The sequence below is a fragment of the Coregonus clupeaformis genome, chromosome 4, assembly GCF_020615455.1.
Source record: "Coregonus clupeaformis isolate EN_2021a chromosome 4, ASM2061545v1, whole genome shotgun sequence".
Taxonomy (NCBI): Eukaryota; Metazoa; Chordata; class Actinopteri; order Salmoniformes; family Salmonidae; genus Coregonus; species Coregonus clupeaformis.
The window spans coordinates 13298899-13406829 of NC_059195.1; the positions used below are offsets into that span (position 1 = coordinate 13298899).

Consider the following 107931-nt stretch of genomic DNA (forward strand, 5'->3'; position numbering starts at 1 on the left):
TAGTCCCGTGTATCTCAGTTGGTAGAGCATGGCGCTTGCAACGCCAGAGTTGTGGGTTTGATTCCCACGGGGGACCAGTATGAAAAAATAAAATAATGTATACACTCACTAACTGTAAGTCGCTCTGGATAAGAGCATCTGCTAAATGACTAAAATGTAAATATCAAGTCATCTGCATAAAGTACCGTGGCCAAACCTGACAGACGTTTTCTCCTTGTCTTTGCCAGGGTCCTGGTTAGAAGGAAGACACCAGCACTGTGGGTGCACCAACCCATCTGCTCCTCCTCATGCTCTTCCTGGCCAAGGTGTTTGTCCCCATACAAATAAAACGCTACAGTAACGTTGGTCTAGTAATGTTTCTACTTATATGTTACTACATTTAGCTCAGTGTATTCCTTGATCCTGTATTCAGCTAGAACCTATAATTACAGCCTTCCTTCTGTTAGTAATTTAACGTGAAACATTCTTGCTCTCACTAAGACTGACAGACCACTGGACAGATCTGCTTTGTTTCATTCTCAATTGGCAGCTCTGTCCGACCATAAGGCGCTACAGAGGGTAGTGCGTAAGGCCCAGTACATCACTGGGTCCAAGCTTCCTGCCATCCCGGACCTATATACTAGGCAGTGTCAGAGGAAGGCCCAAAAAATTGTTAAAGACTCCAGTCACTCAAGTCATAGATTGTTCTCTCTGCTACCACATGGCAAGCGGTACCGGAGTGCCAAGTCTAGGTCCAAAATGCTCCTTAACAGTTCTACCCCCAAGCCATATGGCTGCTGAACAATTAATCAAATGGCCACCCTGACTATTTACATTGACCCCCCCCCCCTTTGTTTTTACACTGCTGCTACTCACTGTTTATTATCTATGCATAGTCATTTTACCCCTACCTACATGTACAAATTATTTTATTTTTTACTTTAGTTTATTTAGTAAATATTTTCTTAACTCTATTTCTTGAACTGCATTGTTGGTTAAGGGCTTGTAAGTAAGGATTTCACGATAAGGTCTACAGCTGTTGAATTCGGCGCGTGTGACAAACAAAATTTGATTTGATTTGATTTTGTTTTAACCTCATATTCAGTCTTCTAGACCTCTGTTAAGCTACCTCGCCATGTAAAACAGAGGGAATGTGTGTTTGAGCTAACACGCTTTATTTCATTCCCACTATATAATTGCAGTGTAATAAGAAATGAAAAGACAGTGCCGTAAGAAAGTATTCACATCCCTATTCCTTTTCCATATTATGTTGTGTTACAGCCTAAATTTAAAATGGATTAAATTGACATTTTGTGTCACAGATTTACACCCAATGCCCCATAATGTCAAAGTGGAATTTTGTTTGTAGAACGTTTTAGTATAAATTAATAAAAAATGTAATGCTGAAATATCTTAAATCAATAAGTATTGAACCCCTTTGTTATGTCAAGCCTAAATAAGTTCAGGAGTAAAAATGTGCTTAACAAGTCACATAATGAATTGCATGGACTCATTCTGTGTTCAATAATAGTGGTTAACATGATATTTGAATGACTACCCAATCTCTGTACCCCACACATACAATTATCTGTAAGGTCCCTCAATCGAGTAGTGAGCATAGATTCAAAGACCAGGGAGGTTTTTCAATGCATCACAAAGAAGGGTACCAATTGGTAGATATGTACAAAAAATAAAAATAATAATAATAATACAGACGCTGAATATCCCCTTGAGCATGGTGAAGTTATTCATTGCCCTTTCAATGGTGTATCAATACACCCAGTCACTACAAAGATACAGGTGTCTTTCTTAACTCAGTTGCCGAAGAGGAAGGAAACTGTTTAGGGATTTTACCATGAGGTCAATTATGATTTTAAAACAGTTACAAAGTTTAATGGTTGTGATATGAGAAATCTGAGGATGGATCAACAACAATGTAGTTACTCCACAATACTAACCTAAATGACAGAGTGACAAGAAAGAAGCCTGTACATAATAAAAATATTCCAAAACATGCATCCTGTTTTTAACAAGGCACTTAAGTAATACTGCCAAAAATGTGTCATTCCAACACAACACATCACTGAGTACCACGCTTCATATTTTTATGTTATGGGTATGCTTGTCATCGGCAAGGACTAGGGAGATTTTTAGGAAAAATTAAACAGAATACAGCTATAAGCACAGGCAAAATCCTAGAGGAAAATCTTGTTCAGTCTGTTTTCCAACAGACACTTGGAGACAAATTCACCTTTCAGCAAGACAATAGCCTAAAACACAAGGCCAAATCTACACTGGAGTTGCTTACCAAGATGACATTGAATGTTCCTGAGTGGCCTAGTTACAGTTTTTACTTAAATCGTCTTGAAAGTCAATGCCAAGACTTCAAAATGGCTGTCTAGCAATGATCAACAATCAACTTGACAGAACTTGAAGAATTTAAAAAAGAATAATGGACAAATATTGTACAATCCAGGTGTGCAAAGCTCTTAGAGACGTACCCAAAAAGACTCACAGCTGTAATCGCCACCAAAGCTGCTTCTACAAAGTATTGATTCAAGGGGAGGAATACTTATGTAAATTAGATATTTCTGAATTTCATTTTCAATACATTTTGCAAAAATGTCTAAAAACATGTTTCACTTTGTCATTATGGGGTATTGTGTGTAGATGGGTGGAGAGAAAAAAATTGTCCATTTAAAATTCAGGCTGTAACACAACTAAATGCGGAATAAGTCATGGGGAATGAATACTTTCTGAAGGCACTGTAGATACACTACATGGCCAACAGTATGTGGACACCTGCTTGTCGAACATCTCATTCCAAAATCATGAGTAGGTCCCCCTTTTGCTGCTATAACTCTTCTAGGAAGGTTTTCCACTAGATGTTGAAACATTGCTGCAGCTTCCATTCAGCCACAAGACCATTAGTGAGGTCGGGCACTGATGTTGGGCGTTTAGGCCTGGCTCGCAGTCGGCGTTCCAATTCATCCCAAAGGTGTTTGATGGGGTTGAGCTCAGGGCTCTGTGCAGGCCAGTCAAGTTCTTCCACACTGATCTTGACAAACCATTTCTGTATGGACCTTGCTTTGTGCAAGGGGGCATTGTCATGCTGAAACAGGAAAGGGCCTTCCCCAAACTATTGCCACAAAGTTGGAAGCATAGAATCGTCTAGAATGTCATTGTATACTGTAGCGTCAAGATTTCCCTTCACTGGAACTAAGGGGCCTAGCCCGAACCATGAAAAACAGCCCCAGACCATTATTCCTCCTCCACCAAACTTTACAATTGGCACTATGCAATGGGGCAGGTAGCATTCTCCTGGCATCCGCCAAAACAAGAATTGTCCATCGGACTGCCAGATGGTGAAGCTTCCACTGCACCAGAGTCCAATGGCGGCGAGCTTTACACCATTCCAGCCATCGCTTGGCATTGCGCATGGTGATCTTAGGCTTGTGTGCGGCTTCTCGGCCATGAAAACCCATTTCATTAAGCTCCCAACTAATAGTTATTGTGCTGACGTTGCTTCCAGAGGTAGTTTGGAACTCGGTAGTGAGTGTTGCAACCGAGGACAGACGATTTTTACACATTACTCGCTTCAGCACTCGGCGGTCCCGTTCTGTGAGCTTGTGTGGCCTACCACTTCGCGGCTCAGCCGTTGTTGCTGCTAGACGTTTCCACTTCACAATAACAGCACTTACAGTTGACCGGGGCAGCTCTAGCAGGGCACAAATTTGACAAACTGACTTGTTGGAAAGGTGGCATCCTATTACTGTACCACGTTGAAAGTCACTGAGCTCTTCAGTAAGGCCATTCTACTGCCAATGTTTGTCAATGGAGATTGCATGGCTGTGTGCTTCGATTGTATAAACCTGTCAGCAACGGGTGTGGCTGAAATAGCCGAATCCACTAATTTGAAGTGATGTCCACATACTTTTGGCCATGTGGCATATGTGTGTGATCAATGCCTTGAAAAACATTTTAAATATTAGTATCCTCTAGGTGAGAGGTAATTTTTCAATTCTCCTATTTAGATTATATGTCCTTGGGTCGACATACTTTAGCACAATTGGGATACAGATGCTTTGGACGTGGTGGGACAGGAGATCAGTTTGGGTCAACCTCAATATGTCCTTATTCTGGCCAACTGATTCTTAACAATTGTTGTTTTAGAAAATGTGTTAGCACTCTACTTCATCATAGTAACCAAAAGCCAGTTCCTAATAAAGATACAGAATATCCAACTCCTAAACAATCAGAGAATTGTGCAACTTCAACAAGGAGCAGCTCTTCTCAGAGCTACAGATATTATGTATCCAGATGTTGTCCTCCTCTCCAGACAGTCCAGAGCTGTCTGGTTAACAAACTATTTGAAAAGACTGATCTTGTAAACAGATGTTTTACTATTATGTGGCTTCTCAAAAGTGACTGTAAAATAGATTGAAGCTGAAATATTGCTTAGCAGTGCTTGTTTGTTCTCCATAACTATACTTGCTTTGTAATGTTACTTGAGTCATCAACAAAATCTTAATGTAGGGTTGGGAAATACTGTCAAGTTTATTGTCTGCTCTTCAACTGATATTGCAGACCACACATCTGTTGTTTCAGGTGAGACTGCATAGAGGAAGCATCATCACAGGAGTTGAGTGTATACAATTTGCTTGTTCCACTTCGGTAACTTTTTTGGATTTCAAGATTAACAAATTCCAGGGCAAAAATAACTATCTGAAAGCAAAGACCCTACTAAGCCACGCCTCCAGTCTTCTGATCTGACCCGGTGCATCATAGCTACAGTAAATCAGGGTTTCCCAAACTCGGTCCTGGGGCCCCACCTAGTTTCATGTTTTGTTTTTTGCCCTAGCACTACACAGCTGATTCAAATAATCAAAGCTTGATAATGAGTTGGTTATTTGAATCAGCTGTGTAGTGCTAGGGCAAAAACTATAACATGCACCCAGGGGAGGCCCCAGGACCAAGTTTGGGAAACCCTGCAGTAAATAACCCAGCATCAACAACCCAACTTAACGAAAACAATGGGTTGTTTGTGATCCAAGTGTGTTCTGTCCAATATTTAACCAAATTGGGTTGTTTTTAACCCAGCATTCCTTAGAGTGTACCTGGAACGAAAAAGGGTTCTCCTATGGGGACAATCGAAGAACCCATTTGGAACCCTTTTGTCTAAGAGTGTACTACTCACTGGGGAAAACGCTGAAGGCTTTTAGTTAAACATTCCAAGGCATTTCTTCATTTAAATATCAATGCTTGCTAGATTGATTGGGGCAAAACATTGGCGCGCAGACAAAGCAGGAGACACTGAGCGATAAATCTAGTTTCCAACCATATAATCATGCGTTTTATGTATCAAAGAAACGTCAAGTGAAAGCAAGCAGCAATTAAGCAGAAGATAGGCCTTGATAATAAGTAATAATTTCATTTTATTGGAGTCACTGAAACTGAGGGAATTTCCTCAAGGTTTTCTAAGGTCTTCATTAAGCCTTCTGCTATGTTACCAAAAAAGTCCAGTTAGCATCAAATATGACTTATCCTCAGGGAGGTTGGGAGATGCATGTTCACTCCAGACCTATATGATCACACCATTGTGATGATGAAATCATTAATTTTTCAAACATTGCAATCAATCCCGCAGGGTTTAGAGTCATTAGCTGAGAAAACCCAATTTGGCCTTTTTCTAATTACAATGGGTTTGTTGCCTGTTGGCGTAGGATGATGCTTAGGAAGATCCATTCTGTTCCAGACTTCTTTATCTCTGTGTGTCTTCTCTGCTGTGGTATCTCAGTGGAGAATGCCCAAGGCCATGTGGGATAAACTGTTAAGATGAAAGAGCATTTATCCCCATTATCAGGAACTGATTGATCTAGCCCTAGTAAAAACAAGTCTCCCTGACTTTCCTCCTAATTCCATCTAATTCATTTGTTGTTGTTTTTTGCAGCTGACTACCGAAAGATAATCAAGAAGTTAAAAAGTTTGTGCATATTAGGTGCAGAACAGAGAAGTTCCCCCACCATATGGGTGGGTCGGGTGGTGACTTACAGTAAGTATAATTAGGGTGAATTCAAATGGAAATATTTGTACACGGTGTGTGGATAGAACTGTAAAGGTGAAGGCATTACTGTATTATCAGCTCCCCTGGGGGTGGAAGGACTCACCCCAGCCCAGCTTTCTGTGCTCCTGTGTAAACCTGTAAGGCAGATGAGAAGCAGAGTGTGTGTCAACGAGGTATGTGTGTGTACACACCCTGATGAAGGGGAGTGTACAGCAGTGAGACAGAACACCTTCCAACCTCCTGTCTCCTGTCTGTTTTTACCAGAGGAATCCTCTACTGCCTGGCTGGCTGCTGCCTAACGGAGACCTTCTGTCTGGCCACGTTCTGCTATTATTCACCTGGGAGAGACTCACACATGGCAGCCATGGGGAGCCAGGTAAGATACATACTGTAGAGGTCTAAGGACAAATGGCAACATTGGAATAGTGATGAGACTATGAATTGTGTTCATGATTTAGTTTTTTTACAGTATAACTTTCTCCATGACTTTCACTTGCGTCCCTCAATGACCAAATTGTTAAGCTAACCATTGCTGACTCAACATTGTTGTCTCCCCTGCACACGGTGTGCAGTTTCTTGTGCAAAGGCAGAAAATGTGATTAGGGATTACAAAGTGATTGGGATAGCACATCCTCAGTATGGCACCAGAAGGACTATAAAAAAAGGCCTATATAAAGACTTTATCAATCTCTCTTAAATGGATATTGATGAGACTCAGGGCATAATATTGCTTGACTCTTTCTTCCAGTCTGAGAGACAACAGAATAGGAATGTGCTGTAAGTGAATTCCTGTGACTGAGCTACTGGTCAGCTGTTGAAGTCCCAGGGTATGTGTTTGTGTGTCTGTGAGAGAGTGTGTGTTCCAGGAGCAGGAATTGCTGTAACAGAACAAGTTGAGACTGGTGTGAACATGAATCATACCTGCTGACAGGTCCAGTGAGTTACCAAGTACCACAAAGAGGAAACTGTTCTGACTTTGGTTTATTAAACAGAAAAATGTATGTATACTTCATTTCAGGCAACCATTCAACTGTCATGCGGCTGCTGTACATAAGGAGGATAGAGGGTTTCCGTTCCTTGTAATTTTACACTGTAAATCTTATAATTTCAAATAAACTTCATAGCACATATCTTAACCTAAAGCTTTTTGGTGGAAACGACAGCAATGCCATGTTATTTTAGGAAAGGATACAATGTATGTAATTGAGCCAAAAATTGTGAAAGTGTGAATCTGGTATATTCATTTTGGTTTTCTGTAGTTTCCCTCATATGCAGCCTAGAAGCATCTGGTAGTGTTCAAACACTTCAAAGACTCTCTTTGTAAACTCTTAAAGAGACTGAAACAGTAGTACTTTCTCTCAACATTAATATTTTGTGCTTTCTTTGCCTTGAGGACTGAATTCCGTATCCAGCTCTTTTTTTTACGAACAGGCCAGACAAGTAATTTTTCATCAATAAATTATAATAATCCTGAGTGCTATGGATTTCTTGTGATTTTTTATTTACGTTTAGCAGTGGGAATTGCAATCTCTGTTGGTGTATCACCTCTTAAACCCAACTTTTGCCTCACTACTATCCTTCTTAATGATAAATAAACCCAATGTATCAATCCCAGGTCAAGAGAGCCAGGGCCATTAGTGAGTGTGAATTCGCCAGGCCTGGGTGTTGTGACCAGGGGAGAACGACTGACCCCTCTTATTGAAGCCACAAAGTTCAAGGCAGACCGCGGTACTGCAGGCATTGTCTGCAAAGAAACAGGACCCCCATTAGTGAATGAGAAAATGGCAATCTTCATGGTCAATCTTTGTGTAAATAAAACATATATTTTTAAGACAATCATGTTTCCAATAATTGCTTCTATTACACCAGATGTACGTCCTCGGTTAGTTAACTGATTATTTTAAAATCGCACACAGAACAAGTTATAAGGATCATTTAGTAGCTAATGGCAGTCTGTAGTACCCCAGTCGGCCTTCAACTTGAGATACTCAATGAGAGGTGGCAGCACTGAGCTAGCCTGCAACGTCACTTCCTGGAGTAACTCAAAGTGCATGCGCATCTTAACCCGACCTCCTTGGCTTCAAATGCTCTATTGAGTCTTCACATAGGAATGAATGGTGTCATGTGATCGATGGCTTTTTCCATTCATATATTATTCCGAGTCATTGGTTGTGACAGAACACGCCTCTGTGTTGATGTGAGCCCCAGTGTTGTGCTATAGTATAGACTGTGGAAATAGTGATGCTGAATCTGTCAGTCAGTAACCACAATATGTGGTTGGATACTCCTCTGCTGTTGGAGGCTGGAGCACAAGCTCCCGTTCCCAGAGAAGACAATCTGAACTCGGTGGAAAAGGCAACTGTTTAACACATTTTTAAATGGGAGAAAAATCTATTGTTGGAGCCAAGTTTGGGGAATGTGTCCTGCAAAGACTTTAGAGCATGTGAGATATATATGGAGAAGGAGTGAAAGGAGGATATTCTGCATGCTTCTAGCGAGCCAAAGCAATGAAGCTTTCACGTTTTTTCAGTAAACTGTTGTTGAGGACTACTCAACCCCATCTAGCCAGGGCCCTCTACAGAAACTCTAACCCATAGTGTAAAAATGATATCCCAAGAAGTGATAGCTAACATCTATCCACTATATTGCTTGTCAATGATAACCCGTTCTGCCTCTAACAATCCATAATGTAATTATTCCCAATGAAGGACCAAACCAGAGCTGATAGTGTTTTGAAAGAGCCTGTAGTGTAGTGAGTATGAAATACACCCAGCCAGACCAAGACCCAGAGCTCAAACCCAGATTCTAAGAGCTGGATCTCCTGCTGAGGGCTCCCGCAGCGCTCATCCTATCCCAGGCTCTCCCAGGATAGGACACAGGAGTATGGAACAGCAGATGTTCACACTCCCCAATAGCCAGTCTCCACTTTGTTCAGTGTCTTAGTAAAATTGATTGTTTCTGGGAGGATACAAGGCAAAGTAAAATGGGGTCTGTATTAATGTTAATTGATTATTTAAGCAGGTATCATGAATGTGCTAATGACTTAGTTTAGTCAGCGGGTTTTTAGCTATGTACAGTTGAAGTCGGAAGATTACATACACTTAGGTTGGAGTCATTAAAACTCGTTTTTCAACCACTCCACAAATTTCTTGTTAACAAACTATAGTTTTGGCAAGTCGGTTAGGACATCTACTTTGTGCATGACACAAGTAATTTTTCCAACAATTGTTTACAGACTGATTATTTCACTTATAATTCACTGTATCACAATTACAGTGGGTCAGAAGTTTATATACACTAAGTTGACTGTGCCTTTAAACAGCTTGGAAAATTCCAGAAAATGATGTCATGGCTTTAGAAGCTTCTGATAGGCTAATTGACATAATTTGAGTCAATTGGAGGTGTACCTATGGATGTATTTCAAGGCCTACCTTCAAACTCAGTGCCTCTTTGCTTGACATCATGGGAAAATCAAAAGAAATCAGCCAAGACCTCAAAAAAAAAACGGTAGACCTCCACAAGTCTGGTTCATCCTTGGGAGCAATTTCCAAACGCCTCAAGGTACCACGTTCATCTGTACAAACAATAGTATGCAAGTATAAACACCATGGGACCACGCAGCCATCATACCGCTCAGGAAGGAGACGCATTCTGTCTCCTAGAGATTAATGTACTTTGGTGCGAAAAGTGCAAATCAATCCCAGAACAACAGCAAAGGACCTTGTGAAGATGCTGGAGGAAACAGGTACAAAATTATCTATATCCACAGTTAAACGAGTCCTATATCGACATAACCTGAAAGGCTGCTCAGCAAGGAAGAAGCCACTGCTCCAAAACCACTGTATAAAAGCCAGACTACGGTTTGCAACTGCACATGGGGACAAAGATTGTACTTTTTGGAGAAATGTCCTCTGGTCTGATTAAACAAAAATAGAACTGTTTGGCCATTATGACCATCGTCATGTTTGGAGGAAAAAGGGGAACGCTTGCAAGCCGAAGAACACCATCCCAACCGGGAAGCACGGGGGTACCAGCATCATGATGTGGGGGTGCTTTGCTTCAGGAGGGACTGGTGCACTTCACAAAATAGATGGCATCATGCGGAAGGAAAATTATGTGGATATATTGAAGCAACATCTCAAGACATCAGTCAGGAAGTTAAAGCTTGGTCGCAAATGGGTCTTCCAAATGGACAATGACCCCAAGCATACTTCCAAAGTTGTGGCAAAATGGCTTAAGGACAACAAAGTCAAGGTATTGGAGTTGCCATCACAAAGCCCTGACCTCAATCCTATAGATAATCTGTGGGCAGAACTGAAAAAGCGTTTGCGAGCAAGGAGGCCTACAAACCTGACTCAGTTACGCCAGCTCTGTCAGGAGGAATGGGACAAAATTCACCCAACTTATTGTGGGAAGCTTGTGGAAGGCTACCCAAAACGTTTGACCCAAGTTAAACAATTTAAAGGCAATGCTACCAAATACTAATTGAGTGTATGTAAACTTCTGACCCACTGGGAATGTGATGAAAGAAATAAAAGCTTAAATAAATAATTCTCTCTACTATTATTCTGACATTTCACATTCTTAAAATAAAGTGGTGATCCTAACTGACCTAAGACAGGGAATTGTTACTAGGACTAAATGTCAGGAATTGTGAAAGACTGAGTTTAAATGTATTTGGCTAAGGTGTATGTAAACTTCCGACTTCAACTGTAACTGTGTCTGAGACATTTGAGAATGACCTAGACATTTGTCACCTTTTCATCTGAGTTGCGATAAACTGCTTTAAGTAAATATTTTGCTTAATAAAGACATAAACCTAATAGTCTAACAGTGTCTAAGAAAATTCATCAGAAGCTGCTGGAAGCAATTATAGGGCTCTCCAAGCCGAAAAGAATGTGGCAGGCTTTCACCACAGACCTACAAAAGAAGGATACATTTTTCAGGAAAAAATAAAAGCCAACAGGCTTTGGCTATTAGACTGTGCTGTGGAACTAAACATAACACATTAGCTTATTTTCCCGTAAGTTACTCCCTCTGTCTCCCTGTTTAACTGGGAAAACGACAGACATTCAGTATTGTATTGTGTTGCTCTAGCAAAAAAAAAAAGATTGCAACTCATCCCGGCTTTTCTCTGCAAATTATTTATTTGTGCTGGACATTTTAGTCATACCTTGTCTGCAGGCTTTGTGCTCAGGGTATCCAAGTTTTAGAGGGAGCCATGGTAGCTAGTCATAGCCTGCACAGCAAAATCAATGGTGTACATTTAACTCAGAAAGTGTTAAATGTACACTATCTTCAGTGAACATTTGAGTCCCACTGAACTGGTGTTAAAATAACACTTTTAAAAGTGTTAAAGGTCCTGAACAGTCATTCTCTCATGGATAACTACCTTATAGTCATGATCTCACCTTGATTGACAGCTCCTTTAAACACCTATGTCAAGCAACTTGGATGCAGTGAGCAGTTTTGCAATAAAATCATATCAAGCGAATCTCCGGTTAGGTATAATGCAGTTCACAGCAGCACTGACGGATGTGTTGACTTGACAACTGCGTCAGAGTTTTGAACGACCCTTCCCCCCCTTTTGTTCCATGTTGGCTGAAAACCTAGCTAGCCAGTAACTAGCTAACAACAGACACAGATTAAAGGGGAAACATATAAGTACCTTTGCCATAGATGAATAGTGTAAACTTTTAATTATATTTGCTGACACTGTTGGCACCAGTAGAGTAGCAATCTAGCTATATAAACAATTTCCCTCTGCAAACATGCCTTCTCCGATGTTGGTTACAAGGTGGTACTTATTGAAATTAGGTAAGAGAATATCAAGTTACCATTTGTGTATTAAAATTAGAGTTAAGGTGACGTCACCTTGTCCCCTTAATAATTAATTCAAGTTTTTGACATGGGGGAGGGGACCAGTAACTTTATGATCAAACTTAATCAATATAGAAGCAACAGTAATTTTTCATACTTTGGTCATCATACTTTATTCTGGTTTCCTTCAAATATCATCCAATTTCACATTGACAGTTAATGACCTTTGAAAGGCAAAGCCTAATGTGATATCCCCAAATATTGATTTCTGCATGTTTTTTTGTCTTATTTCTTGTTTGTTTCACAAGAAAAAATATTTTACATCTTCAAAGTGGTAGGCATGTTGTTTAAATCAGATGATACAAACCCCCCCAAAATCCATTTTAATTCCAGGTTGTAAGGCAACAAAATAGGAAAAATGCCAAGGGGGGTGAATACTTTCGCAAGCCACTGTAACATATTGTATTAGTTTAGAAAATGTATGTCATTGTGTTACAGTAAAATCACCTCAAGCTAATTTGGTAATACACAAAACAACTCAAACAACATTGAAATTGCATCAACATTGTATTTTATATATATTTTTATACATCTCCCGTTTGGCATGTCTTTTGTGATGCGGTTCACAGCAGCACTGACAGTGTTTTGAACGACCCTTTCCCCCCTTCTGTTCCATGCTAGCTGAAGTAACTAGCTAAAACCAGACACAGGTGAAAGGGGAAACATATAACTATCTTTGCCATAGATGAATAGGGTAAACTTTTAATTATATTTGCTGACACCCTAACTTTATGTTCAAACTTTATCAATGTAGAAGCAACAGTCATTTTTCATACTTTGACAATTTTACTTTGATCTGGTTTCATCCAACTATCATCCAATTTAATTATAACAGGATCTCACTTGGTGAAGTCCATAGGACTAAAATTGGATGAATGCAACAACCATGTCTCTGTAACTAACAAATGCAGTCATGGGTAGGGCTGTTATGGTCACCGTATTACCGCCACACCGGCGGTCACGAGTCATGAAGGCAGTCAAATTCCATGTGACCGTTTAGTCACGGTAATTAGGCTTCTCCAAGCTCTGATGCAGCTGATGGTCATTAGTAGCCTACCAAACTTGCTAACTACCTGGTACTCAGCACTTTATTGTCCCTCTAATCACTCTGACATCAATGCAAATGTAATCGAAAATTGAATCAAACACTTCATGAGAGCCTATGAGCTCATGTTGTGCAACATTTCTATAGGTTATGCAATTGCGTGAGAAAACAGTGATGGCCTCTATTAAAAAGAGGAGGATCACATCAGCTTTCTATAGGGTAGGCCTACTATATTTATTTCTCAACTTTCCTAAAATGAAGCACATGCTTCTTCATTGGCCTACTAGGCATAATATTAAGCACATTGCTTCTCTTTACAACAGGAGTATTTCCTACCTGGCTGGCATGAAAATGAACCACAGGAAAGGCATCCTCCATTCGCTACTTAAGTGCAAATATTACATGTACTTCTTCCCCTTCCCCTGTTTCGAGACAGGTGCATGATAATGCTCCATTCGAAATCAAAACAAATTTCACACATATATTATTTAGTATATGTAAAGACAAGATTAAATCAAGAATAGTCTGATGGGTGACAATATTAGCCTATCACTTCTGAATTATATTTTATCACTCGTGAATGATGCCCAGCTTAAGGCAAGAAATAATGCCTTTTTGTGCGACTTTTTCTAATCATAGTCGCACACCTCATGTAGCCTAGCCCATAGGCCTACATGTTTTGATAAGGTTTGTATCACAACTAAAGTGGCCAAATAACTTCTTAAAATTAAGCACATGAATCCGCTTTACAAGGGGTGTAGAGCATTACTGGAATACATAAACAGCACGTGAGTTTCAAGTTTGGGGAAGATCATATTCACCATAAAAATACACCTTTATAATGAAAGTATAACATGCATAATTGCATTTGCCGTCAATGGTGTTTTTCAGCTAATGGAACATTCGCGCTTATGGCCTACTGCCCTGTGCGCATTGCTGCGCTTATAATGTGAAGAAATAGCCTTATAGTTTATCAACATTTTAAACTAAACATTCTGATCTGTTGCGTCAGCCTCATTGAGTAAAAAATGTTTTGTTATGCTAGTGGTTGTATTAATTTGGGATCTATCGCATCCCACAACTGTCCCAGAATATGTTTGGAATCTTTATTCCTCGCAGACTATAATAACTCTTGTACTATGGGGGATAGTAGATTGACATAGGTTAGTGGTTTTGCTGTTTGTTAGGCCTACTTATCTTGTTGGCTGACGAAAAGTGAATGTGGACAGATGAGGAATTGGATAAGAATGCGCGCAGTTTCCTCCCCGATGTGTCTGTCTTCACTTGTAGCCTGTGAGAAAGACCCGATCATGTGATGGAGAACCTTGTGAGTGAGAGGTGCTTCTGAGCACGCAGCACTCAGGGAGAAGGGAATTATAATTATTATATTTAGCCCAAGGGCACAATGGCTACTGGCCGCAAACGGCATGGATTTTTTTAGGGGGCATTACAGCCACACAAAATCGGCGGGAAATTCGAGGCATTATCAAGTGCATGTCAAATTGTGAATGAGAGACTGATGAAGTGTGTACAGCCTGCGCACAAAACAAAGCAGAGCTCATGCCTTTCATGCCCATCCCTTTTCAAATCATCATTAGAGTCTCATCATGCAGCCTTACAATGTATTAAAAATAAAAAAATATAGCCCAACGTTTGTAGAACAACTAAAGTTACGTTAATAACTCAAGATTTAGCATATACAGTGCATTCGGAAAGTATTCAGACCGCTTGACTTTTTCCACATCTTGTTACATTACAGCCTTATTATAAAATGATTCACATTTTTTGCATCAATCTACACACAATACCCCATAATGACGATTTTTTTGCAAATTTATAAAATAAAATAAACTGAAATATGACATTTACATAAGTATTAAGACCCTTTACACAGTACTTTGATGAAGCTCCTTTGGCAGCGATTACAGCCTTGAGTCTTATTGGGTATGATGCTACAGGCTTGGCACACCTGTATTTGGGGAGCTTCTCCCATTCTTCTCTGCAGATCCTCTCAAACTCTGTCAAGTTGGATGGGGAGCGTCACTGCATAGCTATTTTCAGGTCTCTCCAGAGATGTTCGATCGTGTTCAAGTCTGGGCTCTGGCTGGGCCATTCAAGGACGTTCAGAGACTTGTCCCGAAGCAACTGCTGCGTTGTCTTGGCTGTGTGCTTAAGGTCGTTGTCCTGTTGTAAGGTAAACCTTCACCCCAGTCTAAGGTCCTGAGCTCTCTGGAGCAGGTTTTCATCAAGGGTATCTCTGTACTTTGCTCCGTTTATCTTTCCCTCGATCCTGACTAGTCTCCCAGTCCCTGCCGCTGAAAAACATCCCCACCTCATGAGGCTGCCACCATCATGCTTCACCGTAGGGATGGTGCCAGGTTTCCTCCAGACGTGACGCTTGGCATTCAGGCCAAAGGGTTCAATCTTGGTTTCATCAGACCAGAGAATCTTGTTTCTCATGGTATGAGAGTCCTTTAGGTGCCTTTTGGCAAACTCCAAGCGGGCTGTCATCTGCCTTTTACTGAGGAGTGGCTTCTGTCTGGCCACTCTACCATAAAGGCCTGATTGGTGGAGTGCTGCAGAGATGGTTGTCCTTCTGGAAGGTTCTCCCATCTCCACAGAGGAACTCTAGAGCTCTATCAGAGTGACCATCGGGTTCTTGGTCACCTCCCTGACCAAGGCCCTTCTCCCCCGATTGCTCAGTTTGGCCAGGCGGCCAGCTCTAGGAAGAGTATTAGTGGTTCCAAACTTCTTCCATTTAAGAATGATGGAGTCAACTGTGTTCTCAGGGACCTTCAATGCTGCAGAAATGTTTTGGTACCCTTCCCCAGATCTGTGCCTCGACACAAACGTGTCTCGGAGTGCTATGGACAATTCCTTTGACCTCATGACTTGGTTTTTGCTCTGACATGCACTGTCAACTGTGGGACCTTATATAGACAGGTGTGTACCTTTCCAAATCATGTCCAATCAATTGAATTTACCACAGGTGGACTCCATTCAAGTTGTAGAAACATCTCAAGGATAATCAATGGAAACAGGATGCACCTGAGCTCAATTTCGATTAGCAAAGGTTTGAATACTTATGTAAATAAGGTATTTCTGTTTTTTCAAAATTTCTAAAACCTGTTTTCGCTTTGTTATTATGGGGTATTGTGTGTAGATTGATGAGGATTTTTATTTATTGAATCCATTTCAGAATAAGGCTGTAACAGAACAAAATGTGGAAAAGGGGAAGGGGTCTGAATACTTTCCGAACGCACTGTAGGAGTACTTATTTATTTGTTAACTGCTATCACAGAATAGCCGCATGTGCGCACTCCCTCAAATCTTTTGGAGAAAATATCCTTTCTATTCTATTCAGCTTTGTTCAATTGTATTCTTCATACTATAAAATAATTTAAAAAATAATGCTATGGAATTCTAAGCAAATCTTGTGTGCTAAATTAAATAGTGTAGCCCAAAGCCATATGGCATAGCCAGATCAGGACCTAACATAAGGACAACTCTGTCACGTTCGTTCAAGGACAGGTCAGACCAAGGCGTAGCGTGATATGCGTACATGTTTATTCAACTGATAAACACACGACAAAACAATAAACAAACTAAACGTGAAGTGAAGTGAAGTGAAGTGAAGTGAAGTGAAGTGAAGTGAAGTGAAGTGAAGTGAAGTGAAGTGAAGTGAAGTGAAGTCCTACGGCTAACAAACAATACAAGCCTCCAACACGGAACAAGATCCCACAACCCATAAATGCCAATTGGCTGCCTAAGTATGCTCCCCAATCAGAGACAACGAGCGACAGCTGCCTCTGATTGGGAAACACACCCGGCCAAACATAGAACTACAAACCTAGATCACAAACATAGAAAATACAACATAGAACATTCACACCCTGACTCAACATATAAGAGTCCCCTGAGTCAGGGCGTGACAAACTCAGAGTATGCTATTCTGTTCTTCTGAAATAGATTACATTTTCTTCATATCATGTTTCTTTAGACCTGTCTAAAATAAATAATGGATTTACTGTGAAGGTGTAGGCTATATTACATATATTTATTATACTTTTTTAAATGTAGATGTTCCAAAGGTCTGCATCAGTGGCTTGTCGGCTATGTGTCGAAGCCAGGAGATGCTAAATGTGTTTATGTTAATTAACTGTGAATTATCGTGAGACCGGCAGTTATTTACTTGATGAAATTTTGTGACTGCCACAGCCCTAGTCATGGGTGGTAACTCTAGAATTCACTCGAAAGACAGTGTGTTAATTTAACACTGTTCCGTTGTCTATACAGGTCCACACTTTCAGTGTTGATTTAACACTGGAGAATTTGCTGTGCACACTCGGACTCGGACACAGGCTTGTTTTTTTTTACACTGGAGAATTTGCTTTTCACTTGGCGCCGACGAAGATGGCGGCCTCACGACTAGCCCTTATTTTGTTTTTTTATGTATTATTTTTTATATTATTAGCTCAGAAAGTGTTTTGCATCATTACATACAGCCGGGAAAAACTATTGGATATCAGAGCGGCGGTAACTCACCAGCGTTACGGCCAGGAATACAACTTTCCCAAAGCAGATCCTTTGTTTGCTCTCCTCAGGGCAACTGAACTGATTCCAGCGGCTGACCCAAAACATTGCCGGCGGAGGAGAGGCACTCGGAGCGGCCTGCTGGTTCGTCTTAGGATACTACTCGCTAATGTTCAGTCTTTGGTTAACAAGGTCAACGAACTACGGGCAAGGATTTCTTTCCAGAGAGACATCAAGGCCTGTAACATACTCTGTTTCACGGAAACATGGCTCTCTTGGGATATTCTGTCGAAATCGGTCCAGCCAGATGGGTTCTCAGTTCATCGCGCAGACAGGAATAAATATCTCTCCGGGAAGCAGAAGGGCGGAGGTGTGTGTTTCATGATTAACGACTCATGGTGTAATTGTAGTAACATACAGGAACTCGAGTCCTTCTGTTCACCTGACCTAGAATATCTCACATTCAAATGCCGACCGTATTATCTCCCAAGATAATTTTCTTCGGTTATAGTCACGGCCGTGTATATCCCCCCTCAAGCCGATACCACGACGGCCCTCAAAGAACTTCACAGGAATATATGCAAACTGGAAACCACATATCCTGAGGCTGCATTTATTGTAGCCGGGGATTTTAACAAAGCAAATTTGAGGACTAGGCTGCCGAAGTTCTATCAACATATCGACTGTTGTACTCGCACTGCCAAAATCCTCGACCATTGCTATTTGAACTTCCGGGATGGTTATAAGGCCCTCCCCCGCCCTCCTTTCGCCAAATCTGACCATGACTCCATTTTGCTTCTCCCTTCCTATAGGCAGAAACTCAAACAGGAAGTACCCGTGCTAAGGACTATTCAACGCTGGTCTGACCAATCGGAATCCACGCTTCAAGATTGTTTTGATCACGCGGACTGGGATATGTTCCGGGTAGCTTCCGAAAATAATTTAGACGAATACACAGAAACGGCGACTGAGTTTATCAGGAAGTGTATAGGTGATGTTGTGCCCACTGTGACTATTAAAACCTACCCTCATCAGAAACCGTGGATAGATGGCAGCATTCGCGCAAATCTGAAAGCGCGAACCACCGCATTCAACCATGGCAAGGTGACTGGGAATATGTTAACCCCCGCAAGGCTGCCGGCCCAGACGGCATCCTTAGCCGCGTCCTCAGAGCATGCGCAGACCAGCTGGCTGGTGTGTTTATGGACATATTCAATCTCTCCCTTTCCCAGTCTGCTGTTCCCACATGCTTCAAGATGGCCACCATTGTTCCTGTACCCAAAAAAGCAAAGGTACAGTGGGGAAAAAAAGTATTTAGTCAGCCAACAATTGTGCAAGTTCTCCCACTTAAAAAGATGAGAGAGGCCTGTAATTTTCATCATAGGTACACGTCAACTATGACAGACAAATTGAGATTATTTTTTCAGAAAATCACATTGTAGGATTTTTAATGAATTTATTTGCAAATTATGGTGGAAAATAAGTATTTGGTCACCTACAAACAAGCACAATTTCTGGCTCTCACAGACCTGTAACTTCTTCTTTAAGAGGCTCCTCTGTCCTCCACTCGTTACCTGTATTAATGGCACCTGTTTGAACTTGTTATCAGTATAAAAGACACCTGTCCACAACCTCAAACAGTCACACTCCAAACTCCACTATGGCCAAGACCAAAGAGCTGTCAAAGGACACCAGAAACAAAATTGTAGACCTGCACCAGGCTGGGAAGACTGAATCTGCAATAGGTACGCAGCTTGGTTTGAAGAAATCAACTGTGGGAGCAATTATTAGGAAATGGAAGACATACAAGACCAATGATAATCTCCCTCGATCTGGGGCTCCACGCAAGATCTCACCCCGTGGGGTCAAAATGATCACAAGAACGGTGAGCAAAAATCCCAGAACCACACGGGGGGACCTAGTGAATGACCTGCAGAGAGCTGGGACCAAAGTAACAAAGCCTACCATCAGTAACACCCTACGCTGCCAGGGACTCAAATCCTGCAGTGCCAGACGTGTCCCCCTGCTTAAGCCAGTACATGTCCAGGCCCGTCTGAAGTTTACTAGAGTGCATTTGGATGATCCAGAAGAGGATTGGGAGAATGTCATATGGTCAGATGAAACCAAAATATAACTTTTTGGTAAAAACTCAACTCGTCGTGTTTGGAGGACAAAGAATGCTGAGTTGCATCCAAAGAACACCATACCTACTGTGAAGCATGGGGGTGGAAACATCATGCTTTGGGGCTGTTTTTCTGCAAAGGGACCAGGACGACTGATCCGTGTAAAGGAAAGAATGAATGGGGCCATGTATCGTGAGATTTTGAGTGAAAACCTCCTTCCATCAGCAAGGGCATTGAAGATGAAACGTGGCTGGGTCTTTCAGCATGACAATGATCCCAAACACACCGCCCGGGCAACGAAGGAGTGGCTTCGTAAGAAGCATTTCAAGGTCCTGGAGTGGCCTAGCCAGTCTCCAGATCTCAACCCCATAGAAAATCTTTGGAGGGAGTTGAAAGCCAAAATATCACTGCTCTAGAGGAGATCTGCATGGAGGAATGGGCCAAAATACCAGCAACAGTGTGTGAAAACCTTGTGAAGACTTAGAGAAACGGTTTGATCTGTGTCATTGCCAACAAAAGGTATATAACAAAGTATTGAGAAACTTTTGTTATTGACCAAATACTTATTTTCCACCATAATTTGCAAATAAATTCATTAAAAATCCTACAATGTGATTTTCTGGATTTTTTTTCTCACATTTTGTCTGTCATAGTTGACGTGTACCTATGATGAAAATTACAGGCCTCTCTCATCTTTTTAAGTGGGAGAACTTGCTCAATTGGTGGCTGACTAAATACTCCCCCCCCCCACTGTAACTGAACTAAATTACTATCACCCTGTAGCACTCACCTCTGTCATCATGAAATGCTTTGAGAGACTAGTCAAGGATCATATCACCTCTACCTTACTTGTCACCCTAGACCCACTTCAATTTGCTTACCGCCCCAATAGATCCACAGACGATGCAATCACCATCACACTGCACACTGCCCTATCCCATCTGGACAAGAGGAATACCTATGTAAGAATGCTGTTCATTGACTATAGCTCAGCATTCAACACCATAGTACCCTCCAAGCTCATCATTAAGCTCGAGGCCCTGGTTCTGAACCCCGCCCTGTGCAACTGGGTCCTGGACTTTCTGATGGGCCGCCCCCCAGGTGATGAAGGTAGGAAACAACATCTCCACTTCGCTGATCCTCAACACTGAGGCCCCACAAGGGTGTGTGCTCAGCCCCCTCCTGTACTCCCTGTTCACCCATGACTGCGTGGCCAAGCACGCCTCCAACTCAATCATCAAGTTTGCAGACGACACAACAGTAGTAGGCTTGATTACCAACAATGACGAGACCGCCTACAGGGAGGAGGTGAGGGTTCTGGGAGTGTGGTGCCAGGAAAATAACCTCTCACTCAACATCAACAAAACAAAGGAGATGATCGTGGACTTCAGGAAACAGCAGAGGGTGCACCCCCCTATCCACATCGACGGGACCGCAGTGGAGAAGGTGGAAAGCTTCAAGTTCCTTGGCGTACACATCACCGACAAACTGAAATGGTCCACCCACGCAGACAGTGTGGTGATGAAGGCGCAACAGAGCCTCTTCAAACTCAGGAGGCTGAAGAAATTCGGCTTAGCACCTAAAACTCTCACAAACTTTTACAGATGCACAATTGAGAGCATCCAGAAGGCGAGGTCAGTACAGGTGCATCAAAGCTGGGACCGAGAGAATGAAAAACAGCTTCTATCTCAAGGCCATCAGACTGTTAAATAGCCATCACTAGCACATTAGAGGCTGCTGCTGCTGCCTATTGAAATCACTGGCCACTTTAAGAAATGGAACACTAGTCACTTTAATAATGTTTACATATCTTGCACTACTCATCTCATAGGTATATACTGCATTCTATTCTATAATATTCTACTGTATCTTAGTACATGCCACTCTGTCATTGCTTGTCTGTATATGTATATATTCTTAAATCCCATTCCTTACTAGTTTTGTGTGTATTGGGTATATGTTGTGAAATTGTTAGATATTACTTGTTAGATATTACTGCACTGTCGGTGCTAGAAGCACAAGCATTTCGCTACACCCGCTATAACATCTGCTAAACACGTGTATGTGACAAATAACATTTGATTTGATTTGAACAGCATACCTCCAAGTATTTTCCTATCTATGTTCTTGATAACATACTTCACTGTGTCAATTCAGATCGTGGCTGCTGTTGAATGACTAGAGCTTGTGAGAGAGAGAGCAGAGTGAAGTTGCATGGAATCTGATGCCACAGTGCTGGCAGGCAGGGCCGTAGCCATGGAGACAATCAAGCTGTAGTATAGCTGTCCTATACTCAGAGGAAAAGCATAACTTCCAGGTCAATGCCTCCTATAGCCCCTCACAGCCAACTATATGTTATCCAAGCTAATCAGAATGCAGTCCAAAGGTTGTTTGTATTAAGGGCATCTAGTGCTGTGGCACACACATGGCTTTCCAGTTCCACTCGCTTGAAACTCAACCACAGCTACTCAAATTGAAAACACCAAGCAAAGGTAAAGAGGATACTAGATGTTATCTTCATTGCTATTCTTTTGTTAGTATTTTTGATAGATTAGAGGTGGGTTCATCGGTTATTGTAGGACACTGTGCTGCAGAGGTAAATGCATTTATATGTTTATTTATTTGATCCATCAACCATGTGTGTTTCAGTAGTGAGCCCTTGGGGGAGATCATCTTACTGATAGGCCAGCAGAGTAATTAAAATCTTGAACCTTTGCCATGGTTACCGTGTGCACATAGAACTGTCCGTGGGGACAGTAGGGTAAGGTAGAATTAAACAGGAGTGATAATGTTCTCTCAGAATGATGCAGACTGTGTTCAGTACAGTGCAGTTCATGCTGGATTTATCCCTCAATTTAATGTTATGCATCTTGGGTGGTTGAATACACGGTCCCACGTGGCTCAGTTGGTAGAGCATGGTGCTTACAGCACCAGATTTGTGGGTTTGTTTCCTATGGGTGACCAGTATGAAAGATGTATGCACTTACTACTGTAAGTTGCTCTGGATAAATGAATATACACAAAAAACGAGGACTCCTCAAGTGTTCTTTGGGAAGGGTGATGGTTCTATGTGGAACCATAATGACTCAAAGAACCCTTTAAGCTCTTTGCTCTTTTAGTGATAATTAAATTGTAAGGGGCAACAGCTTTTTGTGCAACCTTGAGTGAGAGTGTCATTCCAGTTTATCTAATATGTTGTGTAATGCAACTACAGATTATAGATGAATTTGACCAGTGACGGTGTCTTGTGAAAGACTCACGTATGGTCTTGTGTCAATTGAGAATGGTTGATTAATTTGGTCAGTGGTTCTCAATTCTCTCCTCAAGGACACCCAGCTGTTCCAGAGATAGCTCACTTGATTCAACTTGTCAATGAACACAGTAATAACAACTATGTAACATAATATGGCTGACCAGAATAAAAAAAGCCTGTATTGTTCTTCAAAAGGATCTACAAAGAACCTTTCAGATTGAGAAAGGTTCTATAAAGAACCATCAAAAAGGGTTGTAACCATAGCGGAACCTTTTTTTGGTGTTATATAGAACCTTTTTTAATGGTTCTTTATAGAACCTTAGGAAATGGTTATTTATAGAACCATACAGGTTCAATTTAGAACCTTATGAACATGGTTCTTCATAGAACCTTCAAAAAAGGGTTCCACTATATCTATAAAATCATGTTTTTCTTGACGTTAATATTTACAAGCCAAAGAATCCCTATCTGATACTAATATTGCATTTTTTTGTGTGTAGATAAATATTCAATACGGCCTTTTAACAAGTCTGTGAAACATTTAGCCTATCCCTACATCTGCGTTTTCTCACATCTGACTTGCTAACACATCAACACATCAACACATGGACAGATCAATGAAGATGTGATCCTTTCCCCTAGATCTTTGTATGGCCTTGCAATTGCACATTTATTTGACCATGATCTCATGAGGAGCTTTTATTGAGCAGTGTGCTCTACATTTGTCTTTTTTTTGATGATGTATGGTTGTATGGATGGGATGCAGCGATACAGCAGAGCCTTGGAGGCTGACCCCATCTGTGTGCAGCCTGATCCCCAAGGTTCCCGCCCGCTCCTCTGCTCCCCCGTCTTTGTTTGCTTGCCTTTTGTCTTATGGGGTGGAGAGGGGAGAGAGGGGAGTGACAGGGGAGTGTCAGGGCAAGAGCACAGCCCCAGCCCTTAATGGAAGCAGCATCCATGAAATAACGCTACCCCAGCCCGTTACACGCTTCCGTGAGCATACGGCTGGGGCTGGGGCTGGGGCAGAGGGAGGGAAAGGCACCACAGTAACTAGGTGGCTGTGTTTTGTTTGGAGGTAGAGTTTCATCCATGTGCCAGTGACATGCAGTAGAGTGTTTAACCGTTCAGTGGGTGTTACATCTCTCCTCTCTGTTGGATAGGACCACCTTGGACCATATAATGTGAGTAGTGCTTGTACTGCAAGGGCTGAATGTTGTGGAAAGTTGTTGTAGTTAATGATTGTAGCTATGTATTCTGAGCTTGAACATGTCATATATAGGCATAGCTTCTTGAGCTTCTTGACATGGTGAGCCATGATCTGGACATGTGCAGTAGAAGTGAATTTGTAATTGTGTTATATGAATCCTTAAGATTTGTATTTCTAGTTTGAGGTTTTTGAAGGACATAACATTACTGTTGTGGAGCATTATCCTCTTATTAGGCATATTTACAAACCTTGTTAAGCCATTCTTTGAAAATAGGGAATAATATGGCTTGTTTTGATAATATGGCCTGTACCTGAAACCTTACATTTTAGAAGTGTATTATGTTCAGAAAGCTTCAATATGAATCTATATGTTTAGTTGGAATCATGTGGACTAGTGAAATGGTTCAATAACCAGATCAAACCAAGATTACTAGGAGTAAATTATGAATTATTGGATGGATCTGTGTGAACCCAGTCCATATGACACATCCCATATCTGACTCACCCATGTGCTTTAGACTCTTGGATCCATCAGGCCTCACTGCTTTCTCTGTTCCATCCCTTATCTTCTACTTTAAGGTTTTCTGAGCCGCATTTTCTTCTATTTGATGTGCCAAGCATCATCAAGGAAATAGCCTCGGGCTACTAATGGACTTCTTTAGCATGGATGAATATTCATCTGTTTGGAAGAATTGTTATATATTATGGTAGTCATCAGAGCAAATGGTAAATGCTTCTAAGTAAATATTTCTGAGTGTAAATTACTTAAGAGGTTTATAAGTTTTCATTCACTGATGAATATTAAAAGCCTTCCGGATTTGATGAAGCTGTATTTGTTGCTACGCTGAAAACAATGGAGGTTCTTAAATGGTTCTTCCTCAGTTCTTACGGTTCCTTGGAGAATTCTAAAAGGTTCTTGAAATATATGGAAGCCTGCAGATCTGTCCTTTTCATAGCACACAGCAAATTGGCCAGTGTTAACTAGTGTTGATTTGTCAGTGTAACATTTCTAGTGTTGATTCAAGAGCTCAATTAACACTGTAAAGAATTAACACTCAGTGGTGTAGAATAACCCCAGTGATGGTGTTAAGGTTGTCTAATGTCTTAATCTTCCCAACCCTGGCAGTCATTCTGAATGCAGGTTGCGTGAGATTTTTTTTCTCCAAATATTTACTATCCCCACTCTGGCTGGATTCCAATAGGAATTACACATCACTTTGCAAACCAGCATAATGTGACTTGCAGGCCTGATGTGGCCTGTAACTATGAGTTTCAGACCACTGTGTTAGAGTAAATGTAGGCCCTCAAACAAAGGCCTTGTCTTAAATAATTTTGCTGACAATATTGTTCATTCATTTAGGATCTCACTTTGTGAAGGTCACAGTTCTGAAAATGAACAAATGCAACAACCAAATCAAATCAAATCAAATCAAATCAAATGTTATTGGTCACATGCGCCGAATACAACAGGTGCAGACATTACAGTGAAATGCTTACTTACAGCCCTTAACCAACAGTGCATTTATTTTAAACAAAAAAGTAAGAATAAAACAACAACAAAAAAGTGTTGAGAAAAAAAGAGCAGAAGTGAAATAAAGTGACAGTAGGGAGGCTATATATACAGTAAAATAAAGTGACAGTAGGGAGGCTATATATACAGTAAAATAAAGTGACAGTAGGGAGGCTATATATACAGGGGGGTACCGTTGCATAGTCAATGTGCGGGGGCACCGGCTAGTTGAGGTAGTTGAGGTAATATGTACATGTGGGTAGAGTTAAAGTGACTATGCATAAATACTTAACAGAGTAGCAGCAGCGTAAAAAGGATGGGGTGGGGGGGCAGTGCAAATAGTCCGGGTAGCCATGATTAGCTGTTCAGGAGTCTTATGGCTTGGGGGTAGAAGCTGTTGAGAAGTCTTTTGGACCTAGACTTGGCACTCCGGTACCGCTTGCCGTGCGGTAGCAGAGAGAACAGTCTATGACTAGGGTGGCTGGAGTCTTTGACAATTTTGAGGGCCTTCCTCTGACACCGCCTGGTATAGAGGTCTTGGATGGCAGGGAGCTTTGCCCCAGTGATGTACTGGGCCGTACGCACTACCCTCTGTAGTGCCTTGCGGTCAGAGGCCAAGCAGTTGCCATACCAGGCGGTGATGCAACCAGTCAGGATGCTCTCGATGGTGCAGCTGTAGAATTTTTTGAGGATCTGAGGACCCATGCCAAATCTTTTTAGTCTCCTGAGGGGGAATAGGCTTTGTCGTGCCCTCTTCACGACTGTCTTGGTGTGTTTGGACCATGTCTCTATCACTAGCAAACACATTAATGGGTGGTACTGGTAACTCTAAAATTCACTCGAAAGGCACCCTGGGAAATATGCAAATAAGGCTTAAAACCCTGAAGCAGGGCTATTCAATTCCGGTCCTAGAGGGCTGAAACATTTCTGGTTTCGGAATATTTGTATGGTTCTTCAAAAAACCATCCCATTTATAATTCTTCAGAGACCCTAAAATAGTTCCCCTATGGCATTGCTCTCAAGAACCTTATTTGGTTCCAACTTGCACCTTTATTTTTAAGAATGTACCCTAATGTTTAACCTAATACATCCCAGTCTCAGTTTGGACACTATATACTTCAGTCAAGTATAACACTGTCAGATGTAGCTTACAAATTGACGTACCAGAAGTTGATTGTTTATGGTATGATTATGTTGTTGAGGGAAGTTTATTCAGAGTGATAAAAGTTAAAAACCATCATGCTTTTGTTTCTTACATTTTTCTCTCAGAAACCCATGAATGTAGCTTTGTGCGTCACCCTGGATTTAGGATCAGGTTGGATTTCATGTGGGCGAGGTGGAGACAGTTGCTAAACCACAGTCCAGACATGTCCTTTTGGAGTGGTTCAAAATGTAACAAAATTAAATAGTTTCCATTCAATCCTTAGTTCAGCTCCAAATGGGTGTGATATTGGACTTGACCAGTTGTTACCAGTAAAAAGCGTCTTGTCCCCAAATAACTTAGACCGCTGAGGCAACAACACTGCTGCATCAGTCATAATGGAATTTCTAAAAAGTTGAGTGGAAAATGCTATTATGGAGCAATCCCGTATACTCTGGAGCTTTACCTGGAAACTATACAGAAGCAACTATACAGAAGCTATAGTATAAGAGTTATTTCAATTCAGTATTTCTATAGTGTAGAAAGATATTGTCAGTTATTTGTCAAATGGGTACAGGGTTGGTGTCTTTTAGAGTTGGCACATACCTACTGTAATGAGGGGGTGGGACATACTGGGCTCCCGAGTGGCGCAGCGGTCTAAGGCACTGCATCTCAGTGCTTGAGGCGTCACTACAGACCCCCTGGTTCGATTCCAGGCTGTATCACAACCAGCCGTGATTGGGAGTCCCATATGGCAGCGCGCAATTGGCCCAGCGTCGTCTGGGTTTGGCCAGTGTAGGCCGTCATTGTAAATAAGAATTTGTTCTTAACTGACTTGCCTAGTTAAATAAAGGTAAAATAAAAACTACTTCTGTCAAGTGAAGAGAGAATAATCAAACACGGCTTTGCGTGTGTACAGCATGTGCGTTACAGTCATGAGTTGTTTGCATATCCTTTGTCTGATCTTTTCAAACGAGGGCAATGTATACATGTTATAATGCTGTATGTATTTCATATTTCACACACTGTGTTTCACACATTTTATTGGAAGCTCCTCTCAAGCTAAAATATGAAGAGAGGGGCAGGCAACCCAGGAGCACTAGACGCCAACTTGAACACCTCTGTTGTGAATCCTTTGTGCAAACCTTCCATCAGTAACACTCCTCAAGCCTCTCCACGTCAAGTCGTCAGCTTAAGAACAGAAAGACCCTTCACAAGTCCAGTTGCCTTGTGCAGAGAGAGCCTTTGTAAACAAATTGCTTTGCCTTTTCAAAACATTTGACCAGTCATCACAGTAAGGAGAAGAAAGCTTGCGGGTGAGGAGAGGAGAGCAGGAGGAGAGTGACAGGCAGCCATGGGCCTGAGTAGGATACAAGCAGGCTTTCATCTGGGAGAGAGAGAGAGAGAGAGCTGAGCTGGAGGACTTGCCATGAAAAGATTAGAGTGCTGTTTGGCACAAGAGCCAAGATGCACTGTGGAGCTGTTGCACACCACCATGGCAACCAAAGCCTTACATCCCCCCTGCCAACTCTCCTCAATGCCATCCCTACTCATGCAATTAAAAAGGATCTTATGTCTTGAAGAAAATGTTCATACTGTACTCGCAAGCTAAATGCCTGTAGATATGTAACTGCAGCGTATGAACAATGAAATTGTACGGTGAACAATAATGCATCTAAATAGCTAAGTACACATATATTACATGTATCAAGTCTCTTTTGCAAATTAATAGGAGTCATTAATCTCCATTATCAATGTACACTCCAGCTCAGCTGTGCCTCCTCCACCTCCCCATCACCAAATCCCCACCCACCCCATTTCCATACCCCCATCCCCATGTCCCCATATCCCCACGCTCCCATATCCCTCTTATTCCACACATCGCCATTTCCAAGCAGGGGACTGCTGTACCCTAACTACCATTATAAACCAGGTAGTTTGGCTTCTGGATGCTGATTGGTTGAAAGACGTGGTATATAAACAATATTCCACGGGTATGATGTAAAATTACTTGTTTACTGTTCTAAATATGTTGGTAACCAGTTTATAATAGCAATAAGGCACTTCGGGGGTTTGTTCTATATGGCTAATATACCACAGCTAAGGGCTGTATCCAGGCATTCCACGTTGCGTTGTGCATAAGAACACCCCTTAGCCGTTGTATACTGGCCATATACCACACCTCCTCGGGCCTTATTGCTTAAATCAGGGATGTCTCCTTGGCAGCCATCCCCCTCAGTCTCCTCCACCAGGTTTGATTGACAGCCTCCCAATGGAGGAGGGGGATTATTTACCTCCCAAAGTCTCCAGGGACCAAGTTAATGATCCCAGCCAACAATACAGCACAAAGAGGAAAAGCCTGAGAAGTCGCTGCAATGTGCTGGAGTTATTTGGAGTGCACTCCTTATGAGGAGGATTAGCGAAGCGAGAGGGGCTGTGTGTGTGTGTGTGTGCGTGCGTGTGTGCGCGTGTGTGTGAGGAGAATTTCACAGATAGTGGCAAAGGCGAGACCAGTAGAGACCAACCAGGGCAGAGAGAGAGAGGCTCCTGAAGGAAGGAAAGTGGTGTTCTCAGCTCTTTCCCACTCTTCAAGTCGCCTGTGCCAGTGCTGTGTTCATCTGTCACCCAGGCTGTGTGTGAAGAAGTGACTGGTAAGGGATAATCGCATGATTCTCTGTCTCTGTTTCCATGATGAGAGTTTCTGACCTGCCCTCTGATTCGTGGTCAGCTGGCCACATGCCTCAGCTGATTTTATCGAAAGTGTGTACATACAGGAGAGCTGGTTTGGTGTTTTTATTAACAAAGACATTATATCAAATTCAATCATCACAGTAGGTGTGGTGATGACGATGGTTTATCCTTTGTAGGGTGACATCTCTCTGTGTGTTAATATAAAGAGAATAGTTTAGTTTGTGCTTTTGGCTCCTTTATTATGCAAAATAAAGCTGAACCAGTTAAGGGAAAATAGTGCTTTGGTATACTACAGTCAAATTCAATATGTTTGGCTGCAGTCACTTGAAATATTCAATCAATGATTTGTTCTTTCCCCAGGCATCTTTTGCATTGTTCATCTATATGTTTCATCAGCTGGACATAACATGATGGGGAAGTGTAAATGCACATTACGTGCATTAAGGCCAGGCACCACAGGCTGAAACGACATTTTTGCATCTACTTATCAAATTTGAGTTTTCATGGTATTTTGGTCCATTAATATTAGTATTTTATAAAAGTAAACATAACAATTAATTATTTTTAATGAACATTTCACATTTATTTAGTTTATCATACTACCGTCAAAATGTAATGAATTTTAAACGCTTTTAAATTAACATACATGGGTCAATCTATGAAAATGGTGGCTTTCCTGTCCCTGCCTTAACCACCAGGAAAAACACTTAAAAATGTCAGCTAATGACACAAAATACATGTCTTTGTTTTAATTGAAGTATTTTATTGTTAATAAAACATATAGTGGCTTGCGAAAGTATTCACCCCCCTTGGCATTTTTCCTATTTTGTTGCCTTACAACCTGAAATTAAAATTGATTTTTGGGGGGTTTGTATCATTTGATTTACACAACATGCCTACCACTTTGAAGATGCAAAATATTTTTCCTTGTGAAACAAACAAGAAATAAGACAAAAAAACAGAAAACTTGAGCGTGCATAGCTATTCACCACCCCAAAGTCTATACTTTGTAGAGCCACCTTTTGCAGCAATTACAGCTGCAAGTCTCTTGGGGTATGTCTCTATAAGCTTGGCACATCTAGCCACTGGGATTTTTGCCCATTCTTCAAGGCAAAACTGCTCCAGCTCCTTCAAGTTGGAAGGGTTCCGCTGGTGTACAGCAATCTTTAAGTCATACCACAGATTCTCAATTGGATTGAGGTCTGGGCTTTGACTAGGCCATTCCAAGACAATTAAATGTTTCCCCTTAAGCCAATCGAGTGTTGCTTTAGCAGTATGCTTAGGGTCATTGTCCTGCTGGAAGGTGAACCTCCGTCCCAGTCTCAAATCTCTGGAAGACTGAAACAGGTTTCCCTCAAGAATTTCCCTGTATTTAGCGCCATCCATCATTCCTTCAATTCTGACTAGTTTCCCAGTCCCTGCCGATGAAAAACATCCCCATAGCATGATGCTGCCACCACCATGCTTCACTGTGGGGATGGTGTTCTCGGGGTGATGAGAGGTTTTGGGTTTGCGCCAGACATAGCGTTCTCCTTGATGGCCAAAAAGCTACATTTTAGTCTCATCTGACCAGAGTACCTTTTTCCGTATGTTTGGGGAGTCTCCCACATAGCTTTTGGCGAACACCAAAAATGTTTGCTATTTTTTTCTTTAAGCAATGGCTTTTATCTGGCCACTGTTCCGTAAAGCCCAGCTCTGTGGAGTGTACGGCTTAAAGTGGTCCTATGGACAGATAATCTCTGCTGTGGAGCTTTGCAGCTCCTTTAGGGTTATCATTGGTCTCTTTGTTGCCTCTCTGATTAATGCCCTCCTTGCCTGGTCCTTGAGATTTGGTGGGCTGCCCTCTCTTGTCAGGTTTGTTGTAATGCCATATTCTTTCCATTTTTCCATATTTAGGGGCTTCATAGCAAAGGGGGTGAAATCACATGCACACACTACTTTTCCGTTATTAATTTTTTTGAATTTCTAGAAATAAGTTATTTTTTTCATTTCACTTCACCAATTTAGACTATTTTGTGTATGTCCATTACATGAAATCCAAATAAAAATCCATTTAAATTACAGGTTGTAATGCAACAAAATAGGAAAAACGCCAAGGGGATGAATACTTTTGCTAGGAACTGTATGTAAGCAGTTATATTGCAAACTTTTGTATATATACAGAGGGAAAAAAGTATTTGATCCCTGCTGATTTTGTACGTTTGCCCACTGACAAAGAAATGATCAGTCTATAATTTTAATGGTAGGTTTATTTGAACAGTGAGAGACAGAATAACAACAAAAAAATCCAGATAAATGCATGTCAAAATTGTTATAAATTGATTTGCATTTTAATGAGGGAAATAAGTATTTGACCCCCTCTCAATCAGAAAGATTGCTGGCTCCCAGGTGTCTTTTATACAGGTAACGAGCTGAGATTAGGAGCACACTCTTAAAGGGAGTGCTCCAAATCTCAGCTTGTTACCTGTATAAAAGACACCTGACCACAGAAGCAATCAATCAATCAGATTCCAAACTCTCCACCATGGCCAAGACCAAAGAGCTCTCCAAGGATGTCAGGGACAAGATTGTATACCTACACAAGGCTGGAATGGGCTACAAGACCATCGCCAAGCAGCTTGGTGAGAAGGTGACAACAGTTGGTGCAATTATTCGCAAATGGAAGAAACACAAAATAACTTTCCAATGAACATCTGAATGATTCAGAGGAGAACTGGGTCAGTGTTGTGGTCAGATGAGACCAAAATGGAGCTCTTTGGCATCAACTCAACTTGCCGTGTTTGGAGGAGGAGGAATGCTGCCTATGACCCCAAGAACACCATCCCCACCATCAAACATGTAGGTGGAAACATTATGCTTTGGGGGTGTTTTTCTGCTAAGGGGACAGGACAACTTCACTGCATCAAAGGGACGATGGACGGGGCCATGTACCGTCAAATCTTGGGTGAGAACCTCCTTCCGTCAGCCAGGGCATTGAAAATGGGTCGTGGATGGGTATTCCAGCATGACAATGACCCAAAACACACAGCCAAGGCAACAAAGGAGTGGCTCAAGAAGTAGCACATTAAGGTCCTGGAGTGGCCTAGCCAGTCTCCAGACCTTAATCCCATAGAAAATCTGTGGACGGAGCTGAAGGTTTGAGTTGCCAAACGTCAGGCTCGAAACGTTAATGACTTGGAGAAGATCTGCAAAGAGGAGTGGGACAAAATCCCTCCTGAGATGTGTGCAAACCTGGTGGCCAACTACAAGAAACATCTGACCTCTGTGATTGCCAACAAGGATTTTGCCACCAAGTACTAAATCATGTTTTGCAGAGGGGTCAAATACTTATTTCCCTAATTAAAATGCAAATCAATTTATAACATTTTTTACATGTGTTTTTCTGGATTTTTTTGTTGTTATTCTGTCTCTCACTGTTCAAATAAACCTACCATTAAAATTATAGACTGATCATTTCTTTGTCAGTGGGCAAACGTACAATATCAGCAGGGGATCAAATACTTTTTTCCCTCACTGTACATCATAGAACATAGTCAGTACCATGAAATGTATTTGTTCTCCCACTTTTAATCTAATAATACCATTGAAAGTATTATAGTTTTTTGGTGGATTGGTTAAAAAACTTAAATATCAGCTAAATATGATAAATAATTGACAGGGAATAGCTGTCCCTCAATTTAATGTCACTGGTGTTAACCCATTATAAAAACCACAATAAAAAAAAGCAAAATCCTTGTTAACTTCTTACTGGGCCAAAGGTTAATTGGAAGCAGGGCTGTTTTCAAAAGCACATGGTGAGTCTGTACTCTCTCTTCATAGGTTAGCAATTTGATGATTATTTTGGTAATTTGCAGATTTGTCACTGGTGTTACCGTCACTGGTGTTACTGTACATGCTGGTTTTAATAGAATAGTCAGAAGATTCGTTACTGGTGTTACTGGTCACTGGTGTTACCGTCACTGGTGATATTATAGAAAAATGTGTTTTGTTTAAAGTAAAATATTATTAATCAAAAACAATTCTTAATATTATCATTAACCTTTTCTGTCTTTGATCATATATGCTAATGAAACAATTAAATTACATTCTGAAAAGCCTGAATTGTAATTAAAATATAGGTAACACCATTGAAACAGGCAACACAAGCCTTTTTTCTTTTATGTTGTAAAAATCAAAATACTGTGGCATTTGCGGGTTTCCCGATCTTCTATCTTTGATAGCTTAAATAACAAACGGACTGAGAGGGAAATACGGTTAATTCCAAAAGGCGTTTTTTATGTTACGCTGCACGAGGTAACGGGGAGCTGCACAAAACAACAAACCTAGCCTGAACTAGATAAATCACACTCCAGCTGGAGGTATATTCCCAGACAGATAAACACAAGTGAGACTAAATGGGGCTCTCCCCACTAGTTATATCCCCACAAAACCTATGAGCAGCTCCCCCCCTTTTCTATTACCATGACAACCCCATGAACAATTAACGTGACTGGTGCTGACAGGTTGGGGCAGGGTCTGCCCACCCTACCCACTGAGGGTTGCTACATTGCTCCCTCCCTCAAGTCCTCGTCTCCAAGGATAAAGTATCTGAACCGAACCGGGGTCTCCTTGAACGCTGTAGCCTTCGGGTTGGAGCAATGGGGGTAGGTGGGGAAGGGTGCCCAGCTCTGGGTGAGAGAGGGGAAGCAGGGAATGTAGTGCTTGGCCTTGATCGGTGTCACCACTTCACCCCGGAAGTGGCTCTGAAGTTGCCGGGGAACCACAGGTGAGGCCGTCCAGCCCTCTGGTGACTGGGGGGTTAAATGGGTGACTCTGGGGGGTGAGCCGCGGTTTCTGGGAGGTGGTGAGCTCCGGGCTCCGGGCGGCTGGTTCCGGCCCTGATAAGGCGCCATTCTGTCTCGGTGGATGACAACTGTGCGGCCAACCCGGCCAACAATGTAGCAGGGACCCACCCAGTTGCTGTCCAGCTTGGGGCTCCTGCCTTTCACTCTCTTAGGGCCATACACCCACACCAGGTCTCCTAATGTAAAATGTTGCCCCATCACATGGACATCGTAACCTCTCTTTTGCCGCACACCAGCTGCCTTGGCTTGCTCTAGGGCAAATCTGTGGGCAACATCCATGCGGTCTTGCAGCTGCCTTGTGTACTCTGGGGCAGCAGGACAGTCGGGGGCCCGTCCATAGGCCAGTTCTGTAGGGATTCTAAGCTCGCAGCCCAACATCAGAAGCGCAGGGGTGCAGCCCATAGATTCTTGCACCACACTACAACATACCAGGTGGACTAACGACAGCTGGACATCCCAGTCCTTTTGGTCTCGGGCAGTGATGAAGGCCAGCTGTGCACCCAGGGTGCGCATGAACTTCACTACCAGTCCATCACTTTGTGGGTGAAGGGGGGTTGTTCTGGTTTTATGAATCCCGAGTAACTGACACATTTCAGTGAAGGCCTTGGACTCGAAGTTCAACCCTTGGTCGGCGTGAAGGACTGAGGGCATTCCAAAGCAGCTGAATATGCCCCCCACCAAGGTGTCAGCCACAGGTCTGCTTCCTGGTTTGGTAGTGCGTAGCCCTCTGGCCAATTTGTGAAGTCCTTGATCACCACAAGGACAAAGCGATTACCATTGGTGGATTTCAGGAATGGGTCCAGCACATCCATGGCAACCCGGTCCATGGGAGCACCAACTCGGTGTTGCTGTAAGGGGGCGTGCGATCAAACTTGGGGGCCTTTTTTGGCTGTGCATGGATCACAGCAACGGCAGTAATCCTCCACATCCTGTCTACATTGTCCCCAGTAGAAGGATTGGCGGGTTCACTTCAGAGTCTTGGTAACACCAAAATGTCCTACACCATGGCGTCCATGGTATAGCTCGAGCACTTCTTCTCTCAGTACCTCTGGGAATATCAACTGCCAACAAGCCTCTTCTGTGGCTGGTTCCAATTATTTCTACCCAGGCCACTGTGACCACAGTCCCCTCACTATGGGTGACTGCTCCACCACCTCATCCTGGGGAGGGCGACATCTTTCCTCCACCCAGCCAATCACCATCTGTAGGTTGGGATCAGCCTGCTGTTGTTCCATCCACCTATCAGTGTCTGCCAGACACACGTGGCCTTCGGACAGACGTCGCTCCACTTCATAAGCATCTGTGCGCTCACAATGCTTGCACTTAGGACCACATAGCCGCCTGGACAGTGCATCAGCATTGGAGTGGTTCTCCCCAGCACGGTGAACAATGGTGTACTGGAAAGCCTGCAGCTGCTCTATCCAGCGGGCACTTGGCCCTCAGGTTCTTTAAAGGAGAGAAGCCACTTCAAAGATGCGTGGTCTGTTCAGATGATGAAGGGAAGGCCACAGAGGTGGTGGCGGAAGTGATGAGTAAAGTCCACTACTTCCAAGAGTTCTCGGCGAGTGACGCAGTAGTTTCTCTCCGCCTTGTTGAAGGTATGGCTATAGTATGCCACTACCCGCTCATCCTCTGGGGTGACCTGCGACAGGACTCCTCCCAGCCCCTTCCGCTGGCATCGGTGTCCAGGATGAACTGTCTCTGTGAGTCTGGGACAACGAAGATGGGGGCTTCACAACAGCCTTTTTCAGGGCTTCAAAGGGAACCTGCTGCTCTTGGTTCCACTGGAAGTAATTTCCTTTCTTCAGGAGCCAGTTCAGAGGAGCAGCCACCACAGCCCCTTCCCTGTGGTGAATGCAATCTTAGCCTTGTCCTCTGGAGCCATGGCCACCTGCCAGTAGTCGCTTCAAAGGTCCAAAGAAGAGAACCATGTGGACCCCACCACCAAGTCAAGGGACTCATCCATCCGAGGCAGTGGGTAGGAGTCCTTGACAGTTATGTCATTCACCTGGTTGTAGTCCACACAGTGCCTCCATGTCCCATCCTTCTTTTGGACCAAAACCACTGGGGAGGCCCAGGGGCTGTCTGAGGGTTCGATAATATCAGCTGCGAGCATGTCTTCCACATTCTGATCTGCGATGGCCTGCCGTACAGTCGGAAGGCAACGGTGGCAATGACGGATGTGGCTGGCATTTCCTGTATTGATTCAGTGCTGCACCAACATCTCCAGGGGGGTGGCGAAGCTGTGGCGGAACTCAAATAGCAGATCCCAAAGACAACATTGTTGTTCCAACTCCATGCCTTCACAATTCTTCTCCCAAATGGACTGAATCACCTTAACAGCGATGAGCTCTGCAGTCTGAGAGAGACCAGGGAAGATATCGGCTGACTGGGCGAACACTGCAGAGCATGGCACTTGGTCAGTTGGCTTCTGAGTCCATGTAGGACCCCTGGGGGTCATAGCTTGGATGGCTGTGGGAAATAGGGGTTGAGTCAGGCTGGGCATGGGGTAGGTTGGTGTAATCACGTCCACAGGGTGCTGTACACTGGGGGGTTGTGCAGGTTCAGTACCTGCTAGGGGAGGTGAGATGCCTTCTTCCAGAGGGCAAGGCTTCGATAGGACTGGGGTCTGGAGTGTCTCTGTGAGAGCTTGAGCGGGAACGGTTGTGTCTTGGGCATGATGTGTTGGACCGGGGGGTTAGCTCTCAACCTGTTGCACCACAGCAGCAGTAGTAGGAGCAGGAGAAGGCCGAAGATGTATGGCAGAACTGCCATAAAAGGTTATCACCTCAGCTTGAAGATCCAGCTGTCCGCCCGCCCTGCGCAGGAAATCTAAACCCAACAGGCACTTCTCTCTGACCTCGGCAACCCAGACGCTGTGGTGGAATGTTCGGCCCGCTATATGTATATCCACATCGACTGATCCCATCACTGGAGCCTGGCCACCCATGACAGTGACCAATGGGACACCGACAGCCTCCAGGTAGGTGTTGGGGGGCAATAGGTTAGGGTTGATCAGTGTAATGATGGAGCCTGTATCAATGAGGGGCTCCACGCTCTGGCCTCCTATTTGCACAGGTATTCGACAGTTGTCAAGGGGTTGAGGATGTAATTGTTGGAGGGCAGGCCGGACACCATTCACCAGTGGTAGTCTCTCTGTGGGTGGACTTTTTGGTGTGGAGCCCAGTGGTGCCCCTACTCTACTGGATCCAGCCTTTTCCCAAACGTTGTGGTTCTGGAGTGGCTCTAGATTCCACAAGGGTGCAATATCTCATCTGATGGTCTTTACGGCTGGTCCACCATTGGGCCGGGGCCGGCTTCGTGTTGAGGTTCTGTCTGCCGCTGCTTGAGGTGAGGAGCTTGGAAGTTGCACCTGGTACGTTTGAGGGTGGGGTGCTGAGGAGTATTTTTATCCATAATAAAGCCCTTTTGTGGAGAAAAAAAAACATTCTGATTGGCTGGGCCTGCCTGCCCAGTGGGTGGGCCTATGCCCTCCAAGGCCCACTCATGGCTGCACCCCTGCCCAGTCATGTGAAATCTACAGATTTGGGCCTAATGAATTTATGTAAATTGCTTATTTACTTATATGAACTGTGACTCAATAAAAACTTTGAAATTGTTGCATGTTGCATTTATATTTTTGTTCAGTATATACACTACCGATCAAAAGTTTTAGAACACCTACTCATTCAAGGGTTTTTCTTTATTTTTACTATTTTCTACATTGTAGAATAATAGAGAAGACATCGAAACTATGAAATAGCACATATGCAGTAACCAAAAAAGTGTTAAACAAATCAAAATATATTTGAGATTTGAGATTCTTCAAAGTAGCCACCCTTTGCCTTGATGACAGCTTTGCACACTCTTAGCATTCTCTCAACCAGCTTCATGAGGAATGCATTCCAATTAACAGGTGTGCCTTGTTAAAAGTTAATTTGTGGAATTTATTTCCTTCTTAATGCGTTTGAGCCAATCAGTTATGTTGTGACAAGTTGGAGGGGGGGGGATATACAGAAGCTAGCCCTATTTGGTAAAAGACCAAGTCCATATTATGGCAAGAACAGCTCAAATAAGCAAAGAGGAACGACAGTCCATCATTATTTTAAGACATGAAGGTCAGTCAATACGGAAAATTTCAAGAACTTTGAATGTTTCTTCAAGTGCAGTCGCAAAAACCATCAAGCGCTGTGATGAAACTGGCTCTTATGAGGACCGCCACAGGAATGGAAAACCCATAGTTACTGCTGCTGCAGAGGATAAGTTCATTAGTTACCAGCCTCAGAAATTGCAGCCCAAATAAATGCTTCACAGAGTTCAAGTAACAGACACATCTCAACATCAACTGTTCAGAGGAGACTGTGTGAATCAGACCTTCATGGTCGAATTACTGCAAAGAAACCACTACTAAAGGACACCAATAAGAAGAAGAGACTTGCTTGGGCCAAGAAACACGAGCAATGGACATTAGACCGGTGGAAATGCGTCCTTTGGTCTGAAGTTCAAATTGGAGATTTTTGGTTCCAACCGCAGTGTCTTTGTGAGACGTGGTGTGGGTGAACGGATGATCTCTGCATGTGTATTTCCCACCATAAATCATGGAGGAGGAGGTGTTATGGTGTGGGGGTGCTTTGCTGGTGACACTGTCTGTGATTTATTTAGAATTCAAGGCACACTTAACCAGCATGGCTACCACAGCATTCTGCAGCGATACGCCATCCCATCTGGTTTGGGCTTAGTGGGACTATCATTTGTTTTTCAACAGGACAATGACCCAACACACCTCCAGGCTGTGTAAGGGCTATTTTACCAAGAAGGAGAGTGACCGGTACGAAACACCTCAAGATAAAAACATAATATTCAAAATCAGTAAGTTAGACTAAATATTAGCATTTCATATATTCGCAGTTAATATAATTCAATCTGGATAATAACACAAAATAGATCATAAGGCTAGAGAAATATATCGACAAATATTACATCAACACGCAACACCCAAACATGACTGAAGACAAGCGTGGAGAGCCGATCCCCAAAAGGAAACGCGACTCATCTACTGACACAGATGATATATGCTTTTCACCACTGGGTATGGTAAGTGTGGAAAGCGACCTGTTGAAGTCGATAAATGACAAATTGGGCATAATAGAATTGGTCAGTAAAGACGTAAAAGAGTTGAAAGCGAGTCTTGAAATGAGTGACGAAAAAGCTTTGGTAATGGAGAAAGAAACCAAAGAATTAAAAGTGACAGTCTCTAAAATGGAAACGAACGTTAGGGAACTAAAAAAGGAGAACAATCTTCTGAGAGAAGCCTTACTAGACATCCAAACTAGATCGATGAGGGAAAATCTAGTACTTACGGGTATTCAGGAAAAGGAGGGAGAAATAACAAAGAATGTTATGAAGGACTTCCTGGATACAGCGTTACAAATCCCACTCGAGGCTGTCGATAAAATCCAACTCGAATGTGTACATCGTTTCGGAAAAAGAGGACAGAAATATGAGTGCCCAATCGTTGCCAAATTTGCTTTTTTTAAGGATAAAGCTATGGTGAAAAGCCTGGGAAAAAAACTTGCTGGCACGAAAATAGGCATGAATGAACAGTTCCCGAGGGAGATTGTAGAAAGGCGCAAAGTTCTGTATCCAATCTTCAAGGAAAACAGATTAAAAGGGAAACGTGTTGCACTAGTGGTGGATAAATTATATATTGACAACCAAATGTTCAGAGACACAAAGACTACTCCTTGGCTATTCTAAAAGTTGTAATAGAGGAGTCAAATATTGGAGCACCTGATACTAGCAATGATAGGGATTGCAATATTAAATAACATTTATAGTAAGTATAGTATTTTATAAAAGGATAAAACGATATAACAAGCAGAATAATACATATTTAAATACAAATAATTAGAACATGGCCTTTTTGGCGGGAGGTTGTTGTTTTGGCGGATGGTTGTTGTGGTTGGTCCTGTGTTCTCTCTGGCGTCCTTTCCCCCTTGCGGCAGATGTGGATGCGGGTGCGTTTGCACGCTCGGCCCATTTCTTCCCCAGTCAACCATGTGGTGTGCATTTTTGTGTTTGAAAAGGTGCGGCGTTAAGGGAGTGAGAGGGGAAATGGTTGCATATCCCAGAGCCGACCGGGGGTCTATGAGCAGGGGTACAGAGAGAGAGCTTTCAATTTTGTGTAGATGAGGGATATACATTTTTAAATATAGTATACATATAATCTAATTTTTCATTGTCCTATCATGATGGAAAGATCCCTAACCCTATAACCTGGACACCCACCTGAGCGACCCATACACCAAAGAGAAGTTCCCATCTCTTTTATGGACCTGCTGTGAATATGCAGCCTAAACAGAGAAATAAATACGGTCAGAGACCTACTTGAGCAGCACCGCCCCCTCAAGATTCTGAGCCTGCCTGGCAGGGTTGGTCTTACAAAGCCAGAGCCCCCTGATGGGAGAGCATAATATACAAGGAAATTCTCAAAGCTGCTAAAGAGAACCTTGACGACCTTTTACCTAGCCGGTGGGGATTCCGGTGGGGTACGCCCACCCAGGTAGTGGCAGTGCTGGCAACACTGGCTGCAGTAACCCATGGGGAGGGGGTCACACTCGGACAATCAGAGAGGGGGTTTATCATTGTAGCCCAGGTGGCACAAAATAATCAAAGGTCTGATCGCATGGAGATGCTTGGGAAAATGGTTACAACAGGGGATCAGAGTGTTTGTGTCTCAGGTGAAGAGGGTGATCTGATCTCCATCACCTAGGACTTGACATAGATTAAGTAGATTAATCAAATCTCACATTGTTATCAATTTCTACTCAATCTGCATGCTTTCTCAGTCAGCTTTAACTGTATGTGCACTCGTAGATCAAGTTATTTCTCGAGTTGGGCTCTGGGATATAAAAGCTGTTGAGTATCTGTTTTTATGGTGGACTGTGGAGGGGGGGGGTTGAGTGTGTTGGAGTATGTGAGTATGTGCGTGTGTGCTTGTCTGGCATCTGTTGTGGGGGTGGGGATGTTGGGGGGGGGTATGGGATGGACCGCGGGAATTATTTGCTGGGATAATAATTGCTTGTCAATGAATTAAATGTAATACAATGGCAATCCGGGTTATATGTTAGAATCCTACGCGTGAACTGCCGACATTATTACGCATATTAATTGATAATGATGGAAAATAGGATATGCATAATTTTTTTTTAAAAATAGTTATATAGAGATATATATATAGAGGTGAAAGCATTGGAAATGCTTTTGGCGGTTAATCTGCTTCTATTTTGTGGGTGGCACTATGTGCTGTTTTCGATGGATGGGTCCTGGCCTCTCGGGGCCTTAGGGAGACGGAGGGACGTGGGTGGGATGCTGATCACTGGGATGACGGCTCAACTTGGGATGGGGAGGGGCTTTAGCGGGGGAATTAGTGGAGAACAATTGAAGGGGTTACTCCGTAGCAATGCAAATATCACGGTACAGCTATATGGACACTCAATCATTACGCTATTTTTTATTGGTAAATTTACAAACATATATAATGATAAATAGACTTGAAACTTGTATCTCATTATGGTGTATGGTGAAATAAGTACAGCCAGTTATAATTGTAATGGCTTAGCTGATAATAACAAAAGAAGAACAATATTTACATGGCTCAAAGAGAAGGAATATAATATCTATTGTATACAGGAAACTCATTCAACAATTCGAGATGAAGAAGCGTGGAAAAAAGAATGGGGGGGGGGAAATATAATTCTCCCATGGGCAAAGAAATTCAAAAGGGGTGATGATATTAATTAATAGTAATTTCGATCCGAATGTGCAAATTGTACAAATAGATACACAAGGTAGATGGATTATTTTAAATATGTTATTGGACCATAAACAGATATGGCTCATTAACCTTTACGGACCAAATAATGATGATCCACAATTCTTTGACAATATATATAATAAATTATCAAGCCTGCAAGCAACTCAAGACAATATTATTATGGTGGGGGATTATAATACTGTTTTAAATAGCTCAATGGACCGTAAAAGGAAATCACACCACAAACAATCACCCACATGCTCTTAAGGAAATTGTGAATGTCATGGATACATTAGAACTAGTAGATATATGGAGGCTTAAATATACTGATCTAGTGAGATATACATGGCGGAGACTGAATCAAGCTAGTCGTCTTGACTTCTTTCTTATCTCATTCTCGTTGGCACCAAAAGTAAAAAAAAAGTGTTGATAGGGGACAGAATGCGGTCAGACCATCATATAATAGGCATATACATTACTCTTACTGAATTTCCACGTGGGCGAGGATATTGGAAGTTTAATCAAAGCCTATTGGATGATAATTTATTTATAATTAGAACAAAGGAATTTATAACTGATTTTTTCCAACATAACATAGGTACAGCGAATCCCCTTATTGTATGGGACACCTTTAAATGTGCCTTTAGAGGCCATGCAATTCAGTACTCATCTCGAAAACAAAAGCAATTTAGGTCAAAAGAGTTTATACTAAGAATGGAAATAGAAAGTCTAACAGAACAGATAGATGGCAATAAAAACTGTAACATAGAGGCTCAGAATAAATTAGAGGAAAAACAAAAAGAAATGGAGAAACTTATTCAAGAAAGATCAAGTGTAATATATTATAAAAATAAAGCAAACTGGATGGAATATGGGGAAAAAATGCACAAAATTCTTTTTAATCTTCAACATAGGAATGCTACCAAAAAGAACTTAATGAAACTGGTTACAATTGACGGAGTCACCCATAATTCACCAAATTACATTTTGAAGGAAGAAACAAAGTACTTTAAGCATATGTTTTATTTTCAGTCGCCTCCATCTCCTCTAACTGAAGCTAATTGTAGAGATTTTTTTTCTATTGATAATGTCAAATTAACAGCCACACAGAAAGACTCATGTGAAGGTGAAATTACAGAGGAGGAACTTCTGGATGCAATTAAAGAATTTAAGTCTGGGAAAACTCCAGGGTTGGATGGCATACCAGTCGAGGTATACCAAACCTTTTTTGATATACTAAGAGGACCGTTATTAGCATGTTTTAACCACTCCTATGTAAATGGTAGATTATCTGACACTCAAGAAGAAGGACTGATCTCATTATTACTGAAACAGGATACAAGTGGAAAATATAAAGATCCAGTCCATTTACAAAATTGGAGGCCCCTTACACTTCAGTGTTGTGATGCAAAAATCCTAGCAAAATCTATAGCGCATAGAATTAAAAAGGTATTGTCGGATATTATTCATTCTAATCAGACAGGTTTTTTACATGGAAGATACATTGGAGATAATATTAGGCAAGTATTGGAAACATTAGAACACTATGGAAAATATGGGAAACCAGGCCTGCTATTCATAGCAGACTTCGAAAAGGCATTTGATAAAGTTCGACTGGGGTTTATATATAAATGCCTGGAGCATTTCAATTTTGGAGAATCTCTTATAAAATGGGTCAAAATCATGTATAGTAACCCTAGGTGTAAAATAGTAAATAATGGCTATTTCTCCAAAAAGTTTTAAACTGTCAAGAGGAGTGAAACAAGGTTGTCCACTATCGGCATATCTATTTATTGTGGCCATCGAGATGTTAGCTATTAAAATCAGATCCAATAATAATATCAGAGGATTAGAAATACAGGGCTTAAAAACAAAGGTGTCATTGTACGCTGATGATTCATGTTTTTTTTTAAATCCACAACTAGAATCCCTCCACAGCCTCATAGAGGATCTAGATACATTTTCTAACCTCTCTGGATTACAACCAAATTATGACAAATGTACTATATTACGTATTGGATCACTAAAAATACAATTTTTACATTACCATGTAGTTTACCAATAACATGGTCTGATGGTGATGTGGATATACTCGGAATACATATCCCAAAGGAAATAAATGATCTCACTTCAATAAATTTTAATAGAAAATTAGCAAAAATAGATAAGATCTTACTACCATGGAAAGGAAAATACCTGTCAATTTGTGGAAAAATCACCCTGATTAACTCATTAGTATTATCCCAGTTTACCTATTTGCTTATGGTCTTGCCTACGCCTAGCGAACAGTTTTTTAAATTATATGAGAAAAAAATATTCAATTTTATTTGGGCGGCAAGCCAGACAAAATTAAAAGAGCATATTTATATAATGAATATGAATTCGGAGGACATAAATTATTAAATATTAAAGCATTAGACCTATCACTAAAGGCTTCAGTCATACAAAAGTTATACTTAAATCCGAACTGGTTCTCAAGCAAATTAGTAAGATTGTCTCACCCAATGTTCAAGAAAGGCCTTTTTCCCTTTATTCAGATTACAACCTCTCACTTTCAGTTATTTGAAAAGGAAATAATCTCCCAAATGTCACTATTTCTAAAACAAGCCATAGAAAGTTGGTTGCAATTTCAATTTAATCCTCCAGAAACGACAGAACAAATAATGCAACAAATATTGTGGTTAAATTCAAATATACTAATTGACAAAAAACCTTTATTTTTGACAGAATGTTTAAAAAAGGTATAATCTTCGTAAATGATATCATCGGTAGGACTGGTGGAGTTATGACGCACATGCAGCTAACAAAAACATATGGAAATGTCTGCTCTACCCAAAATTACAACCAAATAATTGCAGCCTTACTGCAAAAATGGAAGAGGAAAGTGGAAGGGGGAGAAAGTAAGGAACTTGTCTGTCGGCCTTGCATTAAAGAACATAATTGGTTAAGGAAAACTGTGATAAATAAAAAAATATATCAGTTTCACTTAAGGACCAAAGGATTGACAGCCGTCCCATATAGATTGCAAAATAGTTGGGAAGAGATCTTTGATGTACCGATCCCATGGCATAGTGTTTATGAACTGACACGCAAAACGACACCGGATTCAAAAATTAGAATCTTTCAATTTAAATTATTACATAAAATTCTTGCTACCAATAGAATGTTATTTATATGGGGGATACAATCTTCCCAGCTCTGCAGATTTTGCTGTGAAGAGACGGAATCATTGGATCATTTGTTTTGGTTCTGTCCATTTGTAGCTTGTTTTTGGACACAGGTCCAGGAATGGCTAAAGGATTGCAATATTTACCTGGAACTAACCTTGCAGATAGCATTACTGGGTGATCTGAAAAGTCATAGTCAATCAATCAATAATATAATAATACTTTTAGCAAAACTGTTTATTTTTAATTCACAATCTGTAGAAGCAATGAGAATAGAAAGGTTCAGAACTTTTGTAAAACATCACAGTACGGTTGAAATATATATGGCAACTAGAAATCCTATATGGATGGTGTTAAGAGATAGATGGGAGGTATTGAATAGAGTTGAAGGATGGGACTAATAACAAATAACAACAAATAATAACAAATAATAACAATAATAACAAAGATAGCTAATAATGTAAAGCATACTGTGTCCATAATAAGTATATAGGTTGTATGTTGGGAGCTTTTGGGAAAGAGCACAGTTAGAAAGATATGGCATATAGAAGCAAACCGGATGGACATCATGAAAATGATCGGAGAGGTTGAGAGTAGAAGAAGTTCAGGAGCAAAAAAAAATCTAAATTAAAAAAATAAAATAATGTATGTGTATATATATATAATAGAATTATTGTAAAAGTAACTCTGTCCATAAGGTGTAGATAGTGAGTATAGACCGGAAGTAGAGGCCTGGGCATTGTTGTTCACTAATTTACTCCAAGTAGGGAAAGGATGGTGGGGTTGAAAAGTAATAAAGGGGAGTATATATATAAAAAAAAAAAAAAAAAAAACATGGGGGATTGGAAGTGATGCAGACAATTACATTGATAGAAGATACAATCTATCTGCAATATTAAGCTGATCCACTCCCCCCGAAAAGCGAAAAAAAAAAAGAAAAAAAAAAAAAAGAAAAAGAAGGAGAGTGATGGAGTGCTGCATCAGATGACCTGGCTTCCACAATCCCCCGACCTCAACCCTTTTGAGATGGTTTGGGATGAGTTGGACCACAGAGTGAAGGAAAAGCAGCCAACAAGTGCTCAGCATATGTGGGAACTCCTTCAAGACTGTTGGAAAAGCATTCCTCATGAAGCTGGTTGAAAGAATGTGCAAAGCTGTCATCAAGGCAAAGGGTGGCTTTTTGAAGAATCTGAAATAAAAAATATATTTTGATTTGTTTAACACTATTTTTGGTTACTACATGATTCCATGTGTGTTATTTCATAGTTTTGATGTCTTCACTATTACTCTACAATGTAGATAATAGTTATGAGTAGGTGTGTCCAAACTTTTGACTGGTACTATATATATATATATATATATATAATTTATATATTTAAATTGCTGGTAAAAAAATATATATATATTCATAGAGCGAACCACTATCCATAATATCAAAGCTCACTATATTGAATCCCACACAATTTAAACATTGAATCCCACACAATTTAAAAGCCCATTTCATAGGGAACGTTACAAACTGGAATATATGTAGTAACTTTCTTTGAAGAGATGGTGATTGGGTCTAAATAGGCCTTTGGTGTTTAGTAGTCTAAATGTAGTGTACTTGTCTTTAACTGCCATTTCCCGAAAGTCCGATTCTTCCGACACGCCAACAAATCTTTCTCAGTTTCAGAAGCATCTGCGTTCATCAACTTTTGTGTGGTTATTCTTAGATACAGTATATTCTCCAGACTGTTACAGAAGGAATTGTTGATATGTTGTAAAACATTTCTTCTAGATAACATTTTCTTCTGAATATTGTGCCTGAAAAACATTTTACATACATATTTACATTTGTATATTTAATTAGATGGCGCGTCATTAGCATATTTCCAAAAAATATTACAGAAAGATTTTAATACAAAAAAATATTATATTTTTGTCTACATTCAACTGGCAAAAGTTGAATGTGATGTGATTAAGGGGGGGTACACTATTAGGGTGTGGTGCCTGGCCTTAAATCCATCAGGAAAGTAGAGGTCACTATTGATTGATAGTGGCAGTATTTGTACACAGCAATTGGCCAGTGTCCAATACAATACAGTGAATACACAGGGCTGGAAATAGAGCTGGGACCAGCAGAGCTAGTGTATTCACGATTTAAACAGGATTCTAAAGTTTGCCATTTTCACAAAAAAATTTCAGACTTGATTTGACCTAACAAAAACTGTCTCAACCTCTACAAAAAATGAAAAATAATTAGAAATCAACATAACAATTCACATTTTCTGTTGCTGCAGGATCATTTTCCAGCTGTAGCAAACTGGCTCAAATTAATATAGGGCAACTGTTCAATGGTGTTTTGTGGCAGCCCTCTGAGGGACTGATATGCCAATGTTGATTAGGATGAAGAAGGAACAATGGCAGCAATTGTATTTACTGTAGGCCATCAACGTCATACTGTAGCAGATTTCCATGACAGACGTTATGCAGTGTGCACTGCCCACTCACACACACTTCTCATCTCAGAGGATTTTGTTTTGGTTAGTTGGCGAAATAGACTATGCACACTACTGTGGTTTTGTACCACATTATAAACCACAGTATTTCATCATGGTAAGCCCAGTTGCTCTAGTGTAATTGGTTACTGAGATATTGTTATTCATTGCTCAATCTTTTTCTCAACCCAAGAAGAACTGGATTTATTTTTCAGAGCGGTATGAAGTGAAAAGGAAACATGAGCGTTCTCATGGCAGGGGTCCGGCTCTGGGTAATTACCAATCTAAATCGATTACTGCCTGAGTTCTGTAGCCATTATGCTGTGCTGGGGCCTTAGCACGGTAAACAAACACAGGATTTATTATGAGATATCAATAGTCATAGTGATCCTATGAGGTCATTGATTAAAGGTAATTCCAGGTAGTGGAACATGTGAGCTGAGCTACGGTATATACACTACCGTTCAAAAGTTTGGGGTCACTTAGAAATGTCCTTGTTTTCGAAAAAAATTCAATTATTTTTCTCCATTAAAATAACATAAAATTGATCAGAAATACAGTGTAGACATTGTTAATGTTGGAAATGGCTATTGTTGCTGGAAATGGCTGATTTTTAATGGAATATCTAAATAGGCGTACAGAGGCCCATTATCAGCAACCATCAGTCCTGTGTTCCAATGGCACGTTGTGTTTGCTAATCCAAGTTTATCATTTTAAAAGGCTAACTGATCATTAGAAAACCCTTTTGCAATTATGTTAGCACAGCTGAAAACTGTCTTCACTGTTGAAGTTGAGACTGGTGTTTTGCGGGTACTATTTAATGAAGCTGCCAGTTGAGGACCTGTGAGGCATCTTTCTCAAACTAGACACTCTAGGCAGACAGGTGCATTTAGTATAGTGTGGATGTCCCTCCATTTCTCGATTGAAAACGACCTCAGCACAAATATTATAATGCACAACAGTTTTCAGCTGTGATAACATAATTGCAAAAGGGTTTTCTAATGATCAATTAGCCTTTTAAAATGATAAACTTGGATTAGCAAACACAATGTGTCATTGGAACACAGGACTGATGGTTGCTGATAATGGGCCTCTGTACGCCTATTTAGATATTCCATTAAAAATCAGCCGTTTCCAGCTACAATAGCCGTTTACAACATTAACAATGTCTACACTGTATTTCTGATCAATTTGATGTTATTTTAATGGACAATTTTTTTTATTTTCTTTCGAAAACAAGGACATTTCTAAGTGACCCCAAACTTTTGAACGGTAGTGTAAGTATCTTTGCCATTGATGAATAGTGTAAACTTTTAAATATATTTGCTGACAAGGCAGTATTTATTGAAAGTAGATAAGATACTATCATGTTACCATTGGTGTATTAAAATGAGAGTTAGAGTGATGTCACCCTATCGCCTTAATAAACCTCGCCTCCTGAATCCAAGTGTTTGACATGGGGGAGGGAACCAGTAACTTTATGGTCAAACTTTATCAATGTAGAAGCAACAGTCATTGTTCATACTTTGGTCATCTTACTTTGATCTGATTTCATCCAAATACTGTATCATCCAATTTCATAAAAAGTATGATTTTGACTGTTCATTACCTTTAAACCTTAAATGGTATTGTAAGGTATTGTACTGTGTGTCATTACTCAGTACTTGTTTTGATACCGTATTTAGATTACAGTAGGTGTACTGTAATATGAAATACAGAATTCTACTTGCCACCGAGCTGCCTGTAAGCTACTGTCAAATTCACAGTAACCCCTTTACAGTGCATGCATGGTGATGTCATTGACTGTTATGCTTGGCTATATGACTCTGGGCTGTGTTGAGTTTCGCTGGGACTGGGATGAGACCCACCACCTCATATTGTTACAGATGTGTTTTTCATCAATTAGATCAACATTGGTATGTTGTGGCGCATAAAAATTCATTGTGGTATACTGGATTAATAACATTGTTATACCTGTTGTGGTTTTATACATCAACGGCAAGTCACTTAACCCACATAAATTATGTTTTATGTTTATTGGATTATAAACATGCTCTAGTAATACCATATGTGCCATTCGGATATACTGTCTTGACAGAGAAATAGATGGCAAAGCTTCTCAGCTCACATTCCCTGAACAGACCCCCCCAGAGGTCCATCCCCCTCTGTGTGATTGGTTAGGGCAACAGTTTGTAGCCCACAGGGGCCAGATACAGTACTCAGTAGAACAGAGAGAAAAGGAGGACAGCTTCAACCCTCCTGCCTCTTCTCAATAGGCTGAGAGGACAGGGTTAGAGGACCAGAAACTTAAATCAGAGCCAATATACTGGTACTAGAGGTAAACGCTTAAGTGTCAGGGTGAGCTGGTTTGTCCAGACTGCTGCAGTGGATTGGCCTATTACAGTATTACCAAACTTGTCAACTGTGAGACCTCTCTTCTTTTCCCCCTGTTTGTGGATGATGGGACTTTAGCCATGTGGCAGGTAAAAAAAGAGGTTACTGCCTACTTCATCTTTGGGGTTGCTTATTTTCTTTTAAGCAAGTGGTTTCTCTCTCTATGTGTGTGTGTGTGTGTGTATGTGCAGTAAGTGCTTGATATCAGTGTGTCGACATAACAAGTTTCTGAGCCTCGAGGCAGGGCACAGTTCAAAAGCTGATGTCACTCTGCTGTATTGCACTCAGAAATTCCATTAAGTTTGACTACAGATTAATTATCAAAGTGACGTTACAGAGTGTAGAATAACACAGTGGTGAAGAGGCCATGTGAATGTGAAATGAAAGAATACAACAACACATCAATGTGTGATCATGTGCAATGGGTTGCCTGTAATCAGCATTATCACCTAATTTTAAGATGTGAATGTTGTGATTAGAAAAGCTGGTATGCCAACTTCAGTGCTGACACCGTGCCGAGGTTTACACATTGATCGTCATGAAAACATAATTTATGAGACAGGTCCAAGAAATAATCCATCATTATTTTAATCAAGCATGCTGTTTGCAGAATGCAGTTGAAATGCCAGCCTGTATTGTTCTTCAACTTATAGAATGTGACCAGTTTAGAATGTTATTTTCTCACAAATGTCAATTAAAGCTGTTTTTGTTAAGTGAAGCTGCTCTTTTTCAACAGTGTATTGCCAATAAAGACCTTGAGTTTGTTACACGGTCTGAGGGTTATACTAGTGCTACCAGGGGAATGAAAAGATGTCCTTATGAGAATTTTTTTTAATTTACACCTCAGATAAGATAAGATAAAAGTGAAAGATAGCAGTGTTTCGCGATCTGGGTTACCTCTTTAACTATCAAGCATTATGTGTACTATTGTGACAAAAGCTTGCCTGTAGTTTTACAACAGAGCTTATCTGTGGGCAAGTCATACGCAGTTCCTTATAAATGTCTTATTTTCTAAGTGTAGAATTCAGACTTTGCTGTTGGAGCCTGGGGTTTTCCTTTTTAATTAGTAACTAATTGTTTCCCAGTAGAGCTGAGGAATGCCTGACTTTATCTGCAGTCACTCTTTGATCACTTGTGTGGTAAATAATGTATCACCATGGAAACCTTGTAGGCTGGGTACTAGAGGTATCAGGGAATGAGTCAGTCAGTGAATAATTTGTTGAGATTCAGTCTTTGGAATGTAGGTGTTGAAATAGGTAAACAAGTAATGGTACAGTCGGGATAGTGAACAATTATTTTTATGTGTTTGTTTGGGAGTTTACAACAGTAACCTTATGTTTGACATTACTATAGATAGTATTTCAGAAGTCTGTATATGCATAGTTCATTACTTATAATCAGCATAACCACAGTCAGTTTTGTCAGGGATCGTCAGTGTCAGTCAGTTTTTATGTCAACCACAAGATGTCCCTCTTTAACCAGTTTTGCAATGGGTTGAGTTGTCCATCAATTTCTATGTGTTAATCTGAAATCACAATGCAGCAATGTAAACAGTACATTTCATAAGAATTAAAATATATCCCTTGAAGTTAACCCATACATTTTCAAGTAATTTCAATGACGCATAATCTGCTTCAAATATTCATAAACCATCAATTTAATTCACTGAGTTATTTGTGCAGTATTTGGGGATCAAGGGAGGTAAGATGTTTTGATAGATAATATTTTAATTAATTTGAGATTAGTGTATTCCAACTGCGACCAATTCTGTTATCATGAAATCTATGCTGGGCTTTGCTGGGAAAGCAACAGTCGTAGGGGGATTCAGTGAAAGTTCATGTGGTTATGGAAAGAAAACAAAATGTTCCTGCTGTTGCTACCTGCCAAGCTGCAGGGAGGAAATGGGAGAGTTTGGCTGTTCTGATTGCTGACCAGGATGACCTACAGAAAGACTGGCCCTGCCAGCAACTGGCCTAGTTAACAGACCCTCTGTTCTAAAGCTGTTTGACTGCTTCACTGGCTAAAGGCTAACTGGCAATGTATCAATCCAACTAGTGGCCTCCATTTCCAGTTTCTTATCTTTGCTCAAATCAGCATTGGACTCTCAGCTGCATAACAAACTCCTTTGCAGTGTTTTTTTTTTTAGGTGGTTGCATTTCATAACTGTATTACTGTCTGTTCACATGTACACCCCTTACTCTAGGCTATTGTTTATTGGCACACATTTGTAATCAATATCCCTAATCAGGACATCAACTCAACAAATGAAACACCTACTGTACTGTCAAAATCAATATAGCAAGTCCTGCAGGCTCTAGTTTTATCTTATCTTGATTTTTGTCCAGTCATATGGTCAAGTGCTGCAAAGAAAGACCCAGTTAAGCTGCAGCTGGCCCAGAACAGAGCGGCACGTCTTGCACTTTATTATAATCAGAGGGATAATATTAATGATATGCATACCAGTTTCTCTTGGCTAAGAGTTGAGGAAATACTGACTGTGTCACTTCTTGTTGTTATAAGAAAAATTAATATGTTGGAAATTCCAAATAGTTTGCATAGTCAACTTACACACAGCACTGACACGCACACTTACCCCACCAGACATACCACCAGGGGTCTTTTCACAGTCCCCAGGTCTAGAACAAATTCAAGGAAACGTACAGTATTATACAGAGCCATGAGTGCATGGAACTCCCTTTCATCGTATATACCGCAAGTGAACAGCAAACCTAGTTTGAAAAAACAAATAAAGCAACACCTCACAGCACAACGCCCCTCCCCCATGTGACCTACTTGTTGTGTGTAGAGTAACTTGCAAAAGTATTCATCCCCCTAGGCGTTTTTCCTATTTTGTTGCATTACAACCTGTAATTTCAATGGATTTTTATTTGGATTTCATGTAATGGACATACACAAAATAGTCAAAATTGGTGAAGTGAAATGAAAAAAATAACTTGTTTCAGAAAATGCCAAAAAATGAATAACGGAAAAGTGGTGCGTGCATATGTATTCACCCCCTTTGCTATGAAGCCCGTAAATAAGATCTGTTGCAACCAATTACCTTCAGAAGTCACATAATTAGTTAAATAAAGTCCACCTGTGTGCAATCTAAGTGTCACATGATCTGTCACATGATCTCACCTGTCCTGAAAGGCCCCAGATTCTGCAACACCACTAAGCAAGGGGCACCATCAAACAGGTCAGGGACAAAGTTGTGGAGAAGTACAGATCAGGGTTGGGTTATAAAAAAATATCTGAAACTTTGAACATTCCACGGAGCACCATTAAATCCATTATTCAAAAATGGAAAGAATATGGCACCACAACAAACCTGCCAAGAGAGGGCCGCCCACCGAAACTCACGGACCAGGCAAGGAGGGCATTAATCAGAGAGGCAACAAAGAGACCAAAGATAAGCAATCACGTTTGGTGTTTGCCAAAAGCCATGAGAGAGACTCCCCAAACATATGGAAGAAGGAAAACACTATGTCTGGCACAAACCCAACACCTCTCATCACCCCGAGAACAACATCTGATGTTTTTCATCGGCAGGGACTGGGAAACTGGTCAAAATTGAAGGATTGATAGATGGCGCTAAATACAGGGAAATTCTTGAGGGAAACCTGTTTCAGTCTTCCAGAGATTTGAGACTGGGATGGAGGTTCACCTTCCAGCAGGACAATGACCCTAAGCATACTGCTAAAGCAACACTCGAGTGGTCCCCTGTAGCTCAGTTGGTAGAGCATGGTGCTTGCAATGACAGGGTTGTGGGTTTGTTTCCCACGGGTGGCCAATATGAAAATGTATGCACTCACTAACTGTAAGTCGCTCTGGATAAGAGCGTCTGCTAAATGACTAAAATGTAAATGTAAAATGTTTAAGGGGAAACATTTAATTGTCTTGGAATGGCCTAGTCAAAGCCCAGACCTCAATCCAAATGAGAATCTGTGGTATGACTTAAAGATTGCTGTACACCAGCGGAACCCATCCAACTTGAAGGAGCTGGAGCAGTTTTGCCTTGAAGAATGGGCAAAAATCCCAGTGGCTAGATGTGCCAACCTTATAGAGACATAACCCAAGAGACATGCAGCTGTAATTGCTGCAAAAGGTGGCTCTACAAAGTATTGACTTTGGGGGGTGAATAGTTATGCACGCTCAAGTTTTCTGTTTTTTTGTCTTATTTCTTGTTTGTTTCGCAATGTGTAAATCAAATGATACAACCCCCCAAAAATCTATTTTAATTCCAGGTTGTAAGGCAACAAAATAGGAAAAATGCCAAGAGGGGTGAATACATTCGCAAGCCACTTTTGTAAAGCCCAGCTCTCTGGAGTGTACGGCTTAAAGTGGTCCTATGGACAGATACGCCAATCTCCGCTGTGGAGCTTTGCAGCTCCTTCAGGGTAATCTTTGGTCTCTTTGTTGCCTCTCTGATTAATGCCCTCCTTGCCTGGTCCGTGAGTTTTGGTGGGCGGCCCTCTCTTGGCAGGTTTGTTGTGATGCCATATTCTTTCCATTTTGGAATAATGGATTTAATGGTGCTCAGTGGGATGTTCAAAGTTTCTGCTATTTTTTTATAACCCAACCCTGATCTGTACTTCTCCACAACTTTGTCTCTGACCTGTTTGAAGAGCTCCTTGATCTTCATGGTGCCGCTTGCTTGGTGGTGCCCCTTGCTTAGTGGTGTTGTAGAATCGGGGGCCTTTTAGAACAGGTGTACAGTGGGGAGAACAAGTATTTGATACACTGCCGATTTTGCAGAACTTAATATTTGGCACAGAAACCTTTGTTTGCAATTACAGAGATCGTACGTTTCCTGTAGGTCTTGACCTTCTCAAGATCCTTCAGGTTTCGGGGCTATCGCTGGGCAATACAGACTTTCAGCTCCCTCCAAAGATTTTCTATTGGGTTAAGGTCTGGAGACTGGCTAGGCCACTCCAAGACCTTGAGATGCTTCTTACGGAGCCACTCCTTAGTTGCCCTGGCTGTGTGTTTTGGGTCGTTGTCATGCTGGAAGACCCAGCCACGACCCATCTTCAATGCTCTTACTGAGGGAAGGAGGTTTTTGGCCAAGATCTCGCGATACATGGCCCCTTCCATCCTCCCCTCAATACGGTGCAGTCGTCCTGTCGCCTTTGCAGAAAAGCATCCCCAAAGAATGATGTTTCCACCTCCATGCTTCATGGTTGGGATGGTGTTCTTGGGGTTGTACTCATCCTTCTTCTTCCTCCAAACACGGCGAGTGGAGTTTAGACCAAAAAGCTCTATTTTTGTCTCATCAGACCACATGACCTTCTCCCATTCCTCCTCATCCAGATGGTCATTGGCAAACTTCAGACAGGCCTGGACATGCGCTGGCTTGAGCAGGGGGACCTTGCGTGCGCTGCAGGATTTTAATCCATGACGGCGTAGTGTGTTACTAATGGTTTTCTTTGAGACTGTGGTCCCAGCTCTCTTCAGGTCATTGACCAGGTCCTGCCGTGTAGTTCTGGACTGATCGCTCACCTTCCTCATGATCATTGATGCCCCACGAGGTGATATCTTGCATGGAGCCCCAGACCGAGGGTGATTGACCGTCATCTTGAACTTCTTTCATTTTCTAATAATTGCGCCAACAGTTGTTGCCTTCTCACCAAGCTGCTTGCCTATTGTCCTGTAGCCCATCCCAGCCTTGTACAGGTCTACAATCTTATCCCTGATGTCCTTACACAGCTCTCTGGTCTTGGCCATTGTGGAGAGGTTGGAGTCTGTTTGATTGAGTGTGTGGACAGGTGTCTTTTATACAGGTAACGAGTTCAAACAGGTGCAGTTAATACAGGTAATGAGTGGGGAACAGGAGGGCTTCTTAAAGAAAAACTAACAGGTCTGTGAGAGACGGAATTCTTACTGGTTGGTAGGTGATCAAATACTTATGTCATGCAATAAAATGCAAATTAATTACTTAAAAATCATACAATGTGATTTTCTGGATTTTTGTTTTAGATTCCGTCTCTCACAGTTGACGTGTACCTATGATAAAAAATTACAAACCTCTACATGCTTTGTAAGTAGGAAAACCTGCAAAATCGGCAGTGTATCAAATACTTGTTCTCCCCACTGTATATATATATATATATATATATATATATACACAGTACCAGTCAAAAGTTTGGACACACCTACTCATTCAAGAGTTTTTCTTTATTTGTACTATTTTCAAATGGACATCATCAAATCAAAACCCAACCTTAATTTACTCGTTGTGGCGCACGGATGTTCCAAACTCAGTTTTAGCCAAGACTGACTTTATAACCAGTATGAAAATGTATGCACTCACTAACTGTAAGTCGCTCTGGATAAGAGCGTCTGCTAAATGACTAAAATGTAAATGACCAAAATGATCTTATTTACACTTTGTAGTCAATTTTGACAATAGAATAACTGTTTCTGACTCATATCGATGCCACATACAGTGAGGGGAAAAAAGTATTTGATCCCCTGCTGATTTTGTACGTTTGCCCACTGACAAAGACATGATCAGTCTATAATTTTAATAGTAGGTTTATTTGAACAGTGAGAGACAGAATCACAACAAAAAAATCCAGAAAAACGCATGTCAAAAATGTTATACATTGATTTGCATTTTAATGAGGGAAATAAGTATTTGACCCCTCTGCAAAACATAACTTAGTACTTGATGGCAAAACCCTTTTTGGCAATCACAGAGGTCAGACGTTTGTTGTAGTTGGCCACCAGGTTTGCACACATCTCAGGAGGGATTTTGTCCCACTCCTCTTTACAGATCTTCTCCAAGTCATTAAGGTTTCGAGGCTGACGTTTGGCAACTCGAACCTTCAGCTCCCTCCACATATTTTCTATGGGATTAAGGTCTGGAGACTGGCTAGGCCACTCCAGGACCTTAATGTGCTTCTTCTTGAGCCACTCCTTTGTTGCCTTGGCCGTGTGTTTTGGGTCATTGTCATGCTGGAATACCCACCCACGACCAATTTTCAATGCCCTGGCTGAGGGAAGGAGGTTCTCACCGAAGATTTGACGGTACATGGCCCCGTCCATCGTCCCTTTGATGCGGTGAAGTTGTCCTGTCCCCTTAGCAGAAAAACACCCCCAAAGCATAATGTTTCCACCTCCATGTTTGACGATGGGGATGGTGTTCTTGGGGTCATAGGCAGCATTCCTCCTCCTCCAAACACGGCAAGTTGAGTTGATGCCAAAGACCTCGATTTTGGTCTCATCTGACCACAACACTTTCACCCAGTTCTCCTCTGAATCATTCAGATGTTCATTGGCAAACTTCTGAAGGGCCTGTATATGTGCTTTCTTGAGCAGGGGGACCTTGCGGGCGCTGCAGGATTTCAGTCCTTCACGGCGTAGTGTGTTACCAATTGTTTTCTTGGTGACTATGGTCCCAGCTGCCTTGAAATCATTGACAAGATCCTCCCGTGTAGTTCTGGGCTGATTCCTCACCGTTCTCATGATCATTGTAACTCCACGAGGTGAGATCTTGCATAGAGCCCCAGGCTGAGGGAGATTGACAGTTATTTTGTGTTTCTTCCATTTGCGAATAATCGCACCAACTGTTGTCACCTTCTCACCAAGCTGCTTGGCGATGGTCTTGTAGCCCATTCCAGCCTTGTGTAGGTCTACAATCTTGTCCCTGACATCCTTGGAGAGCTCTTTGGTCTTGGCCATGGTGGAGAGTTTGGAATCTGATTGATTGATTGCTTCTGTGGACAGGTGTCTTTTATACAGGTAACAAACTGAGATTAGGAGCACTCCCTTTAAGAGTGTGCTCCTAATCTCAGCTTGTTACCTGTATAAAAGACAACTGGGAGCCAGAAATCTTTCTGATTGAGAGGGGGTCAAATACTTATTTCCCTCATTAAAACGCAAATCAATTTCTAACATTGTTGACATCCGTTTTTCTGGATTTTTTTGTTGTTATTCTGTCTCTCACTGTTCAAATAAACCTACCATTAAAATTATAGACTGATCATTTCTTTGTCAGTGGGTAAACGTACAAAATCAGCAGGGGATCAAATACTTTTTTCCCTCACTGTATACTGAGATCATGTGACACTTAGATTGCACACAGGTGGACTTTATTTAACTAATTATGTGACTTCTGAAGGTAATTGTTTGCACCAGATCTTATTTAGGGGCTTCATAGCAAAGGGGGTGAATACATATGCATGCACCACTTTTCCATTATTTTATTTTTTCATTTCACTTCACCAATTTTGACTATTTTGTGTATGTCCATTACATGGAATCCAAATAAAAATCCATTTAAATTACAGGTTGTAATGCAACAAAATAGGAAAAACGCCAAGGGGGATAAATACTTTTGCAAGGCACTGTATGTAAATGTTTGTCTTTTGTCTGTAATGTATTTTTCGATATGTGTCGGGCCCCAGTAAGACTATCTGTCGCCATTGGCGCCGGCTATTGGGGATCCTAATAAATCAAAATATTAAATATACTGAATATATAGTCGAAATTTACAACAGGTCACTTGCCCTCATTATAATTCCATACATGCAGTACAAATCCATAGTCAATTGGTTGTGTATTAGCTTCGCCACAATAGAAGAAACACAGTACAGTGCAAACCCCTAAATAAAGCTGGTTTGCCTTTTCAACATAATCCTATTTGACAGGTGGAGGGCCCTAGAAGTTAAACAAATGTTGATTTCTATAATCCACTTGTCCTAGATAGCACAGCACACCACTGTGCTTCCTGGTTTGTTTTCTAATATATGAAAGCAGTAAATTCCCATGTTTTTGATGAATGTGGGTCAGGTAGAGTCCCCCGCTGATAATCACAGTGATGTGTACGGGTGCAGATTTGGGAGATTAGAGGTTTTGTCTAATCATCTGCCTCTCGCCACAGCTGTAAATCACATTAGGCAGACAGAGTGGGCTGTTGGGCCGCTCCATTGAGACGGCTGCTTTTGGGTGCAGCAGCCGGCCACACATTGGTCACAGATTCGCTGCGAAGACAGGATTACAGATAATGTTGTTAGGTATCTGCCCCGGGAAAAAGGGGAAAAGAGCAAGTTCTCTCTCTCTAATGATGAATATATGGATTGCGGCCATCATTAGAGATGATAATAAAAGAGTCTAGCAAAGCTGATTAAAATGTGCTTGAAATGGAGAGAAAAACATCTGCCACAAAAGTGAGAATGAGAGCACATATCCCGTGAAAATGTAATATTTGTCCAAGGATGACTAGTTCAAACAACATTTCAATTTAGTTATTAGGCCTAATATCCAAGTTCAGAGTTTCACTGAAGTGCCATATTGCTTAGTACTAATGCTTGATACAAGATACAAGCACCTATCCCACACTGGAAAACTCTGTCAGTGACCACATGCAGTGACACCTATCGCTGTTTATTGTTCCTCTGCTCTTTCAGTTCAGTTCAGCAATTACACCACCCTGCATGCCTGGGACCTGGGGATAAACAATTTACACTTAATTCTGTGAGTAAGTGATTTATCAGTTTTCCTGCACTTAATCTGACCCTGCTGGCACTTGTGACAAGAGCTCTGTGGGGCTCTTTAGGCTGGTGGTGTCTAGATGTGGCTACACATTAGGCAGTGTTAGTTGGCTTTTTTTGTGGTGTTTCTCCCTCTCTCAGGCCATGCTGATGCACAGTCCTATTGGCTATTGATTGTGGGTTCAGTGCCAACCAATGACTGTAGGTTCCAACCCTGGTTGGCTGTAAACCCCGTCCCAGCCCCATCGTAAAGGTCACATTTCATATGGGCCTTTTTCCAAAGCTGGCAGTGGGCAGACAGGCGACTGGCTTCAAGGCAATTGATCATTCATCTCCACCCATGCATTATTAATCCATGTTTTGTCAATGGGAAAAAAGTTAATGCAACATGATCTTTGTGTATGACTAGAATACTGACGCATAGTAAAATTGTACTTCCTATAAACAGTGTTTAACAATGCCATAAATAAATGTTGTATTCCGCATGAATGTGTTGCATACTTGTGGCCAAAATATATATACATCAGGCATGTGTTAGATGTGGAAATTACCTATAGGTGTGGAAGTGGCCATGGTTTTTCCATTCGGAACCTCTGGGTTCTGAGAGTGTTGTGATGAACCCCATTCTCCCCCACTGAGACTCACTGACACTGAGTCACTGACATTACAGTACAGAAAACAACACAACCGTTGTACAGCAGGCATTCCTGCCCAGCTGGAGGCTTCACATGAAATCAGTTAGGGGAATGCCATTCACATTCCCATGTCATCTCCAACACTATGTGTCTCTCACTCTCACACCCACCACTTTGTGTTCACCAAGACATGTATATAATGTCTACAGTATGGATCTGTCTGTCAGGGAGTGGATTCTGTCTCAATGTCATTTTGAATGATAGGAGAATTCAAACGTATCGGAGAGAGGTAGGGAGGGAGGCACATGAAGAGCAGATAGTAGATGGTACCCCTTACCTAAAAGTGATCCATCCCGCTTTAGAAGGCACTGGAACAGATGAACACAGGTCTTATCATGAGTACACTGAGATGTTTCATGTGGTGGAGACACATTTCTACAGATTGCACTGGTCTCGAGGAGAGGGCTAGAAATGAAATGGTTTTACTTTGAAACAGCTTTTGTGGTCTAATAATGATTTTGTGAAGCTTTGTAGGCTTACTGCCTCAACTCAGTGAGAGATACTGATGGTTTGTATAGAGGAAGACAACATATCTAATCTGTTTGGTCCAGGTCAGCTTGTTGTTTGGGAGCACAGGGAATCAGAGATCCCTGCCTGCCCTCCCTGTGTTCCAGATTAATCCTGCTGCCAACAAGTCTCCAATCCCAACCCATCCCCTGTGTGTGTGTGCATTCCTGTGTGCCTGTGTACAGCTGTGGGATCTTAATTTGACCACTCTTTTGTTGCCGAAAATGCAGGAAATGCAAACTTGTAATGTATTTTCAGTTTTTAAAAAGCTTCTAAAGTTTGTAATTTCCACGTAGAAAATTCAGACTTGATTTGCCGTAACAAAAAGTGTATTAACCCCTACAAAAATGTCCATTCATTATAATTCACATTAAAATTCACATTTCCTGTTGCTGCAGAATAATTTTTCTGTTGTAGCAAACTGGCTCAAATTAAGATCCTACATCTGTATCTGTGTGCATGTGTGTTGTCAGCCTTTCTCTTTTTTAATCCCTGGTGACAGAGCCAAGAAAAGTTCCGCTACACAGGGCAGCATTGTGCCGCTGGAGAGGCATAGGGGACGGTCACAGAGGGAAACGGATCCTGACGCTGTCCTCTCTCTCCTCTCTGGATCACAGCTCAGTGGGCAGGGCTCAGATCACAGAGGACACTGACCTGTCTGTCCTGTGTGAGGGCCAAAGCTATACTGACTAGACCTACCATGGTCCTGTGGAGCTGTCCCTGCTTATATCCAGCCTCTTGCTCTTTCTCTCTCGCTAAGTCTCTCTTTTTGTCTCTTCTCTCTCTCTCTCTCTCTCTCTCTCTCTCTCTCTCTCTGTCTCTCACTCTCTCTCTCGTTCTCTCTCTCTCTGCCTGTACTTCCAGTGAGTGAATGAGTGCTGGCCGGCTCTCCTACTGTAGGTGGAGCTGGCTTTCCTGGAATTGTGGGGCAGCTCTTCCTGTTGTGCTTGCTACTTGCTACCTCATGCTCTCCGTCTCCTGGTTCCTGGTTAATGACAGCCCTGCTCCGCTACCGCAGGATTACTGCCTTATGAAGACTTGTTCCATCTGGATGCGGGCCTCTCTTCTGTTACTGCACACTGCCACCGCCTCGTTTCGGGGGGTTTCTTTGTTGTCGTTTAATATACTTTCATGATTTGGGTCAGAAGTTCCCCCTCAACCGAAATGTCTCTGCAGTACAAAGCGGAGCGAAATCCATCGGTGGGTAAAGTAAACTGCGTATGAATGGGAAAGCTTTCAGGGGGAGTGCGTAAGGTGCAGTTGCTGTGAAGCACTTTGCTCTGGCTCTCTGCCACAGTATACTTTTACAGGGTTTTTGTGTAACTCTAGGGCTTTTGTGGCTGTTTGTATGATGACATCAAGGCTGGGACATTTTCATTTGTGTACAGTATTTGCATTGTTCATGCAAAGCTCTTAGATCTTTTTTCATATTTATGAACTATTATTTGGCTTCATTGAATGGAGACTAAATAATTTACAGGGTATTTTCAGTCACACATGGCAGGATATTTGCATGTTACTGTTGTATCGTAATTTGGTTAGAGGAAATATAAGAAAAAAATATTCTGCCGAATGTGTCATATGAGTTGGGTTTGACTTGTGGACTACTTGTCAAACACATTACGAAAGACAAACATGTCAGGACAGTGCTCGTCTGTGGATTTAGTAGCCACTCCTACTTCTACAACAACTATTCTTACACTACAGTAGACATGAGCACCAATATACTTTGTATCAGCAAGTATTGTTGAGATTTTGTAATTTACTTTTCACCAGATTAATTTACTTCAGTGTGCAAAATATCTAAACTTGACATTGTGTGCACTCTGCATGAAAAATAGATTATTTAAAATTGCATTTAAAATCTATGATTTGAAATGTCTTGGGTGTTCAAGGTCAAGATGCTAAGATTATACTCAATTTTTAATGGAGGAAACCATAAACGATCATAATATTTCAATCTGTTTCTGAAAATGCAATACAGTAGCCTATACTGTATGTTTTCTTACCGCTAACAAACTATTGTTATATTTCTAATCTCTGAGCATCACTTTTGAACATTGGAAACACAAACTCCACCCCGCTAGTCCTTTCGCCAGCAAGCTTGTCTCATCAACTTGGATAACAGAGAGAACTTTGTTACTCCAAAAAAATGACACAGACACCTGCATTAAACTCCATGTCTGCACAAACCAACAATAGTAGCACAACAAAGCCCCACAGATGCATTCATATTGTCTGCATCACAGACAACAGACAATTGTCTCTTGTCTCATACAGTAGGTTAGCTGAGTGCCTCTGTGGATTTGACTAGAATAGGAGGGGGAACAAACTGTGGCCTGTAGCTCTGGGGCCTGGGGTAATTGCTGTATCCTCACAACTTCAAAGACCACTTGTGCCCGGCTGGCCTGATAATGAGCTTTTGCCTTCTTTCACACGTAATGAGTGGAGTTAGAGAGTTCACACAGGGAGACGCGGCGGTCACAGCGCGTCTACTCGCAGCTGGGGTGTCTGACTGACCTGTAACAAAGGCTCTGTGTCCATCAGTCCAGTCACAGTGTGGAGCTCCAGCCGTGAACAGGCAGGGCCAGGGACTTCTGCTTCACTGAGCTGTCTGGCCTCACAGTCCTGCACTGCGCTGGGCTAGCTAGCCTGACCAAGCCTCTCCATATACATGGGCCAGGCTATTCTTATATGCACTGTATGTCTACTTGAGTAATTTTTGTGTTTCTGGAGTTATATCATCAAAACAACTCAAAACGCTTACATAAAATATTCACTGTTTGTTTGTTTTTCCCAATTTCGGTCTTTGGTTGTTTGGTTGTTGCTTCACAGGGAATAAGGACACATGTGCCTCCCTATAAAATATGTATGAATTAATTCAGGGGAAATTAACAAAAACATGGATTGCTTAACTTTTTTACGAACAACACTTTCATTTCTATGCAGCTTTAATAATTTATATTTGTCTGAAGGGATCAGAATATGCCGAAACTCAATTAGAAGAGTCTTCATTTCTCATTTCCTAATTTCATTCAATACCACTGATAAAGATACCACATATGTGTTATTCAGTACCTTCTATTTATTCCTCTAGTACACCAAGTCATCTCCAGTTTTCTTTAAATTAGGAATGTGGAAAGACCACTCATTAATTTATATTCAGGGAAGGTTGACAACCCCCTATAGCTCAACCCTTTTCGAACCCTTCACTTCTCTCTCTTTCTGTCTCTCTTTCTCTCTTTTTTTCTCTCTCTCTCTCTCTCTCTCTCTCTCTCTCTCTCTCTCTCTCTCTCTCTCTCTCTCTCTCTCTCTCTCTCTCTCTCTCTCTCTCTCTCTCTCTCTCTCTCTCTCTCTCTCTCTCTCCCATTCTCTAATGATGTACTCCATGTCATCCCTACAGATAGCTGATCAGCTTCCCTGGATTTTGCTGACGACACCGCTTTGTTGTGCGTGAAGATGGAAACACTGGAGTCGGAGCTGACCTGCCCAATTTGTCTGGAGCTCTTCGAGGACCCACTGCTCTTGCCCTGCGCTCACAGCCTGTGTTTCAACTGTGCCCACCGCATCCTAGTCTCCCACTGCACCCCCAACGAGCCTGTGCAGTCCATCAGCGCCTTTCAGTGCCCAACCTGTCGCTATGTCATCACCCTCAGCCAGAGGGGCCTAGAAGGACTGAAGCGTAACGTCACTCTGCAGAACATCATCGACCGCTTCCAGAAGGCTTCCGTGAGCGGGCCCAACTCCCCCAGTGAGACTCGCCGCGAGCGGGCCGCCCTAGACAACACGGCCATGACCTCCCCCAATGAGAGGGTGCAGTGCCAGTTCTGTGAGCAGGACCCTCCCCAAGACGCTGTCAAGACCTGTGTCACCTGCGAGGTGTCCTACTGCGACGAGTGCCTGAAGGCCACCCACCCCAATAAGAAGCCCTTCACTGGCCATCGTCTGATCGAGCCCATGCCGGACTGCCACCTCAGGGGACTCATGTGTCTGGAGCACGAGGACGAGAAGGTGAACATGTACTGTGTCACAGATGAACAGTTGATCTGTGCCTTGTGCAAACTGGTCGGTCGGCATCGGGACCACCAAGTAGCAGCACTCAGCGACCGCTACGAGAAACTGAAGGTAAGAGATGCTACTGTACAATACTGTGCACAGCTTCAGGAATGTCTGGGGAGTATCTGGGGAGTTAATGATTGTCTGTGAAGAGCTCATCGTGTACAATAACTTGTTTCCACTGAGTATAACACATGGACAGATTAAAAATCATATTTGATGAAAATTAAGTTTGAACTTGTAAGTATATTAGATAAACAAGATTGTGCCTGAATTGCTTGACAAAAATATAGATCAAATTCAATATTTGACTATTCTCTTTTTGTTTTGTGGAGATTCACCACACACAATTTTCAGAGATCACAGTTCATTTTTTTATTACTTACTATTTTATATCACCTGCCTTTCAAAAATACTAAAATGATGTGATTGTTATACAATGTGTTGTTTTCAGAATGTAATATATTTTATTTGTGGCCGTATCATACAAATCTGTGACCTACTGCAGTTTGAGAAAAAACACATTGTTCAACATGTCATATAGACATCTTGATGATGGAATTAAAAAATTACATTTGAGATTAACATTAAACGTGAGTCATTAACATAATATATAATATCCACTATTTCAATAAATAGTCGTTCCCCTATTGATATCCTTTTTTTTATCATACCAGAAATGTTTCCTTAGACTCAGCAGACTTATGGGCGAATCAGGAGTCATTGCTGATGGTAACAGTGCAGTACAAGAACACAATATACGATCAGGCAACCTCACTATTATATGATGTGTATTATATATCTACAGATGTCTGGGCTCTTGACGTACAAAACCTTAAAAGAAAGCTAATGGAATTCCCCATTCAGTCAGGTTTCCCAATAATACATCAGCGTTAAACTCATGTGATGTCTGTTAATATTTCAAAGAGCAAGCGCTTTGGGAACAAGGAGTGATCACACACCATGACACTCTTTCGTTTAGGGGCTTAAATGTAACATTTGCCATGTAATTCCAACCAATAAAAAAGATTGCTTCCAGGGTTTCAGGTTAAATAGAACTAACCACTTTCCCTCCATGGGTCCATATTAATAAGGCATCATGAGAGAGACGTTGTTAGCTGGAACACAAAAAGGTGGCCACACATTCCTTCCACTTTAGACTTGAATGAGCCCCTGTCAAAGCACTGAGATTTGTGCTTTGTGGGTTAGTATTTTGCCAACACACGCCATGGGACTCGATCATGGCTCCAGAAACCTCATGGGAGCAATTAATGCTCTATTACAAGGCAGAATGTAATGTACTGTAGTTAGCCTTTCACATGGAAATTGACCCTCACATTTGACAAGTTCTATCAAGAGATGCAGCAAGCAGGGCTGTGATGTTAGCAGAGCTCAACCTTCTATATTGATCAACATGTAAAGTATTGAAATATCTTCTCAGTAAAGTTGTTATTTTAGTATTTGCAATTCATTAAGTGGACGCTAAAACTACTTTTTTGTAGTTAACATTTTCTACCATCTTTTGTTTGTACAGTACAGTAGACATAGCCTATCTATTGTCATTTTATCACAGGCTATTGATGGCGTATACATTTTTTTATACATATATTTGCATACGGCAGTGTTTAGTTTAGTAAATAAGAAGTCAGTGTAATAATGTAACAACTCAGTAGGTGTCAAGTCTAGCTAAAAGGTTTCTAGGGATCACATGGCTTCCACTGCATGGCTTTGAAAGACCACAGGACTTTTCACACATATATAAATATATAACACTACTTGTGCATGAATCATAAAAAGTGTTTTTTTGCATTACATGATACACACAAACTATTTTTGCTTGTCCTTTCACCAAAAACAAAGAGAATGCCAAGCTTGGTCCCAGACTCCCAGTGAAACTGAGATGCTTTAATCTTAGATTGCAGTATGGCGGTTGAGGTCAGAGCATCAGCCTTAACCAGTGTCTCCTTTGTTTGATCATGCTGTCATTGTGCAGAGAACTCCAGGCTGCTATCTCAGTGAGAGGATTGAACAGGAGGAAGCAGGCCAGGTGATATCTACGGTATCTACAGCATAACTCCAACTCCACATTCAGGGACAGGTCTACTAAGAGTTTATGGCTGCTTTTTTCAATGGGGAATAAAACCTACAGACTAGAGCAAAACATATGATGCAATATACAGTAGAAATTATATTAAGGTCAAATCTATATAATTTTTGTGGCTCTTTTATTCCCCTCTGAAAATATCAGGAGCATATTTTGCACAGGTGCAAATGCTCGGTAAACCTGACCCATAGAATATAGTCCACATTTATTGTGGGTGGCTTCATTGCCTCTATGCGAGATCTGCATAGTTTATGTAATGAGTAACGGCATATCTATACATACAGTATATAGATATGTACTATGGAACATAGTTTCACTTTTTGTGCCATCATACTGTTACATAAACAGGAGAGAACACTATAAAAAATGTATGTGATTTTATGTGAGGTAATCCATTTGGAAAAAGTGCACGTAAATTCCACAATAGATACAAGATTTACATTATTTATCATAAATAGATATGAAGGAAAATAACTAACACCTACTTCACTGTTGCACTGTATTTTACTGGTATTACTAAGAGTGGGCAGTGGCAGACTTGTGGTCAACTATGACCCATGCATGTCCGATATTTCTTGCCAGATGTAAGATGCACTATCTACTACACTGTAAAACATTTCCTGTAAAATGTACAGTTACTTACTGGCAGCAATTGGCCAGTAAATTACTGTAATTAATTTTACAGTACAGCTACTGTAATCAATTTTACGGTAATCCGAAAATGTTACCAACATTTTTACTGTAATTTAATTTACAGTACATTACTAGAATTGCCCATGCAGCGACATATTACCCAGTGTTCTTTGCAAGTTGTATTTTTTTACATTTACATTTGGTCCTCTGTAGCTCAGCTGGTAGAGCACGGCGCTTGTAACGCCAAGGTAGTGGGTTCGATCCCCGGGACCACCCATACACAAAATAAAATAAAATGTATGCACGCATGACTGTAAGTCGTTTGGATAAAAGCGTCTGCTAAATGGCATATTATTATTATTATATACATTTTGGGAATTTAGCGGGCGCTCTTGTCCTTAGCAACTTACAGTCAGTGCATTAAACCAAGGTTGATTTAAAAAAACACATATCACAGTCATAGCAAGTAAAATTATATGTAACCGTTACTGAAAATGTTGTTGTAGTTAAGGATACATTGGTCTTTAAAATAATTGTAATTACAACAAGATATCTTATTATATAGCTTAGGTTATCTCTGGATAGTGCCAAAACAATACTGAGATATTCACAGTAACTTAATGCCAGAGCAATGAAACACAGTACAATACAGTAAAAGTGACTATAAACTAAGAAAGTTATTTCTACAGTATTTTACTGTAATTGCAAGGGATTAGAGCAAGCAGGTTGGCGGTATCCATTTTCATATTAAAGCATATTAATGAATACTAGGTGTTTTATGTTACTTGCACTTCTAGAGGGCTAAACAAAGGCTTCCAAACTGGGTGTGATTACAGGGCAAAACAGATCAAATGGACATGGGTCAATATTTAACCATTAATAGGTTTAAGACCCACTACCTCTCTGATCTGTTCTCTATATACATTTAATTGTTAGGGAACTACTACCACATATCACTTAAATTGGTACAGAGCTCTCACTAACAGGTGCAACAAATATAGCCACTTACAAGGCACGCCTTCAAATATGCACCATAATTTACAGTATGCTGTAGTAAATATATAGCAAATCAGTACTTTATTGTTGAATTGAAAATAAAATCAGCAATTGCTAATAGTGAATATTTAATTATATATTATGCCATACCAACTGATATTTGGTGTTTTATATCACTTGCACTTTAGGACTTAACAAAGGCTTCTAAACTGACACCGACTACTGGGAAAAACAGATCTAAAGGACATGGCTAGCCACTCAACCTTTAACAATTTTAGACTTGCTGCCACTCTGATCTGTCTCCTATATAAATTTAAGTATTAGGGAACCACTACAACATATCAATTAAATTGGTACAGCGCTCTCACTAACAGGTCCAACAAATATAGTCTCTTACAAGGCACGCTTTAAAATATGTTAATGAGCCCGAGACTCTTTCCCCGCCCACATTTTACCACAATGCACCATAATTAATACTTTAAAACAAATGTACAGTATTTTACTGTGCATTCTACATTATTTTGCTGTTGAAATGACAGAAATGTATTTCAGTGTGCTGTAAAACAAATAAGGTATTTTACTGTGCATTCTACGGTAATCTACTTTGTTTAGTTTATACAGTATCATACTGTTGACTAATGCAGTAAGTTACTGATAAAATTACAAAAACGGCTAACAGTGTACGTGGTCACGTTTTTCAGTACAAATCCTACAATATATCCGATTAGAATGTTTGAGACAGATGTCAACTCTATTCTTCAGAAACAAATGAATGAAGTTATTCTGAGCATGGCAATTGTAATGTCAGAACCACACTGGTCCTTACTTATCCTCATAGACCTTAATACCCTTGTGTATGATTACCTTTTGTCTGTTTCTATTTCCCCTGACCTTTGTACCAAGGTATTGCCATACTCTCTCCCCAAGTCAGCATATACAGTAGGGCTAGGATGACCTGTTCTTGGCTTCATTTTATGTTGTTGCAGCATTGTCCTTTGTGCTCCGTGTCTGTCACATGGGGCTTTTGTCTTGTTTTTGAAAAGTTTGATATTTTACATAAAAATGATTAGTCATCCCGCTTCACCTTTTGAAGTTAAAGCCATAAAATATACAACAGCCAAAGTACAAAAGAACCCTATCTAAATAAATAATGTTAACAGAGAGACTAAGATATTTTTGGACATGGAGATGCAGCCATAGGCCTCACTGCAAAAAGACAACTACGTGTTGCAAAATTAATTACACGTAGCACACCCCATTTCTTATTTTCACAAGTCTTGACGAGCTAGACTACAGTATGCTGATGGTCCTCTGCCAAGCCCCATCATTGCCCTATTTGGTTACATCCCAGAGGGTACATGCACTGTAGCACTCTCTGACTAATGTAGGAGGAACACAAATCAAAGACGTACAGTAGTATTTAGATACCTGTACATGTCTGAAACCTCTTATGTTACCTTGTGATGAATACAGACAGAGAGGTGAGAAAGAGAAGGGTACGGGTAAAAATAAGTTTTCCATTTTATATAACAAGACTGATCATTATTGGTTATGGTACTGTAGAGGTTCTAGTAGTTCTACATTTTGTCCTCAATTTCATCTGACATATTTTATATATTTTCATAGAGAATTTTTCTACTTAATTTCCTCTACTATAATGATTCATTGTACAACTTTTTGAATCAACTATAGAACATGTTTAGACAGTTCCCTGCTATTTTCCTAAAGTAATCCAGACCTGATGAGAGCAAAGAATAGCCGCTTCCTCTGGATGAGGTCCCACACCTTTCTTTGGCTTTGGCTTGCTCAGTCTCTCTTCCTTTCTGACAAAAACCTGACAGGTCAGACCACTGTTGATGTTTGGAAACTGTCCTGCCAACTTTTCTATAATTTTATCACCTGATCTAAGGACAGTGAAAGCTTTGATTGTGCCGATTGTAAAAAGGCAAGCAATAGCCTGGTTTATTCGATCAAACTCAAACAAAATAGTGAATTTCTTGGAAAGAGTGATACACCTTGCGTTCACATGCAAAATAATGAAATTCACCATGTAGATGACTTGCCAGTGGCCAGGATCTCTCAAAAGGCTAAAGGAAGTCACGTCCACCTAAAAGGAGTAACAGAGGGAAATGGAGTTGGCAGAGTGGGTTATCTAGTCTCCAGCATGGGCCTGCTGTCTCTCCTCTCAGAGTTGTTCTGGGAGCTTCTGCAGGGATCCAAACCCTCTCAAATTAATGGCACAGGATAAATAATCTCTGAGAGGAAGTGGATGCTTTATCTCCTGTTGGGAGTTGAAATGCCAACTGGCATGCCACCCTAACTGTCAAATGTTTATGGAAGAGAGACAGGAGAGACAGGGAGATAGCCTATTTACATAAAGCAATGTTGTTTTAGCCTGGCAACAGAGTGTTAATCCACCAAGAGGCATTTCATTCATTACTATACCCTTTATGACTTATTTTGTTTTCGCATTACGTAAACTTTCCTCACCAAGGCAATTATTTCAAGTGCATTATACAACTAGACACACAAACATACAAATGAACACACTGCTGTATATAATTGCCTTTTTTGGTAGATTCAATTACTATAATAAATCCATTAATGCTTTATGAACTGTATTGTAGCATTTTTCATTGCGTTGTAGTGTGGGTTGTTGTTCTGGTGAGGCTGCTTCAGCTCGCTCAGCTGTTATCTAGCCAGGACTCTCTGGGTCTGTCCCCTGCACCTTCCATCCACAACAGCACAGAGCTATTCTAATGGTTTCATCACCTCTGCTTGAATATAAATAAATAATTTTGGTGAGAGCAGCAAAAAATATATATATATTTCTGTGCACACTGACGGCTGACGCACAGCCTTATGAAATCGCAGTGCGAAAAGGCCGACCTGAGAGAGCTTTCCCCACAATTAGCTAAACAGTGACTTCACAGACACCTTCAGTTCTCCAAAGTTCTATGCTCTCTGTTCACTCAATTCTTTAAACTTTTCATCATACAGTACAGATGTAGGATCTTAATTTGTGCCAGTTTAATACAACAGGAAAATGATCCTGCAGCAACAGGAAATGTGAATTATTATGTGGATTATAATTAATGAGCATTTTTGTAGGAGTTGATACATTATTCGTAAGGGAAAATCAAGTCTGAAATTTCAAAGTGGAAATTACAAACCTCAAATATACTACAAGTTAAAAAGTTATCCTGCAACAGGCTGATCAAATTAAGATCCTACATATGTATGTATCACAACTATACTTTATGGAGTGCGATACAAAGGTGCTTGTACTTAATGTTTTTTTTTTTTTTTGAAAAACATGGTGGACAATCTTAATGTCTAGTATTTCAACAAGTTGTTCATTTCAATTCACTGTTATCTAGAGGGCAACATAATGGTATAGCACTCCATTTTGGTATTCTCTTGCTGTGTTTATTCAGTGAAATAGCATCATGAGCCTATCTATAGACCCATACACACAGAACAATTCTTCTGGAGCATAATCACAGTATTAAATTAATCCAGGACTACATACCGTTAACAAATAACCCTCTCAGACATCTAACCAATGCCCTTGTATCCTCCTTATGCCTCACTGCATAACCCCTGTGGCAAGACAATGTAATCCTTCATGGAGAAGAGTAATACATTGCAATCGTTGTGCCAGACAATAATACAACATAAAGAACCTTCTGGATGCATAACAGCCAAACAGAACTTCCCAAATATTCACCTAGCTGTAGAACAGAGTTGTAGATGTACAGCTCTGCCATAGATAGTCAAGCTGTGAGAGAGTTTGATGTGAGTCATCGGTGGGTGATTAATGCATGCAGGGTTTATTGCCTAAATCTCTGGCAGATGCTCTTCTTGTCCCTCTCAGCTTTGGGAGCTCAGTGAGCAGGCAGAAAGATGGGAGCTCTGACATTCTGGCTAGCTCAGAGGTTACTGATTGACTGATCACACACCAAATGGGACACAACCAGACCCTATGAAGGGATTCTCTGTTAGCTTATCATCCTCCACCAGTGGACAGGCATGGTTGTGATTTTGATTTCCCCCCTTCTTTCCAAATTTAGTGAACTGTGTACAGTTTGCTAGAGGAATGTTTTCAGTTACATACTCTGTTGTTCATAGTTTTGTTCTATTCTTTTTTCCACAGCAAGCCTTGGACTCCAACCTCAGCAATCTAATCAAGAGGAACAATGAGTTGGAAACTCTGATGGGCAAGTTGATCCAGACTTGCCAACATGTGGAGGTAAGGATGTTTATCTATTTCCATATTAGGCTATATGGCACATCTCCCAGTTTCTGTGTCATTTCTAATGTTTGATTATTTGATGATATGATTTGTTGATTTCTTCCTTGTGAGTATTGTAAATTTAACACATTACAGTTGAAGTCGGACGTTTACATACACCTTAGCCAAATACAATTAAACTCAATTTTTTTCACAATTCCTGACATTTAATCCTAGTAGAAATTCCATGTCTTTGGTCAGTTAGGATCACCACTTGATTTTAAGAATGTGAAATGTCAGAATAATAGTAGAGAGAATGATTTATTTCAGCTTTTATTTCTTTCATCACATTCCCAGTGGATCAGAAGTTTACATACACTCAATTAGTATTTGGTAGCATTGCCTTTAAATTGTTTAACTTGGGTCAAATGTTTCTGGTAGCATTCCACAAGCTTCCCACAATAAGTTGGGTGAATTCTGGCCCATTCCTCCTGACAGAGCTGGTGTAACTGAGTCAGGTTTGTAGGCCTCCTTGCTCGCACAGTCTTTTTCAGTTCTGCCCACAAACGTTCTATATGATTGAGGTCAGGGCTTTGTGATAGCCGCTCCAATACCTTGACTTTGTTGTCCTTAAGCCATTTTGCCACAACTTTGGAAGTATGCTTGGGGTCATTGTTTATTTGGAAGACTCATTTGCGACCAAGCTTTAACTTCCTGACTGATGTCTTGAGATGTTGCTTCAATATATCCACATACATATTTTCCTTCCTCATGATGCCATCTATTTTGTGAAGTGCACCAGTCCCTCCTGCAGCAAAGCACCCCCACAGCATGATGCTGCCACCCCCGTGCTTCACGGTTGGGATGGTGTTCTTCGGCTTGCAAGCACCCCCTTTTTCCTCCAAACATAACGATGGTCATTATGGCCAAACAGTTCTATTTTTGTTTCATCAGACCAGAGGACATTTCTCCAAAAAGTATGATCTTTGTCCCCATGTGCAGTTGCAAACCGTAGTCTGGCTTTTTTATGGCGGTTTTGGAGCAGTGGCTTCTTCCATGCTGAGCAGCCTTTCAGGTTATGTCGATATAGGACACATTTTACTGTGGATATAGATACTTTTGTACATGTTTCCTCCAGCATCTTCACAAGGTCCTTTGCTGTTGTTCTGGGATTGATTTGCACTTTTCGCACCAAAGTACGTTAATCTCTAGGAGACAGAACGTGTCTCCTTCCTGAGCGGTATGATGGCAGTGTGGTCCCGTTGTGTTTATACTTGCGTACTATTGTTTGTACAGATGAACGTGGTACCTTCAGGCGTTTGGAAATTGCTCTCAAGGATGAACCAGACTTGTTGAGGTCTACCTTTTTTTTCTGAGGTCTTTGCTGATTTATTTTGATTTCCCCATGATGTCAAGAAAAGAGGCACTGTTTGAAGGTAGGCCTTGAAATACATCCACAGGTACACCTCCAATTGACTGAAATGAGGCCAATTAGCCTATCAGAAGCTTCTAAAGCCATGACATCATTTTCTGGAATTTTCCAAGCTTAGTGTATGTAAACTTCTGACCCACTGGAATTGTGATACAGTGAATTATAAGTGAAATAATCTGTCTGTAAACAATTGTTGGAAAAATTACTTGCACAAAGTAGATGTCCTAACTGACTTGCCAAAACTATAGTTTGTTAACAAGAAACTTGTGGAGTGGTTGAAAAACTTCAATTCAGTGAACATGTTACAATACTGTGACATATCGACAGCTTTGGACTATAAGGTTGTATCTGCAAAAAGATGATTCTGAGATCATTGGCTTCAAAGTTCCGAACCCTCATTTTATACTGGCCCACCGTGGGAATCAAACCCACAACCCTGGCGTTGCAAACGCCATGCTCTATCAACTGAGCTACATCCCTGCCGGCCATTCCCTCCCCTACCCTGGACGACGCTGGGCCAATTGTGCGCCGCCCATGAGTCTCCCGGTCGCGGCCGGCTGCGACAGAGCCTGGATTTGAACCAGGATCTCTAGTGGCACAGTTATCTAGTATTCTTTTGAAATTAACAACATGAATTGGGGTATTTAGAACACTAAATAGGTAGAGTACATTGGATAGAACAAGGTTACAGTATGTCAATAACTAAAGTTTGACAAAAATGCAGATAGAACCTTATAGTCCCAAGCTCTCGATATAATGTAATATTATCTCACGGACACAGTTACTGAGATGAATATGGTCACTGGGTATACAATAAAGTGGATATGCCAGTAAACCTAACTGTATAAAGTAGGTTATAGGCTAACCTTACTGTAGCCTATAAACATTGTAATATTGCCAAGCATGCGTGCATGTCTGTGTGTATGTGTGTGTGTGTGTGTGTGTGTGTGTGTGTGTGTGTTTGTGCATGATAGAGGGTTATTTGGGGAATAGGCCTAGGTAGAACACAGCAAAACATTTGTGCATGAACCAATTGAGGACTAAAATGACACAACGTGCCCACAGAGAGATGAAAGAAAGAGTGGGCCACGTAGCAGCTCTGGCTGTATTTAGGAACGCAGAACTACTGCTGCGATGCAGTTTTCTTAAAACTGCATTGTTGGTTAAGGGCTTGTAAGTAAGCATTTCACTGTAAGGTCTACACCTGTTGTATTCGGCGCATGTGGCAAATAACATTTGATTTGATTTGATTTGATGACTATGCTCAGCTGATTCTCACCTGCGGCACTGTGCTGTCCTGTGTGTGATGACTGTATTGTGTAGATCTAACCTGGGAAACACTAGGTAGGTCTACTGCCTCAGGTGGACTTTTATCTCATAAGAGCCAGAGGGGCTTTGTTACTGTATATGAGCATTATCGTATTATAACAATTCATATTTGCAAATGTTTGATGGTACTATCTTTTATCCTGTATCAGGCCAAAGCCACTGCAATGAAAAACCATCAACTACCACATTCATATCTTTGACCATCCCTGTCATAATCTCTTCCCAAGTGTAATGCATCAAGACAAGAGAACAAGCTCCTTGAAGAATGTGACCTCCTGATCGACATCATACAGCAGAGAAGGCAGATCATAGCCACCAAGATAAAGGAGGGCAAGGTAACTTCTTAGGCGTTAGTATGTTTTGATGGTTACTTAGGAGGGCAGATGGGTCAGGTTGCCTATCCCTTGGGAGACAGCATGTTCAGATCTTCTTCGTGCCCCCAAGGTTGAACTTTCTGTTAAGGTTGAGGATGTACACTCTCAGTTGGGTAAAAAATTGGGTAAGGTTAGGGTACAGTATTGTTCCCGGAGGTACAAAAATATAAAAATACACATAATGTACCTTTAGATTACACATATAATCTGACATGGTACATTTGTTTGTTATACCCAATATTTTGAATATAAAGGTACAATCCTCACACAATCTCAAAAACAACGCCCATCGTTATCGTATTTCCCAGCATGCTAAATTGCAGGTTGATTTTTAGAACTGTTTGTTTCAATATGTGTGTTTTTGCATGCAAATTGATTGATTGATCTTATGCTACACAAAGATAAATAACATAAATAACAAAACTAATACAATCTGTTAGTAGTTGGATTTATTGCACCCGTTACTGAGTTGTTCCCGTTAGGATGGTTTAGGTAGTGACATTTATACAATTTTCCCTACCTTGGCAGTCATTCTAAATGCAGGTAGCAGGTGTTTAAAAGTTCACATTTTTGGATATCCTTATTCTGTCTGGATTCCAATATAAATTACATATCACTTTGTAAACCACCATAAAACCAGGAGATTCAGACCACTGTGTTTGGGTAAAACTAGACTGTAAAGTGTTTACTTTCAACTATAAAATATTCACTTGGGCACTCACATGGTGAAGGCTACAGGACTGAAAGCTATTGAATGCTACAACCATGTCTCTATCACTAGCAAACGCAGTCATGAGTGGTACTGGTAATTCTAGAATTAACTTAAAAGGCACCCTGGGAAATATGCAAATAAGGCTTTACACCCTACAGTCTTAAAACAACACCCAAAACCCTTTTTAGAGGTACATTTTTGCCACTTAAAAGGAACTCACGGCTTTGTCACTTTGGTGTTAACCTAAAAAGGCACAAAATAAATTGTGCCTGTACCTCAAAGGTGTTCTACAATTGCCCCCATAGGATAACCCTTTTGAGTTCCAGGTAGAACCCTCTGTGAAAAGGGTTCTTCAAAGGCTTCTCCTATGGCAGGGGTGTCAAACTCATTCCATGGAGGGCCTAGTGTCTGCTGGTTTTTGTTTTTTCCTTTCAATTAAGACCTAGACAACCAGGTGAGGGAGATCCTTACTAATTAGTGACCTTAATTTATCAATCAAGTACAAGGGAGGAGCAAAAAGCCACAGACACTCGGCCTTCCATGGAATGAGTATGACACGTGTCCTATGGGGACAGCCGATTAAGGTACAAACAACAAGAGTACAATTATGCACCTATTCTAAAGGTACATAGGACATACCTTATAGGATACCACTACAGAGACAAGTGTTTGTACCCCTTTAAAAATGAATCTTTATTTCTGAAAGTGTGAGTGGCGCAGTGGTCTAAGGCACTGCATCGCAGTGCTAACTGTGCCACTAGAGATCCTGGTTCAAATCCAGGCTCTGTCGCAGCCGGCCGCGACCGGGAGACTCATGGGCGGCGCACAATTGGCCCAGCGTCGTCCAGGGTAGGGGAGGGAATGGCCGGCAGGGATGTAGCTCAGTTGATAGAGCATGGCGTTTGCAACGCCAGGGTTGTGGGTTTGATTCCCACGGTGGGCCAGTATAAAAAAAATATATATGTATTCACTAACTGTAAGTCGCTCTGGATAAGAGCGTCTGCTAAATGACTAAAATGTAAATGTAAATACCATAAGTCTCTGCTCGACATGCACAGCTTTCACTGACTATATAGCCTACCTCAAGAGACAAACATAAACAAGAGTCTGCTTCTTTGTTAGATTATTTCATTTACTCTGGAATTCATATTTAATGAAAAAGTGTTGTCAGTTCAGTGCTGTGTGACTGGTCTAACTATAATAGATTGGTTGTGTATGTGCAATACAGTATGTATCCTGTAGTATGCTTACTAAGAGTAATGGAGTATTGTTGGCACAGCATTTTTGCAACTTAAACAAATCCACCCTGCTCCTTGAGTGGTTTCCATTCCTTTCCCCCATTATGTGTCATTAGAGAAGGATTGAGGGGCTCGGAGGGAAGGCGCTGGCATGCTGTGTCAGAGCCACATCACACCTGTTTCCTGTGATCCCTCAGAGGAGCACTGCTTCCTACCTCGCCCCGTGCCTCATGTCACAGTCGGGAGTCAGAGGCTGCTCCATGCTCCCTGCTCTCTGCTCCCTGCCAATAGACGAAGGGGGCAAGCAGCCGCACTCCCAGAGGGGAGGATGTAACAGCTCTGTTACCATGGTGATGTTATGGAGGATGTAGATTCTCCTCATGCCATCCTCAAAGTGTATCTCTTATAATGGTTTAAGCAGATGTGATTAAATAAAAACATGCCAAGCATGAATTACCTCGAGATTGTGACCTTTAAAGAAGGAACTGTCAACTCAATTGAACCTGTTGCCTTGGTAGTCCTTCAGTTTCTGAAGCCGCAGTAGGCTGAGAGGTAGGTTTGTAGACTTCATACTGCAGGTCTATTGTACCTGCCTCTGCACCAGTGTATTCAATAATCTGTTGTTTCTTATCAGGCTATACGGCTGCGAAAGCTAGCCCAGCAGATCGCCAGCTGCAAGCAGATCATTGAGAGATCGTCGTCCCTCATCACTCAGGCTGATCACACCCTCAAGGAGACAGACCACGCCCGCTTCCTGCAAACAGCCAAAAGCATCTGTGAAAGGTGAGCTATCAAGTCAACTGATTGTGGTGATAATGTTCCAAACCCCAACTGACTGAGAGTCACAGGTTGTAATAAGAGAAATGTAATGTGAATCCTATATATTTGTGCTTCAGAGTGTCTATGGCAACAGCATCCTCTCAGATCCTGATTCCAGAGATCAACCTAAATGACACCTTTGATACGTTTGCGTTGGACTTCACAAGGGAAAAGAAAATGCTGGAAAGCTTGGATTACCTCACAGGTGAACGCAATTCCGAACATGATCCTTCTTTTTCAATCAGAAATGATATTAAGAACATATCTATAACTCAGATCTATCTGAAATGGGAGATGATGGTACAGTGTTTATCTATTTCTTTAACAGTCAAAGTGAAAAACAGGTACACTGTTTTTGTATTTGTAATTATTATGGATCCCCATTAGTTCCTGCCAAGGCAGCAGCTACTCTTCCTAGGGTCCAGCAAAATTAAGGCAGTTATACCATTTTAAAAACATTACAATACATTTCACAACACATTAAGTGTGTGCCCTCAGGCCACTACTCTACTACCACATATCCACAACACAAAATCCATGTGTAAATGTGTGTATAGTGTGTATGTTATCGTGTGTGTGTAGCATCTCATGTGTGTGTGTAGCATCTCATGTCAGAAGCTATGTGGCGTGTACAGTGGTTTCGACTGGGTAAAACCCCTGGTGCTTTGTTGAGTGCTTCCTGAGGGCAACAAAATGCTCACAAGTTTAGAAGCTGCAGTTTGAGGTTCGTTTACAGTTGAATGAAATGGCTTTTGATTGTTCTGGCTTTTAGGACATTCTCCGCAGGGTGTCCTGTCCTCTGTTCTGTATTGAGGCAGTGGGTTGTAGCTCAAGGGGTAGTAACTTTACCAACTGAATCACACAGCACAGTGCAGCCACAATGTCACGCCCTGGCTCTGGGGACTCTTATATGTTGAGCCAGGGTGTGTAGGGTCTATGTTTTGTGATCTATGTTCAGTTTCTAGTTCATGTGTTTTTTAGGTTGGCCGGGGTGGTTCTCAATCAGAGGCAACGAGAATCAGCTGTTGCTTGTTGTCTCTGATTGGGAACCATACTTAGGCAGCCTGTTGTGCACTTGTGTTTTTTGGTATCTTGTTCCGTGTTGGTTTGTGTTCATGACGAGGACTTCACGTTTCGTTTTGTTGTTTTGTATTTTGTATCGTGTTGCTAGTACACTATTAAAGAGATGTACGCATATCACGCTGCGCCTTGGTCCAATCATTATGACGATCGTGACAGAAGATCCCACCAAAACAGGACCAAGCAGCGTGTCCAGGAGCAGACAGCCTGGACTTGGGAGGAGATCTTGGACGTGCAGGGGTCCGGGACTTGGGAGGAAATCCAGGCTGGAATGGATCGCCGTCCGTGGGAGGAGACGGTGGAGGCGCGCCATAGAGAGGAGCAGCGGCACCAACCGGGCCGACGTCGGACACGCAAGAGGCAACCCCAATAATTTTTTTTGGGGGGGGCACACGGCATGGACGACGGGGCTGCTGGAGGCAGATACGGGGCGAGTTTGGGGATTAGGAGAGGAGGCCACCGGGTTTGGGGGGCTGGAAGGGAGGTTGGCGGAGCCTAGAGGTAGAGTAGAGCCAACTCCCCGTACTCAGGCTAGGCAGCGTGAGACTGGGCAGGTTCCGAGGTATGCGGAGCTGCGTACTGTGCTGCGAGTGGTCCGGCACAGTCCGGTACGTCCTGTGCGAGCACCACGCACGTGTCGTGCTAAGGTGGGCATGCAGCCAGGACGGAGTTTGCCGGCTCAACGCTCGTGGCCTCCAGTACCCCTCCTCGGTCCCGGATATCCTGCGCCAGTGTCACGTGCTGTAGTGCCAGTACGAGTACACAGCCCTGTACGTCCTGTGCTGATGCCTCACACAGAGTGTGTAAAAATAGGCATTCAGCCAGGACGGGTTGTGTCAGCTCTTCGCTCCAGACCTCCAGTCCGTCTCCACAGCCCAGTCTGGCCTGTTCCTGTTCCCCGCACCAAGCCTATGGTGCGCGTCGCCAGCCCGGCCCGGCCTGTTCCTGCTCCCCGCACCAAGCCTATGGTGCGCGTCGCCAGCCCGGCCCGGCCTGTTCCTGCTCCCCGCACCAAGCCTGTGGTGCGCGTCGTCAGCCCGGTCCGGCCCGTTCCTGCTCCCCGCACCAAGCCAGTGGTGCGCGACGTCAGCCCGGTCCGGCCCGTTCCTGCTCCCCGCACCAAGCCAGTGGTGCGCGACGTCAGCCCGGTCCGGCCCGTTCCTGCTCCCCGCACCAAGCCTGTGGTGCGCGTCACCAGCCCGGTCCGGCCCGTCCCTGCTCCCCGCACCAAGCCTGTGGTGCGCGTCGTCAGTCCGGCACAGCCCGTGCCTGCTCCCCGCACCAAGCCAGTGGTGCGCGACGTCAGCCCGGTCCGGCCCGTTCCTGCTCCCCGCACCAAGCCAGTGGTGCGCGACGTCAGCCCGGTCCGGCCCGTTCCTGCTCCCCGCACCAAGCCTGTGGTGCGCGTCGTCAGTCCGTCACAGCCCGTGCCTGTTTCACCGGTGCCTGGTCAGGTACCGGTCAGCTGCTCCACACCGGAGCCTAAGTAATCCGCTCCACCGATGTCCAGTCCAGCTCCAGCCAGCGGGACCAGACCAGGGGCGCTACGGGGGGGTTGTTAGAGGGTGGTGGTCACGCCCGGAGCCGGATCCGCCTCCGAGGCGGAATGCCCACCCGGCCCCTCCCCTATTGGGGGGGGGTACTGTCACGCCCTGGCTCTGGGGACTCTTATATGTTGAGCCAGGGTGTGTAGGGTCTATGTTTTTTTATCTATGTTCAGTTTCTAGTTCATGTGTTTTCTAGGTTGGCCAGGGTGGTTCTCAATCAGAGGCAACGAGAATCAGCTGTTGCTTGTTGTCTCTGATTGGGAACCATACTTAGGCAGCCTGTTGTGCACTTGTGTTTTGTGGGATCTTGTTCCGTGTTGGTTTGTGTTCATGACCGAGGACTTCACGTTTCGTTTTGTATTTTGTATCGTGTTGCTAGTACACTATTAAAGAGATGTACGCATACAGTGGGGAAAAAAAGTATTTAGTCAGCAACCAATTGTGCAAGTTCTCCCACTTAAAAAGATGAGAGAGGCCTGTAATTTGCATCATAGGTACACGTCAACTATGACAGACAAATTGAGGAAAAAAAATCCAGAAAATCACATTGTAGGATTTTTAATGAATTTATTTGCAAATTATGGTGGAAAATAAGTATTTGGTCACCTACAAACAAGCAAGATTTCTGGCTCTCACAGACCTGTAACTTCTTCTTTAAGAGGCTCCTCTGTCCTCCACTCGTTACCTGTATTAATGGCACCTGTTTGAACTTGTTATCAGTATAAAAAGACACCTGTCCACAACCTCAAACAGTCACACTCCAAACTCCACTATGGCCAAGACCAAAGAGCTGTCAAAGGACACCAGAAACAAAATTGTAGACCTGCACCAGGCTGGGAAGACTGAATCTGCAATAGGTAAGCAGCTTGGTTTGAAGAAATCAACTCTGGGAGCAATTATTAGGAAATGGAAGACACACAAGACCACTGATAATCTCCCTCGATCTGGGGCTCCACGCAAGATCTCACCCCGTGGGGTCAAAATGATCACAAGAACGGTGAGCAAAAATCAGAGAACCACACGGGGGGACCTAGTAAATGACCTGCAGAGAGCTGGGACCAAAGTAACAAAGCCTACTATCAGTAACACACTACACCGCCAGGGACTCAAATCCTGCAGTGCCAGCCAGTACATGTCCAGGCCCGTCTGAAGTTTGCTAGAGTGCATTTGGGTGATCCAGAAGAGGATTGGGAGAATGTCATATGGTCAGATGAAACCAAAATATAACTTTTTGGTAAAAACTCAACTCGTCGTGTTTGGAGGACAAAGAATGCTGAGTTGCATCCAAAGAACACCATACCTACTGTGAAGCATGGGGGTGGAAACATCATGCTTTGGGGCTGTTTTTCTGCAAAGGGACCAGGACGACTGATCCGTGTAAAGGAAAGAATGAATGGGGCCATGTATCGTGAGATTTTGAGTGAAAACCTCCTTCCATCAGCAAGGGCATTGAAGATGAAACATGGCTGGGTCTTTCAGCATGACAATGATCCCAAACACACCGCCCGGGCAACGAAGGAGTGGCTTCGTAAGAAGCATTTCAAGGTCCTGGAGTGGCCTAGCCAGTCTCCAGATCTCAACCCCATAGAAAATCTTTGGAGGGAGTTGAAAGTCCGTGTTGCCCAGCGACAGCCCCAAAACATCACTGCTCTAGAGGAGATCTGCATGGAGGAATGGGCCAAAATACCAGCAACAGTGTGTGAAAACCTTGTGAAGACTTACAGAAAACGTTTGACCTGTGTCATTGCCAACAAAGGGTATATAACAAAGTATTGAGAAACTTTTGTTATTGACCAAATACTTATTTTCCACCATAATTTGCAAATAAATTCATAAAAAATCCTACAATGTGATTTTCTGGAATTTTTTTTCTCATTTTGTCTGTCATAGTTGACGTGTACCTATGATGAAAATTACAGGCCTCTCTCATCTTTTTAAGTGGGAGAACTTGCACAATTGGTGGCTGACTAAATACTTTTTTTCCCCACTGTATCACGCTGCGCCTTGGTCCAATCATTATGACGATCGTGACACACAATAAAAGTCACTTGCAAGAGTGGGCTTGGTTGTATTTACAAAGATCTCCAATCCCCTGCACACAACCCGTTGGACGTCAGAAAATACACTGATTGTGTTAATCCAAAGTACTGTACTCTACTGTGTGTTATGTCAACTGTCCATCGTTGTTGTCATTAAATGACACATAACAGGAACTGACATGAATAAAAATAGCTATATTTTTCTATTTGCAGCACCAAATCCCCCAATAATCCGGGCGGAATTATGTACAGCATCGAACGACACCATTACTGTTCACTGGACGTCAGATGACGAGTTCTGTGTCGTCTCCTATGAACTTCAGTATGCCATCTTCACTGGACAAGCCAATGTTGTCAGTAAGTATACAATTATTGTCTAGATCTCCTCAGTACAGTATGCTGGGTGTGTCTGTACAGTACATCTGTTGTGGTACAACATTTTTAATCATGATAGGTAGGCTATCTGAGAGCAATCATACATAGAGAGCCTCTTACTGTAAATAGCTTTGAGGGCTTTGAGGGCTAAAATTTTGTAATTTCAGCAGGGCAACAACCATGCTTTCCTTTAATTGTGTAGATAATAAGATATCAGAGATCTCTGCTCTGTATCTCTCTGGCACAGACTCTAGGCCAGAGTATATAGGCTGAGTCAGACTGGATTGCAATCCAGATGCAGATTATGGGCTGAATATTTCCCTGTGGCTCATGTAAGTGGCAGACTATTGGAATAGATCACCCTAACAGGGTCACAGAATGCTCAATCAAGCAATTGGCTCTCTTCTGCACCAATGCCTGTTCATACTACAGTGAATTGGTAATGTTATTGTTTGTGTATGATGTGTCATGCATTCCTAGAGAAATAACAGCAATAAGAGTTTATGATAATATGGAAGATAGAACTACCACATTTTAATTTAATGACAACAATTGGAGAAGGATTCATTGGACGTGTTCTTATCTCAACAAATGTATTTTACATTGTGTGTTTTACAATCCAGGGGTTGTTTCTCTTCATTCATCTGCCATTAACTGATTGTCTTTGTCTGTGGTCTAGGTTTGTGTAACTCGGCTGATAGCTGGATGATTGTGCCCAACATCAAGCAGAACCACTACACAGTGCATGGACTCCAGTGTGGCACCAAGTACGTGTTCATCGTCAAGGCCCTCAATCAGGCAGGGAGTCGCAGCAGTGAGCCTTGGAAACTCAAGACCAACAGTATGTCTGTGTTTCGAATAGCTGTACCATGTTGATATCACTAAGCATCTTTGAAGATTTGATATATGGATAGCACATTTGCCATTGTTTACTGTTAATCAATTAATGGTCATTTCACAGGTCAGCCATTCAAGTTGGACCCAAAGTCTGCTCACAAGAAGCTGAAGGTCTCCCATGACAACCTGACAGTGGAGCGAGACGAGACGTCGTCCAAGAAGAGTCACACTCAGGACCGCTTCACTAGCCAGGGCAGCTACGGCGTCACAGGGAATGTGTACATTGACAGCGGGCGCCACTACTGGGAAGCCTTGATAGGAGGGAGCACATGGTAAGGATATGGACCTGTGGTGTCTGAAGTACATCAGACTAGAACATTTGGAGAGACAAAGGTGTGTGAGAATCAGATTGGGAAGTCCAATCATGATCTCTGTTACACTACAGTAAACTCAATCTTGAAATCTAAAATCTCTAGGACGTTAGGCCTATCATTTCCCATCGGTGCTATTTGACCACTACCAGAAAATGAGCCATCAACATTCAATATTCTATTTTTCTATCTTCATCAGGTTTGCTGTGGGCGTTGCTTACAAGTCAGCACCGAAACACGAGTGGATTGGCAAGAACTCGGCCTCGTGGGTACTGTCTCGCTGCAACAACTCCTGGGTAGTACGTCACAACAGCAAGGAGATGCCCATCGAACCGTCTCCCCACCTGCGTCGTGTGGGGGTGTTGCTGGACTACGATGCTGGCTCCCTGGCCTTCTACGATGGTGCCGGCTCACAGCACCTGTACACATTCGACATCGCCTTCGCTCAGCCAGTCTGTCCTGTGTTCAACGTGTGGAACAGGTGTCTGACCGTCCTCACAGGGCTGCCCATCCCAGACCACCTAGAGGGGACAGACTGCCGGGATTAACAGTCCAGCTAATAGAACACAGAGACACAAAGGGAGAAGAACAGACTGACTACAGCCTCACCTGGCTGACTTTTTGTCCCACCACCAATGCTGTATAAAACAAAACAAAGCCATGGTCCCAGATGTCTTTAATCATGCTCTTATTAGAAGTAAATTAATTTCTAGAATTATTTATGGAAACCATTTATTGGATTTTATTTCTTGCTTTGCACATTCCTTTACACTACTATATTTATGCTTGTTGGTTTTTGGGGTACGCTTAGAGAGGAAGATGGATATAACATTTTGAAATTCAGTGAAACTTATTTTCATGCAGCTCTGAGAATAGTTTATTTCATTCTTACACATACAGTAGGTTGTTTACTTCTTTCCATGTATCCATCGTTAGCAGCATGTTGATAAACATTTTATGTGTAACCAATTGATTTTGACATGGCATCATGGCAGCAGTGCCCCTGATTACTTCATAAAGCAGTTATAACAGGAGTAGTCATCTACACCTGTTCTGTTTCATGCAGGTGTACCAAGATCCTCTCTACAATTAGAATTATAACAAACATGTTAAGAGTTAATTTAAGAGTTAATCTGCCTTTAGTTGATTCGATTTTTTTGTATGTTTTTTATCACAGCACTTCCAATGCACTGAGAACTTAATTTTTTTTGTCATTTAGCAGACGCTCTTATCCAGAGCGACTTACATGAGCAACTAGGGTTAAGTGCCTTGCTCAAGGGCACATCGACAGATTTTTCACCTAGTCGGCTCGGGGATTACAACCAGCGACCTTTCGGTTACTGGCACAACGCTCTTAACCACTAAGCTACCTGCCGCTCACTTGACTTGACTATGATTGACAAATTAACAGAGACAATTCTTCATCCTCTCTTTGTTAAAAAACACTATGATGTTAAAAAGTTGATTATTGTTGAAACTGTACATTTTAAGCCATTTTAAGTGAAATTTCGATACATACATAACTTATAGAGTCGATTGATGCACCAGTGCGTCACCTGGTGATGGAATTTTGAATATTGAATAGCTCCTTGTATGTTTATGCTAAAGACCAGAGATGAAGAAGTGAGAGGGATAACTGGGCCCAAAATCTGTCATCTCCAATAGGTAGCGTCTTTTTGTTTTTTTTTGCTCACCAAGCGAGGAGTTTTTGTATGGAGGTCAAAGAGAGTGTGTCGAATTTGGTTTTGAAAAATTTGCTTATTTGCTACATGTGGCTTATTTGATCGAATATAACTTTCATAATGATTAGGTTGTTACATGTGTACTGATATAAGTAGGACACGTGACATCCAGGCAACTTTAAGAAAAAACATTTTATATTGGAGTTGTGTCTGGTAGTCATTAGTTACCACAGCCACAAAGTAATAAACCCCTACCTTAACCACACTGCTAACCTTCTGCTTAACCCTAACCTTAAATTAAGACCAAAAAGCAAATTTTTCTTTCCATGATTTTCTTGACGATATATACTGTAATTTTGACTTTGTGGATGTGGTAACTAGTGGAAACCGTTGTGCCTGTTCACACACGTCCTAAAATTCTAAATCAAATGGCTAAATTATACATTTTATGACCATCTTAAAACAATTCCATATGTTAGGTTAGTAGATATTGCGATCTAAGGGCTTAGACCTACAGGGGGTTAATTGTAATTAAATGCACCATGTGCAATCTCTGTAAATGCCTTGCTGTTTTCTTCTCACGTTGTATGTTCACATACATTTGGTATTTGAGCAATTTGACTTTTTCTGATACCTGCATCATTATTTTCACACTAGTATACATTCCTTGTAAAAAAATTAATAAAGTGACATCAACAAACTTTCCAAGTGTGAATTTGTAATAAAACATCTCAATTGTAATGATAATGCTTTTTACTTGTCTGCTACCTAATCTTAACTGTAATTTTCATTTAATTCAGACACCCCTGTAGCTAAAACAAAGAGAACCACCTGATATATTTTAGCTTCGATTAATTTAACGGATTATAATGTCTCATTAATGTTGCACTGTATCCTTTATTAACACCCCTTTTTAAAAAGTGTGTCACTATTATTATAAAGACCTCTTCAGCAATATACAACAATGATTAAGCTGTGATGAGATTCCTTCTGACATCACATTTTTGTGCTCAAGTAGCATGGCTTTAAGACCACTGGACCCCGATCCTTTCAACTAAAGTAGACTAGAACATATCTGAACTTACCGTGACCTCACAATCGGACACCCTCGAGACATGGATCATAACATAGCTCAAGTGCACGAACATCGCCTGGCTAGAATGATGTCGCAGAGACCTTCATAGTTTGATTGGAGGCATCTGTAAATATTTGTGTACAAAAAAACATGAAAGAGTGAAATATTATTGCAGGTCAATTTGATCAAATCTGCATTTGTGTTATTTACACAGTATCATAACATACCTTTAATTCTTAAATAAAATTATACAGGGTAAAAATAGCAGGTGCAGTAGTTAGGCCTACATAGTTTTCAGAATAAGACGTTTGTGTGTGGGGCTGTAGCTGTGTATTCAGATGGCAAGAAGGGCTACATCTTACGAGTTCCAACCCAACTTTGCTATTTAGTGACTTTTTTCATGTTAATCTGGACTTTTTTTGTAGAGAAAGTTCATAGTATTATCACAAATGACCGCCAATAACTTCTGGACATCAGATCGACAGTTACTAAACTTGATTTTGAATTCAAATCCGACTTCAACTCCGAGTCAGCTGTTCCCTTCTTCATTCCGGACCCCATTCCTTTGTTTCATAGGCTAACAAAATGATGCATGCGTAGACGGGGTAAACGAGCCGGCATCCTGGTGAGATTGAGACTAAGAGAATCCCCTCCGTTCTATTGGCAAATGTCCAGTCACTCAAGAATAAGATGGATGAGCTTCGTTCAAGAGTCTTGTATCAGAGAGACTTGAAAAGCTGCAATATTACAGTATATGGCTAGCAGAGATGTGGCTGAATGACTCTATGTCCATAGAACTCAGTGGTTTCTCCATGCAGTGGCACGATCTTACGAAGGCGGCCTCGGGCAAGTCCAAAGGGGGAGGGGTGTCCCTGTTCATAAACTACAACTGGAGGGCTACTTCCAGTGTGAAGGAAATCTTAAGCTTTTGCTCACCTGATATAGAATACCTCATGGTAAGCTTTTATCAACTAAGAGAGATCTCATCCATAATTATCACGGCTGTATACATCCCTCCACAAGCCAACACCACTTTGGCACTCCAGTGGTGGAAAAGTACCCAATTCTCATACTTGAGTAAAAGTAAAGATACCTTAATAGAAAATTAGTAAAAGTATTTGGTTTTAAATATACTTAAGTATCAAAAGTAAATGTAATTGCAAAAATATACTTAAGTATCAAAAAGTATAAATAATTTCAAATTGCTTATATTAAGCAAACCAGACGGCACAATTTTCTTGTTGTAAATTGTTTACGGATAGCCAGGGGCACACTCCAACACTCATATGTGTTTAGTGAGTCCGCCAGATCAGAGGCAGTAGGGATGACCAAGGATGTTCTCTTGATAAGTGCATGAATTTGACAATTTTCCTGTCCTGCTGAGTATTCAAAATGTAACTTTAAAAGTACTTTTGGGTGTCAGGGAAAATGTGTGGAGTAAAAAGTACATTATTTTCTTTAGGAATGTAGGGAAGTTTAAGTAAAAGTTGTAAAAAATATTAATAGTAAAGTAAAGTACAGATACCCCAAAAAACTACTTAAGTAGTATTTTAAAGTATTTTTACTTAAGTACTTTGCACCACTGTGGCACTCAATTAACTGTATGGGGCCATAAACAAACAAGACACCGCTCACCCAGATGCGGAGAATTTAACGCAGAGAGACTTTAAACTGTTCTAACTACCAACACGTCTCCTGTGCCTGTAGCGGTGTAAAAACTCTAGACCACTTTAATTCTACCCACAAAAATGCATATAAGGCCCTCCCTCATCCTCCCTTTGGCAAATCTGACCATGACTCTATTCTCCTGCTTCCTGTTTACAAACAAAAGCACAAACAGGAAGTACCAGTGACACACTCAATGTGGAAGTGGTCCGATGAAGCAGCCGCAAGGCTACAAGACTGTTTTGCTAGTACAGACTGGGATGTGTTCCGGGATTCATCCGATAGCATTGAGGAGTTTACAGTCATGGGCTTCATCAATAAGTGCATAGATGACGTCGTCCCCATAGTCACTATACCAATGTATCCAAACCAAAAACCATGGATTACAGGCAATATCCGCGCTAGGCTAAAGGCTAGAGCTGCCGCTTACAAGGAATGGGACATGGACATGGACACATACAAGAAAGCCCACTATGACCTCCGATGAGATATCAGTGATGCAAAAGGACATTATAGGAGGAAGATGGAATACTATTACACCGGCTCCAATGCTCGTCGTATGTGGCAGGGCTTGCAGACAATAACGGATTATAAAGGGAAACCAAGCCGTGAGATACCCAATGATGCAGAACTCCCAAACGAGTAAAATGCCTTTTATGCTAGCTTTAAGGAATATAACATTGAGTCTTGCGTGAAAGCCCCTGTTGTTCCGGATGAGTGTGTGATCTCGCTATCTGTGGCCGATGTGAGTAAAACTTTGAACAGGTTAAAACTCGCAAGGCCGGCGGGCCAGATAGAATACCAGGGCGTGTTTTCAAAGCATGTACAGACCAGCTGGCAAGTGTCTTCACAGACAGTTTCAATCTCTCCTTGTCCCAGTCTGTAATCCCAACATGTTTCAAGCTGACCACCATTGTCCCTGTTCCCAAGAACTCCTCAACACCATAGTCCCCTCCAAGCTCATCACCAAGCTGGAGACTCTGGCACTGAACACCTCCCTCTGCAACTGGATCCTGACGGACTTGGACCCCTACTGTACTCCCTGTTCACCCACGACACCATCATCAAGTTTGTTGACAACATGGCGGCGGTAGGACTGATCATCGACGGCGATTGGACAGCCTACAGGGAGGAGGTCAGAGACTTGGCAGTGTAAGACACAGGAGCTGATCATGGACTACAGGAGAAAGAGGGGAGAGCACGCCCCCATCCACATCGACGGGGCTGTAGCGGAGCGGTTCGAGAGCTTCAAATTCCTTGGTGTCCACATCACTAAGGACTTAACATGGTCCACACTAGGGCTGTTGCGGTGACCGTATTACTGCCACACCGGATGTCATGAGTCATGACAGCAGTAATTCTACATGACCGTTGAGTCACGATAATCTCCTCTTATGCACTCTGGACATGCATTAGTAGTAGCCTACCCAACTCGCTAACAATCATCAGGCTAATGGCCTGGTACTCAGGGCTCTATTGTCCCTTTAACCACTCTGATATCAATGCAAATGAAATTGAAAATCAAATCAAACACTTATCATCAAAACAGTATGTGCTATTAAAATTCACCTCACTGTGATTGATCAATTTGAAGAAAGAAGTTCAACAATAGGTTGAAACTGAGTGGAAAACATGGTCATTGGTGATGTTGTTTCAAAGCCTAAAAACGAAATGGACAGCGCTTTCTAAGGTGATGATTAATTCAAAACACCCACATGCATATTAGAGCTTATGCATACGCATAGGCCTATATATGAGGCCAAGTCCCCCCTAAAAACTGAATTAAAATGATGATTGTTCCATTATACAATACATAGCCTACCGCATATTACACATGGCAGAAAAACATTTTAAAAAATACTGATTTAAGATATCTTTGGTACATAATTGGTCTAATCTAAATTAAACAAATTCAAATCTAGCCTACAATTATAGTGAATTTGTTTTAGATTTTGAATAGCCTAGTAATAGGGATTTTTTTTAATTTGTCATAATTAATAGACTGACATTATGTTTAGCTACAGAATATCTCACCACCATGAGTTTCCATCTCCTCCCCTCTCGCTTTCATTTCTTTATCCAGCGTGCAGAGAGAGGGGCTGTCAACAGTTTAATGAAATATGTTTCGTTGTGAAAACATGTTACTATCGATTTTTCCGAACAGATTTAATTTGGTTTCCAAATTAAGCACTGGGTAGCTGCAGGAACAGGGTTGGAGAGGCCATGGCATACAGAGTTTGGGCGGAAAATTACTGGAGTAGCCTACCCAACATGAGTGAAGAACGTACCGGCGGGAAAGTGGACTTCATTCGCTACCATCATGCTGCTGAATAGCCACCACTAGGCAGCTACCTGCGCCGTACAGATTTGATATTGTTCTATATATTACTGTAATTCTGAGTGTCATACAGAAGTGTTGTAGGCCTAATTACAGTGTGTACCTTTTAATGTGACATGAACCCAACCAGTCATGATGTTTTTATCTAAATGTCAAACAAATCACTTTTAAAAGTAGGCTACCTGTACATGTTCGTCAACTCCAAAATAATTCCAACATCCAAACAAGTGCACTAAAAATGGCATTTTAAACAAAAAGGAGAATGGCTAAATTTGCATTATTTAGAGACCTCCCCCAAATGTTGACTTTTGTAGCATTTGTTTGATGTTGCGTTTAGGGGGCTCATCTCATCCAGCACGTGGAGCGTCTCAAATAGGGCCAAGTTGTATTTTTGCTCTTGGCTACACAGACGTGCACAAGCAGTGTGGGTGAAATGAGTGAATAACATGTAAACATGAGAGGCACTTGCACTTGATCTTTTTTCCCTCTTACTAGCTTTGACTTTGCTGATAGCTACTTTATTGAGGAAACCTACTATGATTGTGATAATAATATTATTATGTGGTTGTCCCACCTAGCTATCTTAAAATGAATGCATTAACTGTAATCACTCTGGATAAGAGTCTGCTACATGACAAAAATTGTCAATGTACAATGTAAAACAATGCATTAAAAATCCATAAATGTATAATTCTTGTGCAATATCTATAAGCTACATTTATGTTTTTCTTTAATTATTTGTATCTTCCGTTAGTGTGTAGCCTAAGCCTAAGCTTTAGGGCCTAACTCTAGCATGCCAAATAGGCCTACACACCAACTGCCACATTATTTTGGGAACTTGGGCAGAAACAGTTAACATGATACACTGAGGCAAAAAGGACAATGTCAGAGTTTATTTCTGTAAGACAAAATATGATAATGGAGAGTTGAAAATAAATAGGAAGGCCAGAACAGTATTTTTATGTTTGGGAAAGATTTGATGAAGTGGTAAAACAGGATGATTGCTGTGCCTGCTATGTTACATACTGTATGTGTGATGACTGTGAGGTGCTGTACATATTCGACAGTCACAAGACGGGTAGTCTCGCTTCGCCATACCTCCAAAATCATGTCGCTGTCACACCTCCCTTGGAGATCTGGAGAATTTTGTATTGCAAAAATGGTTTGAATGGTCCGCTGGCTCCCAGCTGCAAGATTTTGATGAGATTTTACATTTCAAGAACCCTCCCCCCACTTGCCCATTGGTGCTACGTGTTATGTTCGTCACTTTTTTCAGACCGGGAAGAACACGTTTTGCAGAGAGTTGTAGTGCGTTCAAGACAACTGGCAACTCTGAAAAAAAGACGTCAAATCATGACGTCAGTAATCTTCAGGACGGAAAGTCGGAGCTCTAGAAAGAGGCCCAAGTTCCTGAATCGGAATTCCGAGCTGAATGACCGTTCAATACGATTTTTACCAGTCTGAGCTCGTCTTTTCTAAGTTCCTAGTTGTCTTGTTCGCACTGAAGTCGGAAGTAGGAGATTTCCGAGTTCCCAGTAGTTTTGAAAATGGCATTGTTCCATATCCTAGTTTGTAACTGCAGAAAATGGATGAAAACCTGGAGGAAAAACTGAATTATTTTTTGCCAGAAGTGTGCTTTATACACAAAATCGACATACATCAACATATTTTGATGGGGTTTTAATATATGATATCCCGGCCATCCTCACGCACTGTTGCACCTATGACACTAATCTAGTGAGCACTAACAAGCGATGGGTTTGACGTGTTGTGGAAATGGCACATCATGGGAACTGTACTGTTCAGATGGGTTAAATGGAATAGTAGCCTAACTAAAATCTGGACACTGACTATGAGGTCTATAACATCTCACATAGCCTAATATAATATTAACTCATGCAGAATTAATCATTTCTTGCAGTAAAATAAAGAAATGGAACAGGGGCGGAGACATATGATTTATTCTTTCAGCATCTTGAGAGAATCAATGCGGGGTTAGGGACCGTCCGTTAAGGTGCCATCTTTCAGCATCATAAAAGCTTATAGTATTTCAACTGTAAGTGCTGTTAGTGTGAAGTGGAAAAGTCTAGGAGCAACAACGGCTCAGTGGTAGGCCAGACAAGCTCACAGAACGGGACCACCGAGTGTTGAAGCGCGTAGCGCGTAAAAATTGTCTGTCCTTGGTTGCAATATTCACTACCAAGTTCCAAACTGCCTCTGGAAGCAACTTCAGCATAATAACTGTTCATCGGGAGCTTCATGAAATGGGTTGCCATGGCTGAGCAGCTGCACACAAGCCTAAGATCACCATGCGCAATACCAGTCTTCGGCTGGAGTGGTGTAAAGCTCACCACCATTGGACTCATGAGTAGTTGAAACGCGTTCTCTGGAGTGATGAATCACGCTTCACCATCTGGCAGTCCAACGGACAAATCTGGGTTTGGCAGATGCCAGGAGAACGCTACCTGCCCAAATGCATAATGCCAACTGTAAAGTTTGGTGGATGAGGAATAATGGTCTGTGGCTGTTTTTATGGTTTGGGCTAAGCCCCTTAGTTCCAGTTAAGGGAAATCTTAACTGCATTTGAGATGCTCCACACGCTGCAAGTCCCGTCCTTATTGGATATCAGGAAGATACAAACCCAAGTGGTTGCTTGAAAGACAAAAGAGGAGAGATTAATTAAAGATAACTAACTTAAAACTAACTAAAACTAACTAGGTTTCGATTCTGTATATCTCAGGGTCAAAATTCTACAAAGATCCAGCTAAAAGAAGGACCATAGACATTTCATATGTTATTCAATCATTTCCCACACAGGACAAATGGGCTAGCAGTAGCAAGCTACCTTAATGTCGATGAATGTTTAATGTGTGTTTCAACATGCCCCCAAATTAAAGGTGCAATATGCAACAAATACTCCGCCATTTCCTGGTTGTTAAAATTATAATAGTTAACCTACTTTCAGTTTATGTGACAAAACAAGCAATGTATAATATAGAGAATCAATGTACCATCATTGTACCACTATAGAGCAGGTTTTCATCAAGGATCTCTCTGTACTTTGCTCTGTTCATCTTTCCCTCGATCCTGACTAGTCGCCCCATCCCTGCCTCTGAAAAACATCCCCACTGGATTATGCTGCCACCACCATGCTTCACCTAAGGGATGGAGCCAGGTTTCCTCCAGACGTGACGCTTGGAATTCAGGCCAAAGAGTTCAATCTTGGTTTCATCAGACCAGAGAATCTTATTTATCATGGTCTGAGGGTCCTTTAGGTGCCTTTTGGCAAACTCCAAGCGGGCTGTCATGTGCTTTTTACTGAGGAGTGGCTTCCGTCTGACCACTCTACCATAAAGGCCTGATTGTTGGAGTGCTGCAGAGATGACTGTCCTTCTGGAAGGTTCTCCCATCTCCACAGAGGAACTCTGGACCTTTGTCAGAGTGACCATCGGGTTCTTGGTCACCTCCCTGACCAAGGCCCTTCTCCCCCGATTGCTCAGATTGGCCTGACGGCCAGCTCTAGGAAGAGTCTTGGTGGTTCCAAACTTCTTCCATTTAAGAATGATGGAGGCCACTGTGTTATTGGGGACCTTCAATGCTGCAGAAATGTTTTGGTACCCTTCCCCAGATCTGTGCCTCGACACAATCGTGTCTCGGAGCGCTATGGACAATTCCTTTGGCCTCATGACTTGGTTTTTGCTCTGACATGCACTGTCAACTGTGGGACCTTATATAGACAGGTGTGTGCCTTTCCAAATCATGTCCAATCAATTGAATTGACCACAGGTGGACTCCAATCAAGTTGTAGAAACATCTCAAGGATGATCAAATCAAACACGATGCACCTGAGCTCAATTTCGAGTCTCATAGCAAAAGGTCTGAATACTTACGTAAATGTATAAAAACCTGTTTTCATTTTGTCATTATAGGGTATTGTGTGTAGATTGATGAGGGGAAAACAATAATGTAATCCATTTTAGAATAAGGCTGTGACGTAACAAAATATGGAGAAAGTCAAGGGGTCTGAATACTTTCCGAAGGCACTGTATATTTCTTTATTTTCGTGTGTATTTTTATCTGACTTAGTATTACTGCATTGTTGAGGAAGAGCTTGCAAATAAGCATTTCACTGTTTGAAGTCTCAAGTTGTATTAGTCTTTGTCCACAGCAAATTGGCCAGTGTTACCTACTGTTGATTTTTCAGTGTAACAATTCTAGTGTTGATTCAGGAGTTCAATTAACAACAGAAATGAAATTAACACTCAGTGGTGTAAAAGAACCACAGTGTTGGTGTTAATAACAAGTGTTGAGTGTGATTGTGTCCGTTTTATTCTGTGGAGAGTAAAACATTCCCATCAAAACCATGTTCATTATTATCATTTTCCCCAGCATGCTCTACTGTAGCTAGATTTTTTAGGATTGTTTTTAATATCTGTGTTTTTGCATCTACATTGATTGATTGATTGATTGATTGATTAATCTTATGCAACACAAAGATAAATAACATTTTTTTCTAAACTAGTTAGATAGATATATTGTGCCTGTTACTGAAATTATTGTTCCAGTTTAAATGGTTTAGGTAGACTCCTTTATCAATGTTCATAACTCTTACAGTCATTCTGAATGCAGGTTGTGGGTGAATACAAATTCAAACTGTTGGATATCCTAACTCTGACTGGTTTCCAATAGGAATTACACATCACTTTGCAAGCAAGAATAATGTGACTTGCAGGTATAGTATCTGAAGATTATGCCTTTGTTAAATGTTTTTCATGAAGAAATAGAATGTTGTTTATGGTAGTATCAAGAGGGAATGTTTTAGGTGTAATACCACATACCACAGACAGGGGGTGGGTTGTAGACAGGGGAGACTGGTGATTGGCCAGAAGAGGGGGCATCAGTGTTTATAAATAGGGGTTAAACGATGAGACGTTAGAGCAGCCATTAGAATTGGAGGACACTGCTCTCCAGACCCTGCAAGTCTGTTACTCATGCTGAAGCTTGTGGTCTGAATAAACCTTATGATCAATGTTCAGTATGAGCAGACTCCTTTTGTTCATCAGCAATGACGACTACCATTCATCATATACTACATAATGGCGAGCTTGCCAGGAGGGATGATGCAATCCTTCTTTGCTGCATTTGGAGTCGCCAAGCTAACTCAAGCTAACTTCGGTCTGGAGTCATGACCCGACCAAACACAGCTAAGTTGTTGGTTTTGTTACTGCTTGTGTACACTGGAGGAGTGTACCCTTATGACCGTGCCTTAGGTGGTGTTTTTGCTGATGACTGGGGTCTGGCTAATCATTATACAAATTTTAAAAATTGTTTATAGAGATGTGTTGCTTGAATAGTAAGTCAAGAACAGTCGGGGCCAAGATATGTATACAATTTTAGAGCATTGCAGGTTTAGATAAGCCCTCGTGACGAGGCGACCAACAGGGTGGGCCAAAATCCTGGACATGCGTTATGAGTGTTCAGGTTCAGTCTGGGACTGGGGGTTGGTGGGACATTTCTTGGGGATGGCTTACTCAACTTCTGTTCGACGGGATAGTTGCATTGGGGGGGATCGCTCACTGAAATAGCCATACCCACGGCAGAATAAATTTAGGGCAAACGAAACAGTACTCAATTAAAGGAACGCAATGCTGGGTTTTGTTACATGTTGTAGGCTGCAGTTAGCGAAAGGCTAATGCTAAAGGCTAATTGTGTTGCGTGCTACATGATAATCTCAACCTTAGAGGTTCACTGCGATGGATTCAAGCCTCTTAAACTTGTTTGTATGTGGTGGAACTGAAAGTTTTACGCAAATGTGAGCTCTGTTATGTGTAAGTGTGTGAGTATAACGTATAAAATAGTGACGCTGTAGCGTAATGCTATCGGTCTATTGTGTGGGAAGCATGGGCTTAAGGGGTTGTGCGCATGTGCGTGTGATTTTACGGGGCTAAAAACTACGACATGAGGTCGCGTTGAGCCTACAAAACAAAATGGTGGCTTAGGGTCAGAGGTCTTTGGGGTTTCTTTGCAGGGGTTTAATAGCTACTGAGAAGGAAAGGTGGACACCATCTTTTAAAATCATTAGAGTGACTTTTATTTGAACGGGAAACTATTTGGCGATATGTAGTAAAGTTATAAATCAAATATATGTTGACGGAGTATAATTAATTAAATTAAAAGACGATTAAAATTAAATGAAATGTTTTGGAGCGATCTATGTAATAAATGATATTTGCGCATGCGTGGGATTCTGCAAAACAACACATGGGTTAAACTGCAGGGGGAGACAGAGGAACACAGACGACGGAACAAATACGCATAAAGAGATTTTAACACGATGATTCTAGTTTAAACTGCGATTGGTTAAAGATGAAACTTGTTTGGGTACCTATTGAATTTATAAATTAAATATATGGTAACGGATTATAATACATTTAATTAAATAATTAAATAACGGATTAAAATAAAAAAAGGTTTTTGAGCGATCTATAATTAGTCCTGAGTTAAAGTCTTAGAGTGAATAATGTAGAACGAATGAATATTGAATGGTTGGAAATACTCAGTGACTGCATTAACGACTAAAATGTTATGTTGTGTCTTTGTTCTTCTGTCCTATGAGAGGAACGCTAAGCGAGAGGCGAGAGGAGATACAGGAAGTGCTGACTGCGTCACATGACGTGACAAGGTGTGAGGCAGACGAGAGGATCGGATCAGGCTAGTACACAAACTCATCCTAACAGAATATGTGATGTTATGACGAGTTTACATGGGCTTGGCAAATACTATTTCATTAAAAATTGCATTTTGGATGCTCTGTGTATCATTTATTTAAGGGTTAGAGGCTTTGTTTTTGGGATTGCTTTGAAGTTGACTAATTTACTTGCATTTGATGGGTTGTGGTAATATACTCAACACTAATCGATATTGGTGACATAGGAATAGGAATTGGGGTTAATTATTCAGGATTGTTAATGGATTTGTTTAGGTTATATTAAGAATTACAGGGGGGAAGGCTACTTAGGCTATACAGGTTAGAATAACATAGTTCACAATAAAGGAATATAAAGGGCTTGATATAGGGGAAAATTGATTAAAATAGTCATTTTTAATCAAAGTAGTGTTAGGAGAGACTAATGGCAGAAGTTAGTACACCTTTCTCACATATGGATTCAGCAGAAAGACATCATCCAGCAGGGTGATTATGGCATCAGAGATGAAGACGAATACGAGCAGAAACGCACGATGAAGATGAATTCAAAACTCCAGAAGTAAGAAGAACCGACATGTCTGGAAACGAAGAGAAGGAGGTTTAGAAAGATGAAGGAGAAGAGGATGATGGAGAATGAGAGTGATTGATGAGAGGTCATGGGTGGAGGTGACTCTGTGATCAGAGGGAAGTGGCAAGAGAGGAAAGAAGAAATGGATACTAGAGATTTGATCTCTGATGGAAGTTGAAGATGAAGAAAGCGATGAAGATTTGGAGATTAAAGGTGCTTTATTTTCAAGAGGAGTTTGTCCTACAAGGACTGGCACAGAAGATGATGGAAGATGATATTTCAAGAACAGAACTTAGAAGATAACCTTTTGAAGAATACTGATAGGTCCACAACGAGAAGAACTGGACGAAGAAAACTCAATCAAATACAACTTATAACTGGTGGTGGAGAAGAAGAAAAGTATGAAGAATCAGAGTGAACCAAATCAACAATCACTGTCACAGCTTCAACTGAACAATATCAAATGCAATTGTACTAGCCAAAGGGGGGTACCAGATGTTCCTTATCCACAGCAACAAGTCAGGAGGAAACAAGAGAACATTTTTAAGGAAGATACAGGGGCAATTCAAGATCACCTGTTCTCCAGGTGAACACTAAATATTCTAGAGTGTCTAGAATATCCAGAAGGGGGGTATCAGCTGATAGCATCGATTAGAGAAGAAGAGAAAATAGCCAACAATTGAAGTAAAAACAACCGACCATTAGAAGTGATAGTGAATAGGGGAAAAACTTATCTGGGTTCAGCCTAAAGAGGTTAAACCTATCACTCTGTAAAATAAACTAATTAGGTTAGGATAGGGATTTGAGGTAGTAAAACAGTTAATCAAAATAGACATACTAATATTAGAAGATACTGTTATTGCAGTGTTGGGAAGAGAATTGAATTGTACAATAAGATGTACACTAGACTGTCTAAGACAATCTGTCTGAAAAGTTAAAAGGGGTGATTATTATTCTGGGTTACATTCTTACACTAAGAGATTTCAGGCTAGGCTAAAAGGTGTTTAGGCGTTTGCCAAGTCTGTGTGTAATGAGTCAGAAGCAGGTGGGGAACTTTCCCAATCACATATTCCAAAAATTTGGTGGTAAGGAATTTTGTCAATAAATCAGTGGAAAAAGGTTTGTTTAAAGGTTAGGAGAAGATTAGATTAAAATAAGTTAGGAGAACTAGGGGTGAAGGAACTCTGAGACAGTGAGCTAAGTTCAAAGTTAGTAGTAAGAGAGAGAGAGAACAGTAATGAATGACACTTTAGAATAGGAAGATCAAGGTAATTGTGGGTACTTTTTGTTATAATCAAAAGGTTTAAAGTTTAGAGGTAGAACTGAAAGGGGGAAAAAGTGACACTAGTGGTGATGGATGGAAGTACAAGTAAAGAGTTCAGAGCTTTGGGATGAGGTAGTAACAATAATGACATCACCACGTGAGTCTATTAAAACAACAGTGAGAAGTAATTTAACTCTTTCAACATTGATAGTTATTAAAGCCATAAATATAGCGCATTTGATTATAAGGGTTCAGCACCAATTATAGGGGGAAAATACTGTTATTAGAGTTAGGATGATAATAATAATAATAATATGCCATTTAGGATGATGACGTTTCTTTCACAGAGAGAGAGAGATAATTAGGGAGAATAAGTATTGTTAGCAGGATCAGAAGTAGGAGCTGTTGCACCTACTCAAATAAGGGATTAGTTTGCGTAAGGTTACAGATAAAGATCAGGGAGAATATGTGTACTTATCTAGTGAAAGCATAGAAATTTGTTCCGGTTAAGAATGATTGGTTAAAGGGCTATGTAATTTGTAAGGTGACGCTTATAATGGAAGATTTGAAGTCTGTAAAACTTTCCACAGTCATAGAGGGAGTTAAGGATAAGTTTATTACAGTAGTCACTCAAACAGGGAATAATCGAATAGGATGTTGGTAGTTTCCCACTAGAGGGAATTAAGGGTTTTAATTCATCAACTAAATCAACAACGTTAATGGTAACTTTGGGAAGGGATTAATGATACGATGGTAATAGCAAATGTAGGAAGGATGACAACTTTTCTGAAATTAAAGGAGGCAGCAAGAGAGACTCAGGGGTTTAGGTTACTACGAATAGGGTTAAAAAGTAGAGCAGATAGTAGTAGAGAGCAATATAGGTTAATCTGAAATGGAGAAGAGAGATTCATCATGGAAGCTGCAGGATGGGGTCTTTTGATTTTGATGACAGAGGGGGGGGGGCATCTGATCAGTGCTGCTCGTTCCTCTGTTGTGAAAATTAGAGATAGATTAACTCATTCTGTAAGAATCAGTGAGGAATCTTGGGGGTTGATGTCTGTTGGGGATGCCAGCCCAAGACGTGTTGGACGGTTGCGCAGCCTCTAGCGGGTCTGGGTCAGGGTTATGCTTTGTCATGACTGTGGTATCGGCAACAGTCATTGACCGATAAAATAATGTAGTTGTCAGACCAGTAGGGTTTAAGTGTTCTTGGGTAAAGGGATTACCCTATGGGAATTGTTAGATGGAAAGTAAGGTCAGGTAACAGTGGAAACCTGAAGTATTCAGGTGAAACATTGAGGGCTAAAAGTTGTTGTTGTTCTAATAAAACATATGAGGTAAAGGGTATGTTTATGGGAATATTATATTGGGATGTTATATGATAACTTTGGATAAGCATGAACATAAGGTTAGAGATGACAAATATAATGTAATTTTTATGTACCAGGTAGTAGAAAAGCAGGACTTTGATGGTTAAATGATTAGCTTTTGACTGACAATGTGACTATTGGGAATTTTAGAGATATTTAGGGGTTTGGGGGTGATAAAGCATCTATATTCTTACATTATGGAGGGATAGGATTTTGGTATGTGTCAACGTTGAAGCTTCCATATGAGGCTTTTACTATTAAAAGAGAGTTAGCACCGAACACAGCTAAATCTAGGGTTAAAAGGGTGACATGGCTACATGTCATAGACTCATTCTCCAATGGTAGGCTTGGAGTCTAAGGGAGAAGGGGGACCTCTTCCATGATATGGTGTAACATTTGGGAGATTTGAGAGGATTTGGTTGCAAGCTCAATTAGGCCAGTAGGGGCAGTGATGGGTCAGATTTTAGTTTCAGCTTTGATAACACTGTGTAAGATGTTTGTACTGACTTTTGAGAAAGTTATGAGATTGAGATAGGTTGGAGAAGTGGTGCCTGGAGACAACACTCAGATGCCGGTGTTGACTGTTCCTGATCTGGATAAAGATTGACAAGTGGAACTGATGGATAAATATCCTTTTTGATTATTTGATCATTTTATTTTTATTGTTTCAAGGAAAACATTTTTTTTTTAGTATGATTTTAGTATGATTTATGAATCAAGGGGGGATAGGTTAATGTGATTCATGCATCATTTATGTATCATTTTTTAAATTCTTAGGTGAAATGGAGGTTTAATTTGAAAGTGGTTGTTTTGCAAAGGATACTGTTTGGTCGTTTATTTTCTTGTCATTCCAGAAGCATTTGGGAGAACATGTGGAGATTGGAATACTCAAACAAAGACAATATGAAGGGAGAATATGACTGGAGGAGATGAAACAAGGAGGGTGTGGCTGATTCCATCATCAACAAGTCCATTGGAAGAGGACACTACAGGGAGATGAAGTGTAGTGGACTACATTCCAGTGTCTGCAATGAAATATAGACATATTTGATGTGTAATACATAATTGTGTCATATTCTTAGGTATTGATTTTAGTAGAATGATGTTTGATGTTATGGAATGCAGATGAGGATCTTAGATGCTTTTGTTTATTTCGGTGAATGTTTAGGGACAGAGAAGGTCTAGGAAGGGAGAGATTCATTGTACGATTCGATGGGTTGACCAGCCGTACAATGGATATTTATGGATAGGATTTTGTTTACATGTGTATTTAATTACATCATAGTTTCAAATGCATTTACATGGTTAATGAGGTTATCTGGAGTACCGACGGTGGTTGCCTGGGGCAGAGGGACCGTGAGAGAATTTTACTGTCTTGATTGATATGGATGGATGGCTGCCGGACAGTTTTTCGCTCTTACACTCCATAAAGATTTATTCATGATTCATAGTAATGTACGTACACTCCATAAAGATTTATTCATAGTAATGTGTTAACATTTCATCAACAGTTATTCATATTTTATAAGAAAGGTATTTACATTCTAGAGGAGAATGTTTTTGGGTTTAAGGTTAAAGATACTCAATAAGATAAGTTGTTACTAGTCATAATCCTATTCTGTTTGGTTTCGAGATGTTTAGTTCGTCTCGAAAGGGGGGAATATAGTATCTGAAGATTATGCCTTTGTTAAATGTTTTTCATGAAGAAATAGAATGTTGTTTATGGTAGTATCAAGAGGGAATGTTTTAGGTGTAATACCACATACCACAGACAGGGGGTGGGTTGTAGACAGGGGAGACTGGTGATTGGCCAGAAGAGGGGGCATCAGTGTTTATAAATAGGGGTTAAACGATGAGACGTTAGAGCAGCCATTAGAATTGGAGGACACTGCTCTCCAGACCCTGCAAGTCTGTTACTCATGCTGAAGCTTGTGGTCTGAATAAACCTTATGATCAATGTTCAGTATGAGCAGACTCCTTTTGTTCATCAGCAATGACGACTACCATTCATCATATACTACACAGGCCTGATGTGGCCTGTAAACCAGGAGGTTCCTAACACCATTGTGTTAGGGCAAATCCTGGCCATCAGAGCAAGGCCGTATGACATACAGTATGTAATGTATTGTCATAAAGATATTCATTTTAATGATGACATTTGCCTACAGTAGAAACTCACAAAGTCCACAGGACTGAAAATTAATGAATACAACAACCATGTGTCTGTCACTAACAAATGTCATCATACAGTTGAAGTCAGAAGTTTACATACACTTAGGTTGGAGTCATTAAAACTTGTTTTTCAACCACTCCACAAATTTCTTGTTAACAAACTATAGTTTTGGCAAGTCAGTTAGGACATCTACTTTGTGCATGACACAAGTCATTTTTCCAACAATTGTTTACAGACAGATTATTTCACTTATAATTCACTGTAACACAATTCCAGTGGGTCAGAAGTTTACATACACTGAATTGAATGTGCCTTTAAACAGCTTGGAAAATTCCAGAAAATGATGTCATGGCTTTAGAAGCTTCTGATAGGCTAATTGACATCATTTCAGTCAATTGGAGGTGTACCTGTGGATGTATTTCAAGGCCTACCTTCAAACTCAGTGCCTCTTTGCTTGACATCATGGGAAAATCAAAAGAAATCAGCCAAGACCTCAGAAATTTTTTTTTAGACCTCAACAAGTCTGGTTCATCCTTGAGAGCAATTTCCAAATGCCTGAAGGTACCACGTTCATCTGTACAAACAATAGTACGCAAGTATAAACACAACAGGACCACGCAGCCGTCATACCGCTCAGGAAAGAGACACGTTCTGTCTCCTAGAGATTAACGTACTTTGGTGCGAAAAGTGCAAATCAATCCCAGAACAACAGCAAAGGACCTTGTGAAGATGCTGGAGGAAACATGTACAAAAGTATCTATATCCACAGTAAAACGAGTCCTATATCGACATAACCTGAAAGGCCGCTCAGCATGGAAGAAGCCACTGCTCCAAAACCGCCATAAAAAAGCCAGACTACGGTTTGCAACTGCACATGGGGACAAATATCATACTTTTTGGAGAAATATCCTCTGGTCTGATGAAACAAAAATAGATAGAACTGTTTGGCCATAATGACCATTGGTATGTTTGGAGGAAAAAGGGGGAGCTTGCAAGCCGAAGAACACCATCCCAACCGTGAAGCACAGGGGTGGCAGCATCATGCTGTGGGGGTGCTTTGCTGCAGGAGGGACTGGTGCACTTCACAAAATAGATGGCATCATGAGGAAGGAAAATTATGTGGATATATTGAAGCAATATCTCAAGACATCAGTCAGGAAGTTAAAGCTTGGTCGCAAATGAGTCTTCCAAATGGACAATGACCACAAGCATACTTCCAAAGTTGTGGCAAAATGGCTTAAGGACAACAAAGTCAAGGTATTGGAGTGGCCATCACAAAGCCCTGACCTCAATCCTATAGAATATTTGTGGGAAGAACTGAAAAGGCGTGTGCAAGCAAGGAGGCCTACAAACCTGACTCAGTTACACCAGCTCTGTCAGGAGGAATGGGCCAAAATTCACCCAACTTTTTGTGGGAAGCTTGTGGAAGGCTACCTGAAACGTTTGACCCAAGTTAAACAATTTGAAGGCAATGCTACCAAATACTAATTGAGTGTACAGTGGGGGAAAAAAGTATTTAGTCAGCCACCAATTGTGCAAGTTCTCCCACTTAAAAAGATGAGAGAGGCCTGTAATTTTCATCATAGGTACACGACAACTATGACAGACAAAATGAGGAAAAAAAATCCAGAAAATCACATTGTAGGATTTTTTATGAATTTATTTGCAAATTATGGTGGAAAATAAGTATTTGGTCAATAACAAAAGTTTCTCAATACTTTGTTATATACCCTTTGTTAGCAATGACACAGGTCAAACATTTTCTGTAAGTCTTCCCAAGGTTTTCACACACTGTTGCTGGTATTTTGGCCCATTCCTCCATGCAGATCTCCTCTAGAGCAGTGATGTTTTGGGGCTGTCGCTGGGCAACATGGACTTTCAACTCCCTCCAAAGATTTTCTATGGGGTTGAGATCTGGAGACTGGCTAGGCCACTCCAGGACCTTGAAATGCTTCTTACGAAGCCACTCCTTCATTGCCCGGGCAGTGTGTTTGGGATCATTGTCATGCTGAAAGACCCAGCCACGTTTCATCTTCAATGCCCTTGCTGATGGAAGGAGGTTTTCACTCAAAATCTCACGATACATGGCCCCATTCATTCTTTCCTTTACACGGATCAGTCGTCCTGGTCCCTTTGCAGAAAAACAGCCCCAAAGCATGATGTTTCCACCCCCATGCTTCACAGTAGGTATGGTGTTCTTTGGATGCAACTCAGCATTCTTTGTCCTCCAAACACGACTGAGTTGAGTTTTTACCAAAAAGTTATATTTTGGTTTCATCTGACCATATGACATTCTCCCAATCCTCTTCTGGATCATCCAAATGCACTCTAGCAAACTTCAGACGGGCCTGGACATGTACTGGCTTAAGCAGGGGGACACGTCTGGCACTGCATGATTTGAGTCCCTGGCGGCGTAGTGTGTTACTGATGGTAGGCTTTGTTACTTTGGTCCCAGCTCTCTGCAGGTCATTCACTAGGTCCCCCCGTGTGGTTCTGGGATTTTTGCTCACCGTTCTTGTGATCATTTTGACCCCACGGGGTGAGATCTTGCGTGGAGCCCCAAATCGAGGGAGATTATCAGTGGTCTTGTAGGTCTTCCATTTCCTAATAATTGCTCCCACAGTTGATTTCTTCAAACCAAGCTGCGTACATATTGCAGATTCAGTCTTCCCAGCCTGGTGCAGGTCTATAATTTTGTTTCTGTTGTCCTTTGACAGCTCTTTGGTCTTGGCCATAGTGGAGTTTGGAGTGTGACTGTTTGAGGTTGTGGACAGGTGTCTTTTATACTGATAACAAGTTCAAACAGGTGCCATTAATACAGGTAACGAGTGGAGGACAGAGGAGCCTCTTAAAGAAGAAGTTACAGGTCTGTGTGAGCCAGAAATCTTGCTTGTTTGTAGGTGACCAAATACTTATTTTCCACCATAATTTGCAAATAAATTCATTAAAAATCCTACAATGTGATTTTCTGGATATTTCTTTCTCAATTTGTCTGTCATAGTTGACGTGTACCTATGATGAAAATTACAGGCCTCTCTCATCTTTTAAGTGGGAGAACTTGCACAATTGGTGGCTGACTAAATACTTTTTTTCCCCACTGTATGTAAACTTTCTGACCCACTGGGAATGTGATGAAAGAAATAAAAGCTTAAATAAATAATTTTCTCTACTATTATTCTGACATTTCACATTCTTAAAATAAAGTGGTGATCCTAACTGACCTAAGACAGGGAATTTGTACTAGGATTAAATGTCAGGAATTGTGAAAAACTGAGTTTAAATGTATTTGGCTAAGGTGTATGTAAACATCCGACTTCAACTGTAGGTGGTAAGTCTACAATTCACTTGAAAAGGCACACTGGGTAATTATATTGAGGCAAGGCTTAGTCGCGACCCTTGAGTGGAAGTGCGTGGTCCTCTGTAGCTCAATTGGTAGAGCATGGCGCTTGTAACACCAGGGTAGTGGGTTCGATCCCCGGGACCACCCATACGTAAAGAAAAAAATGTATGCACACATGACTGTAAGTCGCTTTGGATAAAAGCATCTGCTAAATGGCATATTATTATTATATTATTATTGTACCGGATTTAGTGGGCTATTGTTATGTTTAATTAAAGTGTGAGCATGTCTGCTGCCAGTTGTAAAGTCTTCATAAGCGCTTACATATGAGCATGTGGCAATAAAGAATATTATTGTTATGTTCTTGGTGTAATGGTTAAAAATACTATACAGTGGGGGAAAAAATTATTTAGTCAGCCACCAATTGTGCAAGTTCTCCCACTTAAAAAGATGAGAGAGGCCTGTAATTTTCATCATAGGTACACGTCAACTATGACAGACAAATTGAGGAAAACAAATCCAGAAAATCACATTGTAGGATTTTTTATGAATTTATTTGCAAATTATGGTGGAAAATAAGTATTTGGTCACCTACAAACAAGCAAGATTTCTGGCTCTCACAGACCTGTAACTTCTTCTTTAAGAGACTCCTCTGTCCTCCACTCGTTACCTGTATTAATGGAACCTGTTTGAACTTGTTATCAGTATAAAAGACACCTGTCCACAACCTCAAACAGTCACACTCCAA

The 107931-nt window shown here is 41.4% G+C and overlaps 1 protein-coding gene across 5 annotated transcripts; it reads left to right on the forward strand.

Annotated features, from left to right (window-relative positions):
* The first annotated feature begins 23847 nt into the window (after positions 1-23847).
* On the forward strand, positions 23848-85720 carry LOC121553068 (E3 ubiquitin-protein ligase Midline-1). 5 transcript variants are annotated; one of them, XM_041866100.2, is made up of 11 exons: positions 23848-24058; positions 64230-64951; positions 66876-66941; positions 72772-72867; positions 75838-75945; positions 78569-78717; positions 78831-78958; positions 83633-83776; positions 84474-84635; positions 84756-84963; positions 85202-85720. In XM_041866100.2, the coding sequence occupies exons 2-11, from the start codon at positions 64286-64288 to the stop codon at positions 85548-85550; spliced, it is 2076 nt and encodes a 691-aa protein (XP_041722034.1). In that variant the 5' UTR covers positions 23848-24058; positions 64230-64285; the 3' UTR covers positions 85551-85720. The 5 variants fall into 5 exon arrangements, with proteins under 5 accessions (XP_041722034.1, XP_041722035.1, XP_041722033.1 ...); XM_041866101.2 differs by lacking the exon at positions 23848-24058 and adding an exon at positions 29250-29386; XM_041866099.2 differs by lacking the exon at positions 23848-24058 and adding an exon at positions 49979-50216.
* Positions 85721-107931: the final 22211 nt, after the last annotated feature.

Coding starts and splice junctions, on each gene's coding strand:
- LOC121553068 (XM_041866100.2), top strand. CDS start 64,286: ATGGAAACACTGGAGTCGGAGCTGACCTGCCCAATTTGTCTGGAGCTC. Junction 75,946..78,568: donor CCAAGATAAAGGAGGGCAAG/GTAACTTCTTAG, acceptor GTTTCTTATCAG/GCTATACGGCTGCGAAAGCT. Junction 84,964..85,201: donor TTGATAGGAGGGAGCACATG/GTAAGGATATGG, acceptor TATCTTCATCAG/GTTTGCTGTGGGCGTTGCTT.